General features: G+C 37.1%; 1 long non-coding RNA gene across 1 annotated transcript; it reads right to left on the bottom strand.

Annotated features, from left to right (window-relative positions):
• Positions 1–42,992: 42,992 nt before the first annotated feature.
• On the bottom strand, positions 42,993–129,248 carry LOC308062613. Its single transcript, XR_013927645.1, has 2 exons — positions 128,972–129,248; positions 42,993–124,104 (listed from the first exon to the last, which is right to left on the bottom strand). It is a non-coding gene; the product is annotated as an uncharacterized lncRNA (long non-coding RNA).
• Between the last annotated feature and the right edge of the window lie 11,667 nt (positions 129,249–140,915).

Here is a 140,915-nt window from a genome sequence, read left to right as displayed (position 1 = left end):
CTGTATTTTGGTAGTAGTCATTTAAAAACAACAAGCCCTACACCATATACTCCAAAGTGTGTCACATGTTGCTGCTGCAAATCCTGAGCAAAAAGAAGTAGCTAAAGAAAAACAATTCCCAGAAACAGGCTGACATCTTGATAACAGCGATACCCAAAGGGGAAAGTGAAAACCAGTGATATCACTCCTTTCCTGAAGGGGAAAAAAAAGAAAAAGAAAAAAAGAAAACAAAAGGAGAGTAAGAAGTCGTGATGAGTATTAAGAAGCAAGCAATGTTGTAATGAAGCACCTAAGAGATTGTGATGAGCAATGGGATGTTGAAAAAGTTAATTCAATGAGGTATGTGGCATTTTTTTCCTTTGAAAATTAAAGTCTTATAGTGCAAATAGGATTTAAAGCACTCTGCTGCTCACATATAGTCTTCCCTTGTGGCATCTGTTAACAATGAATTGTTGCAATCACAACTCCACCTATTATTAGAATAAAAATTTGTACTAACTCTTTTTCAGTTAGAACAAGGCTTTGTCAGTGACAGAAGAAATAATTGAATGCAACCTTTAATGGGACAGTGTTTTCTCTCAGAACGCCATGGGATATGAGGACTCCCTCTGTAGCTTTCAGTTAATTGCACACAAAAGACTGCAGGAGATGGTATTTGTTTAAAATTGTTGCTGGCACTGCAGTAAGAGATGCCACTCCTAATTAAATTGTAACATGATGTAATTCTGCATGGGAAAGTGGTGATGCCAATACAGATCCTGAAACATTTTGGGGTGACAAATACTAGCAATAAGAAGACAGAAGCATGAGCAACAAATACATGACAGAATTCTGCTTCATATCAAATAAGGTCCCAGGGATACATTTTCTGAAATAGCTACAATTTTTATTACAGAATCACGGAATGGTTGGGGTTGGAAGGGAGCTCTGGGGATCATCTATCCCAAACCCCTGCTAAAGTAGTTTCTTTTAGAGCTGGTTGCACAGAATCATGTCCAGGCAGGTTTTGAATGTCTCCAGAGATTCCACAGCCTCTCTGGGCAGCCTGTTCCAGGGCTCTGTCACCTTCAAAGTAAAGAAGTTCTTCCCTAAACTCAGCTGGAACTCCCTGCATTGCAGTTTTTGCCCGTTGCCCCTTGTCATGTCACTGGGCACCACTGAAAAGAGCCTGGCCCCATCCCCTTGACACCCGCCCCTAAGATATTTGTAGGCATTGGTAAGATCCCCTCTCAGTCTTCTCTGGGCTAAATGGGCTAAACAGTTCTTTCAGCCTGTCCTCATAAGGGACATGCTCCAGTCCCCTCATCATCTTCATAGCCCTCCACTGGAACCTCTCCAGCAGCTCCCTGTCTGTCTGAGAAGCCCAGCACTCCAGATGCAGCCTTACCAGGGTAGAGGAGAGGGGATCACCTCCCTCGATCTGCTGGCCACTGTTCCCCACAATGCCCCCCAGGATCCCATTGGCCTTCTTACCCACAAGGGCACATTGCTGGCCCATGGCACCTTGCTGTCCACCAGAACTCCCAGGTCCTTCCCCACAGAGCTGCCTTCCAGCAGGTCAGCCCCAGCCTGTACTGGTGCATGGGGTTATTTCTCCCCAAGTGCAGGACCCTGCACTTGCCTTTGTTGAACTTCATGAGGTTCCTCTCCACCCAGCTCTGTGGCCTGTTTTGCTGAACGGCAGCACAGACTTCTGGTGCATCAGCCACTCCTCCCAGTTTGCTATCATCACTAGACTTGCTGGGGGTACACTGTCCCTTCGTCCAGGTCACTGATGGATAAGTAGAACAAGAACTTTAGTCAAAAAGTAAATTTGTTTGATTTTACATTTAAGCAGGTCTGAATAATCTTGGCTATATTCAGCTTTAGTGAAAAACCTAGATTTCATAAGAAATCAATCCAGTGAGTGATTTGTGTCCTTTAGCCACCTGTGAGTAAATGCTCCAATCATTGTCAAAATTGTAAACCAAACAATCCGGCAATATTATCTTGAGGAAAATTTACATGTCCTCCAGCCTGCAGCATAAGTACAGAAGGTTCTTTGGTATCTAATATTAAATCAAAGGGCAAAATTCAGAATTGAGGTAGGTTGAATCTAGTCCCATAATTAAAGCAACACATTAACTTTCACATCTAAATGTTTTCTTTTGGAAATAAAGGAAGAAAAAGAAGAAACATAAAATTTCTTCTTCAGTCAAGACAATTATGCTGCATCTTTGTTTCAGAAGATGTGTTCCTTCACCCAAATAATAGAAATTTCCCTCCTTCTCCTGAAAACCTTAGCAGGCCAGAAGCTGCCCTTGCAGTTTAGTAGATGACTTAAGTGTGTGAAGTGTAGTATGAAGGAAAGATAAATACAGATCTTTCATTAGATTTCAACACATCAATGGAATATTTTGTTTCTCACAAAAGCTCAGAACCTAGCCTTCAGAATAGCATTACTCTGTCATCAGAAACTTTTGTGATTTCTTAAAACATACAGGAGAATTGATTGACAATACAGAAGGGTAAAAATAATAAATACATTTAAAAAAACACGTAAGAAAAGCTGTTTATATATAAGAAATAACAATTCCCATTTTGCTATATAGAGAAAATGGTTCGGATGTATCATCTTGGGATGTCTCCTGTTCCTTGAATGTATTTAGCTGCTACATTTAGTAATTGTACAACAAACTTCAATCTAAGCTTTCTACCTGAAATTCAGTCTTTCCATCATAATCTCTCTGTTCCAGATATTATTTCTCTCTTGCCACCTGGTGTAAGCTTTTCAGAAGTTTAGTGTGCTCCTGGGCTCTAATCTGTTTGATGTCTATGAAGTGACATTTTCAATAAACTAAAAAATCTCAATTAACATAATCCAAGATGCCATTCCATAGTATATTTCAACAATCCACTTCAAGGATTAGGAAAAGAAAATGGACTTCTGAACTCATATCAACTTTAAAAAAAAAAGTTAAATCACAGTTTTCTCTGTAGTTTGCAATGGTAGGCATCTATTTCACCACTTTTTATAATAACACCATTTTAATTAAAAAAAAAAGATAAATGCTCCCTTAAACACTGTGACAACTGCTTGTGCATTCTTCCTTACTGTGTGTTCTACTCTTTTAAAATGTTATTAATGAAACAGTATTAATTCAGGCTAAACTTTTTGATAGGGCATGCTTTGAAGTAGATTTTAAATCTTGTGGGATTTCCCCATCCCCCACCTATCCACCACTGCCCAATATTTTGTACTGTGCCATCATAAAGTCAGGGCAAAATGTTCCTCATTAACTATTTCACCTTAATAAATAACAAGTAGTTTTCAGTAATGTCCCAATTAAAATCAACAATTTTCTACCTCTTGATTTTCCAGCTCCTGTTAAGTGACAGTGACCTGTACTTCAGACCTGAAGATACTTGTCTACTCCTTTACGTAGCTGCCATCACTCAGAGGTGCTGGAACTGGGCACTGTATGCCTTACCTAGCCATCTCTTTTTAAGCTTCATTCATTAGTATACGGTGAATAGAACCTTCTGTGCTGAGATGGGTCTTCTACCTTTCTATCAGTATTATTTGTTGTTTTTCCGCAACTTGCATCTAATTATTGAGCATCAAACTTCTAAACCAAACATACTTGATGATATTTCTAACCATGCTTTACAAAATAAGGAGTTTAGCAAATTAATTCCACTAGCAGCTTTGAAAGTTGCAGGCTGAACCTGCAAAAAATCCTGAAATTCCACCAGTCCTTTCAAGCAGGCACAGCCCAAATGCTCCATTCTGCAGGTCAGTGTATTACCTCCATCCCTCTCATAAAAATCTGTGAGAACAGATACATCAGAAAATATGTTTTTTAAAGTATGTTTAAAGTATGTTTTTAATCTGACCCCTAGCCAGCCACACTAAGAAGGGAATTCTATAGCTGTTTAAGTCCATGTCGAGAATGTCCTGTGAGAAACCTGTTCCCATTTCTATCCAGACCTGGGTAGAGTTAAGAAACATCAACTCTAAATGTCGAAGAAAAAGCAAGAAAAACTCCACTGTCACAACAGTCATTATAAAATCAGTGGGACCCTTGCCATATCATGTACCCTGCCAGGAAAGCCTTTGCTGCCTTCAGTTCCCATTACAAACGCACTGAAAGCCAGATGAATTGACTTATTATTATGCTCGTAATAGGTAGAAATACACAGTGTATATTTTTCAAAGCCTTTTATATGGAAAAATGATGTTTTGCAAAAGATTTTTGATTTTGCAAAAACATTGTGATCAGTTTAAGAAAAGTGAACAGCGAGAAAACTTTTATCCAACCAGAATGAGTTCATGTTTTTACTTGAAGACAACTTTTTCCTTCAGAAATTTGTTTCATTTTAAAAATATTTTCAGAATAAATTACTTTATCTAATCAGATGGTGATGGACATACGTAATGTTCCTTAAAAAATGATACTTTGTGTTCCAAAAATATCTTAAATCTTTTGGGGTTTCTCCCAATACATGAAAAAATCATTCTTAGACTAGCTGTCATGACCTCAAATTTGATATTTATGTATGCTTTTCCATTATTAGTTAGATTATTAATTAATATTTCTTAATTTTTTTTTGTTTTTCTCAACAATTACAGACTTTTTGTTCCAGGCACTGTGCAAAGACAAGTCTCTAAGAACACCCTGTACAGGAATCTTAAAATCTAGTAGGCCCATTTTGTGAAAAAATAAAACCAGTTTTTGCTGTGCTACTTTGTGGCCCTCAGACTACAGTTGGCAAAACACAAGAATCTCCCTGGCTTGGACCTTTTCATATTGCTGAAATTAATAAGTACACAGTACAATCTAAATAACAGTAATAAAAAATAGCAACCAATACAAATGTGTGTGCATGTGTGTAATTAATACCTCTCCCTGCAATGTACAATTTCAGGTTATAAGTAAGAATAAAATTTCCCTGTGGACAAATGCATTTATTCACAATCGAATGATTTATAAAATAAAAGCTGCTACAAGATTGTGTCCTAGAGATCATGTCACTAGTGAACCTAAACTACAATCCTGTCTCCTTTGAAAATACAGTGACCACATTATAGTTTTTGTGAAAAAATGCCCTTGTTATTTAATTTGTTTTGGTTCAAGAGTTCTCTTGAAAACAGCTTCTGTATAGCTCAAGAATTTATGTACATTTCCTTAATAAATAAATATATGTCATCAGGAAATAACTTTTCTTCCAAAACAAATCATCATGTTTTTAAAAGTGCTTAGAGACAGAGAAAAGAAGGAGCAGGGTTGAATCATCACATATTAACAGCAGACACAAAAAAAATTTGTGCAAACACAGAGCTGGTTAAAATGCACTCTTTGGAGCTTTGCAGAATATATTATGATCTGCAGCATAATGGCTTCTGCTTTAGGTATTTCATAGTTCAGCACAATATATTTCAGTGAGGCAGGAAAATGCTAATAATGGACACGTATATACTGAATTAATTTCTCAAGGGACAAGTCTGTTCAGTCCAGACTACTCAGGCATCATTCCTTCTAGACTTTAGCTAATTAATGTGGTGCAATTTAAGAAAAGGTGGAAGGGATCATATTGATAAGTGTCAATAGTGTGCATTCAAAATATCTATTATTTCTCTCCTGTGTCCTTGGAGGCCTGAAAAAAAAAAAAAAGTCCAGCAATGAGTTATAGCTAATTGCTAAGCAGAAGACAATTAAAAAAAACCCAACTAAACAAAAAAAACCCTAAACCAACAAAATTCTCCTTTGTTGCTTTTTATCTATATTCCCTTCCCCCACTCTCAACCTATCAGAAGCATACAGTGAATATACTCTTTTTAATCTATTAATTGCAATACTGTTTCTTCAGGAGTTGGATCATAATCTGATCAATTTGTATGTTAGAAGAATCATTATTTCTAAGTAAGTTTTTTCTGTGTCTTATTGTAGGATGCTGTCAAAAGCCTGGCTTACAATGAGCATCCTGTTTTCAATGTACAAAACACACTACAAACTCAGGACATCCAGAACATTAATACATGTAAGTGCTCTGAATCTTTTTATAAACTCAGATCCTATAAAAAAAGAAACTTTGCTTGAGACCTAACATCTAGATTTGTTTTTTCCCAAGGTTAAAGAGTCTCCTTTTGTCCTTTGCTCTTACTGTGGAGACTTCTAATGCTTTTTGTTTAATTAAGTGACAGAATAAATTGACCAAGGCGATCAGGAAGTGTTTTGATCCAGATTATTGGAATGGAAACTATACTCAGCTTTCCCAGTAACTTATAAGCCAGCATCCTTCTCCATTAGATCTGACAACTACAATTTACTCTGGACCTCCTGATGCAGCTTGTCACTACCAACAGGCCAGTATGTACATGGCCAGGGGTTACAACATACTGATTCATTAGGCTACAACCACGAATCTGCCACTTCAGAGAAAAGGCCCATCCATCTCTCTACATTTAACTGTCATTCCTACCATGAATGTAATGCTATTACTGAGACAGCCAAGTCCATTGCTCATGCCAGATGTTGTTAGGAATTCAATCCATCCTATCTGTGAACACTAGTCCCTTCAAACAACAAGATGTTGAGTGAATTACATATTGAGTGGTGAGGTTTTTTGACATTTAATTATCCAGCTGAAAGGAACATGCTTAATTGTTGCTGCAGTTACTGGTTAGCTGCTAAATAAAGGAATTTTATGAAGCGATGGTAGAGCATCGGCAGCTGAATAAACGTTTCACAGCACTGCAATGGCTGTGACAAAAATTCTTTATGTCTTTACTGAACACAAATGCCTCTCTTGTTGGGTAAAATGAACAGGTTTTATTTTTATTTTTCAGTAAGAAAACATGTCATTATTTCAATAAGGCAAATTCATGTTGCTCAACCTCCTGTTAACTAGTTTTGGCTTTTCAAGCAAGAACGTTGCCAGGGTGTACAGGGGCAGCAGCATAGTGCCAGTTATTCATACACTCTCAGATATTCATGCCCAGGTAGCCAGGGAAACGTCTGTTGGGACTGCTGCATTCAGCAAAAGGGGTACGTAATCTGCTTGGAGATGAGCTGGTCCCACACAAGTTCAGACACATAGAACACTATCCCGTCATCTTTCCTTACATCTGCAAGGCAGCAGAACCCAAGACCATCACATCATGTACCACATTGAAGCAGGAGTCTGAAACTGAAATGGAGTTAAGCCTCATCCTTTCATTAGGCTGATTAAAACAGTCTACATTACAGAAATGGTCTTGTGCTTCTGTTCTTGGCTCAAGCTGAAGAAAGGAATATTATGAATATGCATGATATTTTCAGACTAGCTTATAACGCTGTGTACTCTCCATGAATGTTCTATCTTGTAATACGCCCAGTTACATTTCAGTAATAAAGCCTTGAAGAAATTGAATCAGGGCTTGGGACTTTATTAATTTATCTATGTGAAGCTTCATTCTAATCTGCAAACGTAAGAAAGCAAAACAAGCAGCTGAAAAGGCAGCTGTGTATTCCCCTAGATTTTAGCTGGGAAAGAAGACACACTCAGCATGACAGGAACAGAATAAAGTTGACATTTTCTGAGTAAATATGGACACTGCCTTTGGGGTTTTTTATTTGTTTTATTTTATCTGGCTTAATGACAGAGTCTAGAATCTAGGAAGTAGGCATCCCATTCATTCAATAACAAGTAAGAGGTGCTTGGTTCATTTACCAACTTTACTTTGTTGCCCGATAGAAAGGAATTATTTGTGATCTTTATATTCCTTTGATGAGGCCAGTTTGTCTAACATTATTGAACTGACCGTATTTAAAGGAGAAAAACAAGTGCCCAGGCTGACTATCACTGGAGGGTTTTTGAAAGTATTTGAACTAAAATTATACTAAATTTAGTGATGATTTAGCATAGTTTGTCAGAGTTTAGACTGAAAAGGGCTGAGCAGCTTGTGTAAGACTTTTTTTTGGAGTTATATATATATATAATTACTTACAAGGACAGTGTCTAATAACTTGATCTAGTCTAGGAGAATGTTTTTTTCTGCTCCTGCTCTTTTATTTGCTGAGAACTAACAGCCTTCAGAGCTGAAGGATCCCAATTAGCAGCAATATGTGGCTCCACTAGATTGGCACTCTTGCACATTAAGATCTAGACTTAAATCATTTCACAGATTCCAATGGATGTCACTCACAACAGCACAGGGAATGCTATTCTTTCTTCTACCTTAATGCTTCTTGCAGAATCTTTATATAAACAAGAGCATTACTGTCAGCTGCATCTGCTGCTCTTGTAATTTTGCTTTCCTAATTCCTCCCATCTTAAAGCCACAGCAATGATCACTTGAGGTTGGCCACATCTAGGGACTCTGGTTGCTAGATGTCAGTGCACTCCAGCTCAGTACATTCTGAAACACTTGACAACTGACTCACAGCTCCCCTGCTAAGTATTAAGAGTTAATCTGTTGACAGCCTGATACCTGACAAAAGAGCGGGAACAGGTATTAATATAGTTAACTATTTAGGGTTAATAATCCATTTATACAGTGCTTTCTGCACGACTTGATCTTGGAAGCTGGAAAGTAGCCTTAACCTTCTTTTGCTTTAATGAGGTTTAGACACATCAGGTGCTGAATCATGACAACTTTTTACTTTACATAATAAGTCTGCAGTGCTAATCTTTATTTATTTAAAAAATCCATAACAAACATCACAGCACCTCAAAAACATTTATGTACCGTGTTTAACCACAGCATCTTAATGAAGTGTGTACAACCATCTCCATGAACTCCTTGGTGTATGAAGTACAACAGTAATGTCCAGTATGATCTGAACTGGAATTTGGCTTCACTGTGGCTCACATATAAATATTTGCATGTTAAGATAGGGACAGAGTCACAGTGAGACAGTGTTCCAGCTCACAGGCAAAACATATGAAGGAAATGAAAGAACTTAAAAATTACATTACTATGTACAGCCCCTGTGAATCTATCTATGAGTTTTCAGATTTACATTCCAGTTATTATTATGGAAGACCATGTTATATTACCTACTGCTTTGTAATGCACACAACTGGTACAATAACCTTTGTGATTTTCCCATTTCTACTATGCTTTTCCAGCTTAATTGATTATATTTATAAAATATATTTAATTTTATTTATTTATTATCATCTGCAGCTGATTTAGGTGAAATGAGACTTGTAAGACCATAGGAGCTTTTTTGGGCCACTGCATGCAAGGTCGTGGAAATAAAGGAATTGTGTTAATAGACTTGATCAGTTCCTTTTCAGTCTCTCGCATTCAGGTCTTGACGGTACATTGTTGACACAGACATTTGGGCGTTGATTCACAAACTGCAGTTATGGAACATTGCTAGTGATCTTTCTTCAAACATCTAGAAGTATATTTTTGTCAACTGATAATTTAACTCATATTATCCATTTTGTCTTTGTCTTTAATTCCTGTGTATCTTAATTGCAAAGTATAGTGTGATAGTCCGATAATGCTCTGAATATCTTTTTTCTTTCTCCTGGGAAAAGGAGAACTATTTCTGTAAAGGACAGCATAGAATCCTATAATTACAACCAAGCTCCTCCCCACACTTCAGAGAAGCTATCCCACATAAATAATTATTTCAAGAGTACCTAAAATCACACTGTGTCACCCACTGCACTTTAGAGAAGTTCAAAATTATTGGGTGTTTGTAAGACAAGATGGCTTTAAGAAATCAAGGTTCTGACTACTTATGGTTAAGAGAATATTATTGGCCCAATGTCCTGGACACTTAAATTCTACTTATTTAAAGTTTGTCTGGGGTGTCCATAGGAAAAACTATTCTACACTTTCCAGGCTGAAAGAGGTACAGTCTTAGTTTGTATTATCTAAATGCAGCTCCTTTCCTATGAAATGGCCTTTCATTACACAGCAATGTAAATGCCTCACAGAGCTCTCCTGTTTGTATGCAGTTTAATACATTTTGTGGCCTTAATTATGAACTAAGTATTGCACACCTAAGAACTACCATTAATAAGTGATTTCTAGTAGTGAAAGGTATAGTTGAAGAATTATCAGTGTTACATTTTTTGGAATATCAGAATTGTCTCATGGTTTTCACTAAATATTTCACTTTCTCCTCAGTTTTATTATACAGAGTCAATATTACAAAAAAAGTGTATTATTAATTTTTTTCTTCAATTTTGTGTTCTTAGCTCTCTTTCAAGTGTTTAACTTTTGGCTACAATCTATTTTATGTCTTGTACCATATCAAGCATTCTGTTAGCAGTGCACAAAAAATTAGACATAATTAATTCTACCAATAAAAAGAAATCTAATCAAGTCACTTCAATATAATATGGCAAATACTGACAAATATATCCCACAAGCAAACAAAAACTCTGAAAGAAATCAAATGGGAGAGCTATGTATGAAAATCAGGTAATAAGCCATAGATAGAATCTAAACATGACTTATAAAAATGGTATCACTGAAGGGAGAAGGGGTGTCCTAAAGCTCTGAGTAGAATTAGGAGTGGGAGTCCTACTGTTTTTCATAGGGACTCAAGTTTCTAAGTTTCCTATGTGCTTTAGTTATTCTTCCATCCAAAAAATTGTACAAATTACTCACTCTATTCCAGTTAGCTGCATCTCCCAAATATAAGCATAAATTGACTAATGCTAGCACGATTTGAAACTGGTCTTAAAGGCTTGAAATTCAAATTTTAAAATAAAATTATGATTAACAATAGTTTTTTAGTGCTGAAGCTTCTTTTATAAACTTCAGTAGAAAAATCAGATTAATCTACTCAACACCGGATCATTCTGAGGATAAACATTAAAGCAAGATTTTTACAATGTAACAAGTGTTTACTCATTTAATGTGATCTTATTCCTTGTAAGACTAGCCCTTCTGCAAGATTTTCAGTGGCTTGTGACTGGTGTTGCAAGGCTGTCTGCCTTTTTCATTTAAGGGCATAATTGCAATCCAGATGCTCATTGTGCATAACATTTTGGTTTAGGATGGAGCTTAGCAGAAACTGTAGCAGAGGCAACATTTTTGCAATTCACTGTGATGCAAATTTTTGTCCTCTAGTCAACTGTACAGTAAGTGTAAAGCAATTCCAAACAGAAACAAAAAGAAACAAACTCAAATATACATGTCTACAGTAGAAGCTCGGCATTAGTTCTGTTGGATTTCATCCTTTCCATCCATCCTTTGAAGCTTTTGGCCACAAAGATGTGGTCAGTAACTTGTGGCACTTCATTTTCTGGCTACCAATAAAAAAAAAAAAAAAAGACTTTCAACAAGTCTTGAAGATGAAGCTATGGAGAAATTTAATCTGTCATATCTCCACTTGGTAGTAATGAATGTTTTCTGAGGGAACTGAGAAGCACTTTGTCCTATTTCTTAAAACCAGTATGGAAGTTTTCGATATTATGTCTAAAAATAACTAGAGACTTTGCCTGTTGTGAGATGTATCAATATACATTCTGTCTGCAGGAACACATGACAGCCCAGATCCAGCAAAACCCCAAGTCACATCTTCAACTTTGATCCTTCAATAGGTTTAGTGAAATGCTTACACTTTTTCATGACCAAGTCTGTGGCCTGAAAGAAAGCCCTGAGGTGAATGGGAGAATTTAAATTGGCTTTAAAGGGTTATGATTGTGCTTTAAGCCTAGGCAGCATTGGTATTATGTGTATTGGATAATCTGACTGTTCTTCTCCAGTCTGATACTTATACTGCAGTTTACTAGAAATCTGTCCCTGCTGACTACTGCTGGGGTAAAGAGCAGAGGGAAGACATATTTTGTGAAAGACAGGTCTGTCATAAATCATTCCTCCTGGCCATCTACCAGGTCTCTATGCAACTAGTGGAAACCAAGCAGTCAAACTGAGACCTCAGATCATGCTGGGAGTGGAATATGTCTGTTCAGTGTGTTTCAGCTTTAATTCTTGAATACTGGACTAATTTGGTGTTGGGTTTTTTTTTTTTTTTTGCAGTGTTGGGGGCTGAGGTTCTAGCTGTTAGTTAGAACTGGGTCAGTGCATGAAGTCATAAATGAAAAAAAATGGATCATTAACTTCAGACTGATAGTTATGAGTTAAGGTGGGAAAACTAGATTGTGTATTCCATTAATAACATCACTTGCTGCTAACCATGGTGTTAGTTTTATACTAAGCCATTTGTCACTTTATTACAGCTACAGCAGGAATCTAGGTGTGGTTTTCCATCACCTGACAACAGTGAGGCACAGTAAAACACACTTGTGGAAAAGGCAAAAGGCCTGTATTTGCTTTTTGCTATAGAGTTCAAATTGTCAAGAAATTGTTGAAAAAAGAGTAGGAGGGTGGGCAGGTAGAAAACGAGACTGAGAGCACAAAGGAAAGAAACCTTTCAGAGAATTTGCAAGAAGTGAGTAAATATATTTAAATATATTCAAGGTAGCATAGGCTAAACGGTTACAGCCCAGACGACAAGACTGTAAGTGGTTCCCGTGGAAACATCCTTCTATTCAGAGAAGTAGAAGGATGTAACAGGCTTTTAGGTCATGAAAGCCATCTTTCCACTAATGAAAACACACCTGAAAACCATGAAATAATATCACATCAAAAATAAATAAATAAATAAATAACTCAAAAAAAACCCCAAACCCAAACCCACAACCTAAAAAAATCCCAGTTTAAATCCAAAAGTTTTGCATCATAGTATGCAGATTTATTCTGCTCCTTCTGCTTTGTCCTGTATGTTACAGAAAATTAGAACATAAAGGGTGTTTTGAGTTAGGGTTTATTATCTCTCATTTGGACATGTGGGGGTTCAGACTAACATAGGCTGAGAAGCTCTCGCTGCTCCTCTGATGTCAATTGTACCAGAAATGTTCTTTTTCTAGCTACTAGCTACATAGTTTAAATAGCTAAAATAGAGAAATCTAAAATATATCTCAGATTACATGCTTCTGAATTTGCCCCTGTATATATAAAGAGGGTCATAACACTTTCTAGAGAAAAGTATGAAATGGGAAAGCAGAAAAATCCTTGCATTTGCTTGGGAAGGTATATTTTGAGCAATCTTTCAGCTCTCTCTTCAGGGCTGTATAAATGCACCTCAGTTTTGAAGGAAGTATTAGTGAACAGAACATTTATTGAAAATTAATTCTATCCTGTTCAGCCCAAAATTAGTAATAATCTGAAGTTTTTAATCAATAAGAGATATTTATTTTTTTTTTTTACTAGTCACTGCTGTTAATTTAGTTTTGCTATTACTGAAATAAAACATTTATGGTTGCCAGGCTGGATTTATAGCCATTGAGAAAACTGCAGAAAAACAAATTTTCTGGCCTATGGATCCTATGAGACCCATCTTCTGGGTCTCACAGAGGTGAGGAAAAAAAATATTTCAGTCTCTCATATCCTGGAAGTATAGGGTAAGATTTTCTAGACGGGACAAGATACCTGAGGGATAGGCTAAATTAGCCACTATGGAATTCTTTGTGGATGCGGCGAGGCAGCTGTGGCAGCTACCTGGGCTAGGTCAGGCACCTTCCACGTTGCTGCTGGCTGCAACCGTATTCTTCAGCACTCACAGTCATAGTATTTTTCATTTTGAGTATGCCTCATTGTAGCTATGTAGACCAAAGGATTGCTCTCCACTCTTTTACATGACTTTGTTGAATCTACACACCAATTTTTTATACACCTTCCTAACAATTTTTCTCATCTTCCAAATTATCATCAAATCAGACCACACTTCTGTTACCTTTACCGCATGTATCCATAATCAGGTGGTTCACTGAGAACAGAAAACACCTGTGCTTCCTTCAGAGTGCTGTAGCTTTGATTTTTTCTTGCCTGAGCACACTGACTTGAGCGATTATTTATCTCAGCTCAGCAAAGCTCTCTCTCAATACAAAATACATCCAGAGCATACTGTAAAGTAGAAGGGAAAATTTCAGTTATTGTACCTATTTCCCCAGTTTCTTCCCCCATCACTGCTTGATAACCACTATGTTTTAGAGCTGTTTGTTTTTTTTTTCAAGAGCAGTGGATGGTGATGGGTAACAAAGAAAGTATATCACCAATAAAATTAGCGATAGAACTGCCAGCATCTTCCATGAATGCTGACCTTTCATTATTTAGTGGATATTTATGCAGGCAAAGATCCATCAAAAGTTAAACATGAACAATATGAAAAAAATAAAGTTGAACAATATGTTTGATACAAGCTACTTTCTACATTTCTTCAGGAAAAGTAATAATTTCATTCGTGTTTCAAAAATGTCAAGACAATAAAGAAACAGCTCAGAAATTATGAATAAAGGTAAATATCATACCTAGAAGAGGTCACCTGTGGCTGTGCCAGGGCTGGGTAGAGAGCTGAAGCAGAGAGGATTTATGCTAATGTTCCTCTTGCCATAGTCCCATGATGTGCAGTGTATTGTGGCCACAATGACCTAAAATTTCCTGGCTCATCTTCTCCACAGTTACTGGTTCCCAGTCTTCATCTCAGTTTGCAGTTTGCTCAGCTGCGCTAATGCAACTGTTTGTGGCACCACTTAGTAGAATGAATAAATTGTCTGAGATAGTTTTTTGAGGGACAGAGTATAGGGCAGGAGGGAAGAAAATTAACCAAGGAGAGGAATACTTAAATGTAGCCCTCCTATAAAACAGAATTAAATCCTGGCACAAATGAAGCATTCTGTAAATAGATGACAATTTATAAAAAAGGAGAATCACTAGCTAATGAAGTTGCAGGATTGCACAGTTGAATAATGCTTATGGGCTAGAAAGGTCCTTCCAGTACTGGCAACAAGAAAGGTCAAATGTGGTGCCATTTAAGGTTGAGATGGCCTCACAGTGAAAAAGAGAAGACTTTAACACTACGCCAGTAAAAAGAGAACAGATTTTCTTTTCTCGGACTGTGACTTACTATAAGCATTTGTAGATTCTTGCTGGGTGAAATCTTAAATTCCATCTAAATGAAACATTCATCTACTTGACAGTTTGTGGTGAATAGCAGCTTCTGTTTTCTGTCAGTATGAATTATGCATGTTTGGAAAAAAGCTTCCAAATTTCAATTAGTGAATCTTAATTTTCTTTCTTAGACCAGATGGACTTTGTTAACAAAAGGATTGTATCTATATCTAATGGAACCTCAAATTGTTTTAATCATTTTCAATTGAGATAAATATTTGAAGCATTAAACCTGTCTCCACTATTTTTTTAACAAAGTCAATTCTGGATATCAACAGCACACTGCTCAGTTTATTACTTTTTTATCCAATTAGAAAGCAGAATCCCCATACACTAATTGGCAAGTACATAAAAGAATCTACATGTTGCTTAAGCTGCAGAGAGGCAAGGAAGTTTAATTAAGTTGTAACAGGCAATTTGTAACTAATTACATTTGGTGTTAGATGGTGCTGGTTTACTGGCATAGAGGGGGAAAGTTCTTGTACAGCTTATTGCAAGTCCCAAAATAGATAAAACATTCTTCCTACAGCAATGCCGTAAGTTTTAATACTGAATATTTTACTGTCTTTTTTAACTGGTTAATATCTTTGAAACACTACAGCGCTGTGCATATGGGGGACTCCAGGTTTGTACCAAATCCCATTATATTCAACAGCAGTCATATGTTTTCTCCTAGAATAAGCACTTTTAATTACACAGTTCAGTTACTTCAGCTTGTTTAGTAACTCTAGTATGTTCATTTACCTCAATACCTTCAGTAGTTCTCCCTCTTGCTTGTGAAATACCATTTAGGGAATGTGTATAAATGTGAATAGTTTAACATGTATATGGAATTTATTGAAATTTTTTTAAATCGTAGAATTTTAATTTGTTTTATTTTCCAGAATTTATCCAGCAGATTCTTGGGAAGTTTTTGCAGATACTTCAATATCTAAAATTGAGAAGTATTCATTTTGCTTGGATATATAGTTTTAATCTTAGATTCACACGAACTCTTAAAATGAGATTTTAGTGTGAATTTTTAAATATAAACATCAAAATTCTTCATTCATTTGTTGTCCAGAAATACAATTTGTTTTTAGAAATGTACAAAAAGTAATGTTTTCATGCCAATATTTGTATGTGTGTATAAATGAACATAAACATTTACTGCATTCTTTTGGTAAGACTGCACAAACCGATTTTTAGCATCGGCTCAAAGAGGTGCACTAATTTTCATGCTCACTACTGGTCTGAGCAAAATGAGTTTGTGAATTCAGCACAGCTCCAGGAGTTCCCATTACTTAGATAAGTCTTTGAAGGACATGAATATTAAATCAGAAATTAAACCTTGAATAATAAGGATTACAAATATATCTTCTAAAAGTAGCCACTCAGGAAAAAATTTCAGACTTATGAACAGTTGCTTAAACTGTAACTGTGTTACCTAGTGTCTACAAACTACATGCATAAGATTAAAAAAAAAAACAAAAAAAAAACATTGACAGCTAGTTCCCTTGAGCCCCACTGAAAGTGTGTGCTGTAACAGAAGGGGGATGTTCGCAATGCCAAGCCAGAGAACATCGAGGCTCTCTATACAGTTAACAGAGAAAATTACATTTAGAGGTGATTCAAAGAATTGAAGTGGGAATCCTAATTACTGCCTAATACAGGTATTCTGAATAGCCCCTTGAAAATATCTACCTTTCTGCGCAGAGTATAGGGAGCCTAATTGCCGAGGTCAGGCTGCTGTAGCTAAGGGGCGTGATTTCTTCCACCTGTTCCTAATAGCTACACACTGTGACAAATACTAGAGTGAACAGGTGACAGACAGAAAGCTTTCTCTGACTGCACAGCAGATGTTAGATCATTATTTCTCATCAGGAGAATGGTAAAACCAGAACAAAATACTTTTCTGTGAAATTTGTAGGTCATCTTTATAGTATGTATCTTCTATACATGCATACATAGTATATAACAGTCCATACAACCATCAGTTGCTGCATTTTCCCTCTCAGTTTTTCACAGCTGTATGGATCAATTCGGCTTCCTAATGGGTTTGTTGCCTAGCCCAGTATAATATTATTGTTGATGGTGAAAAAAAAAAAAAAAAATCCTAATCCTTTTTGAAGACTAGTAACATCTGTTGTGGTTTTGGATTATATGGAAAGGCATTAATGGATGCCCAGCATGAATTCTAGTTAAGTATCAGTTTATGTAAACAGAAATGTGACCAAAAAAAAGAAAAGTAACAGCAGCAGCAACACATCTGTTTAAAGAGCTAATGCAAACTACAAGTACTTTAGGACAGTAATTTAGGCTATTTTTCAACATTTCCTGTTTGACAGATAACCATATAAGATACGTCAGAAACTTGACTCGGTTGAGGTGATGAATACCAGCCCTTTCTTTAGGGAGTACAAAGCCATGAGGCACGATCTTTCAAGGTGTGGGGGGCAATGAAAGGCTCAGTATGGGCTGTTAATTGTGATACATTGCTTCGTCTCTGGAAACATGTTCTGAATCTTACACTATTAACTGCTCTTTTATTTGCTCAGCAGATATCACCTCAGAAATAAAAAGTGATCCAAAGTCACAGATGAAGAATACTTCTCATATTTAACTGGAATATCAAAAGACAAGTCACTCCTGAGCCAGCTGTTGTAACAGAAGCAATGACAAGCTGCACAGCCATGAGAGGTACAACCTAGTCAGAAATAAGCATCGTCATGGGAGTGGCCAGGCTTTCATTCAGTAGCTTATTAATTAGGTTTGCAGGCTTAGGCATAGCTTTGTGAAAATACAGATCTACTGCTTCTACAGCCCTCAAAGTTATGTGTGGGAATATGGAGACCTGTGAGGCTCAGTTTCTAGTTCTTTGCTGATTTATACCTTACTGCATCTGTCTGTGCAACACAAGCTATGTGTCTTGAGAATGAGTTTCTTAAAAATGTAAGTCTATATTATAGGAGAAAATGGTTTGTGCAGAAGTGTTTCTAATCTTATTTTCCCCCCTCTGTAAATTACAACTTTTTTTGTGTATCCAGTTCTCTTCAAATGAAGATCTGAGGAGTTTATGATCTGGGTCTCCAAGTCTAAATGTGTACAGTAACTCTAGGATGATAGGCACCATCTATCTTTAGCTATACTTTCTTCCTTTTTTTTTCTTTTCATAATTCTATTATTATTGTTGTTATTATTTATTATTGGTAAATTGTTTGTTTATTTATTTAACAAGTGCTCAGTTTGTGCATGTGCTGGAAATTAGTAAGCAGAGGGTGCACCAAACTGAGCAAGCACAGTACATTAAAGTGGTGATATCGACACCTTGTATTTCTAACTAGTATGAAGTCAGGCCACTTCCTACATACCTACCTAGAAGAGTACTTCTATGCATATGTAAGTATCTAATGTAACAAAAAAACCCCATTTCTTATTCATTAAAAAATGTAATTACCTATAACAGTGGTGCCAAGCTTTCTAGGTCAGTACCTTCCCTGTGTCTGAGGGTTGCTTAGCAGAACATTTCTCCTATTATTTAGGGGAAGGGTAGAGTTAAGACCTCCTGTGTAGTGTGCAGATCATTTGTGCAAATGCAATAGATGTCCACACACCCTGCACAAAATGAATGTACCATACATACCCAGTAAACCTTCTCCATCCTGGTAGGGCCTTATAGGATATAAAAGGCACGGTGCACTGAACTTCAGCTTGCTCTTAAAGGGCCTTTGGGAATTAAGATGATCAGGCAACTGTAATCAGGCCATCAACTGCAGTATAAATACAGCCACAAAGAGCTAGTCAAGAAGAACAATGGCAGTTGTGGAATTTACATCCTTCATAAAACCTGTATGCTTCATTGCCAGGGAGCAAAAAACTTATAATCAAATTAAATTTCTTTGTAACCAAAGAACAAACCTCTCCTTTCTTAGCTGCTTGCTTTGCTGTTACGTATTCATCACTGCAGCAGTATTTTCACCCCCAACATCACATTCTCTCATGCTCCAGCATCATGCACTATATATTGGTGCAGGTAATGAACCTTTATCTCACCAGTTCTTAGCCTCATGGGACTGATCTATTCCTTACTGAAATCCATTAACAACATCCTTACTGATACCCGTGGTGATAAAATTAAAGCATGTGGTTTTGATTGCCAGGCTGCTCATTACAATAACTGATATCTTATTGATTTAAGAACATAGGCCTGTTGATAAAGCACTACATTGACATTTTAGACTGAGATTTCCTTTTCTTGGTCATGAGCACTCTGTGTGACAAGAGCCAGTGATTTCACTTCCCAAGGATTGTCTTCCTCCTCTCCTTTCCTTCCTGCATTTAAATATTGACTCAGGACACAGGCTTTTTTAGTTGAAATATTTTGTATAAATCTGTCTTTTAATACATGTCTGGTCTTGATTAGAGTTTCTAGATACTACCGTAGTGTAAATAAATAATACAAGGAAAAGTTAGGATTGAATTGATTACAGTTTATAAACCCATTTTTGTGAATAAATGTTGCCAGGATCAACATGAGATAGTGGTGCCAAATCCATCAAAATACTGGCACTAATTAGAAGCAGATTCTTTTCTGAATTTCTTGAAAGAGAGAACCATGACTTATTACACATTTTGTATCAAATGTACAGCATATCTATTTTCTTTATGAAATCATCACACCAGCACAAGCTGTAAGCAAGGCTGAAAAAATATACTGAATGTATTTAAGTCAACTATTATTGAATAAAATAACAAGATCAGAGATGGAATGGCTGATCAAGTCTTGGCCTCTTGGAAATATAAAAAGTCTAGTCTAGTCCAGAATCTGAGATTAGGCAGTAGCTTGGGGTATTGGTAATGTTAACTGCTATGAATCCTGTTAAATTTTGGCAGCCATCTGAATTTTAACACAGGCTAAACTGCAGAGTGCATTACACATTATTTTATCCAAGCTTTAGCTAAACAGAAACTCCTATTTAGTAAAGTTTATCTCCTTGCAGGGCAATGGGAAATAACAGGAGGGAAAAATAGGCTGCTGGACTTCGGTGTGCTTCTGTGCCCTTCTGTGAATGTTCATCTGTTCATAGTGGCTCCTTAGGAAGGAAATAATTTACAAAGCATAAGCAGGTTTACCATCAAGAATAAAAATAGTTACTTAAAAATATTAAATAAGTTTTTTTAAAAAAATTAAAAGTCATTAAACATGCTCACATTAACATAGAACATGATTATGCTTTCCTTAAAACCAGGGACAAATTTGCACGATCTATCACACAGCGAATCTCTCACACAGCAGAACTGATGAACAAGCTCACACTTTTGCACGGCCAAGAGCAGATCATCTTAATTTTTTAGGCAACTGCTGGCTGATCTGGAATGTGGGATCAGAATGAGACCTCCATTTTGGTGGAAAGCAGGAGATAAAGGGTGTGAATAAAGAAAATACCTCTTTGTGGGTTTCCCGTGCTCACAGGAGCCTTCTATACCTCTTCTACTTCTCTACTGGACATGGGAAGAGGTAACTTGAAAGGTTTATCCTGTCTGAGTAGATTCTTATATTGCAACCTCTGAGATCTGCATGTAGCTCCAAAATGCTGTTTTGACCAATGTCTTTTAAAGTAAGCCACTTTCTCACAAAGGCTGTTACAAACTAGATGAAACTTGGTTCACAAGAGCTTTGAGGAAAAACAGGATGCTGAGAGGCTCTTCTGACAGCAAGAGCAAGCTTTGTGTGTTTTGTTAACCTTTCAACACATTGGTTACAAGATTTGCTGTAGCCACTCTGCCCAATTACAAAACAAAACAGACCACAGTAAAACTGTCTGCCAAGTGTTGTGAAATATAGAAATGGAAGAGCCAAACCCTCAAAGATCACTCAGGTGGTACAACCTCCAGGACAGACAGGTAAGCAGACATCTGGAAATTTGAGGAAACATGCCTTTAAATTTTATGAGTTTATGACCTGATTTTTTTAAAAAAAAATGCAGAATAATGGAATATCTTCAGAGTAATCAATCTATTTATGTCATGAAGGGAATATAACAAAAATTAAATGAACACAAAATATAGTTGGAACAAATTAAAATATTTTTCAGCCCAACCTGAAAATTTGCTAAGTAGCTTCACCCTTTAAAATTAATGAATGATAATTAGTTTTATTTAAATATTTTGAAAGAATGGATTAATAACTAGTAATAATAATTATATTGCCATACACTGAATGTATTTATCTTCTGTTGTAATTGAGTGAACTGTCAAGTTGTTAGCTGGGAAAAAAAAATCAATTCAGATGTCATTGTAGCCCTATTCTGTTGAAAGTTTTATCTCTTCTTCACAGAACCATAATCACTGAAGAACTGTCCACATCTGTAAATAGAAATGGACAAAATACTGTAAGCCTCTTCCACACATACAAGTTATCCCTGTAGAGAAACTCAGCTCAGACTCACCATTAGATTGAAACCATTGGATTAGACACTTTAAAAGGGGCCAAATTACTTACTCTCCATAGGGAAAACCTGACACATTAGTGATGACAGTAATGAAAACACTGCACTAAACTAATTATGCTCACTGTATTGGGCAATGAGGAATTTTAAAAAAGTCTCAGTGTTTACTCAGAGCTAGTGAATGTCAGAATAAACAAGCAAACAAACCAAAAGCAACTGTGTTGTAAGTCACTTAATGTATTTTTGACAACAATGATTTTAAGGGGGATTTTGTACAGATAAATAAATATGGTTTGTGTTTCAGTGACCTCCTTGTGGTCAGTCCTAAAGTGGACAGTTTTCATATCCTTTAGGGGAGTAATCAAGAATTAGTCAGCATAAACAAATTTACATCAGAGAAGCTAGTTCAATGTACTGTAATTAATGTCATTTTTCTTAGTCTATAAAAGTTTTTCAAGACTGTAGATAAAATCCTCCTGAAATAAATCAAAAAATGTTTTAAGTAGGTCTGAGTGTGAACCAACACTTGCTATGAACTACTTTCCATGTTTGTGTGCATAAAAAAGTGTAAAACAAACATATATCTTGTTCTCAGAAAAATGTAACATGTGCAAGATAATTAAATTTGTTCCTTTTATAATTAAATTTATCACTCTAAAATATCCACTCCTGAGCTGTTGCTAAAACACAGCCTAGAAAGAAGTTGCTCACTTCAGTTGCATGGCCTTTTTCTAAATGCAGATAATCGTATTCAGCTGGGATAAATGGAAGCACAACAATTCTTGATTTTTCTTCGAATGAATTACCTGGAATGATTTGTTCTTTATATCTTACTTGGCAATTGTCAACAAAGACAGCGATAGCGTTAATTACCTTATCATGCTTGCTTACCCCTGCTGGAAGGTTTTACATTCCTTTAGAGAGTCTACAAGCCTTGGCACAGATTTCTGGGTTTATTTATATGAGATTATGAAAACTGGTAAACTGTTTGTCAGAAAATGTATACGTTACTGTATTTTATCATGTTTAACAGGTTTCTGTTTTGCTTCATATTCACTGTGAGCTATGCTAAAGAGGATAAAACAAACATTTTAATTACAGCTTGAACTCAAGCCACTTCTTCCTTGAGGTACACTGCAAAAAATTCACTGCTTAAATGTAAATGTAAAATTTGTGACTTACCTTAAAAGATCTTTCTCTCTAAGCATAAAATACAGTGATAAACAATGCACATTATTTACCCTGTCAGTTTATTAGTTTGAGTATTGAAGAAATACCCTAGTGATTCAGCTAATGCCACGGGAAATCTTTTTCCTGTGCTGTTCTTTGGCAGAACAGAAGCACTATTTGGGGTTGTTTGGTTTTAATTTACTGTTATTAGGACCTGTTACCGCTCTTGTTGAATTCTCTGCTAATTTCACAGTGATTTCAATCACACGTTATTGGGTCCTTATATAGGAGTACTATTATGGTAAAGGTATAGTGATGAGCGCTTCCATTGTCAATAATAACACAGAGATAGGAAAGTTTGCTATTTTCTGAAATTTTACATAAAACAAAAATATTAGAATTAAACTTTAAAACAAACATACTGTTTTAATCAAACAGTTTGCAGAAATATGATGATAAAATTTTAGAATGGGCATTAACAACCTTTTAATTTAATTTTATTTCTGGGAGTTTTTTGAAGAGTCACAATGACACCTATGAGCTGGTAGACAAGGATACCAAAAACTGAATGGACAGTAATTTGTGAACTAAAGTCACTGTCTTTTCTTCTGTCCTTCATGAAGAGAACTGCATTCATATATGCAGCCAAAGCATTCTGCTTTGGATAAGTGATAATATATAGAAACAACTGTTTACATGTGAGTTGGATCCTGCTAGAAGCTTGTTGATAAAGTGCACCTCAACCAGACATACTTTCACTGTCTCTTTTCATTATTTCAGTGCACCACAGGGTAGCAGCTCCTCAGCAGGAAGGTGAGAGTAAAAAGAGCACAACTGGATGGCTTCACTATTTGTTGCTAACTACTCCTAGCAATATCACAACTCTTGTGCTCCTAACTGAAAAGCAACCATTATATAGCACTGAGAGTTTACAGGTTTGAAGATGACTGCGTGTTCTACTTCAGGTGGAGTAAATATTTGCCTATATCTGTGAAAAGGAGCTTGGGTATACAATTTGAGATGTTCAATCAGTTGTTGTCAGGATATTGTTGGCAGTTGAACTCATGACCTCTCACTGATTGTGTGTAGGTATTGCAAAGATGATGAATGACCAGCAGGGCTTTGGCTGGTTTCATTAAAGTTTTGGACATCAGTAAAACTGCAGTAAACCCAGGAAGCCCAGTATAAGAAGAAGATATTAATATTCAATTCTAACATATTTACTTGACCAGGTCAGGTAAGCATACACACAGACACACACACACACACACATGTATTTTTTTCCCATAATTGAAACATTTCATGGAAAACTTTCTGTTTGTAGTAGTAGTAAAGCTTGCAGGAAAACCACTTTAATGAGAACTTCTTGATCTTTCCTGTAAATAGCAAAGCAAGAAATTAAGAATCCTCAAACCTGGTTCATTTTACTTTTGAAGTCTAATGGATGACTTATTTTTGAAGAAAACTAAACAATATTTTGCAACCAAAGTTTTTGGCATAAGAAAGATTTTACACTGCCTTGTATACATTAAAAATCAGAAATTTCAGAATGATCATTACTTTCTTTCCTTGAAGTGTTTATAATCTTGTAAAATTTTGAAAATCTCTTGGAATTACCAGTAAAAAGAAGATTTTCAGTAATTACAAATGGATATAAATTAAAAAAAAAAACTAAACCCAGCAAAACCTCAATGAATTTTCAAAAATTATTTGAAAGTTAATTATATTGAAAGTGAATTTGAAAGTGAACAAATGAAATAGGTTGAATTGTATTGATTTGAAAGAATAATCAGAGTTCTTAACCACTTGTGCTGACTCTACTATTCATGAAAAGCATCCTAGAATTAACATGAGATCTTCAGGACAGAACAAAGTAACAGCTGGAAGACTCTTGGAACACTGAATTAGTTATTTCTCATTGCTTAAGGATTTTTATTTAATTTTTTATTTGCCATATGACGTCTGGAACTGTACAACTATCCTTAGCTGATGTACAAACATTCTGTAACGTAATAGATCATTTCTCATATTAGTATGACTACAATGAACTTGAATTATAGATGAATATCCAACCAAGATCTGGTCCAAGTGATACACAGAACTGTATTTTATAGCCCACACAGTGTTCACTGTTGCTAATACCTATTAAATTAAATTTTCTGGCATGCAGATTATATTTAGTTTTAGATTACCTCATAACCTTAATATGTGTTCTCAATTTTCTTCACTATTGACACTGGGGGAAAAAAATGCTTATACTCTATGTCTCAATTTCATCACCTAACACTTCCTTTAACATTCTTTGTGTATTCAATCTTACAAGGCATATGGCTTAGTTACAAAAAAAAAACACCCAAGACAACATTGTTACCTTTTCTTGATGATCTTGCCAACACTGATTATTCAAAATTCAGATTTTTTTTTCCGTAAGTAACATTATGTGTTCTTCATATACATATAGTGAAAGGCATAAATAGTTCCTTCAGTACTAAAAGACATATCAGTAGGTTCAGGATAATGAGACTGATTCAGTAAGACTAGACCTTCAAGCTACATTTTCCATTCAATGAATACACATTCTCCTTAAAACTACAATGACACATGCATGAATGAACAGCAATGAAGTGGTTAATTCACTAGGAAAAGAAAGAACAGCTGTGAGCAGCTTATGAAAAACTATGTTTGACCTGTCCATCACGAAGACATTTGTTCTTTAGTGCTGCAGGTGGCAGAGTTACTAAGAAAATCAACCTAATTCAACACAATCTTTGGAATGACTTGTTTTCTTGATAGTTTTCTGAACAGTGCACCTCTGTGTCAAGTCATGATCATTGCTGCAATACTTAAAGATCCTGACTGGGAACCAAAAGATCATTGCAAAGAAGAGAATTGTGAAGGAGACATTATGTTCAACATCTTTTAGCATATGCAAATACAAACTAGTAAGTAAGATTAGGACACAACTGAAAGAAGCATTTCTCTATTATAAAAAATAGTACCAAGAAACACGCCATTGTTACTAGTTCTGAACTATTATCCTTACTTTGTAATAGCTAAATATACTAAAAGACTTTTTGCTGATACACACTTTCTGTAAGTTTGAAAATTACTTACAAATTAAATTTTCTTCATCTTGTATTTCACTGAAATTTAGGTCATGCTTACTATGTTTAAACAATTGGTCTGCAGGTCCTCAAGCAGAATTCCTGTGAAAATCAGTGGTATCATACCAGAAAATAACATGGGCAGTTAAACACCGTGGGAATTATAGCTTCCAGTTATCCATAGTGGCTGAAAATGTACACTTGAGGAGACCACATATTTCAGACAAGCAATCAAAATATAATTTTAATTGATCATGAGATGGGAACAAAAGTAATATGTTTCCTTAAGTTTTCTCTTAGAAGTGTCTCCGATCTTTTATATTGTTCTGCTTCTTATTGTGACTATCAGTTTCCTTTCTCAATCTGCCCACCTAAAAAGACCCACTCACACCAGTAGCAGGGAGAGATGGAATATACAATGCATACATTGGAAGCTGAAGCCGGGACATGAGTTGTGTTGGCTGCTGAATCCTATTATTTTAGACTAGTGACTACTGTTACCCTTCAGATGTCTTCAGGGACTCCCAGCAGGGGTCTGTGCACCGCTCTGTGAGTTGTCAGTGTAGTGTGACCTTAACAGATCTGGCCATGAACAAAGGAAGCTATTGAGTTAGCTGAGAATGATGGCAAGACTATGAAATTTCATATAGTAACTATACTTGCTTGCCTCTCAAATATGAGAATTATGTGAGTTACAATTTGGTTAAAAACATTAAACAGATGAAAAAAATCGATTTTTTTCCCCCAATGACCAATTTTAGGTGCAACACAAAAAAAATATCCCATTTTAAATAGAAATTAATTTTGTGCTCTTTTTCTCTATGAAGCAACCATGCCAAGAGAAACATTTTTAGTGGCCCAGGCTAGGCAACTGGTGGAGTTAACCTGAAATACAGAGAGAGACATAAAAAGTCTGTTTTCAGCCAGAGGAATGCAGTTCAGTTTATTGTTATGCTTACTATTTCAACACCCAAGGGAAAATCCAGAAGATAGTCTGTTATTCCAATGTGCAAGATCCCTGCTTAAATAATTTATCCTATAAATAGACCTGCCAGTAATAGCCATTAAATATATGTCATGATGTATCTTGAAGAGGTCTATTTTTCCCTAGGTAAAACACACCTGAAGTTGTCTGTCCTCTGAAAATGAAGGTTTGCATTTTGTTTAGAGGAATGACTTTGCACTTTTTATCTCTTTCTAAGAAAATATTTTTATTTTGCTGCTACTTCCAGGGTTTTGATCTAGGTTTTGAATTATATTTGTGGATTTTTCAGAACTGTAACTCTGAAAGAAAATAGAACAAAACAGCATAAAGCAAGACTGATCGAGTGTTGTAGTTGCTGGCACACATTCAAATGAAAAACATGCTTAAAGCTTTGAAATTATTGAATTTCCATTGTAGTGATATGCACAGAACTGGTAATGATGGGGTTAAAATAGAAAAAAAACCCAAAACTCATAGATGTAGGTAATAGGAAACGTACTGCTTTCACACAGGTGATAATGAAAATTCTTTAGACCTCTGCAGGTGTAATTTAGTAAATTAGAGCACAAATTGAACAATTTCCTAATTGTTAAAGCAAATAACTAATATTATGTCTGTCTCCTGAGCCATCAGTTGAAGAAAGAAACATATAATTATCAGCTTATCAACCTAAGGGCAATTTACCAAGCCTAAAATAAACATGTTGTAATTCTCTGTATTCTAATAGTGACTAAGTTATAAATAACTTCTTTTGTTTGAGGAATGGGTAGTCATTTGTAAATGACAGTCCTGATGTCTCTAGGATTACCTTTCCTTTTTCAAATGCAGACACAAACAAATTGCTTAGTATCTAAATAAATGCAAAGATTAAAATAGTGTGAGAAGAGCTTTTCTTTTCAGCTACAAACCTTAATCACAGGTAAACAAACATCTTAGGAAAACCTGATCTGGTATGTATCAGGTTTAAAGAGACAAAAAGGAGCATTACCAGATATCTTTTTGTTCTCTTAAGAAACCAGTTTAATCTCTTTTACTTCATTTAATGTTTTCTTCAGCTAGGGGAAGGGAAGAGCCTTTATCTCATATATATAGATTTATTTGGTCTCTAGGACCACTGGTATAACCACATACTTATTAAGTCTGCTAGTTCTGTTTCATTGAGTTCACACCTCTGTGACCAAATAATGATGTATCCCTTTCCTGTGTATAGTTGTTCTAGGTTGTTTATAACTGAGTGTTGAGATTCTCTTGTCATGCTACTGTTTATAAAACAGTCCCATAAATATAACACAGTACATCATATGATCTGTCATGTCATCTAAAGCGCAGATTTCTTCTCCTCTGTTAAAAATTGTTTATAATGTTAAAAGGGCAGAGGCCTTTGCCACCCAGTCACCTTTCATTTCTAGGGGAAGAAGAAAGCCTCTGTGAGCTGCAGTGTATCACATCAAGGTCAGAGAATTCAAGATGCAATGAAGGAACATATAGTATCTATTAGCAGCCTATAAAACTGTATGTTCAACTGTTATACAGTCCTGTTAAAAGCTGGAACACACATCGCTTCAACATTTTATAAGATGCAAGCATCACAGTGCAGCATTCTGTTGTGCATAGAAATCTGGGCTCTGCACTACCAAGGTCATCAAGTTCCACTGAAGAACCTCAGTTTCTTCACCCCCTGCACCAGTGCCATTTCCCTTAGGTGAGTAACACAGAGAAGTACGTTTGCACAGCCGTGCAAAAACCCCACCATCAGTGGAGAATCCGAGTTAGATGCTCACGCTCTTTTCTTTAATGATTTTGTATGCTATTTTGAGAAGTTAGTAGAGGGTATGTTTTCAAAGCTGCTAAGCAACACTGTTTGCCACATTGGGATTATTAGGAGGTAGAGGATGCTCTTCAAAAGTCAGGGACTTAGAGCCAGAATCCTTTCTCAGTTATTTTGGTGCAGTTTCACAAATATCAGTAACAGTCATAATCAAGCAGAGAATTACTAAAAGAAATTAAAGAAAAGAAACTAAAAGTGTGAAAGATCTTTACTTTTCATCAGTCCTAGTGAAAATAGTGCATACTGCCATATCCTGTAATACAGCTCTTCAACATCGAGTCAGAACTAAGCTGAAGCCTGATCATAAATGCTCCTCGTTTCTTTCTGGAACTTTGTACTTACAAATGTCCAGGCATCTTGCCTTTTAACAAAGAGAGAAATTGAGGGCGGGGTTTAGAAACATCAAAATTCGGGTACCTCTATGTCAACAAGGGATCTAAGCTCCTGTTATTAACAGTGGAACTCTAGTCGGTATAGCCACTGGGCTGGTAGAGTTAACATACACCACCCTGAAACAGAGACCTGCATTGCTCCAGACTTGAACTCTCCTATGTACTGTACAAAACCTATGTTGTTAATTTACTGGAAAGTATGAAATCTACTGCCTGAATCTTAAGCACAACTGGATTTTGAAGACAAAACTTCCAAACCCGTTACATAAATGGGAACAGCTGTGAGTTGCCTGCATTGGGTGATGGTGGTGAGTTTTTAAATCACCTAGTTCTATATGGATATTGAAGTGGCACCCTAATGAAATGAATGAAAGCACAGGTTAACAGAATGGCACACAGCTTCATTTACACTTCAATTCTCCTAAAGATATTTTAACTACCTACTCACATTAAGTAACTAATTGCAATTCCCAATCTACCTCATTGGCAATTCATTTGAAATGCAAGTCGGTAGTGCATGCTTTACTATTCACTAGAAAACAAGGAAGCATTAATCTTGCTTTATTTGTACCTGTGAGATCTCATGCCAACATTTTCAAGTGTAAAAACTAGTGGCATATAAATTAAGCTTAGCAGAAATAGAAAGCCACCTTTTGATGGAAATTTGACATTTCCCATAAGTGCTGGTCCCCAGGCAATTTGTATTATTTCTTTGTCTTGGTGAAGTGCATTAAGTAACTGTATTTTGAACAGTTAGTTTTCAGATGAATGCATGCTTAAAATACAGAATGTTGAGGATGTCCATTTCAAATGGCTATATGTTGAAAAATGGTGTTGTCAGGTTTACTACCTACCATTCTGCCACCAGCTGTTCTTAAGCTGAGCCTGCAGTTTGCTTAAACACCAAGAACAGAAGGGAGTGGGGAGGAATTTATTGTCATTAGAGTTCTTTACATTTTTAAAAAACAAAAAGTCGTATCTTTTTATTTCTTGAGCACCATGAAGATGGAGTTCTAAAAATAGTATGTTAAGTTCTTCCTTTAACCAACTCATGCTTTCATAGAGTAGATATTTACACAGATTTATTAAAGGATCCTGTATTATAAAATGAAGGAGTGCTAACTGACCTTTATTGTAACTCTATTAATATTCTTCATGGCAGTAATTAATCCAGTCGTATTGATTTTCCTACAGGTATTCTGCTCTTTCCTCACCTGTGACAGGAAAGACAGGTCTTTTATCCGAAAATTAATGTTGAAGTGGTTGAACGGTTGGTTTCTCACACAAGTTTTGAGAGAAACTGCTGAATCAGAGACACTTTATTTCACATAGGACAGTGAAATAGAGGCCTTAGAGTAAAAAATCTCTGGATTTCTTTTTTATCTTTTATGTGTGCTTCTATAATCTTTGCTCTAGTGTCAAAATAAATTACAAATGAGCAGAATGTTTCTATGTAGAAGAAAAATAAATTTTCTTCTCCGGTAACAGTAATTAAAATAATGGAAATTCAAAACAAACAACAACAAAAACAAGCCTTGGGCAGCATGTAGGTTAATGAATTATTTTCTTTAGACTAAATTTCTCTGGTGTGTGACTGCTGTGGGTAATACAGTCAAAGACTGCTTTTGTCTTGCAGTTTGAACTGGTAAGAAGCTAAGAACTTTTAACTTCGTTCATGAATTAATTGCCCCATACTCTTCTTTCCTATTCAGCAACTGTTTATAGTGGCATTATACAAGGCTATCCTGCTCAGCTCCCTTAAATGCACACACTTGCACCAAGCCAGCTAGTTCCTCCCTCCAGACTGCCCATGCCCTGCATTAAAGCTACTCTTATGAAGAGTCCTGATCTCCAAGGATGGGAACCCCAGGCTGAGTTTGAATTAAGAAATAAAAACGGGTCACAGACTGTCCTCTGGCCAGTTAATGACAAGCAACAGGACTACCTACCCCGGTGCTCATTAACGCCTGCTCATTTACCTTGAACAGTTCTTAACTCTTCATTGCCAGCAGTCAAGTGTTAACACAGTCTGCAATGTGCAAGGTGCTGATTCAACACATATTGCCTCAACTGCTGCCATAGCATTTTCCATCCTTACATGAAGACTTGCCCCATCCTGACCCACTCAGAAAGCTCCCTCATGGGTTGTCTCACTACCTCAGTCACAACTCACAGCCTCCTTAATACTCTGAAGCTGTTTGTCCCATCCAATACTTTTCTTGACACTTTCATTTTTTAATGCTTTTTGTTTGATACAGTTTTGCAGATTTTGCTTGCACACAAACATACAAAGAAGCAGGAGTTTGTGAATCTTAGGACTCTTCAGCTTAAATTCCTATTCAGCACTGTTCCTCCCAGATATCAGCTTTTTAGGGAGCACTTGATTGTTCTATTTCTTTTCATTCCCTTGGTTCATTCTTCGAATTTCTTTCCTTTTTTGTTCTCTGAATCTCTACAGCCTAGATCCAAAATGTGATGGTCTCCAGTTTTGACAGTGAAACTGTGACAATGAATACTTTCTTGTTTGCGAGCTTGTGAATGGTCACTTTTTAAAAAAACTTAAAAGATCAATGGAACAATACCAGCAAAGATTTTTAAAGTTGATAGAGTATGTTGTGAAGAAACTGAATTTTGCTATCAAACTTCAAGCAAGTTTTACTGGTTATTTATCTTACTCCGGCAGAACTTGTGCGCTTCTCTGACAGGTTACTGGATTATTGACTGTCCTCCAGCTGAACTTTGTGCCACTGATCACAGCCCTTTGACCTCGACAGTTCAGCCAGTTTTCAGCTCACCTCACCATCCACATATCTAGCTCACAGTTCATCAGCTTGTCAATTAAGAAGTTATGGTAGACAGTGTTGAAAACGGAAATCTTACTAAAGTCAAAGCAAACAGCATCCACTGCTCGACACTTACCCCACCAAGCTAGTAATTTTTTCACAGAAGGCCATAATGTTGGTCAGGCATGATTTCCACTTTCTAAATCCATGTTTACTGTTCCAAATCACCTTCTCATTAACAAATTTGGAAATGGTTTCCAGAGCTATATGCTCCACCACCTTCCCTGGGATAGAGGTGAAGCTAACCAGCCTGTAGTCCTCCAGATCTTCCTTCTTCCCTTCTTGAAGTTGAGTGACATTGCTTTCTTCCAGTCCTCAGGATTCTCCCCAGACCACCATGACCTTTTAAAGATAATTGAGGGGCTACTCTGGCATTGCCCAACTCCCCATGGACTTGTGTATGTCCAGTCTAGTTTTGTTCACTTCCTTGTGCAAGCCTCCGGGACTACACTAGCTTCTCCTTTGCTCTTTCCTACGCAGCCAACTCAGCAGATCACATTGCTATGGGCTCCACATATTTTCTCTCACTGTTAAAAATTGTATTTGGTCTCTAAAATTCTCCTTTCAGGGAACACATTGCACTGTGTGCCTCTTGTTATGAGCTCCAAAGACATTGTCTGTTAATCAGAACTAATTGTTTTATGTCTGAACTAGGTAGTATTTAAGCAGGTACTACAAAAAAACAACAACAACAACAACAAAAAAAAAAACTAAGAACCTCAGCTCCATATCAGGACTGTTTAATAAAATCAGGTCATTCAATATCAACATACATTTTACTCCATTGTCATCTTCACATACTTAACTAGGTTATTATTGCTATTATTAACTGTGGCAGGACAGAAAAAGTTAGAAGCTCCGAGTTCCCAGATGTTAAGAGAGCACCAGCAACATAAATCATCATTACTATACCAAGAACTCAGTTGAGCAGAGGCATCAGCACAAGACTGTTCAGACAAGTAGCAACCAAGGGACCATCAAAACCTAACCACAATATCCCAAGAAGCTTACAACCAAGACAAACTCAATTATTCAAGTATTCAGACTGCACAGCTGATACAGAGCTCTGGTTTGTATTTGGGTCTAAATGAACACATTTCCTGGAATTTCTGGGAGAGGAATATCAGTTCCAGGTCATTTTAAAAACTTAATATGGAAAGACAGTTTTTCCTTCTTACTGAGCCAAATCATACACTGTATTTCATAGGAGGCCTCCTACCTGCTTTTGAAACATTCCTTTAAACTTTTATGGTGACTGGTAGTGATCATCCTTTGGATTAATAATTTTTTACCAATTTCTTTTACTGTTGATGAGAAATGTCCTTTATTAGGGGAACACCTTTGCTCCTCACTCCTCAGTCAAATTTCTATAATTAATACCTCTGATTTGAGAAATTATGCCTTCTTACACTATGGTCTGTAATTTTGGATGCCTAATCCTGTCACTGTTAAAATGAATCAAAGCTCTATGGAGTGAATCACCAGGATTATTTTTGATTTGAACAAATCTTGACAGTTACTGCTTTGCATGTCTAATCTGATTAATTGGCTCTACTTTGGTTGCACATGCTCAATTAGAAACAAAGAAAGAAACAAACCAGTAAAGCTAACCATTTAATATGTGGAGTATTCCTTCAGAGCTGTGGTGTGCCATAATGGGGCATTTTTCTAGAGTTGTGGTAGGTCTTGCACTCAGTGTCTTTTACAAATAACTCTGAACTAAACAAAAGCAAAAGGGATAGAAAATAGAGTTCCCAATAACAGCATATACTTTTACATGTATATCTCTTGACAAAACCTGATGACACTGGTAACTGGAGCACACTCTTAACATGATGAATTTGATTTTGATAGCCTCAGGACTCATAGATTATGCTTGTAAATTGTGAGGCCTCAAGAATGGGTGATAAACTCGGTATAAAATCCTGGCGTTCAGTGAAACCCTTTCAACGTTCTCGGTCTTCTCTATCAGTGAAGATTACATATAGGTAGATATAACTATATTTTTTTTCTCTGACCTAATTAAAAACTTTATTGAAAATATTTTGTGGGAAATCAGGCAGTATATTTTCTGACAGCATACAGAAGAAAATTATGTAATATTACAGTAAGTAAATAAAATGTTTAGTATGCAGGAATATGGATCTTTACTCATATTGATTAATATACCACCCTGTGAAGCAGCTTCATTGATTAATGGGACTGTAAATGGGAAAGCATACTGTTTTAATCAAATTAGAAAGCAAGGGACACAGAAAATTAAAATGCATAAAAAAAGGTCCTGAATATATTTTATACTCATTCATCTTTTTTCCATGCCTAATCAAAACATAAATAGCTAATGTACTGAGAAGACATAAGATTGATTAACAGCGGTAAAAGGACAGGTATGTAAATCCAATCTGCCCAGACTTCTTACAGCTGAGAATAACAAATCTCTTCTTGAAGTAGTTGATCACACTCATTCATATAACAATGGCTGCATTAGGTCAAATTAAAGGTCCACTTCATCCGTTATTCCAGACTCATACTGGTCAGTAGAATGTGGAGTTAAAGCAGGAATAGACTTAGCTAAGAGGTGCCCACAGGCTTGTCAGGTTGTTATTGATGCCTAGCACACAGGTACTGAATTTTCCCTGAGCTGGTAAGAAACTCCATCTGCAGATTTTAGTGATGTGGTATCAATGGGCAAGAAGTACCTCTGGGGAAAGCTGGACAGAAATGTGAAATGTTGTGGGGGAGTTCTGGCAACTGTGGGAATGCTTTTGGATCCCTGGTCCTATTACACCTCCATGACTGGCCAGCACCCATCAGTTTCCCAGACACCTTCAGGGAGTCATAAGTGCAGCTGATGCTGTGTGTTCATTGTTGGCTGTGCCCTACCTGAGTAAGGGACCCCTCTGACTCCCCACTTTTGCACCTTTTGTCCTTTGATTGTTCCTTTTTTCATGCATTGTCCTCAGTAACACTTAATTTTATCTACAGAATGGCCCTTGAGTGCTTTTATCCTTTGATGCTCTCTCTTTTTTTGGAGGTGGAGGCAAGAGGACATCTGGTATTTCTAGGAATGAAATGGCATCTGGTTATTGCTAGAAATAGAAGATGTGACATTTTTGTATGGGCAATGACCTATATGAAAGTGTCTCTTCTTCCTGACTATGGCCTGTTCCACTAGCACCAGTGCTACTGCACAGATCATAAAACCTAGATTTTTTTTCAACACAGTTATGTTTAGGCTGTAATTGTGATGATAATTGAATGTCAAAATTTTAAGCAGTTTTGAAACAATGTAAGCTTACAAAAATATGATGAGAAGTTTGCATTTTCACTCCAGCAACATATCCAAATCATCAAAATAAAGAAATATTTTCCAGAAAAGTTTGGTTCTTCTTAACTAAACTAATTATTATTAATGATAGCAATAACAATAATGATAATAATGCCAATTATAATTCACTTGCTCCTGGATAAAAATGTGGTTTTTTAATTTCCTTACATGAAACTATTTTCTCCCAAGCAGAATTGTCCAAAATATTAAGACAGGGCTACTTAAATACCAGAGTCTGTAATGTGATGGTTCTGATTTCAAAGTGTTTGGTTTCTTTACAGTGCCAAGGTTAGAGAAGGGTTATTCTTGTCCTAGCCAGAATAAAAAGCCATCCTATAATGGCACTGGATATAACTATATTTAAGGACCAAACAATATTTTTAAAATCTGTATTAACATATCAAGAAAAAGCCTGATATTTATATCTGAACACCTGGATGTAGTCCTTATGAGTCAGGAGGAAAAAATAGTACTTAAAAAAAATGAAGGAAGAGCATGAAGCTTAGAATAGCAATTCTAAAATTTTATACAGAAAAATATGTTTTCAGAAGACATTAAACAAAAAAGCTGAGTCTAGAAATCTCTAACTTTGGGTCAATTCTTTGAAAATAAGCATTATCATGAATTTTAAAGTTATTAACAGTGTTATAAAGACCTAAACTTTGAAATAGACTCTGCACAATAAAACAACATGTCGGCAATACTTCAGCTCCTGAAAATAATGACTATGGACTACCTTTCAGAGATTTCTTTCTGTTTTAATTAACTACCAAAAGCATGGATGGATGTTAGTTCTGAAGCTATAAAGTAGAAACACTTGCTTCTGCTCCTATAATCTGGGGTGCCTGAAAGCTGAATGGCAACTTAGCTCCATATGCCCATGTCCAGCTTGTCCACATAGCAAGTCCATGTAAATGTAGCCTGGTGGAGCAAGGAACTGGTGATTATGGGATACCCTGCAAACTGTGAGAGACTTCATTCAACACCATAAACTACTTTGGCTAAAGACTAGAACTACAGCAATTGGGCCTCACTGACCCATTTGTTCTCTCTGATACTAAACAGTATGTCACTTGGTTACACAACTAGCTCAAAGAATTGTAAAGAAAAACCATGACAATGAGTGAATAAAGATTAGACGAAGGGAGCTAAAGCAGATTTCAGGTCAGTCGCTCTTCTCTGTCACGCAAACTTATATTGCTCTCCCGGGAGAACCTCAGATTTGCTCAAAGAGGTATTAATTCTATGCTGCTACAGCTTTCCTTCTTTAGTACGAAAGTAATAGCCATAATCTACAATTAGAGGCTTCCCAGAGTAGGATTAAACAATACAACCAAGTCTCAGTCAGTTTTAGAACGGTATCAGTCATTTAGGGTTTGCAGCAGAGGTGTTGCTGATCTTATGTAGCTCTTCTTCCCATATATTTTTTCCCCTACATCTCCCTATTAACACAAGCCACGTAAAATGTTTGAGAGTCTGAAGTGACTGCAGGGAAACCCAGAAGTTATAGCAGGAGCTTATAGGTATAGTTACTTGTAATTTGTAACATATAGTGGGATGGAAAGGGCTCGAAAAGCCATGTGATCCAGACTTTCCAGGGGGCCTGTGGAGATTCTCATAAATCTGTTACTGTAAAATGTTGTCTTGTTTACATTTTGAGTAAATGTCCTGGATACTTTGTATTCAATGCACGCATCCTCCTCATCTATAATACTGGTAGTGATACTACCACATCAATAAATGCTATAAATGGAAGCTGCTTCCTGAAAAGAAACTGCACCAGGGGACTTTATGCCCTAAATTTTGAACAAAAAGAAGTGAAACAAATGCTATTTACCCTGAAATGTTGCTTCTTACAGTAATTTCTCAGCACATGATTACAAATACAATTAATTTTCCAAGGGATCACAACACAAATCAAAGAACTGATTAAACCATATTGTTTGTTACATGAAAATCCTATTGAAAGAAAATCAGATGCTGAAGACAAAAGGTAATTTTGGGTCACACTGTTTGTTTTCAGTTACTTTCTCTTACCAGTTTAAAAGGATATTTGAGTTGCTTATTCAGCCTTCTTATTTAATAAGCTACCATTTTGATTTTCAATAAGAGCAACAGATCGTCTTAAAAAAAACTTTCTGAAAGCCAGAAACAAGCACAGAACACCCAGAGGCAAGAGGTCTGTAGAATCTTTAAAAGGTAGCTGGAGGCTAGAGCTAAAGCTCTGGAATCTGAAAACCAAAATCTCTAGTCTGACTAATAAATGTTTAGGGGATAGACATGTACTCCACAAAAACAACCAAACCTAAGGCTGGAAAAAAGAAATAAAATTGGATTTATTGTATATTTTTCTTAATATTACTTCCTTGTAATATGATTGTTACAGATACTGGAGAAAGGGGTTTTTAGCCTGCAAAGACGTACTATTTTTTTCATTTTATGGTCGGTAAGTATTTGAAAGAATGTTACATTTCAAAAGTGAATCTCACTCTGCTAGAAACACTGCAGGTACAACTGTTATACCAGTAAGCTGCATCATCACTGTCTTTTCAACACTTCCTTCGAATGCTGCTGCCCTTTCTAATCCCATTCAGATTGTTCTCTCCATGAACTCAATAAAATGACAAAGGTAAATTGCTGGCAGACCATGAAATGATTTCTTCTTCTGCAAAAAGTAATAGGTTCATTTATGGTCAAAATGCCTTAATGGCCATGCTTATGAGACAGGGATTTACAGAGAGTAATCTGGGAACCATCTCGCTAGGGAGGTCATGGGGGGGGGGGGGGGGGGGGCGGGGGGGGCGGGGGAAATGGATTGAACCTTTTTGTGATGCCTGATGGAGCAGTCATAGCATCAACCTTCCTACTAGAAATACTCAGAAAAAGGCTGACAGACATACTTTTGGAGGCAAAGTTGGTAAAACAATTGTAACTCACCCTGGCACCTATATTACTCCCCCATTTCCCTCTGTGAAAGTTTCCCAAGAACCTTAATATCTAGACTATCTTCCTATTGCCTGCATTTCACGAGGCTCAGAGCTGGCATCATTCTGCTCAAGTCCAACAGGCAGGGATCTGTTTCAGCCTTGCCAGCTCTGCCAGTGGAAAATTGTTTGTCCTTTGGATTCAGACCGATCTACCAGGCCATTCTGACACTAGTTGGAGTTTTTTCAGTTAATTTGTTGAAATTTTGATTGAACTGCCACAGTACATTTTGTGAGTAAGAATGGCAAAGTTTCATTTGTTTTTCTTAAAGTCAACTTGAAACCTTCCATCTTTGTAAGTTTAAACATAACTATATCTGTAACAGGAAACTAATCTATTCAACAAATGCTATATTTGAAGATCAGAAGCTACAAGCTTTTTGGATGACAAGTGAGCATGGATATGAAATGTTGAAAGCGTCTAAATGTAATTTTTGCCTCAAAGGTAAGCTGTTGTGACACTAAGTACATATAAGAAGCAAACCAAATGAGTAATAAGAAATCTTTTTATTTGGATATGTGATGGAATATAGTACTAACTGAAGAATGTACTTCAACTTTCATAAATAAAATTAATCAGAACCTGTCAAGAAATTTCAACTAAAGTTTTGTAACTGCTGTTTCAATTTTTCATGTGAAAAATATGTTCTGTTATTATAACTAACAGCCTTTACGAAAATGGGTCAGCTCTGGTTAATTTATCAACTGATAAAATTTGAAGAGATTTAAAGTTTCTGAAGATTTTTTTTATTACGTTTTGTTAAAAGAAACAAAGTCTGTTACATTTCCAGATAAGGTGCTTATAATACAGTGTTACAATTATGAATTGCTAAAACAAAAACAAGACATTGAATCCTTAGAGAAAAATATTCTAATTTGAACTGAAATATTCCTAGGAATATATTCAGCCACTAAGTGAAATAGTACTCAAAACATTGACTGAATCAAATAGAAGGGAGGGAAGTACAGAAAAATTAAAACCACAGTAAACGAGATACAGAATCCCACTAGACTGATGACAGCCAGAACAAGTGTGCATCCAAGAAGCCATATGGGGTTTCTCTGTTTCTGTCCTTTCTGGTAACACCAGGAGAGCTACTGAGGAACAGCTGGCTGAGTTCTCTCTGTAGCCCAGTAGGGCTGCTGATAATTTCTGTAATCCTTACATGGGGACCTAGGGAGGAGAGCCATTGCTGCAATCCTGCTTTCCTGAGAAAACATTTGTGCAGATAAGAAGAGAAATATGACACTTGAAGTTGCTCCTTCTGGGCATTTGTCTTGATTTTTGTCCTGTCCTTTTTTTCCGCGAAGCTGGCTATCCAGTGTATTGTCAGGGGATAAAGTGAGCTACCTCTTTTTACCTTTCACCTGCACAGAACAGGACTCCTTTCTCCACTTTGGGGGTAGTTAGGAATATAGTAGGTTGAAAATGTTTCTCCCATGGCATGTTTTCACAAGGAAAATATTGATTTGTCAAACCTGAAGGTTTTTTATACAGATGCGTATTTATTTCGTGAAAGTTTTGTTACAGAATTTTCAAAAGAGCAAATGCGGTTAGCTAGAACTTGATGTTCAGTTGAACTGATTGAAAAGGAATGTTGGTTCATATTTTTGCCTAATGCATAATCAGATGATTCAGGAATGAGAGTCCCCTAATGACCTCAAGAGAAGAATTCAGAAGAGTTTTTTATCATTTCAGTGAAGGATTAGATTAAACTAAAGCAACGACTTAAACCCTCATATTTTCTTAGGTTTAGATTTGTGGTGTTCCTGTGCTACTGGTGCATTCCAAAATAAAGATTTACCTTCTTGAAAACAAGAAACAAAGTTAATAAATATCTGGATTTTTTAAAATATATTTTTCTTTTATTTTACTATTTTAGCAGGTGAATTATTTCTTCCTCGAACCTTCTCATTGCAGAGGAGATGTTAAGACTAACTGCTGTGATATTGTTAGAAAAAAAGAAAGGCTGCTTTGCTTTTGCACAATATTAAATTATTTTTACGAGGTAAATTCTAGGAGAGTGACATTTGGTGTCAACACTGTATAAACAATAGCTGCCCTGCAATTGCTAATCTATTTCCTTCATTACTGCTGATGTTCTGAAATCCACAGAACACCAGAACTGACAGAAAAACAACCCATTTCCTCCAAACTTTCCTGCTGAATAATTACTTCCTATGTTTATCTGATATGTGCTTCCTGTGGGCAATTTCCATATGTTTTTCCTGTGCATGGGATTTTTTAAGGACTCCAAGAAAAAACAAGTTTTGCCAAGTACCTCCTCAAACAAAGAAGAAGCTGAACAGATTAACAGGAGACAGAAGGAGCTTTAAAAACTATTGCAAATATTTCCTTAAAAGGTTTTTAAGACATTTTTTACTAATAGTTTGGTCACAAAATTTACATTGCATTTAGTTTTTACAGGTGTATCAGCTTTGCCTATTTATTACTGCTGTAATAACGAAAAAAAAAAAAAATTAGTCTTCTTCCTTGTGTACATAAAACTTTTATTTCAGCCCATTAATTCTGAAAGAAACTGTTGTGGTATTTAGACACAAAAGAGAGCCTTTATCTTTATAGGAGCTCAAAGAACACTACGTTCTCCTCTTCAGTTATGTTGGATGGTAAGAAAGCTGCACACTTCTGAAAATCCTCTTGCTAGCACGCCCTAGACATCACCACAAAGCCAGTGTGGAACACAGTTTAGGGCCATAGATCTTCTTCCATTTTTCCCTGTCTCCTGAGGAGTTCTGAATTACGTAAAGGACTTGCAATACAGATTTGGTGTTTCCACACACACATAACTAGTCATTTTGTCTAGGTGCCTACCTGCACTCTTCCTTTAACTACCACGCTAAAAGAAGTGCCTATTTCAAATAATAAGTTTTATTAAACGTTGATGCTTCCCCTGCTATGTCCCAGAGCTGTGGCTTTGTCTGTGGTGGCTGTCTAATACAAGTTTTTTCAAGAAAACTGAAAGACTTGTTGATCCCATGAGATATTCATTGTTTTATGGGTCTTGCTGTTGATGTTACTAACTGCTGTGCATGAAACAGCTTTTCACTAACATTTAGCAGAATTGTCTTAGTAATTTAGGCCTTCAAAGTTTTTTTGCTGGGAGCAATGGCCTCTTACACATATGAGGAATATGTGAAACTCACTCACTAGTGACATCAGAATCTCTGTACGCTACAAAATTTTGGGGGGCATTCTCCCAGAAATTCTCTGACAAATGATTACATCTCTGGGTTAAATGAATCGTAATGAATGGGTAGGTGGCTAATTCAGTTGTTTATCAGATGGTAGCCTCAAAGTTTCCAAACTCCCAGGTTTTAGTGTGCTCTTAGGTGGGAAAATTCTGAAGCTAGTTTATGGAGACGGACCAAGTGATTAATTCAGCTATTTCTGTTAATCTTTCATCAGAATCTGGTTTTAAGCAAAAAAAGGAGTGAATGATTCATCTCATAATGGAGCAAAATTATAATTTCACAGTATCTTTACTAAGACAAAGTTTTCCTTCTTGAAAGGACAGATCACTCTCCATTGTCAGAAGGACACCCATTATTCAGAGCTGGAGCACGGATTAGTCTAAATATATTTGAATTTGTATATACTTGCCTTAATGTAGTATTTGAAAACAGTTTTTTACTGTATATTAGTAGAACCTTCTAAGCCTTACTAGCATACCTATGTTGATTAAGTATGTGGTGATACATGCTTTATGTAGAAGAAAAACCACAGTGCTTTCAGCAACTTGTCTTCTGTAATATTTCATGATGTTCTATAATTGTGCTGAATTCATTCAACGAATGAAGTTTGTATCTGTAGCAGGGAAGATTTTCATTGTGAAAAAACCTGTAGAATTCAAGAGGCAGGCTTCATTTGGAGAATAATGGAGAAGGCTGGAAGTTTCTGTACTGTGGAGAGAAGGGAACTTAGCTGCTGCTGAATGAAAAGACCAATTACTCAATACTTCCAGCAGTGGGTGGAGCTTCAGCAGAGGCAGTATTTTTATTAGATTGTTCCACCAGCTATCCAGTATAAACTGGAATCATAAATATGCAAACTTATTGAATTACATTCTGCTTTAGAAGGGGAAAAAAAAACTCCTTCAAATTAGGTTTTAATTTAAGAAACGAAATCCTAGTGTAACTGATTAAATTAAAACTCAGTTATTGTGCAGTTCTTATCTTTATGTTTGTATTAAGAGGGTGCAGTGAGATACTATTGTCTCAAAAGAAAATTGAAACTCTTGCTTAATTTTAGCATTGTAAAAAGAAACAAATGGGTTTTAATATTTTAAACATCTAGACATGAACAATAAATTAAAACCTGGAGATATTTTTTTTTTTTTTGCTATTCCTCTCATCGACATTTCCCCCTATGGTTTCATTTTAGCAAACCTTTATCTTTAAACACAAATCCCCAGGACAAATGCAAGATTGGCTGGTTTTGATGCAAATCTAGAAGTACACATATTTGTCATTGGGGTTGAAGCCTAAATAAACAATACATATTGTGGAGTGGAACATAAGATTAATTTCTGAGTTTCAAGGTTTTACTTTGGTAAAAAACCTTGTGTGAAAAAAGAAGAAAAAAATCAAACAGGATTAAATAAATTAGGTCAACTGAATCTGGGCTTTCAAACATTAATATCCATCATTCATGGTTGCATGGTTATTTCATGGGATCATTACCTTGTAAAACAGCAGAGCTTATGTTGTTTTGACTGTTTTTCTATCTTAACATATTTGGAGGTCTTTTTAATTCAACTGTTTTACATAAGTCTATAGTGCTTACTTACTTCTATTACATCCTGTAATTTAGCACTCTCATTTCAGGAATATATTGTCTTATCAATTCCCAGACAAAATAGCTTAATGGAGGTTCTGAAAATTTCACCTTCACTATGGCCTTAAACGTGTCTTGGATTAGTAGTTTTTCTTTCTCTAGTTTAGTTCCTTTTTTTTTTTTTTTCCCCCCCCTTCTAAAGAACAAAATGGATGTGCTTTAAGTATAAGTATGCTTACACTTTACGTTTGCCAGCTCTGTTGACCTAGTATGATTTCTGTATTGCCTTGGCTAAAATGAAGCCCAGACTGATCCATTTTAGGTCAGGTCAGGTATCTTCACACTAACCTGCTCAGACCTGGTAGGTATGAATGAAGGTTTTGGGGTAGAAACATTGCAGCATAAAGTTACAGAATGACTGTGACTGTCATAGTAGCCACAGTCAAATGTGAACTGATTAAAAGTCATGCCATATCATTTAGTAAAAGTCAGATATTTAAAACACGACTCAAAGACTGTATTTCTTGTTTGAACTTCTATGACAATAAACATTACTTTTGGGGTACACCCAAAATGTCTTGGGTTTATGCTATATTTATATAGTATTACAGCTAATGGTTGCAACTGTCTACTTAAAATAATTAGTGCTTTAGCTATGCTGATAGTGCACAACTTTGATTTTCTACTCTGTGTTCTACGCAAAAATAGGCACATTCATTACACTACTCCTCTCTCCACAGAAGAATGACCTGATCTATAATTCAATTGAATCGGCAGCAAACCTTTCATTGGCTTCAAAACCCTTTTGCTGCAACAAGGCTTTAACCATTGGTCAGATTCTACTGTCTGTGCCATTTCTCCTCCCTCCAGAAGCCAGACCACTCTGCTCCCCACCCACCCAACCCTCTCTCCCACACTCCTCAGGGCTATTTAACCACTTAGCCAGAACGAGCTACAGCTGCACATCCTCCATGTCTATCAACCCACTGCCTTCTAGGCAAGGCTACAGCTGCATATTATCAATGCAATCAACCCACTGCCTTCATTCCTCTACACCCTTTGGACCTCAGTTTTCACTTTTGTGCTAGTAGTTGGTAAAAGGAAAACTAACATTATGAAAAGAATAGGATTTGAACATTAAAAAATCACTGAGGAAATAAACCTTTGCTTATGTTTCCATGCCATATATATACTGCTAAACAAAAAGCAAACTCAAGAAAATAGTGTGCATCATGACTATGTACAAAGTTCACTATGTTTCTACATAATTAGTCAGTCTGACACCAAACAACATTTGCATGACTGTTAATGGAAAGGACTTATATTCTTTTCACAACTATATTAGCTTCTTTCATGCTTTGATGGACATCCTTCACAACGATTATGAACCTGACTAGGATCAGAGGTTTGGTGGTACCAGTCCAAAAAAAGGGAAGGTAATGCTTGGGATGTCTGGGAACACATGGATTCACTGGATCATTTTTCAGCTAACAGTAACAAGCCTATAGAAACATGAAGTGATCATCGGTAAACTCTTTTACATAATCTTGCAACAGTCTTCTGCTCAGCTTTGACATGTTTTCAATCTGTTTGCTCATCAGTCATTCATAAATTTTACATGCTATTTTTTTAATTTAATGACTCTTTTCTGTCAATAACACAATACTCTGAGCTCTAAGACTGGGGCACAGAAACATTTCACAGCATTTCTCCTTCTCTACCTCCAGCCATAAAGCAACTTGGGAAACAAGGAAAATTGGACAAATGTAGATCACCATATTGAAGGGCATTATGATAAACAGGGACTAAACTTAGGTAGTCCATGTTCCTGGCAAGTTCATCAGCCTAGGGCTTAAAAACATCATTGCCTTTTACTCTGGAAGATGTTTGATAAAGGAAAACCATCTTTTACTTGAGGTAGGCTTCTCCAGAATGTGCTATGAGATAGGCAGAGCAAAAACTGATTTCTGTTTTCTGAATGATATTAAAATAATGTGTTACTGAATCTGGTCAAAGCTAAAATTCTTAGCGGAATGAGAAAAAGTAGACGTGTTATAAAAATATCCAAGAGCCAAGAGAATGCATCTTGAATTAGGTAGCCACCAAGAGGGCAAATTTGTACTTGCAGGAAGTTTAAGCACCTTTTGGAATAAAACCAGTGTTACTTTTCAAAAGCCTCCTGTACATGCAAATGGGCAGAAACTTGTTTCAATGTATGAGGGAATAGCTTGCAGGATTTTTCTCTGCAAGGGCCAGTAAATAAATGGGATGTACAAATTTTCTTGCCCAGGCTTCAGATGACACTGCTTGCACATACATAAAGTCCTTGCTTGTTCAAGAGAAGTTGCCTTTGTTCCTGTTGACTACTGGGAGCACGCCCTAGCTGTTGCCAACCCCTGAGCTATGCTAAGACACTGCCTGGAGAGGTCAAGCACTGTCCAGGGAGTGGGCTGACAGTTAAGCAGTGTAACCATGAAGCTGTTCCTGAGGTTTTTTTCTCTACCATTCCCATGCTAGAATGACCAGGCAGACTGAGCTCACTGCAGGACCTGGAAAAAAAGAGAGCAGCACACATCATAACCACCTTGAGCAGAAATTGCAGCTGTTCACACTTAAGGTAGATGTTTGGACCAACTCTGCAGTGGGTGTACATGCTCAGAGACCTGCATTACTCGTTATGAGGATTAATGGCTCAGGTTCACTGTATTTTCCATATGATCTTCACTGAAAATAAAAAGTTCTTGTACTAGATTAAGGTGGAAATTATTTCTGTGCCTTGAAAAAAATTGTCAATTTCCAATGTTTCATCATGAGTCAAGGCAAAGATTCCAGGTCTGGCTTTGACTTTTCACACACTTCTCTGTGAGTTTGCATGGATGGCTTTTATAAGTACCTGTGTGTATGAATGGATAAATAGTCACCACAAAACTTCAGGTGAGGAGAGGAATAGTACGAGAGAAAGCATATGAAAGTCTTCCAAGAAATGAAAAGCTCTGGAGACTACTGATCTTGTTAAACCTGGAACTGATAAACTCAGGACAACAAGAACTGCTGAAACTGTCCAAGGCCAGCAGCACATATTGACATTATCCGCAATGTGGATCACTCAGACCACTCCCAAGGGGATGGTGACAACTATATGCAAAAAATACAGGATTATGTATACATACCTGAAGCAACAAGGGGAACAAAGAAATTCAGAACATCATCCAGAAGCCACTGGTGCATCGGTACTGTTGTACTAATTATATCCTATTAAAAATAAGTTTAAGTCTATTAATAACAACAACAGTTTAATTAAAAAAAGAAAACCACAACACCCACAACACCATGATTTGTGTGTCCCTCAATGTGATCATTTGTCAGGAAAAAGGCAATTTACAAAATGGGTTAGAAATCAATTTCTTATCAGAAAGTATTTAATACACTTAATATTCTTGCTATTATCAAGCCATTTAATAAGGTTAACAGTGTGATAAATTTGGCCTATGTATTAATATGTTCCCTCATGATTTCTGTTAAGTTGCCTTCATTGTCAGTGGCAAGATCTGGGGAAAAGGTCTTGAGAAACAGGCCATATATTGAAATTCTCTTGTCTTTTTTGTGATCACAGAAGTTGAAAGTTTCAGTTTATATATATTATTATTACACTTTGGTTAAGAACCAAAGGTTAAGACACATCCTTTGAAATGACATCCAGTATGAAGTGTTTTCTACTCATCTAAAATGTCATTTGTTATGTGGGTATGTTTCAACGTACTTTCCCTCAAGGCCTGTGTTTGTTGTTTGATACAGTACTGTATGCAGTGCATATGCCATTATGTGGATTGCAAAACAGCTCTGACCCAATGTTTTAAACTGTGGCAGCACAATAACCATGAGTTGAGCACCAAAGAATGTGGCAGGTAACCACAAGCTATAATTCTGGCAATTACAGCAATGATATTTTGAGAGACGGGATGGCTGTAGTGGTATTTTTATATTCCCTCTTAAGGTCTCACTTCAATGTTAACTGCGCACTTTTGCTTAGCTGGGCTGTTATAAATATTTAACTTATACTGGAAAAGTTATTTCAACCCAGCAAGATGTTTAACTTCTATGTCTTCTCTGTTTTCTATTCACAGGCTAGTATGTCAGCGCATGGAAAGGAGATGTAAAACCAAGATGATTATGCATAGGATCTAGGATTTAACAGCGGGTTTTTCTTCAGTATTTGTATATTTCTCCTAAAGATTTCCATGGTGGTTTTTTAACATGGGCAGGGAGGGCAGTTATTCTGGATTTTGCAAAAGAAAGCAAAAAAGCTAGCATTTTTCTCATAGCTACACATACAATGCATTAGGTAGGTAGGAAAGGAAAAAGGAAGCAAATGTTATTACTTGAATTGCAAGTGAACTTCATATACTGCAAATATACTTTAGAAAAATAAAACAAACTGGCACTTGTGGAAGAGGTGTTGCTGCCACAAAGTTAAGGTGGTAAAACAGTTTAGCATATTCATAGTAATTTGGCCTTAAAGACAAAAATCACCTCATCTAATTTTGGCTTCAAATGATCAGATAGAATGAAAATAAGTAAACAGTCAACTATGTAACAGTCTTATTTAAAGTGATGTCAACATCCTCATCTTTGAATGCTTGTGTATCAGCACATGGTTATTTGTATCAGTCATTTTACTTACGCTGTACCTCCTGCCACTTTTGTACTAAATGTAAGGCTTTCCATTTCCTCCTCTCCACTTCCACTTAGTGAAAAGCCTAATGTAAAAATGCTGCTACTTTCCACCATCTCAATAACCAACTTGCTTTTGTCTCATGCAAGATTTGTAGCCACTAAATATGAGCATTTCTCTTAAATTACAATTCCTAGCTATTTTTTATAGCTAAGCTGTTATGCGTGGTATTTATTCTTAGCAGATCTTGTTAACAAAATATGACATTGATCTATTAGTTGAATACCTTAACCTGATGTTTCATCTTTGCTTGAGCATGCTATTAATAAACTGCCGTACATGATTGGTTTTTTGGGTTTTTTTTTTGCTGGTGCTCATCTAAATATTATTGCTAAAGTGAATCATATTACATTTTGTTATATTTATTTTGGCTAATATTTACTGTTTCATGGTCCAGTAAAGGCATGATGCATCATACCATTATTTTTCCTGTAAGAACATCTACTTTATTTTTTCTCTATTAGTATCTAGTATATTTTTCCTGTGGTAAAATTATGTGATTCGGTGGTCTGAATATATGTGAATATATGAAGATGAGGAAGCATAAATGATAGTGCCTTAGCACGGGTGACAGAAATTAAAAGGTAGGATTCATACTTCCCATGCAAAGGCACAAATACATTTGATTCACTGAGATGAATCAGAAGATAATCTGGCTTTTGTCTATGTCTTTTGTTCTGGGGTATCAGAGTCTTTCAACTGTTAAACACAGCTACAAATGGGTTTGTTTTTCTTACACTTTTCTTCCCTTGTGTTGTGGACATCTGGGAAACACTATGTGGGCCAAGCTAGTATTTCACCTGTAAAGTGAGCTCGTGGATTTGCAAACCACTGATTTTCTTTCCTATACTGATAACATGTTTTGTATTTAACCATAGCATAGTCAGCTTCTATTTCTAAACATTGCCCGAGTTGAAATAGAACCAACACATCAGTGCAGGTGTAAAAATGCTCTAATAATTTCCACATGTATTTTCCTCACTGTTATTTCTTAAAATGAAAAATACGTAACTGCTTCTGAAACCTATCAATTTTGAATAATTATACATTTGCCACTGATATAAATCTTTCTATGAGGTTTCATACCTTCATTTAACATACAGGATACATAGCGTGTCAGACCTCTGAGTGCTGACACAAAATAACACATATAAGAGTGCGCTTACCTTGAATTCTGTCCTCCCCTGGACACTCTGACATTGCTGAAAAATCCTGTGTAAATAATCAGAGAGCAGCAATCATCCAATAGAATTCCTGAAGCAGCCTTTTGTTGCTAAATAGAATCATCTGTCATTGGCTTTTAAGATAAATTTATCTAGAAATTGCCTTAAGTGCAATTTAACATTAACTTTTCTTTCTAATACCTATGAGATTTATTAGTAAGAATAAACTGAAGTGAAACTTTGTCTGCAATGTTTGAAGGGAGTATCCCTTCCCATTAATTTTCTCTAGTGTTTTCAATTTTGTAAGACACATTAGGATGTCTCATTGCAAGAGAACTGCTTGCCGTATGTTGACTTTAAGTCTACAGGAAAACTATCACTGTCCTTTTTGCCAGAATAATGGGGAGTCTCTCCTTGCTTTAACTACAACAAACAAGTGAAGGCCAATCTCATAAATAAATTAAATGTTGATTTATTTAAACACTCAATTATATATACTTTAATAATAACAAAGTGAAGTAACAATATTTATATAGAGGTTAGATTATACAGAATGAGTCTGTCTTATATTCATTAAATGCTCCCAACATCCTCTTGATATGGATCAGCATGGTACTGAAGTTGATAGAGATATGAATCTATATCCATTGACCTTCAGATCTTGTCCTTTATAGTACATGTAGAGAAATTGATATTCCATAAAACTTGGCAAATTCTTGTCAGTGTATGCAGTACATGATTTTCTAAATGTAAAATCTGTCTTGGAATGAAATATGCCAGAGTTAATCCATTGCCATCTGTCTCTATTTTGCTCACCCACTGGATCATATCCCCTACCACCCCACTCACCCCTACCCCAGCATATTATTTTTTAAATAAGCAAACCTTCATTGATAAGGAAGACCATGAGGTCTCTGTAAGAGACAATGTAGTCTTCTGTGTCAAGTCCATGTGTTATAGCTCTTGAATTTACACACTGAAAGAGCTTGTTTCTTCAGGGGCCTGAAGACAGAACATGACAAGAATGTCTGCTTGCATTTACTGGAACTTCTTTTATTTTCTGAAGAAAAAAAGAGAAATGTTAATTTGACTTTTATTATAAACTGAATTCGACATTGTTCAAGATATAGATATACATATAATCTTATTGTTCAATGTAAGTTCTGTCTTTGTTGCGCAGATATTCTGATTCCAACTTATTTTGAGTTTTGCATAATAACACTGTATAACACTGCAAAATAAATTCAAAACATGCCACAGTGAATTGGTAGTGTTTCACATCTACACTAGAAAACTCCAAGAGACACATAGTCTAGAGCCAGACTCTAGAGTGGATATTTTTTAAGGCAGCTTAAAATAATTGGTGATATTGTTTCGTCTTTAATTGATCTGAAACTTGATCTGTGTAATTATTTATAAAATACTAATAGGGGTGTAACCTAACATAATACTTGCCAAATGGTGTTTATCCTCATTTGATCCAGCTTTTCTTTCTTTTGCCTTCTCCATTTCCTCTTAACCAATTTCCAAAGGTCTTTTGTTTCAAAAATTGTTGTACATAGAAGTTTCTCCTGAAGTCACAGGAGCTTGAATGACAGTAGAAGCTACTGGAGTGAATCAGAAATAAAGTAACATCTATGAAAAATGCCACAAAATCCCAATGGATATGGGACTCCCTTTGTTCCCAGTCCTTATTGTCCCTTTTCATCTGGTTATTTAGGTGCACACAAACTGGGGAATTTTTTCAGAGGTAGGTGATTTTCAGAGATGACTGAAAGTTTCTGGGTGGTTTATTCTCCAGGAGGATGGCTTTGCCCCTCCTGGAGGAGGGAAAACATCAAGTTTTCCCCTCCCAAATATGAATATTGAAATCTTTCCCAGTGAAGCTCAGAGTTTTCAGTAGGAGAATGAGAGTGATATTTCTCTTGTTGTGTCAGATTAATATTTACCTCACCTTTTTGACTAGCAGGAGTGATCAGCTAGTAGAAAACACTTGGAAAAAAACATGAAGCATCATAGGAGGACCATAATGGAGGAATCTGAAGTGAGATTTGATTGCAAATATTTAATGTTTTGTTTAAACTGTAAGGAAATGAAACAATTTGAAATTTCCAAAGAGAAATGCATCCAAAGATCTGTTTCTTCTGCTCAAAAGTTATTTTCCCAGCCAAAATAGTTTTATGCCTTCAGATTTGTAAGAAAAGACCAAAATATATATTGCAGGAATTATATAATTTTGATAAAGAGTAAGCCAGTTAAATTTTTATGTAATAGTATTTAGATTGATTTTTTTTAAAGAAATTTATTATTGATGCTGTTTATTATGTGAAGTCCCTTAGAATAGAGATGTTTCAAGTAAAGGTAGGAAGGAAGGGGGCGGTGTTTTGGTCTTAACCTTACTGATTAAGCGGTGATTGGTGTTTAGCGTGGTTTAGTGTTGGGTAGCCTTCTGACCTTATGGGCCTTTCTAATCAGTGACCCTCTAGTCAGGTTGGGATTGTATCTGTCTGTGTATTTGGTTTCTGCTACATATAGATTTCACACTACTGAAATAAAAGTTATCTCCATAAACTGTGAACATCTGAGCTTAGTATTGCTTACCACAGTAGAGGCCATTACAGCTCATGGTAGCAAATGTAAGTGTATGCAAATGAAATATTTTCTCTTCATTTCATCCTTGGGCAATTGGCACATTCTCTATGTGCCTGAGCCACTTAGGGAATGTTATGTGAAAATGGAACTTATTAACATCTGGACAAATGTGACATTGTTGATTTGTAAGGTACAGCAGCCAAATCAGCTTCATCAATCTATATTAAGCAGCAATTTTTAAAATTTATTTTTTGGTCTATGAAACTTGATGTTTCTTAGGAGTTGCTGGTAGGGCACATTTTGGTGCTTATCTGAAAATATATGTTGCATTGTAGCCCTAATCCAGTAAAAATATTCTTTTTCCAGATGCCATTTTCTGTAAAGCTGACTAGGGTAGTTATTTGTTAAATTTTTAGTCCAAATTGTATTTATACAGTATAGTCACAAAGACAAGATGTAAGATTTTGAATGTCTCTGCAAAACAAAATTGTTCAACCTTGATTTTGTTCTAACTTATTACAGAATGAAGTAGCCGAACAGAAAGAAATAGTAGAAGAAAAAGAAGAAAAAGTTGTAGTAAACTTTTAAAGATCAGAAATCAATTTTCTATATGATTTACTGTAACTGTTGTTCATTTTTATTTCATTTTGATTTCACATCTTTTTCAATTTATTTTCTAGAAACAGTCCTGACCAATATGTTGACTTAAGTAGCTGATATTGTAGACAGATGTTAGCTCAAATCTGCTTGGATTAGTTTTCTTGCAGAAATTTACAGATATGGACACATTATATGGACATCTAAGTTTTCAGAAACTAATGCATTGCAGATACACTTTAAGCTTTTTAGGCCGTCTGAAAACATTTCTGCATTGTGTCATACCAATTTGCTACTTGAGAACAGAAAGGGGGAAATGAAGAGTTACTGTCACAATCAGCTACTAGAAAACATTTCATTTTAATATTAGAAGGTTACATTCACAAATGCTGATGATTTCTTTTTTAACTCAGAGGAAATAAGGGAAAGGTGTTGTGAGTTCTAAGCATCTGGTTTCTGTTTCTAACTTTCCCGTATTTCTAGAAGTCATTATGTACCAGTTTATAGGGCTAAGGAAGAACAAATGATATGACAGAGTAGCCAAAATGAATCATTATGTTCCCCTTCTAGCTCCCATTGTTTTTGGAAGTATTGTAGGGTCCAATTACAATTTTATGTGAATACTTCTGGCTTTTCTTGTTCTCCATTCAGGAAATGGATGAATAAGGACACTGTTGTTCATATTGTGGTAGGGAGGTAGCAATTCGTCTTGGACAAGGCTGCAGTGACTTTGCAAATCCTTCCCCCCTGCCCCACCCACTTCCAAAAAAAAAATCCACCTTTCAGAGAAACAAGGATTTTTGTAGAAGAAAAATGTGGGGAGGTGGCATTTTCCAGTTTCCTTTTTGATTCTATAAATGTCTTTCCTAATTAACGTACTTCTGTTTTCTGCATCAGAGCTGATTGTGTTCACATTCAAGCAGCTGCTAAGATGAACGAAACTTGAATGCATTTCAGATCTTACACTGAAATACTGCAAAATATATGTGTTTTTTTCTTTTTTTATTATTTTATTTGAATGTTACTTGCTTTTTGAACATTCTCATCTCATTCATTTCTGTAGCACCCGTTTTGGTTGCAATTGGGAAAGCACGAGAAGGTAATGAGGTCTAAAGTCTGTACTTTTGGGTCTGTTACATCTGAAGTACATACACTATGATTCAGCGAGGGCAGGGTTTTCTGCCTTCCTACTTGACTGATTAAAGATGAAGGAGAAAGTGACATAAAGGCTGAAATCCAAAATTTAGATTCTTAAAACTAGCACTCAACTTTCACTTGTGCCTGGAAGGCAGATTTCAGTGGACATATCCAGAACTGCCCCTGCCCTGGCCATGGGGTGTAGCTAAGTGTTCACTGGCATCACTGTATTCATCTCCTCTAAAAGCCTTGAGGCAGAAGCTTCTCTCAGAACAGCTTTGGTAGGCAGGACCTCACAGAAAACACAGAAGGAGAAAGGGTTTGGCTTTTTTTAATGTTCTTTTGCCAACTGCTCCTGTGGTGGGAGCAATCAAAAGAGGCACTGTAAATTGAGGTTCAGGTTTCTTTCTCTACCCAAAAGAGAGGTGACCACAATTTCTGACATTCAGAGTGCATCAGGAATCTTGGGGATATTCTTTTAACCGTGCCTTGTAAGTTGGTGTGAAAATCAGGGGCTCTAACCAATTTCCTGAGTAAGAAAGCAGTGGTTAGGATGCTTCTTGGGAACAGGTTGGCCTAGATTTATGTATTGTGTACCAGTATTCAGAGATGCAGGATGTAGAGCCCCTGTCTCCATCCTTGCTTACAAAATCTCTAATTTTTAAGACATAAAGTCATTCACCTTAGCTATCTTTCTGCCTGAAGCAGCAAAGACAGAGACTTCCTTTCTCACTCCCAGGGTATGCTCCTACATCCCTGATTAAGGGATCCTCCTAATCAGGAGGACACATGCCTATATGTTAATTTAAATAGCTCAGCAGGCTGGTTTTATGTCTGTCTCTCTCTTATACATTAATTTTCCTCATTCACTCTGTTGGAAACATAGGTTATCCTAAATAACAAGATGGTTAAGACTAAGAAAATAAGGTTTTTACACTAGTAGCATGAAATTTGCATATTTTGTTCTAAAATAACTGCTTTAAAACATATTTGTATGTCACAATTTTCTAAATCTTGAACATTTTTAATTGCTTATACAAATAAAATTAAGAAAGTGGATAAATTCTTACAACAATCTGTCCCCCAGGTTTCAAATATTTAAAAGCAAAGGTTAAGATGGCTGATGAATAAGCAAATTCAATATATTCCTTCTTTTGGAGACATTGTACTTGTAATTTTCTTTTTGATTTTTTATTCTAGCTTTGTGTAGTCTAGGCTAAAATTCTGTGTTTTCACTTTGCCAGCATAACAACCAATATAGGACAGTCGAAATTCCTAAGAAAAGGGCAGTATCCTATGGAAAGAGGAATTTGTGTGGGGTGTGATTCCTTCTCCACAAAGACGACCTTCAATAATGCTCTTCCATCAACCTATTCCCAAGTTCATCTGTGGTCTCCTGCAGATTACAAGACTTCTTTGTTTGTTTGACTTATAGCCTAGATGGTTTGTGGTTGCTTTATTTAGTGAATGCTAAGCTTGTTTATTTAGTCTTTTTTATTTACATAATTCTCCCACAGACTAAAAATCTATTGAGTCACATACAGCAGTCACCATGTACAAGGAAAACACTATTTTGTGATTTCAAAAGTGAGGGTCTCAATGAAAATTTCAGCTAAACGGAGGATTTGAATGAAGTTCTAACATCCTTCACAATTGGCTATGGATTGTGGCAGGTCTGATTGTGGAGCTGGAATCCAGCTAAAATCATTTGAACCAAGGAGTGACTCAGGCAGGCTGTAGGAGGTCTAGCAAGAAAAATAACCTGTCACGGTACATCTGTGAAGTAGAAAAGTAAATATAGTCAGTGCCTCAAATACATGCACTTGGCGGTAGCTAAATTTCCTCTCCTTTTTCTGTGCACACGTGTGACTGTATTTACAGTGAGAGGAAGACACAAATGAGCATCATCTCACGTGTGCTGAAATACATTACCATGGTTTTCAACCCATTACAGAAACACAGGCCCAGATTTTTGGCTTTGATCAGAAGGCTTCTCTCTCAGGCGACACTTCCGGAGGTGGTACTTAAAGTAGAAACAAAAGAACATTTTAGTTCTTCACATCTAATCTGAGTTTGTCTAATTTCACATCTCAAATCTGTATCTATTTTACCGGTCCTTAGTTTTAGTGTTATATTCCAACATCCCTCTATTCTGCTGGGTCCCCAATCTACCCACTCAGTGGACCACATGAGACAGCTGAGATATTGGCAGGAGAGGTCCTGGATTAGAGGAATTTATTTTCAGGCATGCCTGTGAAGCATCAGTCATGCTGTTAGCACTAGATAATCTGAAACTGGCAAATGTGAGGAAATTAAATTTAAAGCTGGCACTTCATCATTAATTCTCTGTTCTGCATGCTGTAATGATATAATTTTACAGCAGTGTGAATTAAGGTTGGAGTAGGATCAGACTTTAATCTGACTTATCTGTTTTTTGTCATTTTAATCTAGTTTAACAGCATGTTTAATTTGGAAGACTTTCCTAGTCACTTAGGGAATTGACTTGTAATTCCTCGCAGTACTTGATACTGAAATCTAAAAAAAGATTTCATCAGAATCTCGTTTCTTTTACCTTATAGCACTGATATTAGCACACATCTTGGAGTACAATATCTGTGCAATAGCCATAGGCTGATTGAACCTTGGACCTTCAGCACCATAAACAAAGGCCTTAACTACACTGAAGAGAAACTTTTTGAACTAATAGCCTGTTAATGTCAGCGATGCCAACAACAAATGGTGAAACAATCATTAGCACTAGAGCAATGTATTATGTATCCACAAATATGATTCCGCTCATACTGTTTTCACAACTGGAGTTTATTCATGAAGTAAGGGCTCAGTATATTTTCCTAACTTGACATTTTGCTGGACAGGCTTCCATCTAAACTCAACAGTGGATTTATTTATACCCACTGCATGCTTTTTCCAGACCTTGTCGTCAGTACAATAGTTCAAATCCTTACCCCATGACCTCATTATATTTTATTCCACTTCATTTTAGATGGACAAAGGGAAATTTATACATTACCCATGCTGCATTTCTGTCTGATTAGGTAGTCACAGCCACAGTAGAGGAAGGAGAGTGATAAGCAATATTCTAAAAATCAAACATTTTACCACGTGTCTTAATCATAGACCTTGTCAGTGAACATATTTTATCACTTATGGACTCAGTGCTTTACTTAAGCTTGGATAGCACATGCTAGCCAAAGAGAGCATAAAGCAAAGAGTTGAAAGAAAAGCTGTATATCTTGCCAGACCTCATCATGCTACTGCTTTTAGCTTCTTGGTAGCTACAAAGCAAGACTAGAAGATCAGCACTGCTAGAGATTGTAGCCAAGGACAGTTATGAATTTGCATCGTAAGTAGCTTGTGACAAAGCAGTTTTACACCTCAGGGAAAGGGAACTAACCATGGTCGTAATTCCTCTTTGTTTTGTGCCCCACCAGTAGAGAAGCAACAGTGGGTGAACCTTTGAAATGAGTGGGGCCTTCACAGGCTAAAATTATTTAGTATGAATTGCTCCATGAATACCTTAAAGCTACAGATACACCTTTATAAATTGGGGGTCAGTTCTCAAACAAAGGAACAGAACAGGAATTTCTATGTATGTTAATTTGGATTTATACACCAAGGCAAATATGTCTGTCCAGTTTCAAATGAGAGTTAAGACCTGACATTAGTTTGCACTATTTACTTTTGAACACAACAAAATGCTATTTAAACATGAAAAAATGGGATTTTACATACTTGGCTTCAGGGACCAAGTATGAGGATGTTGCTGTACATCTCCCACTTCTACTTATTCAAAGGCATTTTGTGCCCTCTGGTGACCATTTAGAGCTCCATTTTGCAAGATCAGCTGCAATCTTTTTGCTATAAGAACTCTCCCAGAACTAGAGATAAGATTTTCTATTCAGAGCTTGGGCTAAAATAATGGTTTATTAGAAAAACCCACAAAACTATTAAAATAAAAAAAACCCAAACAACAAAAAACAGAGCTAGCTGTTTATACACTCTTTTGTACACAAAATAACATATGCATTTGTCAGATTTTCATCTGAATCATGTTGGATTTCCCAATTCTATTTTGGTCCTGTAACCAAAGCATCTAGAATTGATGGCATGAGGTAAAATTGGGAAAAAAATCATTAACTGAGCTTTTTGATATAACCAAACCACCTCTCAATGAAAAAGGAATTTCAGCAATGTACAAAAGTCATACCATGGTAACAGCACATCTTACATTACAAAAGGTAAGATAATACCCATACTAGAAGATGATTAAATGCATCCTGTTCAATATACTTTTTACATACAAAATCTTGACAGTCTATGGGTCTTTTACATGTGAAGATCTAGTTCTTCTGTGTCTTATGCTTGAAGGGCTCACTAGAAGCAATATGTAACCACATTTGGAAGTGAATCATTGCACATTTCAAACCTCATGCAGAATCAAATGAAACTAGTCAGCAAATCAAATCTTTTGTGGCATATAAATAAGCATATGCATAAAAAATAGTGATCAAATTAATAATTTAATGTAATAGCTCAAAAATTTTGAGGTATTCTAAAGAGGCACAAAATAGCTAAAATTTAGCTGGATCGTTGGAGAGGTCATCGATACTTTTGAAAAAGTTGTCATTTATTAATAAGAACTTACTTTTTTATTTCATACCAAAAAAAATTAAAAGGGGTATGGCATGTCATCATACCACACTGAGGCACTGGTCCAGTGCTGCAGGGGGAAACCATCATAAACTGTACTTTCCCCCTGAGATTTTCTTTTGCCATTCAAATACTACCCTAAAGTAGGAGAAAGGACAATTGGTCCTTACCCACAATACCACAACTTTTCTGTATCATTGCAATGTAATATTTCTACTGGCAGTAGCCCTGATTAACAGTCTGATATGTCTCTTTGCGGGCAATTCAAAGCCCCATGAGGTCAGCTGAACAGCTTTTGCTGATTTTGGTAGGTTTTGGATCAGGCCCTAAAGGAAAGCGGTCTGGCATACTGAAACTAAGAAAAAAAATCAACAAAACACAGGCAATATCAGTTCCCAAGTCTGCCATGGATATACTATTGCCTTTTGGGCAAGTCTGTCAATTTGATAAGGTGTCAGTTTATTTAGTTGGGATAATAGTGGTTGCTCAAGCTATTAAAATGTTTGGACAATTAATTAATGTTTGTAAAAAGTTTGAAAGTGAGTTAAAGGTGTTAGAAAGTGCATAGAATTTTAGTATTGTTTGCAAGTCTACTTTTAATAAATCCCCCTTGATCATAATTCATTATCCCTCTGAGAATTCATCCAAGGCTTTTTAAGTCAACACTTTCTCCTGCAATCCATATTAATTAGCAATATTGGTCTGTTGGTTCTACAGTATTTACCATTTTTCCCTCTGGTTTCAGAACACTGTAATTAAAGCATTCCTAAGAGAACTGATTAATGAATTGACCTGAAATGCCTTATTATAGATCCTACACAAAACTTACTTTTAAAATGTACTACAAAGTTTTGTAGAGTTTAGCTGGAAATCCACTGGAGCCTGGAGGCTGATTCCCTCTCCCCAAAGGACAAAAGGCAAAGAAGCACAAAGTATAAAATCTAAATTTCCTTCTACCTCTGTGTGTAAATCAATCTCAGGAAGTGCAACATTACGAAGGGTGGCTCATGTTAGAGAGTGGCTTTTGTTTATGTGAAACATTAGTTTCTAATCCTACTATAAGAAGGAAAGAAATATATTTCTGCTCTCATCTGAAAGTCCAACGATTTCCTTAAAGGTCTCATTATGGAACTGACATTTAATTTCTTATTTATATCATCATTTGTGATCTTATTTTACCCTCACCCCTGTCTGCTAACTGTACACAAGTAACAGTAACAGGAAACTTTTATAAGCAACTTTCTTTTCCTTGTCATCATCAAGACTCTTTTTGTTATTTTTAAGAACTAGGATGCTGGGTGTTTTGGGGAAAAAGAAAATATGAAGATCCTGCCAGAAATCATCCTCTAGTCTAACATGCAATTTGTAACACAGGCAGCTTGGTTATGCAGGCACTTTCCTTCTCACAATTCTCCAATTAAAATGAATAAAACCCACTTCTTTCAATATTTTTCATATGCTGGATTCTTTGTATGGGCTAAAGAGAGAAGCAAACAGATGTTTATGGAATTGTAATGACGGGAAAAAGAAAGGTCCATTCATGGATGGATTTGGAGAGAGGTGAAAAGGGTGGTAATATAATAAGTTGAAGTAAATTTTCTTTATGCCTTGGGGAAAGAAATGAGAGCAAAGTAAACTCAATGTTGGAGCACACAGTTTGCTTATTTATTATATGTACTTATACGTTAAAGTTTGAGTTAGTTATGAGTGATAATATAACTTTAAATTTATGCCTTTGGACTATGCTCAGGAGAGGATTGTTTTTCATTTAACCGTGTAGTTAATAAATTGGATTACTGTGAGATAAAATTAATATGTAGCTAAATAATGTGTTGCTTTGGTGCTAATAACCAGATTCCATGGAAAACTGGAGTTTTATGAAAGACTGGGAGATACTTGAAGATGACCTTTCAATGCAAACCTCTCAATGCAATAATCTGCAAATACCACATACATTTATAGTAGTCTACTGAAGTGGTATCATTTTCCTATAAATAGAAAATTTTTATCACACTCTCAAAGAATTGGGGAGTGTCCAAGAGTGTGTCGTTTTTCTTAAGCACACACACACACACGCAAAAAAAAAAAAAAAAAAAAGTCATCTGAAGCTTCCATTCACTCTGGCTAAATGTTAAAATGTCAGGATAATTTTATTAACTGCTCTAACTCACTAAATTTACAAAACCAGTCACGATGTCAGGAAGATGAATGAGAATGAGGTACCTTGTGAACTATCCAATATCACATTCAGAGCTGAACACAATGACTTATTTTTCCTCCCTGGAATTCACCATCCACTTGTTCAACATATACATAGCTCAGCCCTCTAATGTTGGTATTGAATGTTCCCCTGTAAATTCAACAGTTTCAGCCTTTCTTGAATCACAGGAATAACTCAATATAGTAAACTGCCTTTAGCTTGGAGTTTGGCAATATAATTTTAATGGGGTGGAACTTTGTATTACTTGATTTCATTAAGAACAACCCGTATGCTTTATAGTTAGGTATGAATTAAAGTCCCCAAACTGAAAAAACATGATTAAAAAAAAAAAAAAAAAGAAGAAAAAAAGGCTGTGAAAGTCATAGTTCTGTGTGAAGGCCTGATGATTATACAATTAATCCTGACCTGCTACATAAACTGTTTCATATCTGTGCTTTGAATCTAATACTTAACTAAATTATATGTTCCAGAAAGGCAGAGTGGTGAATATGAGCAGGAATGTTAAATTGCATAAAACACACATATGAAACAGTTGACTAATTGAGACCTACAATCTTTAATCCAGGATTTGCTTTCCAGGAAGGATTTCAGGAGGCCAGAAATCTATGAAAATTCCTCATTAAATTTTTTTTTAAAAAAAAAGTTAAAAAAAAAGATAATTGGAAACGGGACATACAGAATAGTTCAGGAATGTTTGAGAAATCAGCGTTCAAGAATAGACTTCTCATTTAGCCATGCTAACTCATTACTTTTCTAGTAGCCCTAGGGTTTCATTCTCAGAGCTCCAAAGATTAGTAACTTGATTTTAAGTCCAAATGTAGTGGGTTTGCATGGCAAAGTTTTGGTAGCAGGGGGAGCTACAGATGTGGCTTCTATAAGAAGATGCCAGAAGCTTCCCCCATGTCCAATGGAGCCAATGCCAGCCAGCTCCGAGATAGACCTGCTGCTGGCCAAGGCTGAGCTAATAAGCAATAGTGTTAGTGCCTCTGGGATAGCATATTAAAAGGAAAAAAAAAATAATAATCTGTTCTAGGAGAGGAGTGAGACTGTGCGAGAGCAGCAGCCCTGCAGCCCCCCAGGTCGGTGCAGGAGGAGGCGGAGGGGCTCCAGGCACCAGAGCAGAGGTTCCCCGGCAGCCCCTGGTGAAGCCCACGGTGAGGCAGCTGTGCCCTCAGCCCAGGGAGCCCATGGTGGGGCAGATCCCCACCTGCAGCCCCTGGAGGACCCCACGCCAGAGCAGGGGGATGCCCAGAGGGGGCTGTGACCCCATGGTAAGTCCATGCTGAAGCAGGTTTGCTGGCAGGACGTGTGGTCCCGTGGGGACCCATGCTCAATCAGTTGATTCCTGAGGGGCTGCACCTCGTGGGAGCAACCCACGCTGGAGCAGTGTGTGAAGAGCTGCAGCCTGTGGGAAGGGCTCAGGTTGGAGAAGTTTAGGGAGATCTGTGTCCCATGGGAGAGACCCCACACTGAAGCAAGGGCAGAGTGTGAAGAGGAAGGACTGGCAGAGACAACATGTGATGAACTGACCACAACCCCATTCCCTGTCCCCTGTGCCACTGCAGGGGAGGAGGTAGAGAAACTGGGAATTAAGTTAAGCCCAGGAAGAAGGGAGAGGTGGGGGAATGTGATTTTTCTGATTTCAATGGTAATAAATTAAACTGATTTCCCCAAGTTAAGTCTGTTTTGCCCATAACGGTAGTAGCTGAATGATCTCTCCCTGTCCTTATCTCAGCCCACGAGCCTTTCATTATATTTTCTCTCCCCTGTCTGGTTGAGGAGGGGAGTGATAGAGCAGTTTGGTGGGCATCTGGCATCCAGCCAAGGTCAACCTATCACAGCTAGCAAAATAAGGCCCCAAACTATATGTCAGATGTCAGCTATCGGATTAAATTTATTGTCAATTTTGGCCTACCATAATCTGTTTCATACTACTGAGCAAGAGCTCAGTACTAATATCCAGTTTTATACCCAACAGTGGTGAAGTAACTAAGTGTGCTACTCATTAAGTAAGCCTCAGAATCGATGTTTCCTACATCTGTGCATTCAAAGTGTATAGTTTTTCAATGTGGTAATTCATTTTCTTCAAGCTGAATTGTGATGAGCTCTGCAAGTCTGTTGATCTGCTGAACAAAACCAAGGCCACTGATTTCAAGTTCATGATAGAAGATACAAAAGGAACTTAAATAATCTAGTATTAAAATAGTTAAATGATGTTGTCACTATTTTTTCCTGTTTCCTCCCTTGGGAAACTTTTTAAAAAATAGCAATTCAGCCAGGGAAACTCTGAAATTCAAGACGCAGGAAGAATTATTTCAATTGCATGTCACAATACTCACTCTATGGCATTGTTAAATATTTCTCCTTTTATTAATTGGAATGACCCCAAGAAATAGAACCAGTGACTCCTGAATTTTCCATAGAATGAATCTTTTCATTTGAACTAATGGTAAGTTACCCCCAGAAAATTGAGTTTGTGTTCATAATGAAGTTATGAAATCTACTGCTGAATTCATTAAATTGGAAAAACTTTTATTTCATTATAGTAACAAACACAGCAAATTAATTTTCTCAACTATGCATCAGTATGTGTTTTTAATAGAGAACGCTATTATGTGTGAACAATTAAAATCATTTACATCTGGAGAACATTGATTATGAATGATGCTATTATCCCATTAAAATAGCAAAACCAATCAAAACGGAATGTTAAAGAGTTGAAACTGTGCATTTAAACTAATAAGCAAATTATGTGCAGATGTAGGCAGGAGTCTGGAACTTTGGTACAAAATGTTGGCTATGACTTGCACATATGATTAGCAAATTTGCACTGTCCCTTAAGGTCTAATTAAGCACTATACACTGTAAGACAGAAAGCTCCATACACATAATTACCCATTGTGTGCTTGCTTATCTATTTAAAATATTACTTTTGTTGTATTTAATTATGTGTGAAAAATGATGAATGTCACTTTATCTGTGTAATCTTATCAAGTAATCACTCTGCCTGTCAAGAAATGCCAACATTTTAATTCTTTACAAAGGAACACAACTTGAGGATATAAAATTACATTTTTCAGGAAACTCTGGTCTTTTATATGTTGTTATGGGTTTTTTGTGTGTGTGATTATTTTTTTTTCCCTAACAACTTCCTTTTGGATAAATGAAGAACTGCATATAATTGGATCTTTTGTTTTTACTGAAATAGGAAATTAAAATCAGGCAACTCTACAATGTAATATGGATACTCTGCAGAAAAGAAAGAGCAGGGCTCTCTGCAAAATGGTACTTGCTCCCCCTCACTTTCAGACTTCTAAAGTTGTACTTCAGACTCAGTATGATCAGGATTAAAAAATTTACTCTCATCTGCAGGCAGCAACAACCTCAGTGAAATTGTGCATTAATCTAGTAAGATTTCTAATATTACCCTTGAGGACTTACCTTGCCTGAAGGTATTCAGCATAGGCTTGCAACAAAGCATAGTGGGGAAAAAAATAATAATCAAAGCAATAATAATTCTGCTTATTAAAATTGTCTACACTGGCAGCTCTGCAAATAGTTTTCCCAATCTTGATGGCTAGCTTCACAGGAAGGAGGCTGCTCTGTCCTGCTGCTCTGTCACCTGATCCTCCCAAGGAAATTTGGGTCTCACCACACCACACGCTGGAAAATGGGGCTGGAAAGAGACCTTTGGAGATCATCTTGTCCGCTGCTTTGCTCAAGAGCAGGATCAATGACTCCTGACAGTTTGTCTGACTTAGTGTCCCTGAAATGGGTACTAGAAGGTTTTCTTTTTTTTTACCTCTATCAGTTCTCTAACTCTTGCAATTTCTTGGAAGTCAATAAAGTGACTGTTATGTGTCTTGCCTAAGCCTCCTTCCATCACTATTTGATTTCTCATGTATTTCTTTAGTATGAGTCAGGTTTTTGCCTTCTTCCAGTAATGGCATTTAAGTCTAAGAGTTCTAATATGTCTTCATTAATCAGCAAATAAAAATATTCTTGTAGTTGCTAAGGTCTCTATAAATTCTCGGGCTATGAAAGAAAAGGATATTCAAATGACTGAAAGATTATGATTTGAGGTCAGCATATTCCAGTAAGTAACACCTGAGTACTTGAAGCAAAGTAAGTGTATGAAAATCTGTGCATCTTTTTTCATGCAAAACTAACATTTATACTCACTTTGGTGGCTAAGAAAATTTTAGTAATTTACTCTGTCAAGAATAGCAGTGCATTTCATATACACTCGGCTGGATTTACAATAGAAAAGGGGGATATTTGTCTACTAACCTTTAGAAATGCTGCTTTTGAAAGACAGAAGGTCTTATGTACACAGATGTGGCTCCAGTTTGCAGCACAGCTCTGCTGGCAGCCAGCAGCTTCATGTAGAAGCTCATCAAGAGACAACTCCTTTACACCCAGAAACCACAGATATGTGTGCAACTGATAATTAGGTCTTTCATTTGCTCTTCATTTATCCACAGCAAGATACATTTTATTTGGTCATATTACCATATTCTTCCTTCAAGCTGCTGTGCTATGAAGAAGCGTGCACCTCGCATGGCATGGGGCTATCTAGACCCTTCCTGATACAAGTGATGTCATCTTACATGTTGTTTGTATTCATCTGCAGATGTACTGAGAAGTGTCACTCGGTGAGTGAGGACTCAAACAAAGCAACCAAGATTTGGTACCTTCCCAACACAAAGTTTAGATCTGTCTGGATGAAGTGAGGGACACCCAGTTATAACCCTGAGATACAGAGTACCTGGACTGTAGTCACTTGCCTGTCTCTTCTCTCAGCAGCTGCCTGTTCATAACGTGTTATTTTCAGTTCCTGCATGACCTACCCTTCCAACCCAGGTAGTGGATCAGCCCAGTCAGTTGAAATGTCCTACCTGACAGAGGAAAATAGGAGGTTCGTTCTCAAGGGGAAAGATAAGGTGCTTTTTCCCAATCAGAAATTAGAGAGGGGTTAGTCTGTAATCGCTTCACAATGAAAACTTTCTTGGCAACACTATAGTTTGGGTATCAAAGATGCAGTTTTTGCATGCTGAGTAGACTATTAGTGGGGCTATAGCTTGACTAGCTATGAGATCATGGTAATTACAGAATTCAACAAATTACTGTTCTTCTCCTCATTAACTTCAGCTTCTGTCTGGATTAGTTTGAACCAGCTGTAATTCATCTAGGCTTTGGTCTCCTTCCTGCACTGAGAGATAACTGGTAAACAGCACCATCTGCATGGAACAAGAGAGCTGAGACTTCTTCAGTTAAAGATTGTTGTGTTTTGTTTTGTTTTCCTTTGCAGTCAGCAAAGCAGCACCAGCTGAAATTAATCTCTATGATGAATAAGCAATTGATTCAGTCCTTGTGAACACTCAGCAGGATTAGTAGGATAGGAAAAGATTTACACTGAGTAGGCTATTGCTGTCTACACTACAGTCAAGAGAAAATACGATTGCTTGTGTATGGTGTTATTGGTACTGGCTGGCCTGGTGGTCACATCTGCCCCATTTACGGTATCATGTCAGAATATCAACTGGGGCGAATTAGCATCCTCCCACTATGACAAGCATAATTCAGCTAGCTGTCTGGAGTATTTCTTTCAGCAGAAAAATATGCAAATGACCGTAATGAAAACAAGCATAGCTAAAACATATATAAGTTACTTGATTTTTTTTATCTTTCTAAGTCTGAAAACAAAGCTGAAATACATCTTCCTCTGTTTCTCTCCCAACTTTGATTAATTATGTATTTGCACTTGTGAGTTTCTCTCACAACTTAGGTTAGTAATGTATTTGTAATCATGACTGAGGACATGTAGCAATGTCAGGGGAGTTCTCACACCAGTGATTGCCTTATAAATGAGAAATCATTTTCTCCCTGGCCCAGATTACATTTGGATAAATTCAATAACAAAGTGGGTCAGATAGATCAAGTCAGAAGCTGATGTCAGAGAACAGCACATGGCAAAACAGAAATAAATCACTGAAAGTATCTCTGGAATGAATTAAAGAGAAACTATCTTGTCATGCACTTGCTTTGATTGAAAAGAGTAATAATTAAATTAGAATAGTTTTCTTTGCTATTTCTGATTCAAATTTTATTAAATATAGGCCTGAATCCCTAATTTGTGTGAATAATAAAAGTTTTCTCTGTGAAATTGCATTTTATTTTTAATTAATAGTTTTATTGATATTTGATTAATAGAATAATTAATTTCAAAATAAAAAATAATTAAAATTGTTTTTAAGTAACTTTCCTAGTGTCTTGAATTTCAAAAGAGTGTGTGTGACTACAGATCATGCACAAAATTGTTGACTATTAAGTATCACATTGATTACAGATGCTAATAAAAATGCTGAAATTACTTTCATTTCCCACCCACTAGAAAATATAAGTGTAAACTATATTTAATTATTAAGGAATAGGGTTATTAAGGCAAGGATAACTTAACAAGAAATGGTATGTCTTTTAAGATTTTTTAAAAGGAAAAAAATTTTCATGGAACAAAGTTAAAAATAGAGTTTTCATAGGAAAGACATCTGTTTAGGACAACCTAAAGTAAACAGCTATTTTATACTCTTAGTTCTTTAGATTTTTAAGGAGATTGCCAACAAAACAAAATAATTTCTTTAAACAAAATAAATAGGTGAATCATAATTAATACAGAAGTCCCTGAAATTTCTGAGTTTTACCAACCTGCAGAGGATTTCAGAACACTTGTGTAGAAGTCTGTAATAGTCTGACATTTCTTTCCAATTTTTTTTCCACTAGCAGTGACTTCAGCAGTTCAGTCACTTCTGGTAAGTCACCAGGTACAAGCATTTGCTGATTTCTAGTGTTAAGAGGCAGCTCCAGTCTTGACCTTCCCCATCCATGCAGAGTCGCTCCGGGTCTGACAGTCACAGATTTTATTCCAAACAGCATTTGTTACTGGGGTTGTTTCTGTACAAGTGCAATACAACACAACTGAAATACAGTGCTGTGTGCTAGTGGTAAAACACCACAAAGTAACAAGTTGTCTATCAGTCCATTGCAAATGCTATATATCTTAAGTTATTCTTGGTTCTTAATTACCAGCTTTCTATCATATGGTTGTGTACCATTATTAATAGTTTGTAAATATAGATCACCTATATATGATATCATCTTATCTTAGGTGTCATTCTTGTCTTATTTTCAAACATCCAGATACAATAAACAAGCTACAGAAGTGTGATAACTGGACCTGCATGCCTTTTATACCAAACATTATGTATCATATTGGGCAGACAGCTAGATCTGTTTTCTATTCAGCTGGCAGTTAAAAACAAATCCTACATTTCCATATGTAGCTACCATAATAGTGGGTCACTTCAAGCTATCCATGATGAAGGAATATTGTTCTGGCTTGATATCAGGTTCCAAAAATAATTTGCTTCTCTCCACTTTGCTATTAATTTCAAACATTTTTTAAAAAATTACAGTTTTTTCTTAATACAATAATATATATATATATTCTGTATATAATAATATAAATTAAAATCTTGCTCTGTCCAGCTCCTGGATCCACTAGAGACCTGAGCCCACACCCTTTGCAGCTGCCATTTTCAGAGATACCTTCTTCCTGGGATGAGGTCATGATGAGCCTGTTCTGGGCTTTTTAAACTTGTCCCCTGGTCCTTTTTACCTAATTTTTTAAAATGTATCCTCTCTAGCCTCTGTCTTCACATTATTTTCCTACTACCTCTGAGCTGTTTTGATTTTTGTCTCTCACAGATTTTACCGCTTACTTACCTTACCGTTTGTAATTCTTATAAACATCCATTGTTTGTACAAATCTATGTGTTTCCTGCTCTTTGATTTTACCTTTGATCTGGAACCTTAGTTAGACTTTCAGTTCATGAATGTGATTGTTAACTCAGCTTGGATCTTTATCTGATGCAGTTAGGGTTCCTAACTTCTGCTTCAGTGGGGAAGCTGTTCCTTGGTGTTTTTTTAAAGAAGTCTCTTATGTTGATGGGTTATTCCCAGACAGTTTCCAGATGCCTTCTTCAAAACAGTTTCAGATTATTTAAATTGCATTCCTTGTATCCTGCCTTTGTTATTTGTATTCTTAGTTGTGCATAGGCATGGCAACTGTATATGAACTACATGCAAAATTGTGCATTCAGCCTTGCAGAACCATAAAGATGAGGGCAATGTTATGTGGTAGCTGTTAACCACTACTTTTGTCTCAGCTTCCTATCTGAGATCATACACAGCACCCCAGAACAGAATAAAAAATAAATAGAATATCGGAGGAGGTCTACTAAAAGCCTGTAAAGCTTCCTCCCTGCTATCACTCTGTTGTGGTGTGTGCCTTATTCACACCATGTAAGAGCAGTCATGTATGTTGCTCAGCTTTGGCAATCCTGCTAGGAGCACATCTGCATCCAGATTTATGTGTGAGACTAATTATGGTTCTTAAGTCACTGGGACATGCTTGGACCCAAACAGAAATGTTATTGACAGTACTGGAGAAAGCCTTGGATTTGGATGAAGACAAGAGTCACAGGCAGGAGTTTGGGCTTGTGAAAACAGTGACAGCGTTGTCTCTAATTGAAATAGAACTGGGATTCCTAAATCCTAATATCTCTCACATCCTTTCCTTGCAGTGAGTGGACAGCTGTGGAACAAAGATGTCTCTCTATGTTTGCACCTAATGACCAGGCAGATATTCATTGGAGTACTATAATAAGATCCCAAAGTTGCTTGTAAGCCAGGAGGATATCAGTGTGACCCTGCAATAGGAGATTTCTTATTTTCTTCAGAGTAAACCAGAGCTTCATATCAAACAACTGCAAAAAAGATCATCAGGGTTGCAAAGCCTGGACCCAATATACAGGCAATGCTAGAAGTAGGTTGTTCAGAAAGACTTAAGTAGTTACCCTTTTTTAAAGCATGAGTACACCATGTTTAGTTTTGTGGCACATACTTTTCTATTTTCTTCGTGGGAGGTGAGCCTTATTTCTACACTGGCAGATAAAACAAGTGATTGTCTGTATGTTTTCTGTCACTGATTCCTATCTTACTGGAGAGACTCAGTAAAGAGCAAAGGGTCATTCTAGCATCAGAGTTCAGGAGAAAGGGTAAATAATATAAAGTAAAAAGTTCTTCACTGCTTTGCCTGAGTCTAAGATAATTATGTATAGTATCAGAGAAAGAAGACAATACACAGTTTGTGAAGGTTAGACCCCTTCTTTCCACATAAAAGATATTTATTTTAAATTTAGAAGTGGAAGAAGACATAATCATGGTACCTATCAGATATGATAGGGTAACTGTTAGCATGGAAAACCCCTCCAATACTGTAACCTCAGATTATTTCAATTTTTAAAAATTCTGAAATATCACATCCTTACTAATGTTTTGATATGTTTTAAAATTATGCAGCTGGAGAACAGTTTTTGTGTTTGTAAGCAAGGTCAGCTGATGGCACAATTTAGAAAGAGTGTGGGAATGGAAGATGAAGAAGGTAATAAAATTACTGCTGCAACCTGCAATCTGTGGTGTGATAAATGGTATAGCAAAATGGAGTGTCTGCAGTCTGCTTTGTAAATATACTTTCTAGGCAGAAATACTTTCTGAGTGAGAAAGGAGTCTTGTGGGGGATCACTTCTATGATTCCTTCACTGACTCCATCATCGTTGTTTGGAAATCAGTTTGTGATTAGTGAGACATGGCTCAGGGGCTAGGCACCAGTTAAGTATGGTTTGGTGGAAGACTGACTACTTTTTTTTTTTTCTTTTTAGTAAGACAAAGAAACAGAAGGTTTTGAAAAGTTATAAAGACAATAGTTTGATCTGTGCTTTTGCACTTTTTTGGAAATGTCAGATCTTCGTGCTACCTAATATATTTTGGGGAAGGTTAGAGACAAATACTATGTTTGGCTCGTGTCTGTACAATGAATTGGTTAAACCACAAATTTCCATGAATTTAGGGAAAATCTGTGGCTTTGACATCATGGAGGTTATTACCACATAGGATGGGGGTTATTTTTTATGTAATGCTTAAGATCACCCTATGATTTTCAGTTTCTCAGCTCTTCTGGGGGAAGAAAAACTGAGAGTATTGAATTACTATTTTATGTGCAGCTTATGTTGCAAAATCTTCAGCAGAGAAACTAGGTAAATTTGACCTATTTAATATTAGATACAGAAATGTCTATCAAATGAGAACATACTATTTTTCTGTATATTTCTAGTGGGTAATATGATCACCAAATGAATAATATAAAACTAATAAATATTGATAGATTGTAGTTTTATATATATACTATCTCAAACATAGTAAATCAGCACAATTAGCCTCATTCCCATCCTCATAAATAACTTCATGCTTCATTCAGACTCTGATATCTTTGTTTATATTCAATAATAATAAATCCATAATAACGATTTACAATTGAATGGATAGCATGAAAGTTCATTGACAACTTACTGCAACTTTCTTTGTTCAGAGGTATGGTTAGTTATACTTTTTAGGTCCAGGTAACCTGACTTTACAGATATTAAAAGTCAAATACAGGTTATAAAATGTTCTGTTACATTCACATTTTATAAGGAACATATTTTAGGAAAGGTGGGAGGAGGAAGTAAAAGGGTATGTTACATTAGGCCCAATCACTAAAAACTTCCAGAGTCTAATCTATATTTTACTTCCTGCTAGTTTTCAGTGGATATTTTATACTTTTTTTTGTACTTCATTATGTAGACTTCTTTAGACTAATTAGGACAATGATGTCTTTTTTTTCTTGTTTGGCATTTATTTTTGTCTTTGACTTATTTCAAAGAGTTTGGTTTATTAGTGACAGAATTACAAGTTAACCATTATTCCAGGGTCTACAGAGTAAATGATACATTGTTGACACTGAGGTTGTTCTCACAGGAATAAGCAGCAATGAGTCAATAATTAGCTAGGTAGGCTTTCACTAATGTGACAGATGAGGCACCTTGTATGTGGTGGAGAATATCTTTTCTAAAAGCTGATCTGTTATACTTTTTTTTTTTTTTTTTTTTTTTTTTTCCCCACCCTCCATGCTGGATTCACAATATAAATAAACTTGCAATCAGGTCAAAGCAAACTCATTTGCAGCCTTTTTGATACTTAGTAGTTAGCAAGGTTTGACTGGATAATTTAGCAATGTTTGCAAATTTCTACATAATTAAAACAAAATGGGCAGATAGAGAAATTCTGAGAAAACATGTGTTCAAGCCTCACAGCTTTCTGTGCTTTCAGCTCAGAACTAGACAAAACATATCAGACTGGGTATGAATTCTCCTTTGTGTTTCAGCTGTGACTAAAAAGCCAGATTAGAAATATAGGAATTTATCCCACGTGATTCAGAAATAAGGAAAAAGTGAAACTCATGAGAACTGAAACCAGCTGTTCTTCTAGTTCCTTTCACTGAGCACAGAGTGACAGATGACATTGTTTGTAAAGGCCCCATCCATCAGATTTAATGACCTCTTATTAAAACTGTGCTTAAGTATTCAACAATAAGCCCTATATTTAGTCATCTTAGTACAGCACTTTTCTCAGGAAAAAAAAAATCACCTGCAAGTAAGAGGGAATTAAAGCCAGGAAATTAGGACTCTGAGAGAAGTATTGATTTTAAAATACTGTGAGTGAAGGCAAAAAATTACTATCAGTACCTGTGATCAGACATATACAAGGTTATCCTATCTATTGTAGCTGCAGATGTTATGTGAAATATTCCATATTTTTCCATGTAACAAAATTGCAATTCTATTTACAACATAGAACTGGCTACAGAAATTAATACCTGTGAAGGAAAGGGCAACTGATTTAGCCAGTGACTGTGGTATGATCAAACCTGATACAGCATAGTCACCTTACCATCAAAGGATTTTTGGCACCTTGATACTGAAAAATATCTTCATTATACTAAGTAACAGATGATATTACCATCTGTACTAGTTTCAGCAAGATCATAGGCATCAGCAGGAACATCAAATTTGTACTCATATTATAAATCCTTCTGCTGTGCTTTCTTTTCTTTCCCTGTTCAGATTCATTCTTTCTTTCCTTGCTCCTACTAATTTTCTCACTTAGGTTTCACTTTTTATAGGGCACAAAAGGATCATCCCTGACACAGGCAGCCTCATACCACTGGAATCCTATAGCAGCTCACAATATCATAGCATTTTTTATCTAACAGTACATATAAATGTACAATTTTTTCTTGGAAAGGAGAGAAAGTGCTTTGCTGAAATATTCCTTCTAAAAGTATTCCTCCCAAAACTCAGACAGATGTCCAGCAGGCAAAAATTGAGCCAAGAGTTAAAATTTTCATATTTATTAATTTCTTACATGAGTTTTTTAGCAATTTCTACAAAGACCATGTAAAATAAACAAAATCATATTCTCTAGATAGGAAGCCAGTCAAATTTCAGACTAATGATCTTAACAGTCCTTTACACCTCTGGAAGGAGAGATTTTCTACTCAATGGTCTCAAAACATCAAAAAAAAAAAAAAAAAAAGCACTAAGGCTTCTTAACATGCCTCTGAAGTAAAGCTTCTTAGCTTTGCTAAGACACTGTAAGAAATTATACAGTTTCCATTAAAAAGCTCTGTAATTTCACAAACAATTCTTATTTCTTATTCATAAAAATATATTCATGAAATTATTCTTTAATTGCTCTTTTTCTCCAGATAATAAGAAAAGTTTTGACAAAATTCTTAACCATTTTTGGACAGAGTCTCTCTGACTGTATGTTACAGGTAATTCAGGTTGTAGAGGACCTCAGGGAGTGTCTTGTGCAGCCTCCTGCTCAAAACAAGGTTAGCTCTGACAACAGAGCAGGTTACTCAAGCCTTTAACCAGATAGAGTTTGCAAACTGCCAAGGATGGAGATTGCAGAGCCTCACTGGGCAACCTATTTCTCTGTTCAATTATTTTCTTTGAGAAAAGATTTCCCTGTACCCAGACTGAGTTCCTTATTGTGTCTTGAGCTCACACCACACAACGCTGTAGGCCAACCTCACCTTTCACAGACCTCCCCTATGTACTGGGGGAAGACTGCTTTTGGGCCTGAAGTCCCTTCTCATCCAAACCTCCCTTCTCCAGGCAGAACAGTCCCAGCTCCCCCAGCTGCTTTGCATAGGGTAAATGATCCAGCCTCATCCACCTCGGTGGTCTTTGCTAAATTCACTCTAGTTTATTAATGTCTTTCCCATATTGGGGGGTTAAAACTGAATGTAGGATCTGGATGTAGTCTAATAAGTGCTGAGCAGATGGGACAATCCCTTTCCTCTGTTGCCAGCCATGACCTGCTCACACAGGCCTGCACACTGTGAGGCCTTGTTGCTCCCACCAGGCCCCAGGGCCCTTCCCATAGACCTCCTCCTGAGCTGCCTCGGCCCACTCCTGCACCAATGCAAGGGGGTCCTCCCTCCCCTGTGCAGGCCTGGGCATTGGTCCCAGCTGGATTTCATAAGGCTCCTGCTGGCCTATTCCTCCAGCCTGTCTAGGTCTTTCTGGATGACAGCGTTGCCTTTGGGTATATTACCTCATCCCCTAGTTGGGTGTAACCTGCAAACCTGGTCAGAGTGCACTCAGTTGTGCCACCAGCTCAAACCATAAAATCTATACAGAGCCTGTGAAAACTGTATACATAGTGCACTCATTTGCCGTCTTCCTCCTAAAGTTACTAAGAACAGCTGTAATGAAAAACCCCTATGATACTTTTTACCAACTGCCATTAACCTCTGCCTGCTGAGCCTCACTGTCTGATCAGTCTTTATCCGTCCAGTTGTCTACCCATCCAAACTGTAAAATCCTGCTTTCAGTACAAGAATATTGTGGCAGATTGTGTGGGATGGTTGATCAGGCATGAACAAGCAGTGCCCAGAACACTCCCAAAGTGTGTGTGTGTGGGGGTTGCTCAGGCATGAATAACCAGTGCCCAGAGCACTCCCAAAGTGTGTGCTCTAACTGGACTGGCAGTGGCAAATCAGTAGCATGTCTGGCACAGAATATGTAGCCAGCAATAGGTTACCATGTTTTTCATAACAAGCTTAGTACTAGACATAAAAAGCATGTTACTTCTGCATGAGACTACTACAGGAAAGCAAGACACCATTCCTGTCACTGCCCAGAACACAAAGTACAGAAAGTCTGCTTTTTCTGAAGAGCAGTGTCAGTAGTTTCAGTGAGATCTTAATAATAACTACTTTTTATGATCTAAATTTTCATTACATGTAGAAATTTTACTCATGGGTAGTACTATCTGTTTTCCTTCTTGGTTTTTACCTTTTTGTTCCTCTCTTCTTTCGGCTTCAAAAAAAGAAATGAAGGAATGAAGTGAGAATCATTCAAAATATAATGACAGTAAGACATGTCCTCTGGTTTAAGCCTATTTAGTTAGCTGCAATCCCAGAGGGAATGAATTTGTTCTGTTGCTTTCTCTTCTCTAGTTTCTTCTTTGATTATTGTTTTTCATTTCATTTCATTTCATTTCATACAGTATCTTTTCATTTTATGCTGTCATTCTTACTGTTTGTCATTTTTTCTTTTATATTTCTTCAGCTGTTAGGAGCAAAGCTTGAATATGTCAGAAAAGCATTTCAGGTGTGTTAGAGAAATCATTGTAGAGAAGCTGCTTCACTGTAATGTTCTTGAAATACTTCTTTCTTCAGAATTATCTGCTTTGTAGAAGTTTCACATTTATCCAGGGTTTTTGAATCCTAGGTATTTCTTTCCCTTCTATCTGTGTGGTTTATTTGGTGTGGGTTGGGTGGTTTGGGTTTTTTTGGGTTTTTTTGGGGTTTTTTTGGTTTGTTTGTTTGTGGGGTTTTTTTTGTGTGTGTGTGTGTGGTTTATTTCTAAGACAAATAAACAATGTTTCTTCATTAGACTTCCTTTTGTTTCCAGAGGATGAAGGAATCCATCAAAGCAAAGGTCAGCTATAGACTGAAGGTCTCTATCTGATCTTTAAAAATAATAATCTTTCTAGAACAGGGGATTAGGTTGAGCACCTGCAGCTCCTGCTAACTTCAGAGGAATATATGCATATGAGGTATCTCTGAAAAATTAGCACATTGCCCTTCCATTGCATGTCTCCAGTCTGTGCCAAACACAACAGGAACTCAATGGGAGAAAAGGGATTTTTCCTGAAACAGGTGCACATATGGATTCAGGGAGGAAAAAAAAGGAATGTTTGTTAGTATAATGTGCTCATCCACTTGATATTTCATCTAATCCTGTATTAACTGCTCCTTCCATATCACGAATTCACTGGCTATGGCTTATTTGGCAAAACTACAGCAGATTATATAAAATGGAGAAAAAATAAAATATGGAGGGAGTTAAACCTAGATAACATTGATTAAAGTCAAACAACCTCTACAATGTGGGACAGAAAAATCAGGTATTATGGAGACATTTTACTTTCTGTTTACAGGTTACAAAGGAATCAGGCAGTGCTGCTGAATCATTTTGAAAAATGATCCTAAATATTAGACATAGCAGTCCTTAGATGGAAACTTTAGGCAAAGAAAACTTACTATAACATGAAAAGTCAGAAGAATTTGTTGGCTTGGCATTCATGAACAGAACTGCAGAACCTACACTGAGTGTCAAACAGCAAAGAAAAGAAATAAAGGTCAACAAGCTCTCAGACAGAACACCTTGCCAAAATAAGGCATGGCAAGGTGTGTGTGTGTGTGTGTCTTTGGAGAGAAGTGGCTACAGCATCTGTTTTATTCTAATAGTCATTACCTTGGCATGCAAGGCATAAATACTTTCAGAATACTCTTCTTAATATTATTACTCATGTGGTATGCTATCTAATTAAAATCTCTCTGCTTCACTACTGGTAGGACTGTAGAAAATAATCCTTTCCTCTGGAGCATTTGGGAGACTCTGTATGTTTGAAAGTCAAGAGACTCTGATAAAAGGCATCGGAGAATGTATTGCACATCTTCAACTAACACAGTCATGAGACCCATATATTTCCTTCATATTTCATTGTGTGGAGACATAAGGCTAGCAGAAATGTGAAGCTTTTAGAGGCACTAAGCTAGATATGATAGACCAATTAAGAATAGGGAAAATCTGGTATGATGACTTGCCAGACCTTATCTGAACTTGTCTTGGCCTTTTGTGATGTTAAGCTTTAACATCTCCCCAATGAACAGATACCTATATCCTGAATTGTTTAACTTGTGCTTATCTTTGAATAATATTCTATGATGTAAACATAATTTTCCTACAGGTAGTTTTTAAAAGTAGTTTTTCGTTGCAGAATAAAATATGTGACTTCATCATAATGATGCAGTGTTAGAGCAATACGAGTGTGGTGTGATGGCAATGGGAACCCAGGATGCTGCGTGGATGAGCACAGGGCAGTAAAAGACAGGGCACAGAATGATGCTGGAGACCCTGGGCATACAAAAACTACACAATGGCCAGTTCAAGAAATGCAGTCCGGGGAGCTGAGCAAAACTGGTGTAGGGGTAGCAAAGGGAATAAAGAATAAGGATCTGAGGTAGGTAAAACATACCATAATTACTAAACTCAGGTTAGGTATAACGTGAAGAAAGAACAAAGTATGAAAATGTTTTATCTATAAGAATGTGTAAAAATATCCCCACCTGAAGCCTAGGGGAAAGTGAAAGGAACCATTAACAACATACTGCTCCCAGCAATGGGAAAGAAGAAATCCCATCATCAACATCACTCTCTTCAGGGATGATGTTGACTCTGCAGCTATCTTTTTCTGAGGAAGATTTGCTATGCTGGCCTTAGGATAGAGAGCTGTGATGGAAAACAGTATATCCATAGAAAAAGTGTAGAAAATAAGCTTTGTGTAACAAGTTTTAATGGTATTATTAATCACATTCGATTTATATTAAGTAGGAAATTTGGAACAGAAGAATGTTGAACATTTGATAAATTTTGTAAATGTTAATATCAGTGTAACTGGACTAATAATGATAACTTTTTTTGTATTTTAGCTAGATTTTAGTAGGGCTAACAATAAATTCTTGGCTTAACATGTATGGTGTTATCTTTTTACCCACAAACAGAGATAGAAAATGACAAATAAATTAGATAATGGTGACTTCAACCTATTGTATAGCATCTGATCTGTGGAAACTCCATATATCTGCTTTTAGTCAAAGCAAATGCAGGTCAACTTGATTTGCAATGAATATGGATTATACTCCATGGTGTGATTTGCTTTTGTGAATCATGGCCAATGCATGAAGAACAAGCAAACAATTCTACAGCTCAGCTAATGTATGATAACTTGGTGAATCAAAGTAGCTGGAGGATTAGTTATCAAAATAGTAAAGTTCTAGACCAAATCACAATAGAAGAAAGGTAAGAAAAGAAATCCAATGTACCTAAATCTTTTTTAAAAAACATTTACAGTTAATCCAATGGAATATTGGTATGACTTGTAATGTAATTTAATTTTTAGACAATAAAATTCCAATTTAAAACTATACAATAGTTGCACAGAATGTTTTGATTAAAATCATGTACTTATTGGTATACAAAGCTATATTAGCTTAACCAAATCTCAGAGTGGCTCTGCCATACTTCAGATGCAGAATATTGACAGCTGAAAAACTTGAATTCCAAATTAACTTGCACAGAAATTGAAATAATAAAAGGCATGAATTCTTGGTGATAAAATTATTATTGTGCACATTTATAAATTCAGTCTTAAGTCTGTCCTAACTGTGTTAAGACCGAACATTCCTGAATTGCAGCAAGAATTTGACACAATAAAATCTTTTCTGTCCAAATGAGTATGCATTATGACATGAAATTTTCTTCTAGAACTTTTCCCCATCAAAATTACTTAAACTAACAGTCCTGACCAGGAATGGTTGTATGATCCAATGCACACTTTAAACCTCAGAACAAAAGTCATTAAAAAGGCCTAGCACAGAGAAATACCCACAACCACCTTAAATACTGCACCCGATTTCCACAGAATTCAATTTCTACATTGAAGTACAAAAATCAAGTGGCTTAATTGCTCGTTTGTCTGTAAGCCTCTGGGATAGAGAATTTTAGTTTATTTAATGCATAAATACTCCAGAGTAATTTCCCCCATATTTATTTTCCACTGGTGCATCAATCATGTTCATTTGACAGGGTTCTGGAAAGCGTAATCTTTTGGACTGACTGTAAAAAATGAAATATACCAACCTTTTTAGAAGGTGATGGGAAAAAAGAAATCCCTACTCAACTAAACGCAAGCACAACGTTATACATATTTCCATGTGCATATTTCCCTGGAGAGGCAGAACTTATTCAGTAATGCCCTACTATTCCCTTTCAACTCCCAGAAAGATGGAGATGGACTAAAGCAGAATCTTAGACTCCAGATCACTGTAAACATGTCCAACATTATATAGCAAAGAGAAATTGTATAAGGAAAAATAAAAAGATGATTTTTTTCTGTGGCCAAAATTAATCCAGATAACCTAGCCTAAAGCAAAAGCATAAACTTTCCCTAACCAGAGATAGTAAGAGAGAAAAGGATAAAATAATTTGACAAAATAAATCTGAATCTCTGCTTATGGAGTCTGAATCCTTCTGCTACTAAAAAAATAAATTCCCATTCTCAATCAGGTCTTTGTATTCAGCCTTCACTGTCAAATCTTCCAGTGATGTCTTCTGACATTAGGTGGAGGCTGTGGGTGTGCCTTGCCTTCTTTAAAAAAATGCCAAGAAAGCTGTCTGAAGAAAGGAGGAATGGGAATGAAGAACCAGAGTGTGCTGAAGGGTAAAAAAACCCAGGGAAAATACCATACTGAATCTTTGGGCTTCTTTAATAATATATAATGCTAAACTATGTACATGACATTTTCAATCTGTAGAAATAAAGAAGTAGTTTTACTACTATTTGGTGGTACTGTATCTATAAATCTGATCATCTCAGACATTGTTATGCAAAAGAATACAAGTAGAAGGGTAAAAGTGTCTGCAACCTATCTACTTAAGGACTTCAGGTCTGGCTAATAAGTCTGGAATAGTGACAAGGGTTTAGTGGCTTTTTTGAATCAGCCACATGAATTCAAAGGAAAAAAACCCACCCTTGTTTTTAAATAATCATGGTTTGGTTTAGAATTTTTTAATTGCTTGTTTATGTTCTCTTCAAACGGAGCAAGTTCAGTGATATTCAGTTTTCCTGAGTCACCACAGAGAGCCAGTGATGTTCTTGCTGATTGAGTAGCACATTTCTAAATATTAAATAATTTCTGCGGCAGCCATTGTGTTTGTCCTGAAAACATCTAAATCACTGTTGAATGTCTTGTATCTGGTCTGCACAAAAAATCACCAGTATCCATAGATTAATGAACTTCAAACTTTGTCTTCCCATATAATATTCCAAATTTCAAAATAACATAATTGCCAGAATAAAATATTTAGACCAAGAGAAACTGACAGTTGTCATTTTGTGATTTATCATTAATTTAAAAATGTTTGTTATATGAATGCCACCTTTTGTAAAACTTGTAGGGTTGAGCTAACCTTCATATTTTTAACATCAATAGAAAGAAAAAAGTACCTCCAGAATATGATTCACCAGTTTATTTTAGACATCCCAGGCTGAGATGAATCATCCTCTGAAGGTGCCTATGCACATTTCTACATAGTATCCCAGTTTCTGAAGCCAAGTGAGTGCATGAAAAAAATCTCAGTTTAGGTTTCCATTTAACTTCCTATCCCCTGATAATTCAAAGATAATTCAAAAGCAATAATAAATTTGGAATTATTTAGGATTTTTTAAACTATTGTTTATTATTTTGTGGACAGTTGATTTCATCCTTGGGATGACTAAAAAGCTCACTGGTCAGTTCTTTATTTTAGCCATACTATACCAGTTGGGGCTTCACTGCATCCAGAACAGTGGGCTCTCCTTAGTACTAACAATTGCATTTCCCAAGAAAGTTGATTTTATTTTTTCAAGTCAACAGCTTACTATTAGTTATAATATTCTGAATTTTACATACACCAGAGAAAGAACCTTGTTGCTTGTTATTAAATTTCTGCTAGTTATTGTTGGAGAAAAGAATGCTTAATTTCTTTTTGTAAAGTCAAACATTTCTCTAGATGTTAAAAAAAAGGCTCAGTAATCTTATTGTGAAAACATAGAATTACTAGAATATTTTCTATTAAATCCAGAATCATGCCATTTTATTAAGCAGAGAAAATGTAATTTATGGCCATTAGAAATGAAAAAAGCAACCAAGCTAACGAGTGCTATAAATGTTAAAAAGTATTTGCAAGACTACTTGGACAGCAACAAGTCAAGAATTTTGGATGCCATCTTCATAGCCCATTTTAAAGTATTCCTAAATTTGAGTCATTGCTTTCTTTGAGAAAGATAAACATGTCTTTGCATGTATGTTATCTTTATTGTATGTTAAAGACTGACCACTCCAGGAGACTGACCTTGATACAGCAAAGTATATAACTGTGAATAATTTGATTGGAAAGCAGCATTTGGAAAACTGAAGTCAGTATCTAAGACAATCAGGTTATATAACAAAGAACAGTAATAAGAAAGAAGTATTTCAAGCAAAAGCCTCATGAAGGTTGATTATTATTTTTTAATTTAACTTGGCTTACCTAAGTAAATTACTTCTAAAACTTTTATTAGGTCAAAATGCATAAAGCTTTCGAGTAAATTCCAGAAGATCACGTGTCTGTAGCATTTGCCTAACATACTTTAGGCAGTTTTCTCTTCTGAAACTTCAATGTCTTATATTTTGAAGATTCAATGCTGTTTATTTACTGGAGAAGTTCAGGAAAGTTGTGATGGGTAACAGGCAGCTTCTGCTCGGGTGGTGTGGCGGTTCACCTCATTGCCTCCCCGGGCCGCTCTATGATATCCGCAATCCCTGCTAGACCTTAGCCTCTGTGTAGTAAGTTGGGCGGTTAAGTTCCCTTGACTGTACTAGCAACTCTTGCACGGCTGAAGTGGGGAACTGCACTGGCTGTACTAGAAACATTCCTTATCTGAACTACAACACCACCTGACAGCCTTGGGGCATTCCGTATCTGAACCATAACATCCCCTAACAAGCCTGGGAACATTCTTTGTCTGAATCCGAGTGGTAGGGTACCACTGTCAATGGAATAAAAAAAAAAAAAAAAAATCAGTAATTACCTACTGGGATTGCAGCCAAGACTGAAAATTACTGTTGACTAAACCAAATCATCTCCAACCCTATAAACAGCAGTCCTAAGCAAAGCCCTTTGAGCTCCTCTGGACTGCAGCGGGCTGTGAACAGCATCTCCCTCTGCGTGGGATGCCTCCAAGCTTGCAAACTCCCAAGTCTGCAATACCAGGGGGACTGGCACCAAAAGCTGATGGCAGAGCCTGGACTGATTTTCCTGCTTCTTGAGGCTCAGTCCTTTGACGCTGAGAAATGCAAAGGCATTCACCATGAGTATATCACTGAACTCGAGGGGAACTTTTAACAGGTATACCTTTGTACATTTATATATATATATATATATATACACACCTGTTCTTTTGTGTCTGTGTATATGTGCATATGAACTGATTTAGATACCTCATAATAAGTATAGTGTATCACTATCTTGGATCTGTAATTAAGTTACTGTTGTGATTATAGTAAATCCTATTTGATTCACTTTGCAAATTATAAATTACTCAATGATTAAGTGTTGCTAAAATCCTATGATCAACCTTACACCGTGAACAAACCTTAGACATGCTTTAAATAGAAACTATTGGCCAATCTTGAGACTAAGATTGGATCTGGCCACACCTAACCTCTATTAAGAGTTTAGAAAGCAAGGGGATCTACTCTGTGACTCAGTGGGAGGATCTTCCTTACCCCTTTTCCTTTTTAGTCTCTGTGTAAAACATTCCAGCTTAATTTTAAATTTTATTCTTCTTAGTATAATTTATCTAATAAGCTATAGAATGAACCTTGCCACTGAACTTTTTCAAGTTGCACTTCCACCAATTAAAATTAAAAATATAATTTTTGCTATTACCTTTGATGGTGATTCTTCAAATGGTCTAAACCACTCATTTGTGACAGATGATAGCACTAAAGTGTTCTGAATTCTTTTGAGATATATTCTTACTATTTTTAACATCTTACTCTGATATGGACTAAGGAATCAATTGGACCTTTTGGATTGGATAATAGGTATATTATCCTTCCAGATCAACTAAACCAAGATCTATACTCTGGGAAGAAGCTTATTAACAGAAAATTGGACAAATTCAGTGTTTGTTAGACCTAAGTTTTATTTTCTTATGTTTGACTAACTTTTAGGTATCTACATGTTGTGAATCTGCAATGCCTCGATTACACAATTACCTGAAGCCTTGCACTAAAACCAAAAATCATTATGTTGCATGCCCAGATCCTCAGCAATAACAGAGGTGGATTACAGATGAATGAAGCTGGGTTAATTAACATTGATAATATACAGCTGTGGGCTGGCTTCAGGGGCAGAGGTCTGGCTGATGTAGATAAGGTGCAGCTGCGGCTGGTTCTATTAAGTGGTTGAGAGTCAATGAAGAGAGAGCAGCCCAGGAAGAAGGGGAGAGAGGGAGAAGCAAGAGAAGAGAACACACACCTTGGATAAGGCAAGACGAGGGGAAGGTAGCAGAGGGACTGTATGAAGAGTGTGCTGGTATGAGATGGTAAAAGACTTTGTTGCAGCTTGATAGTTTGGAGAGTGCTGTAACCCTGGATCGCTCGCTGTGAGCAAGGCATGTCCTTTGTCAGAAAAGCAATGTTGTTGCACCTGCACTATGCAGTCTTTGAAACAAGGGTTAATTGAGAGGTTAGTGTGATGATGCACTAAATAATTGAAGAAGATATTGCAGCAAAAGCAATCACATATGCAACTAAATTGATGTAAATCCAAACAAAGGAAATCTTTAATAAGAAATCAGAGTGTGTCATTATGTGCATGGTAGGAATCCTTTGAATTATGTCCAGAAAAGTACTTCCCCTCTGGTCTATGCAGTATACTCACAGTCAACAGATTTGTTGCTTGTGAATTAAAACCAGATTAGGAAAGGCTACCATTGCGCAGTCATGTTGTTCTGATAAGACATAATAAGGGTTAATTTGGTCTGCTTGTACATCAAATGCTACTGGAACCTGTGTACATATGTGTGTATGAGAAAGAGAAGGGAAAAAAAAAAAAAAAAAAACCCAAACAAAAAAAACCCACAAGCCAAGAAATAATCAGGACAAATTTTATGTAGAGCTCCTGATTTGGCAGTATGTGTGTATTGTCTGAGCATACAAGAATAACTGAAGTTAAGGAGGCTTTGCATTTGGGACTGGAGCACTGGGGTCAGATTTCAACAGATTTCCAGGCGCCTACAGATGTTCAGAAGTGTTTCTAGAATTCCTTAAGTAGGATAAGACTACTCTGACTTTGGGAATGCATCCCTCAGCTTATCTGCAACTTTGGGTGCTTAAATTCTTTAGGAATTTGATGTGTGTTTAAGCAGCTTTTCAAACTGAGACCCAGGTGGCTGCCTTTCACCAAGCTCCCCCAGCCCAATGGCTTCTCTGTCCGTTTTGCCCAACCACTTCAGCTTCCAGCTTTCTTGGAGCAGGTGATCCTCATCTGGTGCGTTTTCTCTCAGTTCAAATGGGGGTTATCTCTCTTTCCACTTCTACCACACAGTTTTAAAATCATCCTTTTCACCCTGAATTGCCTTAAAATAAGGGTTGGTGAGATCACAAAGACGACATAGTTAATGCTACAATTTTAAGAAAGAGAAATATCATTCCTGGTAAGAAAAATATCCACAATTCTTCCAGAATGACTTATTTACTGAAGTTACTCAAGTTTCCTAAACAGTAAGGTAATGATTTTCAAGTGGTAGTCCACAGACTTTCAGATTCCATGGAATATTTCTGCAGGGAAGTATGTAAAGAATAGCTTTTGTGGTGATTGTTAAACCATACTCTTCAGTAATGTTGGAACAACTGTTGCTAGGCTTAGATTTATTATCCATGTCTTTGCAGTTTTACTAGAAAATATTTATGGTGACATGAGGAAAAGCATGAAAATTATTATGATAAGATATGCATTTTTCAGAAGTGATTATGATTAGTTAATTTGATGTGTCCTGTAGTATCATCTTCTTAAATCATTAGCCTGCTGGCTCGGGGCCAAGGCCCCATGTAAAAGGGTTCCACAAGTGCACAGAAAATCTGGTGCTAAAAGAGGTGGTTTACTGTGCATGCACCATATAACTGAAGCGTGCATTTGCAAGGCAATATGTGTACAATGCATGTCACATCAAGTGAAAACAGACTTTACATAGCTCGGCAGAGCCCTCTTAGCTTGTTTTGTTAAGCTTTAGTTATAAATACACTCAACAGTATGTGCTCACAAGCTATTTCCAGAGCCTTCTAAATAGAATCATGGCTGTTTTTGCTGGTTTTTAAAGCGAGGAGAAAAATAGGGACAACTTGATATCCTTACTATGGTGTAGCTGTGCTCCATAGACTTTTCTCTAAGGTTGCATAAAATTTCACGTATACGAACACTAGACGATTCTGGGTCAAATGGCACAGGACTGGGAGACTTGCTATGGACCCATTAATTCCTCAGGAGCATGCTAAGTGACAGAAAGGGTCAGGAATCAGGAGTTCAATGGACATCTAACCAATATAAGGTCTTACAACTTTTCTGATAACCGTTGCAGTCTCTTTATTAAGGAACTGAGAACTGGCACAGAATGTTTTCCACCATAAGCTTGCTGAGAAAAGTGATCCATTCCTGCATGTGAGGAACCAGATCTGCCTGTAAACAGGACATCCTCACAAGAGAAATCACAGATGCCCTAGAATGCCCTGGGTTATACATAGGATATCCTCACAGCAGCTTAGAGAATTTGTCCCTCTAAAGTAGTTTTTCTTACTTCACTGTAATAGAAAACCTTTCATCATATGTTATGTGATAAAAATGTACTTAAGTTTGAGATTCAGAATTTCAAATTTGTGTTTCAGATAGGCCTTTTTCAAATACCATCCTTTTCTAAATCTAATCAGTTTTTCAGCTGCATTTTCCATGTGATCTTGTGTTTCTTTTGATGATACTGACAAGAAAAATATCTTCATATATCAAGGAGTTATCTGAGGAAATATCAAAGAAGTAGCTGAGGAAAAGGACAACATACATCATTCACTATAATTTTTTTTTCCACCTAACCTTTCAAACATGGAATAAAAAGCTCATCATAGTTCAATGTAATGTTGGCAAGAGTATTTTACTAAAAATGGTGAAATGAGGGTGTTTGTTTCATCAGACTGAAGGTGTTAGCTCACCTTTTCCCCAGTTGTACTATTATTTGCAGTGCCATTTCTGAAGGTTTTAGTAACTTTATTTGGAATTTCATTAAAACAAATCAGGGTGCTTGAAATATTTTGCTGAAAAATACCTTAGTGTTTATATTGTTATAAAAAAGAGGGGAAAAAAAAAGAAGAAAGTTTTCTAGTGGCTTTGACAGCTGGAACTGGAATGTTTCGCTCAGTAGCTCTTTGTGCTTGTGGTAGATAGTTAATGAATCTCATGGTTAAACCAGGAGCGGATGGATACTAGAAGTGTAGGAAGAAAACAGCAGACAATGTCTACCCAACAGCGCGTTGGTGGTATAGTGGTGAGCATAGCTGCCTTCCAAGCAGTTGACCCGGGTTCGATTCCCGGCCAACGCAGTTGTGCTTTTTGACGCCTTCCCGAGCGCAGCAGCCGCACGCCCACGGTGCCGCCAGCCGGCGGGCGCTCGGCGCCGCGGAAAGGGGTCAGCAGGAGCTGCGCTGGGAGCGAAGCGACAAAGCCCTGCCGCCGGGGGGGGGGCACTCCTGTGTGCGGCGGCGGCCGCCCGCTCTGCCGCGGAGGAGCCACCCCTGTGTGCGGCGGCCGCCCGCCCAGCGGGAGAGCAAACTGGGGGGGAACGGGGTGGCGGCGGTGCTGCTGGGGCGCCATGTTGAACACGAGCCCTTGCGGCAGAGAGGGCCAGGGCTCCGGGCCTGCAGCAGTGTTGTTGCCTGCAGGTCGGGGGAGGTGTTTTTCCCCAGCTACTCTGCACCACTGAGGCCATGCCTGGAGCAATGACAGTGTCCAGTTCTAAAGTGCCCAGTAGTGGAGAGAAATGAGCGTACTGGAGAAAGTCCTGTGAAGGGCCACACTGACAGTTACAGTGCTGGCGTCTTTTTGCTATGAGGAATGACTGAGAGAACTGTTTAGCCTGGAGAAGAGAAAACTCAAGGGGGGGAATCGTACCCATGTATATAAATACCTGAAGGCAGGGTGCAAAGAGAATGGAGCCAGGCTCTTCTCAGTGGTGCCCAGTGGCAGGACCAGAGGCAACGGGCACAAACTGAAACATGGAAGGTTCTCTCTGAATGTTAGGAAACACTTTTATTACTGTGAGGGTGGCTAAGCACTGGCACAAGTTGCCCAGAGAGGGTGTGAAGTCTGTCTGTGGAGATACTCAAAAGCTGTCTGGGCATGGTCCTGGACAACTGGCTCTGCGTGTGTCTGTCTGAGCAGGGGAGGTGGGCCAGATGACTTCCAGAGGTCCCCTCCAACCTCAACCATTTTGTGGTTCTATGATTCTGTGTGTCAAGCCAGTGAGTCAAGCCAAGGCAAGAACTGAGAGCAGAGGACCAATACAAGATGTTAGCTGTTTCTCTAGGAATGGGCATGGCAGCAGAACCTGGGCTGAGAGACAAGGCGGCCAAAGGAAGTGTCACTGCAGCAGAGCTAGAGGAATGCGTACAGGCTGTGGTTCACTTCAGAGCCAGTAGCTAGTACCTTCAGGAGCCATCGGATATATCAAAGCCTAGGCCTCCCAGGAAGCCCCACTGTCTGAGTGCCCCTCCAGCTCTCTGAGAGTGCCCACCAGTTTTGGTGATACAATTAATCACTGTCAATCCCATGGCTCAGAATCCTGTTGTACTTGAAACTTGACTCTTGACAACTCTTTCAGATAACATGTTCTATCCCAAAGTAATTTTGAAAACGGTTTGTACTATATTTCCAAAACCTGTTTATGTGACAGTTGCAGACAGGACCTACTCACGTGACAGGCTGCGGTGTATGGAAGAATATTTGATCACACTGAGTGTTTACTACTTTTGTTTCAGTCTCTTCTGGGGGTTTTGGGTTTGTTTTTTTCTTTTTTTCTTGAGAGGGAGAAAATGCATGTGTAGGTCTATAGCAAGCAAAAGAAGGAAAGGACTAAAGGAGTTGAGCTGGCCCAGGGAGAAGTTCATGATAGCTAACTAAGAATGGATAATGACTAGATTTCTAAGGAGTGGAGAAAGGCAGACACAGGCCTGCCCTGGTTTCAGCTGGGATAGAGTCAATTTTCTTCTCAGTAGCTGGTACAATGCTGTGTTTTGGGTTTAGTATGAGAACAATGTTGATAACAGACTGGTGTTTTTAGTTGTTGCTAAGTAACGTTTGTACAAAGTCAAGGAATTTTCAGTTTCTCAGGCCCTGTCAGTGAGAGGGCTGGAGGGGCACAAGAAACTGGGAGGGAACACAGCCAGGACAGCTGACCTGAACTAGCCGAGGGGATATTCCATACCATACGATGTCATGCTCAGTATATAAACTGGGGGGAGTTCGCCAGGGCCAGTGAATCACTACTTGGGGATCGGTTCGGCATCGATCAGCAGGTGCTGAGCAATTGTATTGTGCATCACTTGGTGTATTTTTCCATTCCCTTTGAATTGTATTCCTCTCCCTTTCTCTCTCCTTTTCATTACAATTGTTGTTATTATTTCATTTTATGTCAATTATTAAATTATTCTTATCTCAACCCTCATGTTTTACATTTTTCCAAATTCTCCTCCCCATCCCACTGAGGGGGGAATGGGGAGTGAATGAACAGCTACGTGGTACTTGGTTGCCTGCTGAGGTTAAACCGTGATGAGGCTTTGAAAATGTAGTTAAAATAAGCTGGATAGATTTACAAAAAGCTGATATTTGAAAGAGGATCAAATCCTTTGTCTTTCTGGAAGAGAAGACATTCTGGAAACAGTGGATGAGTGCTATGCCAGCAGGAGTCAATGGACTGAAAATCAAACCAGAGGGGTTTTACCTCCCCAAATTCTCATTGGAACATGTAGGTTCCTAAACCTAAGCTAATGGGTCAAAATGATTAGCTAGTCTACTTGAATCAAATTAGATTGCTGGGGGGGGGGGGGGGGGGGAGTGTTTATTTTCTTTATCTGCTGAATACTGGATCCCACTAAAGGGAAAATCCTCTCATGAAAGCCTGGAAAATGCTCCAAAAAGGGGTGCTGACATCTAGACCCAGAGGAGCACAAGATGTGCTCCACTTCAGAGCAAGGACAGCTGCTGGTTGAAGCAAGCAAAGTCCATGGGCTACTCAAGGTCCATTCATAGCTACCGCTACCAACTTCAGGCTGAGCTCTTTGGTGAGGGGTGAAGAGGAAGACAACAGTATGAAACTGCAGAAGATATTTAGTCTCAGTGTCCTACATGCCCAGTCGAAAAAGAAATTTTTCTGTTACTTCAGTTTAAAATTATACACCAGTATGATACATTTACCTGCCTTTGTAGCAACTGTTCTCATACATATGCCTGTGCTTCTCAGATGTGCTTCTTACAGTTTCTTATCACTGTAGTCTTCTGTAGTAAATGGAAGCACCAACCTAGGTATTTTCTCATGGTCTAAAAGCTGTAACACTGCTGAAAACCTCTAAGCTATTAGATGCTGCTGGATTCTTTATATTTTTACTGCACAGGAAGGAAATGTCGCCTTGTGTTGTTTGTTTTTGTTTTGACACTTCAGTTAGAATTGTGCAAAATCACCAGACTTGCACAAGTTTGCATATAACTGTTCCTGGAGTGTGCATAATGGTAGCAGTCTATGATAAAAATAATCAAACAGCATCTCACAACCTGTTAGCAATGAGTTGTAATGTAACTTTGCAAAGAAAGGCATCTTTGTCATTCCAGGAGTAGAGTAAAAACCACATTCAGAGGCATCGTCATTATTTCTCTTTGATTTCTTCCTTCTTTTGGGAACAGGGAAAGAACTTACCTATTACTAGTACTAGTATGGCTCAGAAACAGAAGGGAGAAATTTCCAGTAATATCTTCTTCCTGTACACTTACTCACTGCAGATGCACAATGTCTAAAATGTCAAAAATAATTTGTCTTCAAAACTTCTGCAGCATCTCTCTTCAAAAAGAACAGTCCTTGAGGTTTCAGTCTACAATAATCCAAGCAAAAGAGTCCATTATTTTAGGTATAAATCAATACTGAAACTTTTAAAAAATATATAGTTTAAACAGTTAACAAGCTAACTGATATTATTCTGCTATTTCCTCCAGCTTCCTGCTCTGTTTCTGTGTATTATTTTGGCCTTTGCCTTACAATAATTTATATAATTTTGGAGTGTAAGACAGACACATTTGTTCAGTGTTTGAAACACGCTTAGCGAAAGTAAGTGCAAATAGACTGAGGGTTTTGCACTTGTGAATTCTTGGTGCTTAAAGGAAAAGGGAGGGAAGGGAGGGAGGGAGGAAGGAAGGGAAAGAAGGATTGAGATACAGGGAGAGAAAGGATGAACACATATATATATACACAACCACAGACATACATCCCATGCCTTTCTGAGTGCAATATTTGACTTACATAGCAATAACATTCTGCCTGACAAATGTATAATAAACCAGTATATTTTTCCATTTCTTTTCTTCATCTCCTAAAAAAAGACTCGGGGAATTTTTATACACTAGCATATTTTTTGGCTATCAAGAAGGAAAAATATACTTCCAAGAATCTTACAAAAATTCTATTAACACACATCTTGGCATGAGTTTTCTTTGAACATCAAAGTAAGCTACAAGTTAATTCACTTGCATCCAGCTGCATTTGGTGGTATGCTCATCATGTCGAGGAGGCCCTTTTCTGTTTCCATCTTTCACTGTTTATGTCAAACAGTTTACAGAGAAGCAATATAAATTCAGACAGAGTGCTAGGAATGCCATCAATGAGTTTGGGAGTTTACATTGTGTTTGTGTGAGGTCACTGCATGTTGTCTGCAATGATCAATGGCCTAGTGAACACTTTTAAAGCTAGAGGCTACCCTCAGTGCCTTTAGTTACTCCATGTTAGGTTATGTTTTATTAGGAGTTAGGAGGGCTCAGGCAATTCTTCTCTTGCATTTTTTTGTAATGGATTTGTGAGTGTTGAGTGCTTTTTGTGGCATTTTCCCGTACTAATAACAAGAAGTCAGGTGACCAGTAAGACAGATGATATTTAACCTAGTGGTGACAGATGTAGCAGAGGTGAAATGGTTATATCTATTAATAAACAAAGTTTGAAAGCCTTTTAACTCCATCTTTCACATCATGCTTATCTGACCTTTTGTACAAGACATCTTCCACAGAGTTATTTCAGGGGGGGTGGGGGTGGTGGGGGTGGGACAGGACGGGACACACGACACACCAAAAGCCAGCAACATTTTGTAGGTTTTTATTTTTTCTCAAAAAAACGATTACAGTTAATCATTAAGAGTTTTACATTGTCTGCCTAAATGTATGAATGAAGTGCTGCTGGTACTGCAGTTAGTATTTCACTTGGATGAAAAAATGTGGTAGATTTACTTTGGTCCCAATGGGTGCTGACATTTTAACCCACTTATCTCTGATTTATTCAGTCCTTGACAGTCCCCAAAAAGTGACGCATTTTGCCTGAAGGCTCTGTAGGTGAGGCAAGTTGACATATGCTTTTTCTTTCTGTTAAGGGGGTGATCTCCTATGCAGTCCAATGGATGAAGCAGGAGGAAACGGAAAAGGAAAATGTTCATGATAAGGATTTTTCTTCTTTTCTCAAGTTTCTTGGGTTTTTTGTATTAAAAACCCCTTAGAATTCGTCTCATAAACTCAGCCTTTAAAGGTCAATGTCTAGTTGTTCAATAGTAAACAACAGATTTAAAAAAAACATTTTTGTAACATGGTAAAGCTAAAAGTGTTCTGGAAGATTTTAGAATAATTAGGTATTTAACCTTTTTATGCTAATAAAAAATACTGAGATCATATATAGATATGACTCTATCTTGCTGAATACTAGATGGAAGCATGTTTTATATTTTATACCCTTAGATGAATTCCAGCACATTTGTTAGCATATGGGCCAGATCCCAGGGTCAGAGGTTTGGTTTTGTGCTGCACCACTTACAGATCATGGTCTAAAACTTGGTGCCATGAACATCAGCGAATTACCATTGAAAAGGGTCTGATCCGGTATTTCTGGCCTGTCTATGCAGATGGAAGTAGAAGAATCCAAGGGAAAGGGAAATGAGCAGGATACAATCATAGTGTACTTGTAGAGAAATGTTTTGCTTCAGTAATTCTGGGAGAAAGGACAGGGTCCCACCATCTCAACTGGGAATACCCACAGGAGTTTGCTTTTCTGTATTTTGCAGAGAAGAACGTTGTGTTTTTATTGTTACCAGCTTTTATTAGTCCTGGTAATAAGTCTTATGCTCTTAAAAATATGTTTATATATATTCTCATTTCCCTAATGCTTCAGGATGCATTTGAAGCTAGAACCAAGTAAGCTTACCTAAACTGAGAGCTAACTGAGGAAACATACTCCTCGGGGAGCACAGAGCTTCTCCTTCAGGGCATGAAGCATCGGCTGCCTCAGTAACCAATCTCACCTTCAGACTCTGGCTTGCTGGGGAGACGTGTTGTCTTGCCAGTTCAATGTCAGGATGTGCAGAATGAGAAACACAGAATCAGGAAAATAATTTCTTTTACAAATGGCCTTGTGCACAAGACTGGGGTTAAGTCTTCTGCCTTTTGAGCTATATAGCTATACAGTAGTTCATTTTTGAATGGAAATCAGTTGTGGTCTCTATGCAAAACATAATAAACTTAATCAGATCTGCTGTTTCCTTGTCACATCTATATTTTAGGGGGTGAAAAACAAATGAAAACGTAAAAGAATTTTTTTCATGTATTCCCCTGCTTCTTGTAGATATTTACAATATAACAATGGTAATTTGAGCAGAAGGCCAGCTAGAAGAAGGAAAAAGTAATTAGTGTTTTATTCTACAGAAGTTACTTAGGGACTGGCATTTTCATAGTCATGCAAAGCTAATTACTGGTTTAGCTAGGCATAATGGATCACCAACTGCCTAATCAAAACAATCAGTAGCACAAAAAAAGCAGAAATTCTGAGTAGGTTTCCACTTCATACTCCTGTCTCTGCATTTATGTATATCTTTCTCATCTGAGGGTGTCAAGCTACTCCAGAGCTATTAAAAGTTAAATAGCCTAATCCACTTTCCAACAGCAAAAGGACAAAATTGACTGTTGATGGACCACATCCACGTAGATGCCTAGGGCCTGATCCAAGTCTCCTTCAAGGCAAATGACACACAGCCACTGGCTCCGCTGGAAATTGGCTGACAGCATTAGCTACAAGCACAGCCAGAACAGGAGATTCTGTTCCCTCTGTTCTGTATGCTCAGCAAGCCCAGGTATGCATCTCCATTTGAGACTTTAACGTATTATTCAATTAGTAATTATATTTCACTCCATCCCAGAAAGTAATGTTTTATTCTTGCTTCGTAAATTAATAGACTAGTATGTCTAGATAGTTCCACAGAGAACTAAATCCCTCTTGCATTATTTTCTCTGCATTTCTATCTGATGCTTCAAAGCAGTTAAAGTATAGTAACTAGCCTCGGTAATTCTTCCCTGACTCATTGATTCTTCAAACAATTAAGAAAATTAAACCTAAAATAAGGATTTATGTGCCCTGGATGGTATATGTTCATCTTTTTTAGAGAAAAAAAACCCAACACTACAGTGTGCTTAATCTTTTCTTATGAAATAATCCCAGTCACACCACTGCTTTGTTGCACATATTTCTCTGACACTCCAGAAATTGTCCCAAAGCAAACATAGCATTAATCATTATATCCTTTACTCATTCTTTGGTCAGTTGAATGAAAATGAGATTTTTCTGTGCTCACATAGGAAATCTAATAGCATAAATAATGCCATTGTCAAATCATTCTTGTTTCTTTTTGTGCATTCTTGGTAATTCCAGAAAAACTTTCAGACAGTGATCCTTGGTAGCTGCCATTGAGAAGGCAGGCATCTTAAGAGCAGCGAGTTCTGTCATCTGCAATTTCATTCTTCCAGGTTTGGAGCTTAAGCTGTCTGTGTCACATTTAGAGGAAGTTTCTATAACTTCCTTACATTAATATAGAATTTTATATTTTTACAGTTTCACTTTAGGACAAAAAGTTGATGGCAAACACTTGTACTCTGCAGGTCTCAATGGAAGCTGAAGTCTCTTCTTTTTGTAGACTTATGTATAGGTAATAAAGCAACTTCCTTAAAATTATGTTTATTAGTAAGAAAAAAAAAGCATGTTGGCTTAGGTACTTCTACAGCTCCTATTACCGTAATGTTAGAGCAATTCAAAGTCATTAGTGTATTCTGTTGAGAATAGTAAAGAACTGTCATTCCCAATTTTGCAGCTGGGGGAAAAAAGGCAATGTAGCTACATTTTATCTCTGAGGCATAACAAACAGCCAACTGACTGCCTCAGGAAAATCTGTGGCAGAACAGCTACTTGAATCCAGTTTTTCTAATGGTCTCACCAATGGACTGTTCTTCCTCTCCTGCTGTTGGAAAAGTTATTTTAAAATTGAAAATACATCTTTTTGGTGCCTCAGAACAGTTTCGCCTCAGCAACTTCTGCCAGTGCCTTGTATTCTGGTGCCTCTCTCTGTTATCTTAATTTCTCCCTGTGGCTTTGTAGACACCTCCCTCCACTTCTTTCATTCTACCCAGTTCTAGCTGGAATCTGGCCCCATGCTCCCCAGCCTGCCTTTCAGTGTTGCAAAGAGGAAAGGACAGATCATTAGTTCTCAATGGTTTTCTCAGCAGGTAATCCTAGCCAGATAAATTAGTCCATATTTAAAGCCCTAGGTCAGAGGGCTTTACTTTGTTGACAGTGGGAGGGTCTGACTTTCTGTGCAATGAAGGCAAGCCCTTAGAGAATGCCTCAGCACAGGCAATGCTTTTGCTGGCATTTAGGGCCAATTTGGTGTAAAATTATAGGTCTCGTGTATTTGGACGAATATACTGAAACAGTTATCTCTCCAACAATTTTGTGGTACAGACATACATTCACTACAGAGCACTGTGAATCCATGAGAGATTTTCATGGGGAAACAGGGTTAGAAACATCAAGCTCTTGGCACTCTAATTAGGTATAGATTGTTTTGCTGACTGCAGTGTTTAAAGCCTCCAGTTATCTTTCGTATATGGTAGAACTAGTAACCCATTAGGGTCACAATACTTTTGTGATGTGTGACCCCCTCTAGATTCTGGTGGTTTCATACCAGAGAGCTCACCCTGCCTTTGTGGGGCAGGTCATTTGGGTGTCACCCCAGTGTCCTGCTGCGCTGCTGGAGGGGGCCTGGGGTGACACAATGAGATCTTCCTTTTCCGTCTTCATTTCTGTCTGCTGTGGTGTGAGACCGTGATCCATTTTGTGCCCTCCTGAAGCCCTTACTCATGTTATATTTTTATAATACCCATCTAGGAGACTCAGTGGTATAGCTTGATCAAAGAAGGGTTAAAAGAAATTGGTAGCATGGCATGAAGCAGCCTGAAAAACCTGCCCAAAACTCTGGACAAATACCTAGGTCAGTTAGACCTATACTGAGCTCCGTGCTGCCACAGATGACTGGCTGCAGGTTTTTGGCCCGTTAATTTAAAATCATGTCACATATGAATACACTATACTGCTGTTACAGTGGGTAAGCTTAGCCATGGTTTAACTAGAGTATTATGTGTTGTGAGTATGTCCAGATAATTCAGTTTGACCACCAGTATGGAAAAACTTTTCATTCAAAGGCTTTTGTTTACATTCTATATTAAGTTTACTTAATATAGATTACCAGATACTCCAGGGAGGATCAGCTGCCATCATTGTTTAGTTTTGTCTTTGCAGCAATCAAATTAAATAACATATCTAAAACCGTAAAGCAAAGTGGCAGTGTCTGTTCTGGCTCCATTTTCACTTGCTCAGCACTATTTTTTAGGAGAAGAAACCTCTTCATGCTTTCTCAGGAATTCACTGAAGATTAGTTTAGATTCACTAACAAGGGAGCCTGGTGGAAACTCCATAATGTTCCAATTTTCCACTTCTTCACCACAGATGTATTTTGTACCTATGGTGATTATATGCATCAGGATGGATCATAAAATGGTATTCACTAAATTTAATTTACAGTCTTTTATATATTTCCAAGTTAACTTTTGATTTTGATGGAAAAAGACATAGCCTTAAACCCATCAAGCTCTCTTTAAAAAAAACAAGTACTTTTTTTTTTTTTTAAAGCAAATTTATCTTCTAACTGTGAAATATGAAGAGAATCTTTGTGGAGTCAGCAATGCCAGGATTTCAGCAGTGCACTGAGCTAAATACATTATTTTTACACCTCATGAAAATGAGTTTAGTCAGGTCTCATCCTAGGCTTGAGTATAATAACCAGACAGTTTGCCAGAGATATCCAGATACAGTAGCTTAAGGAAAGGATTACTGTGCCTTCAAACTGAATCAGTTTCTCCTGGGTCACATATTTAAGGAAACCCAAGATTTCTTGGCTGATATTAAATGGAAACTCTAACAGAAAACAATTATACTCTATCGGACCTGGACCCCATCAACTGCATGTCAAAAGCTGGGCATACTCTTCTTTGGGCCTCCTGAAAACATTTGCCTGTCATGTCTTTTTAAGGTACCACAGGTTTGTAATGCTAATAAATGACAGTCTGGGAAATTATTTACCTTAATTCTTAGATGAGGCCTCAGGATTGTTCCTTTTTTTTCCTCCATGGGCATAAGGGTGAATCTCTGCCATATTAACCACTGTAGAGAATATTCAACAGTGGCAAAAAAAGTAATTGTCTATATGCAAAATTAATGTGGAATGCATGAATACTCTAATTTGTTTTCAAGTGATCAGCATGAAAGACTGATGGGCTTTTACACATACTCTGGCAAAAAAAAAAATTGGAGACTGCAGCAGCAGCTGGAAAGAGCAGCAGTATGTGCCCAGCCAGCTTTGCAGCCAAACCCCAAACTTTCTGTGCAGCGCAGTCTAAAAATTTTTGGTTGATACCATTACTGACCTATGCCAAATAAGTAAGTAAACTCAACCCAGCTAAGTAATGGCATCCTTTTGCATCCCAGAATGCACTATAATCTGCCCCAATTTTGGCAAACAAGTGAATTAACACATTGTTCAGGAGGGAGTAGGCATAAGTGACCTCAGTGAGGCCATGGAGGCTCTGGTACCCATGTTACTTGTGTTCTGCCTGTATGGACAAAGTCATCTTACATCCATTTGTTCAATATATTCTATGGGTAATAAAACATTTCAAATTAAATAATATTCAACCAACACAAAAGCAGTCTATGTCATCTGAAATAAATTTATTTCTTTGGTAGTCAGGAAAACCACATGGTGCAACCAGAAGAGGACCAAAAATGCCATAAAATATTGGTTTCTACTGTCATGAGGCAGAAAACAGATTCATTAGGTGCCTGCCCTTGCTGTGAAATTGATCTATGCTCTTTCCAATGACAGCTAGCAGCCACTTTCCCATACTACCTGGAAAGAAAAACAGAGTAACTCTTTCACTATATAAAGAATATGGATGCCTAATTAGTAATTAATTTTTTTCAACAATGAACTACATTTCATGTTTTGCAGGAAGTAATATATTTGAAAATATGATGTACCTATTAGTATTAGACCCTCAGTGGGTTTAGATCCATGCTGGTCCATTGAATTCAGCTAAGTGGCACAGACTTTCTGAGAACCGGCACTTTGATTTTAAACCAGTAGCAAAAAACCTGCCTGCTCTCTAAATTTATAAATTATTGACAAAGAATCATTGAGACTGTGCAACAGCTAATTGGCCCCTCTGGTCAATAGTCAATGGTCCTGAGAAGTTCATTGGTTTCAGATGAAGGTTTTTGCTGACCTGTAGGCTGCAATATTGGCAGAGTATGAGCAAGTTCATGCTCTTTGTTTGCTTTTTAAATAGCACTTATCAAGGCCAAGCCTTGGCAAGGAACAGTGAGGTCAGGATAAGGAAAACTGTGAGATTTAGAATTGGCTTCTAACATGGGTTTTGTCTTGAAATACTGTATTTAAAAAGCAGAAGTGGAATTTCAACTTCTTAAAACATTTGTGGTTGTAGATCTAGGAATTTATCTATGAAGTTAAGAGTGTACATCTTTAGAATTATCCAGCTGTGTATTTATATATCAGTTGTTTTATTTTTTCTGTATCAAGTATTAATGTCACATGGTTATGGTTTGTAAAACATTTACACTGATCTCTCTCTTAAATTGAGCAATAAAGTTTCTTTGCTATCAAAATTTTCAAGTTTCATCTGGGGAACTTTTCAGCAAAACTACAGGTAAATTGGTCAAATGTTTCCTTGTATAAACCAACTTAAAAATAAGATTATGAACGGAGTCTTTCAAAGTAAAATTTGAGAGTCTAAATTTTGCTTTCTGTTACCAGGGCAACCTATAGGTTGTGTATAAGTTATAGGCACCCTGACATTTTGTGTAAATGAAAGTTTGAGATAGTTATCTAAAATCTGTATTGCATATGTAGGGAGAATTAAGCACTTCTAAATGGGGTCCACAAAGGCGCTGCATTAAGCAGAGGTACTGGTAATAGGTACAGAGAAAAGTGGAAAAGCTTGTACACAGCACCCTGGGAAGAATCAGCCCTCTATTACTGGGCCACCTTCATGGTATTCAGAGAGATGAGTTGCTTCTAAGAGCCTTAGCTTACTCTAAGCAAATCACTTCTAAATGTGAATATTGTTAGAGACCATCTTCCACTAATGATATGGAGTCCTGAAGAAAGTATTTAAGTTTACAGGCAAGAAGTGTGATTACTATAATTTACGTTTAATAATTTTCTTAGAAGTGACTTTACAGTCTTTCAAACTGAAAGCATACAATCTGACTGCAATAGTGTCATATTTATTCACCAAATAAAAAATCTTCAAAGGAGAATGAAGAAACATATATATTCATACACCAGGAAAAGTTTGCTCAATTCAGAAAGTCTAGCTTTCTTATTGTAAGTTATTACCAGTTACAAATATTTCAGAAGCCAAATATTACACATTCTCAGAAGACCCTAGTCAACCCTTTCCATATTTACTATTTATAACCTTTCTTTTTGACATCAGTAGTACTATGCACAGATGTAAGCAGAGACACTAGTAAATGCATTGACATGGTAGAGACTTAAAATGAATGAAGATTATGACAACTACTTTGAAGAGAGAAGTGAAATAATGGAAATGAGAATTAATATATGGCCTGATTATTATATAAAAAATGGAATTATTAAGCAAAAATCCTATTGTATTTCATTTAACAGGATTTTGGCAGTGTGTTATATTTTCAAAGCTGTTGATACAGACACTCTGCAATTTTGATGATATGTACGTTTCCATCCTTTTCTGACACTGTACAATCTGGTGTTTCGGTCTGGTGTGGCAGGCGTTCCCTTCTGTAAGGATGTGCTTCCTCAGGGCCCTAGCAGAATCAGAGGCACCTCTCTGCTCCTGTGAGGCATCTGACTCGCACTGTAGCAGTGCTTCCACAGGGAACATCAGGTTTGAAGGCCAGGGCAGTAAGTGGGGAACCTTCAAGGAGGACCTGCATGTGGGTGGTTTCATAGATGTCGTGATTTGCAACAAGTCAAAACAGTGAATGTTCACAGATACTAGCATTATGGAAACTAGGATTTATTTTTACTTTGGAGCTGACAGATAAGATGTGAAGGCAATACCATGAACATTTGTATTAAACAAAGAACCAGCTTTTTAAAGCAATGAGCTATTAGCTTTTTGTGTCCTGACCACATGCCAAATTAGGTTAAATACATTCTGCCAACCTAAATCCCTTTGGCAGTTTCAGCTGCTCTAGTTACTCTTTGCTTCTCCTTCTGGGGCCAGAGTCTACCACTGAATGTGCATGTTTCCACTGACTCGTGTCCAAGGGCAGCTTTTGGCTGCTGGAAATCATTGTGTGCTCTAGTGCTACTGGCCCAGAACTGATTTCTTCCATCCAAGGGGTAGCTCCACTGCACTGAAACGATGATCCCTTTATTCATACAGGGTATTTGGAAAAGCAATAAGGAAGAAGACTAGAGAGCAGGGAGTAATAGAGGTTTGAATTATGAAGCCTGCAGAGAATATTTGGCTGTAATAGGGTCCTACTGACCTTTCCACAATTGAGAGGCTGTGATGCTTTTACAAACTGCTGACATTGGCAATCTTCAAAATTTGGACAGTCACAACCCACAATTAGGGGCTTACCAAGGACCTCCTTATGAAGACAAATCCTTGATGAGACACAGATGTTTGTCAGGACCATACCCATGTTAAAAAAAAAAAACAAACAAAAAACCCACAAACTTGAAGGAGCTGAATTTGTGTTCTTCAAGGCATCTTCAGGGTTTTGGGCATTTCTAGTTAAAGTGTTGACAAGTCTATGAGGCTACAGACAGCACAAGTGAGACAGTAAGTTTATTAGCCTTCCATAGCACACGTACAACATTTTTCTGTTTCTCTTTTAATTAGTAATATGTTTACCTCTATGGTTTTTTAAAGGGCAGAGAATGCTTGCACATTGGGTTATATATTTTTAATGAAGCTGAGGGCCTGCCTCTCTTCTCACAACTGTAGAAATCAGGAGTCCTAAATTGACACAAAGTTTGGTATATAAACCCAGACTGTGAGTATAGGGGGCCTTGATGTGGTATCAAAACAAATGACAGGTGAGAATGTAATAATTTGCTACTACGAAACTGAATAATGAAAGGGAATTAGATAGCACGTGCTGGTGGGTGGACAAATAAAGAATATGAGACTGCTATAGCACCATCTGTTCATGCTGCTCTTGCACTATTAGTTGGATGTTTCTGTTGCAGACCCCTCAACTTCTGGCTGTGCTGCTGGGTTTGCAGGCTGCACCCCTGGTTTGGAGAGGAAAGCCTTAGTTTTGTAGCGGAAACTTTTTGCCCTGTGTCCTTTCCTTTCTACTTACATAACTTACTCCCATCTCTGACCTCAAATGCTGCCCATTAACTAAAATACAAGAACAATTCATGCAAATTGTATGTTTGCTAAAGAGTACGTTGAACAACAGCAAATATAAATGTAGCTTTTGCTTTGTTCTTATTAAAACCATATGGGAACTAATCTGTGACCTGATGTAATAATCCATCTTTTGTTTACAATTGATTCTGTTAATGGATGTTGCAGGAACACCAGAGTAACTGCCATGGACTGAGACTTCAATGTAGCTTGGTCCTGCACAGCCACACAGCAGAGAGGTGTTCCTTGTCTCAAATAGCTTACAGAAGCATGAGATTCACTTGCAATTCCACAGTTTTCTTTATTCTTTTATACTCCAAATGTGTAGGGATTTTTTCAGGTTAATAATTAGAAGACTGTCAATAATAATAACAATAAAAATAGTAATAATAAATCATCTGTCTCTAAAGTTTAAATCTTTGCAGCATTCAAAAATTCTTGTAGTTTTTTCTTTAGAAATATACGTTTTATGAAAATGAATACATTGCTTTTTTTTTTTAAAAACCTTCACTATTTCCTTAGCAATATCACTCAGCTTGTCTCCTGATCTCCATACAGTTTCCTATGAAGAGTATATATTACCATAACCTTTGAAATGTAGTGGAAAACAGGAGTTTATTTCCAGACGTGGCTCCAAAGTAATGTCCTTTTTGGAAGCTAAAAAAATTTTTAGTGGTGAAACACTACTTTGGTAGCTAGGAAAAGCTTTTCCATAGTTCTGTGATTAAAAAATACCAGCTTGTCTCCTATTTGGCCATCCTACAAACACCATTACCTCTTTGTGACATCTGCTGGAACACAGAGCATTGAAACCTGTGCAGGTTTCCTCCATACTTGCTACCTGCCAGCATTCAGCTCCTAAGGGAAAAAGCAACTCGTTCTATTTCAGAACCAGTTCAGGTTTGAATTTTTCCTTATCCCACAGGACAACTGTTTTCCGCCTTCTTCTTGTGTTCACATAAAGAGAATGACCCATATGCCAACATGACAAAGATCCAGAAAGTTATAAAAGCTTCATTTTAAGGCTAAATCCTTAACAGAGGTTGGAGCAGCTTGCATGAAGGAAAAGAGAGGATGTGCCTTAAAGCAGGAAGTCATTAAAATAATGAATCACTTGGCACAATCCAGTTTTTCTATAGATTTTATGCATTCTGTTGCAAGCAGCATTAGATTTTCAAGGTTGTCAGTTTAAGCTTCATCCTCCATGTAGCTTTTCTTCTGCTTCTAGCCAAGAAAACCAGCTGGAGGGCTTTTGTAATGAAATAAGATGGGAATCTTTTCTCTCTTTCCTTCGTGACACTGTTACTGCGCTTTACTACTTATTACTAGCTCTTATTATAGCTGTAACTCTATAATTGTACATTTTGATATCTCTTGTACTTATTGTAGACTAGAACATGTGCATTACTATATACAACTGGAGACTGAATTGTTTCATAAATGTGTCTGGGTATATGCAACTAAGATTATAAAGCCAAAAAGAGAAGAAGAAGATTTTTCCAAGCTTTTCTTTCTGATTGCTCTATGTTCGCATGCAAGCAGTGTGATAGACTGATCTCTGTGTAAATCAGTGAGAAGACACAGTGCTTTACTAGAGGAAGTCAGGAGTTTGCTCTCCAAAAATAGCAAGTCATCATACTATGTATTTTTTCCCCATTTTGTCAGGTTTTGTTTAGGACAAACATCAATTTAGAGCAGATATCTAACTCTGCTGGCTAATGTTAGGTGAGGTGAATAACTCCCTTCAATGACTACAAGAGCTAACAGCTTATAATATGTATACAGACTTTTAGAGGAAGGCAAGATTTGTAGGTGAAAAAAATATCTTTTTATTAGATCATTGCCTGTAGCTGGGAAAAACTAACCAATTGTTGGCTATGCAGTCTTTCTTCATGTCTGAAGTACAGGCAACTCTTCAGACTGATCTGTATCTCTGCATATGCTTCCTAGAACACCTTCTGCTCTTCATATATGTACTTTGAACTTGAAACTCATCAGCTTTGGGAAGTGAAAGCCAGTATTTACAGCCTGTTATCACCCCACCTGGGAAGATGCATTAGGGGTTTTTTTTATGCTTTATTTTTTTAACATCTGCAGATCTGATCTGAATATATCACAGTTTATTCACAAAAAAACTTTTTTTTCCTGAGATTTCAGTTAGGAATCAAATTGATCAGTGATGTAATCATCTAGACTACACTTGCATTGTGTTAAGCTGATTACATCCCAGGGACTTTGTCAGAAATTTGATAAAGTAAAACATGTCACCATCTCACTTGGGTAATTTGTACTATGATTGTAGGATAATTAAGCCCCAGCAGAGGAAGCAGTTGCTGTAGGAAAAGGAACTGTGTTTCAGGTATATACACATCGTAACAAATGAAAATGTGTAACTAAACAGATGCATTTTTTGTGACAATATAATCTGAATTCTTTTATACAGGCTCTTTCTAAGTCCAAAACTAGATTCCCTCTCACCAGTTTCCAGTTGTTCAGCCTCCTGTTATCAAAGCTTTGTGCTGCTGTACTCCCTGCAGTTACTTTGCCTTAACTTAGACAGCCAAGGCCGAAACAAGACTCCCCGGATTTACTTCTTGGCTGGTGTAGGGAAAACCAAAAAATTTGCAATGTGCTTCAGTTCATGGCAACACAGATGAGCAGAAGGAGTGGAGGGACACACCTCTGGAGGTGCCCAGGCTGTACGGCAAGTCTAAGGGAATCAGTTTAGACAAAATTAGGTGACAGAAACTTCCCAGTGTGCTTTCATTGTAGCTGGCCCTCTCAGTACGGAAAAGACAGACAATTAGCAGTTGTTTTGGTGTAGATTCTAGTTGGTGAATGCGATGTATTTTTACCCCAAAGCATGGCTATACTGTGATCAAGAGATTTAAGCGGTATGGGTTTTAGCTGCCAAATATATACCTAGGACCTCCTGTGAACTTTTTGTGGGTTATGCTGAAGACACTTCCCACACTTTTGTTCCTCTCAATATCTAAGCAACTGAGATTGAAAAGACACCTGACTGCGGTGCAGACATATCTAGAAGCAATGCCGTGTATTGTTAAATACGTGCTTCATACATCAGAAGCAGATCTACTGTAAATCCCTTCAGAGAAGTCTTCTCCAAGTCCTTTTTGCAGCCACTGTAATCTGAAAAGATAAGAACGTTCAGAAGCTAGTATAAAAGTAGCCCTAAATGATGTTATTAATTTTTATTCCTTTTTATTCTAGATATTTTCATGGAAATCTTAGACAATCTTTTTAGTTTCCCTTCATGAGGCATTGGGCACTCAGGTAATATTTTATACCGATCTGTTTTTGTTATTGAAAGTGACTATTAAGCATAAAGTTTATATGGTATACATTCACATAAAATAGAATGTATATTTTTCTTGACAATATTGTAATTAAATTATAATTAGTTGCCTGGGAAATGTCTGTTTGCTTTTAACTCCCTTCATGTTCCCCTCTTAAGGAATTTTTTCTTGCATTTTAAAATAAGCTATAAAAGCATTAGTTACTTTTATTCTTTCAATACAGTTGTTGATAATTTCTCCTTTTGCTGATTAATTTCCCTTAGAATTCCTGACATGTTTTTAGGTTGACTGCAGCACTGTGCTGACTACTGTAAACACTTTGCACTCTTTTTCCAGTCACAACTGCATTACTTTATCAAGCAGGAGGTCCAGAAAGTGGTCACTATGATGGTCTTTTGCTGGTGTACAATTAAAGACTGATCCATATTTTCATGTTCAAACAGCTTTTCTATAGGAAATTAGCAATTTGGCATCCCTTGGCAGGAAACCCTGAAAGCCATTTTGTGCAGGTGAAAGAGAGGTTCGGGAAGGATATAACTTTTGAAGTATCCTTTGACACTCTGAACAGGACATTAAGATTTGCATGTAGTGCCATCTCTCTTATTTGAAAAAAAAATAAAAAAATCCTTTTCCTGAGCTTTAGAAATCCTAAAATACGTGTTTTGTAATATTAAAAATACATGCACTTCCTTTGAGACCTAGCTTTTGTCTTTTACATCCTCACTATGAAGCCAAATACTGAAGATTTCCCTGGATATCACTAATGTAAAGTTTACACTTTGAAGAAAGTGCCTTACAATTCATGTAATTAAGGGTGTGGCTCTGTTTCCATTGAAATTCAGATAATGTTTCTTATTCATTCAAAAGAAGCAGGATCAAACTTTACAATTACAGTTACTTTGTGCAGGCTGAAGAGCAATCACAGGATTATTTTCTAAAGCTTCAAGAGTAGTTCAGCTGCAACATTTGAACAACAAAAGAGTTTGCAGATTTTGATATAAACTCTACATTTTACCATAGATGATTCAGCTTGATTAGCATCCTTCTCTCTCACCAGTATGATTTAGAATTCCTTATGAAATGGGAAACAAAAGTGGTATGGCATCTTCACATTTTTATTTGCTTGGTTTGTTATGTCTTGGATGAGAACCAAAGCTCAGAAGTGGGGAAAAATACCTGGCTGGCATTTTACTAGACAATATATACTTCTCTTTCAGCTTCAAAAACACTACAGGATTTTGTTTCCTTTTTTTTTTTTTTTATTTTTTTTTTTTATTTTAATATCTTCTCTTAAAGGCAACAATATAAAAGACAGGAAATCTGACTTTCTACAGGATTAAATAAGTTTCGGTTCTCCATTTCTTTCAGATCCAGGCAAAAGCTTTTCTCAGTTACTGTCAGCTAGCAAACCTGTTTTTCCACTTGTCCCTTTGCATTGTAATCCAGCAGGGATGTTGTTTTCTCAGGCTGACCAAAACCTGCTTTTGCCTCCTGTTTCACTACCTTTAAAGCTAACTTTATGAAATCAGAGCTGATGAAGCACACATGGGAAGCACCAGTAATTACATGACAATTAGTTGCACAAAATGAGTAATATGGTTTCGTATTTTTCTTTCCAAAAAAATACCCTGTAAACCTTGAAAAGATTTGTTATAATCCAGTTACAGATTGTCAGTAGTCAAGTTTGGTCATGTACAGTCTGAATGTTTGGGAGACGTTATGAAGACATACACTATATGAGTATTTAGACGTGCTTGTAGTCCTTACAATGTCCTGTTCCTTAAAATTTTCTTACAGTACTTAACAGTGTAAGGACTACGTAGGTATGAGTGCAGACTGTGGTGTGACTCAGTCTCTCTTGTATACATTTGGAGGTAAGGGTGAGGGTGAGAAGGGAGCAAAATAAAGTACATTAGTGACTCATCTTCCTAGACTGAGAAAACATGCTCTCAGTCAACTGGCAGAGATAAAAACAGATTACAAAATGGATTACAGAGGAATTAATTCTGCACACTTTCATCCTTCCTTTTACTATTCCAGATCTGAAAGAAATACTGAGGACTCTTTATAGCACTAAGGACAGGAAACAATTTTCACTTAACTACTGGTAATTTGACGGTTGTTCTGCTTGACATATTTCAGGTTTCTCATAGGCAGGAGAAAGGGAATATTGACAAGGAGAGATACTTGAGTACTTCTCTAAATCTATGGAGACTTTCAGTCTAGACCATAAAAGGGGAATGTTTTCTTTCTTTTGGGCTGAAATTCTCTTGGCAAGAAGAGAGCAAGTGACTGGCACTTTGGGCCAACTTCATCTTTGTGGTCAAATCCACTCAAATCAGTGACTCTTTATCAATACAGATGAATTTTAACTTACTTGTCTGTCTGCAGCCAGTACTGCTTCTTTTAAAAGCTATTATTGCCAAGTTAAATACAGCTTTAAGAAGGCTCAGCATTTTCTTAAATAGGTAATTTTTACCAGTGTCAACTTAAGTAATCAGAGCTGTGATTATAACATATTTTTATAATACAAGGTTGTCAGAATTAACATAAAAGCCAGACCCCCATATCCTTGAAAACGTAATGATTGTCTTTCTCATCCAGCAATAGATTACAGGTACTAAACAAACTGTTATGACAATTTATAAAATGCCACTATGTAAATGGATGTTTAAATAGGGAATTTCCAAACGAGATAATTTTCTGATGCCATTACAAACAAAAATCATAGCTATTTTAAATATTCTAACTGATCACAATGTTAGGTGATCATGATACAGCTACAGAAGCCTGAAGATTGCATAGTTTATCCTCCATCCTTTGTCAAATAAAATAATATATTTTATTTTCATTAAAAAAACCCCAAACAAACAATTTAAAATAATTATATTTGTCCCTTACCTGTACCTCTGCTTCATGATATTTGAGTTATGTGGCTGATGTAGCTTGTTTTCCCAAGTCCAGTGTTGATCTGCTACTAGAGAAAGTAAGTGAGGCATAAAACAGCTGTGTCTCTTTTGGGAGACAAGTAGTAAAATAGAAGCTAATAAACAGCAGATTATCTAACACAGATTTCCAGCATCTGCTGTGTTGTATGATGATCTGCTTCTCTTGATTCTCCACCTTCTTCTCGTTTGGAATATTACTGTAATGGAAACATTTTGTGTATTTATTATGTATTTAATTATTAAATGCCCTAAATGATCCCAGCAGATTCCAGGAATCTGGAATGAATATTCTGAGAATAATATTTCATCCATGTGTATCACTCTTCATAAGCTGATTCATGATCTGGATATCATTACAGAGCGCAAGCAATGCATGGATAAGTTGCAAAGAATGAGATTCAAGAATAAAAGATATGAAGAAACAATGAGAAATTCAACAGTCTTTACATTCAAGCAAAATTTTTTCTACATGCAGAACTAGGATTAAAAACCGCATAAACTGACAATGAAAGATTAATTTCTAATTGTGCCTTTTTTCCCACAAATTTCTACTAACCAATCAGTGTCCCTGCAGCTGGAATTTCCCATGTAATTGGGATCCACTGGTTACTTATTTTGCATCCACAGAGAAAAAAATTAAAATAAACAAGGAATAAATTAATTACAATATTTAGTCATGGTATCCAGCAAATTGGCAACAGATTTCACACTCTTTGTTCATTAAAGTTAATAATATTAAAATAATATTAATAATACTAAATAATATTGAAAGATCCCACAATTAAAAGAAGACATTCAAGAACTATTACAAAATCCCAGAAATTTCCTATGTTTAGATGCCTGCAAACAGTAAGAAATATTCCAAACAAAGAAAAAAAGATTCCTGAAGTTCTGACAGTTCACCGCTCAAGTTTATATGTGTAAAATTCAATAAATTGTTTTTGTCTCTTGGGTAAATTTTCGTAAGGTAGAAGTCATCTGACTTGCTATGTTGCAAAGTGTTGTGCTTTATATTGCACAGTCAACTTTAAGGTGGTTGTAACAGTGAGTTTTTAATCCATGTGCTTGCCTATATTCATTGCAATATTATCAGCTAGCAGTGTAACTGGGTAATTATTTCTAAACATTGACATACTACTCTGTAGTGATGTAATATGTTCTTGTCTTAGAAAAGCAAAGTGTGTTTTTTCTCAAGCATCATTATTCATTTCTACCTTCACTTCTTACTTTCTGTTTTGTTTACTGGTAAGAAACCATTTATCTTTTCTTATGGGTCAAAAATATTATTCTGGAGGTGAAATAGCTTCAGACAGAAGTTCAGGACAGAACTTCAGTTTCAAACTTCTGAAGGAAAACCTATTTTTTACAACAGAAATACACTTGAGCTAAGTTGGTGCCTAAAATCTGCTTTCTAGTATTTTTGATATGAGAGTGATGCATTGCACTGAAGCTAGACCCAGCATGACAGTGGAAGAGGAATTAATCTTGACCTGGTTAATTGTCACTTTCTTTTATTCTTCCTGACTTTAATGTATGAATGGTTGGCAAGAGAAAACTCCATGTAATCCCGTGGAGACATTATTTTTCACTTCAGACCATAATCGGAATTACACGTGAACAAATACCTGATCCATAGGATGTAGTCAGAGCTTTTGGGCAGTGTGTCTTACCTTATTCTTTTGATATTTTCCTAGGTACTTGTAAATACAGGAATTGCTACATTGGATCTTACTCCATCATTCCAAAACATTATCTGTATTAACTGTCTATACCTGGTGATTCTGAGGAAGGTGACATGACTTCACAGAAGCAGCAAATAATTTGTTTCTCCACATTAGATCTTAATTTCTAATAGTTACACTTGTGAAGCACAACTAAAAATGCTCCTTTTAACATTTTTGGGGATAACTACCATCACCCAAAATACTCTTGATCCTCCTATACGTATCTGTTTTTTCAGTCTACTTCAATGTACTTAAATTATTGAACTCAACAAATTTCCTGTGACAGAAATTCCACATTTTAATCTATTTTCTAAGGAAAACAAGGCTAGTTTTCCTTTTCTGAGAACAGGCTTTTTCTTTATTTTTATTGCTCTTTTATTGTTCCCCTTATTTTTCAGCAGTCTGAGATGGGATAACCAGTGTGAACATAGTATGTTAGCTGAAGATACACACCTCTGATATCAATAGAATTATCTTTTTGTTTATTCTCTGCTCCATTCCTTATATAACTTAATGTTTTGACAACTTAAAAATTCACACCAAACAGAGGGTAACGGGATTCAAACAAAATCAATTAACACTTCAAGTTTTTCCCATACTCCAGCTGTTCTTGTAGTACAAGTACAAAAGCCGATATTTTGAAAAGACAAGACTCTAAAATTAAATTGTATTTACTTCTATGCAGTGGGAACCAGTAGTTTGTCTGAATACTTCTGTAGTAGAATAATCTGTGATTTTTTCAGTCATAAATAAGAGTCCTGCTTGAGTCACTAAAGGTAGCCAGGATCAAGCCAGTTCCTGTAGCACACTGACATTTCATTGAATTTCTGTGACTTCTGTCTTGTATTGGGAACTAGTGTATAGGTGACTATGTTACCTAGCAGACATAGCTTGTGTCTTGAAACAGTTAAAGGAAATAAAAATCAGCTGATTATGCTGGCTACTGCTGAATCTTTCTTCAACATATTAGTAAAAGTCAACCCGCTTTTTAAAGCATCTCTGGACTTTCTTCTACCAAATTTAAAAGTGAACATATCCGAATGATCAACACTAAAGGATTAATGGTAGGATTTTTTTCTTCCTCACTTTCCAAACCTCATGAATTCAGTGTCTATTGAAAAGATCAAGAATTGTTCTGTACATTTTGTATAATATATTAACCTCAGGAACTGGATGTTCAAAGCTTGCACTTTTAAGGAAATGGCTTTTGAAGTAAAGCTAATGTCCATAAAATGTCAGACAGGATTTTATTACTTCTAAGAAGGATGTTGCAATCCATAAGCTGTAGAGTTTTCTATGTGAACAAAAGAAAATTTAGCTGCAAATACAAAGAACATTATTTTTGTTTCTTATCATTAGTATTCTAACTGGATGTTTGTGTCTATCTTTGTTTCCAAGATATTGATAAAATTAAAACAAAATGCTGTCTGCACTTGGATATATTTTCATCCTCTATTCTACTTCTTATCACCTGCTAAGCTATTCTTTATAGATCTGTCTGGTAAGAAATACAGAGAAACTTAAGTACTAGCAGAAATTCCTTAATTTTAAATTAATCTGTGACTTAGTAGAGCAGAGGTTTCTTTCATGCAGTTAGACAGTTGTCTTATAAGGGTTAAGGATAAAAAGAGCCTGTGATGTGGCACCACTTAAGTCAATAGACTTTTCACTGATTTTGATGGGCTGGATCTCCTTGGTTTTCTGGGTTCACATTTTCTAGAAGTAGTTGAGAGACCTGATCCATTATGCAGTCTTTTCTGTTTTCCTTATCTTCCCTTAACTTTTTCCCTCTCCTTTATCACAATCTGATTTATGTTGTCATAATAAGACAACATGGTGTTAATTTTTTTCCACTCCCTCTTTGAACTGTCCTTTGTTCAAAGAATAGTGCTAGTTATGATTATATTGGAGCTTTATTTAAAATCACATTATCGATGAGAATAATTACTGAAGAACGCCCACCAGGGTGACTGATGATGGGAATGGGTGACAAGGCTGGGGGATGCAACTCCACTCTCCTCTGCTTCACCATATGTAAAAGGCAGGGATTCAGTCTCACAAGCAGAAGGACATTCACAGTTTCTGAAGAAAAGAACAGGGCCTTGCAAATGTAGTACTTACCTAGTATAAATATGCATTTTGTTGAGATAGAGTAACTTTATATTTGAGCAAAAATAATTTTCGTTCAACACCATCATCAATTAGTGTGATGTGATGCCATGAGCACAATGGATTTAAAGGTGTGTTATCTGGCTAATACACTGGAAAGGGATTTTCTTTCCTACATGGTTTATTCTGACATTTACAGGGAGACTAACTTCACCTAAATTTACCCACAAGAAAGTTCAGCATCTATTGGTCCAAACCCCTCTACGAACAGACCTAATGAAAAAAAAATAAAATCTTCTTTACTATAAGCATCTGGCTACAACAGATGAACAGTTTCTAGAAGCACATTGTTCTCTGTATTGTTCTAAGGGAGTTTAGGAAGCTGTCTTAGACCTCATGACTGGAAACTTTAAAAGATTCAAGTTAGGTGAATGCTTCAGTTTAGATTAAGCCTTATTACAGCATACTCTTCTGCCTGTAAAGGTACAAACCTCTCCAGCAGTAATATATTTATGGGACTTCGGTGGGTCAGTGTTGGGAACAAGGAAAGAAGTCACCCTTAAAAATGAGGAAGGGTTGCCAGTAACCTCCCAAAACTCTTTGTTTTATATTGATGGCTGTTGATGCTGCTTGCTCTTACATGCTCCCATAGAGCTCATGATTATCAATGTCCATACATTAGGACAGAACTAGAGAACTCTCCAAATGTTGTTGTTTTCATTTATAACATTTCCAATTTGAAAACAAATAGTAAAGGTATTTGACATTTTCATGTCAGAAATATTTTCAGCTTTTTCATATTGAAAATACTTGCCCTTTAAAAGTGTTTTTCAAAATATAAGCCTGAAAAACATGGCAGCCTAACATTTTATTTTTTTTTAATCAATTTTATTTTTTTATTCCTGGAAATTATGTTTTTTTGGACAGGTCTTTGGTTTTTTTTGCTGTAGTTGAGAATAAACTGATTCTGAAGCTGCAGATCTTTCTGTGGAGTGGAAATTTCAGTGCCCATACATTTCTGGATTTGTCTGAACTATGCAAACTTTCAACAGTACTTTGTCTCTGACATTTTGACAATTAAATATATGTAGCTTTCAAAGAAGTGTAATTTACACTTTAATTCTTATTTCTCTCTTATGCAACCACAGTGAATCAGAAATATACTTTGTGAAATAACTGAAGCTACAAACATTTTATGTTTTTACAGCCAAGAGAAGAATCATACAGAAATACTTAAATCTTTCTTTTTAAAATGGTATTCAGTGCTTCGAAGGAGAGGTTTGGGTTCTTTTATATTTATTCATCTTATTTTTGGATGCCAGAAATGAGAAGGGACAAAAGCTGCAATTAAATTCTACTGTTACATGAAATGAAAAAAAAAAAAAAAAAAAGAAAAAAAGAAAAAAGAAAAAAAGAAAAAAAACACAACTCTGTACAGCTGTTTTCACAGACTGCTTCAGCTCCTTGAAAAAGTTATTTACACTCTTGTGTTCACAACTATATTAAATCCTCAAAATAACTATGTTGACTGCCTACTTTAATTCTTGTCATCAAAATTACTTAAAAGCCGCTCTGGTAGCATAAACAATTCTTCAAGGAATTTACATATTCCCCAGCATGAGGAAATCCATTTAGCAACACAGAACACAAGACGTCAACACTTTCAATCACATGCTAATTAAACTGAACTGTATATTTGCAGAGTAAATGTGAACAACACACATAAAGCACAGCAGCCTCCACTACCATTATTTTTCAGAGTGGCTACATTTTAGTTGTAGTCTCTGATTTAGTCCATGATAATTTAAAAGGGACACTTCTGAACAGTTGCTATTTTTTTATGGAAATTCATGAACAATATTCTGTTTTGAAAACATTTCTGCTTATAGCTCATCTTATTTTTCTTCATAAGCAAAGACTTAAGCAATTACTTAAATGCACGGACCTTTGTTGATAGTAAGTGCATATATGAGCATTGATATTTCTGTAACTCAAGGCATAATCTTCTGGTTTTGTTTGAAAAAGATCCTTTTAATTATCAGGTCTCTAACAGGCTCCTCTTTCATCCTTCCCTGTCTCTCTAACTTCCTTTTCTGTAAAAGGTGTAATTCTATGCTGTGTACGAAATGTTTATTCCAATAAAGAGCTGATTTACTTGTTCCTGGGACCTGATTATGTTGACAATAAAGTTCCTGTTATCCAACTTTAATTATATAAATCTACAGAACTTTAACTTAGGCTTGGTTTAGAGGAAATTTAATTTGAGATCCTGTTGAGTTACAAGCTTTGCCTTGGCTTCACATCAGTGGATAAAGACAATCCTTTGGTATGATTTCCTCATGGTCACATTGAATGTATATGTCTTTACATAGAATTTTTCTTTTCTTTTCTTGTCTTTTTTTTTTTTTTTTTTTAATGGGCAGCCAACTTTAGCAGCTTGGCTTGCATTTTTGCTTATATAGAGAGAATAGCCAAGTCCTTGGCTTGTCTGAGTTTTGATTTATCTGTAGGCCTGCCCAGATTTACTTAGAAATGCCCATGGGCACTACGCTTCAGGGGCAGGGGAGGGGAAGAAAAGAAAGATTCAAAGCTTTTCATTTACAAATTGGCATTGTTTCCATAATCTTATTGTTGCTGCCTCCTATTTCATTTACTCTTGTCCCTTGTGGAGCTCTGGCGTATGTTGGAAAAGTCCTCCATTGCACAGCAAGTAATCCATGCTGATAAAAGTTCACTGTATGTTAATTTACCTAGAGAGGACATTACACAATATTCTCCATAGATAACTTAAAAACCAAGCATAAATAGGGTAACATTTCATAGTCAAAGTCCTCTACTAGGCTATAGGAACCCTGGAAAACAAAAGGAAAAAAAACCTTTGCAAAAAACTTTCTCTTCTTTAAAAGCTATAAAATACAAATGCAGTTTAATTGTGTAAAGAAATGGAACACTGTAGTCAACAAAAGCAATGAATAAAAAATACAAACTTTTATGTCTGACAGCCTATGTGTAATAATTAATATGGAATATGAAAAGATGTAATAACTATCAGAGTAGAGACATAAGGACTGGTTTTAGAAGGTGAAATGCATCCAGGTCATTAAACCTTCTGGAAATTGTTAGCAATTCTGAAATGTAGGTGTTCAGATAAACATGGCTGAGAGAAGAAAGTCAAGATTTAGCTCAGAGACTATAGATTAGTGAGTGAGTGTCAAGCAAAAGCACACAATTAACTGTACTTTTGGGGTCTGTCCAGACCTGTTCCTGGTTAAGCTTTTGCCAATGACCTGAGTAGACACAAACCCGCATTAAGACCACAAGTGACATGGAGGTGACAGGGACTTTCACATACATTAGGAAACAAGACTGATATCAAAAATCGCAATAGCAGACTGGAGAAAAATATAATGACATGGAATAAAGCCCAGTGGAAAGTGCTCAATTTAAGAATCATTGACTGCACAGTGTAACATGGAATGAAGAATCAGAAGTGGATTTACTTCTTCAGGAGAGGACATGGAAGATTAAATCATGAACTGCATATGAGATTCATGGAAAAACAGTTCCAGCATGAAGAACAGAGTCGGACAATCATCTTCAAAACTGTTGTAGGGGAGAAAATAATACCCTTCTCTCCAGCCCATGATGGCTGTGACAGGAAGAAATGTGCTTAAAACGAATTGAGAGACAGACATAGTAGGTGTCAGAAAAATATCCAAATGGTAAAAGGCCTGGAAAGACTGGAAAAAATCTGCACTGAATTGTGAAGTCTCCAGCACTGAAGTCTATAAAACTGGACTAAAGACATAATTTTACATGTCACTGGAACTGTTTTCTTGTACAGGTCCAGATGGAGTAAAAAAAGCCATTTTAACCAATCCTGCTTATCCTGCTTTTGATTTCATGTTGGAACAGAGGTGTACAAAGAATTCCTTCCCTCTGCCCACCCCCCATCCCCAAATATCAACAACTAAAGGACCCTGAAAATAGAGAAACACTTCCATTTTAAGTTCTATGAATTTGGGGTAATGCCTAGGTCTTCTGTTCTTTAATCAAATCTCTCTCTTAATCTACTTATATTAGTCTACAGTTAGACGTTACTTGAAGGTTCAAATGATGATACTGGTCTAAAATTTTAATTTACAAGGTTTATATGATTGGATGAGTCACTTCTTCATCTGCATAAACATAACATTGAATGCAGACAAATGCAGTGTTATATAAGGTCTAAATTTCTGCTGGATTCTGACTAGATAGAGGCTGAAAAATGGATTCATAAAAGTTTTATAGCCATTGGTTCTAACATTACTGAGTCCGGCACATTTAAATTTTGATTTAAAAGAATGAGACCAGATTAACATCCTGTGCAGCTGCACTCACTCCACTGAAATTACACCAAGGATAAAGTTGGCCCAACATTGTTTGAGCAGCCCCTAATGAAGGTTCCCTCAGCTACCAGGAGAACTGGGAGGGGAAGAGGGGGAAAGAACAGATGTTGACTCATTATTCTTTGGGGACTTGTTTGTTTTTCATGACATCAAACAATTATGGAGAATTCAGCTGTTGTTAAGGCAGCTTTATTTTAACTGAATATATAATTACATAGGAATGTTTCTTTGGAGTGGCATTGCTCTTTGAGAAAATAATAAAAGTCTACAGGATGGTGGAAGCACATTTAATAGGTAATGCTTTCTGTTAACACAGCACCTCCACATAAATGAGCAATAGACTTATTTTTTAAAAAAATGGAATTAGTTCCTTTTTTTTTTTTTTTTTTTTAACATGGATAGGATTGTGACAGCAAGTCTTTGGACTTCTGCTGGCATGGAATCCTACATATGTGCCACTGACACATAAAAACTACCTTTGTGATCCTTTTACAATCAACTCCTCTCCTGGATCCCTGCCAGATCTCTGCAAGTGTTTGATGTTTCATCCATACCCTTGGGGAATAACTCTCATTCACATTACGGCTACTTTACATCATTGTAGCATTATAAGGGTCCTTTAAAATATCACTCATCGTGACACTTTCCTGTGCCTGTATGGTGAAAAATAGCCTTAGTGCACATGAGAAGTAAATTTTAAATACTAAGGAGGAACTTTTCCCACACATTCATGGCTAGACCTGGGAGGTGTCTACTCTACCACATGCAAAGTGGAATGTTCCTTCACAAATATGGGGCAAACTGATAATGTGGTAGTGTTCACAGTATGCCCCCTCAGTGGAAGTAGATCGGCTACTTCACTCACCCTAAAAATGATCAAATTAATGCAAAAGATCATCTATTATGTGAATAGCATCACTGCACAGATTTCCATGAAAAGATGCAAGGTTCTTTTCAACAGAGAAGAGTAAGAACAGAAGTATTTTGTGGGCAGTCTTCTTGGGAAAAAAAGAAGAAAAGTAAACAGAAAGGTTAAAAGAAAAGAAAACTGAAAATAAAATGAAAATGGAAACAAAAGAAGAAAGCAATTATGTCAAGTTGAATTTAAGTTTACAGTTTTCTTTGGAGACTATCTGCTACTAGTTAATCTTCTACAGACAGGCACCAACTGACTGGCTTGAGGTCTTTCCTCCTGCAGAGGATACTTGCCTGAAGGGTAAGAGTCTCGTGAAGCTTGCATTGATGAAAGCATTGTCAAACCTGACACAATTTTTACCTACAGCATGTGCATAAGAGGTCATGGTAACAGACTGAAGATTCTGGCTGTTTTGCTGTTCCTGACAATATTTTATGTCATTCTTTTAATATAGCTATCTTTTTGTTATAAGCAGTTTATAAACAGTAATAATTGCAAGATGTTACTACCTAAACATTGCCTTCAGGCTTTGTTACTGATGAGACTCTTGAAAGTTCACTGGAGTCCAAAATAATGTTAAAAAAACCCAAACAACCAAAAAGACGCTATCAGAGACCGTGATGGATAAAAAGAAGTACAATTTTTCCCACAGCTTTTTTTTTCTTTAGTGTTGCTGACTAAAACAGAGCAGAGATCTTTGTCTCTAAGGACATGGTAACTTTGTGTGACATGAAGTTATTAAAGCAAAACCAGGTATGCATGCCTTGAAATCATTCTCTGAAAGGGAAGCATGTATCTTCAAGAAACTAGATTCCCAAAATGTTACAGATACTTGCTTCTAATAGTCTGGTTAAGTCATGGCATGATGAGAAATAGATCCTGTGAAAAAAGGGTACTGTTTCCTAATAGGAAAGGCTGCCCAGCTGTTCAGACATACATGATAAGTAAAGCCAACCACTTGCTGGTGGCTGTGTTCCTCAGGCCCATAAAGAGAAGACCCTTGGTAACTATACAGACATTATAAGAAAATGACGTCTAAAACCTGAGCTCAATGAAGTGCTGGAGTATGCTGTTTGATTAATCCCCTTGGTTCTTATACTGAGAGGGTATGGAATTAAGCATTTGGTTCTGCTGACTTCAACTTTTTAAAATACAGGTTCATTCTCATCTAAGGCACAAGCACTAGTAATAATAATAAAGATAATAATGATTTTTGTGAGCAGTAGAACTAACTAGAACTAAGTTTTATTGGTCTTTGTGACCTACAAAAATGTTCTGCAGCACCAAATAAGTTGCAAGCTCTGACCAAAGCTTGGATTTCCTCTGGTGAATTCAGTGCCAATGTCTTTCCTCTGCAGAGTCCTTGTTATCTAATGAAGCTAGTAGTCAGGCTGCATTAATAGGTCTCTCTTCTCTTCTCAACCACTAATTACATGAACAAATGTAATATATATTTGATATTGTGGCTCTTTTTGTTCTGGAGAAAAACAGATAATTCAGTAATAGTTTAGATGAGCAATTGGTGAAGATTTGTATGTGCACATTTATCTGTCTATGTATCTGTCTACTTACCTCAAGTGTTTTTGTGCATAACACTTGCAGGAAAGTGTAAGTGTTATTTATACTCACACTGAAAAATTCTCATACTGATCTCATACAGAGATATTTCTGGTATATACATTTTCTGGGATGAATGTCTAATAACAAATCCTGGTCCTTAGCCACTTGCTGAAATCCAAAGCACACACAAAACATGTCTTTTTGAAGCTTTAATGTCTGGCATCTTGATTGTTACACATTGCAAACTAAATACCCTATAAGCATTTTCTGGGTAGGGCTGAAATCAGTTATGTTGTCCAGCCTAAATACATGCACAGTTAGCTATGTTCATATTTTCTTAATAATTTTCCTTGACTAAAAATATGATAGATGTGACAGACTAATGCATGTGGACTCAGGCAACTGCTGACTGACCATATTGTTATCACAATAGGTTGCAAAACAAATGATTAAAATGTAAAATCATTTTGTCAGCTGTCAGTCACATTATTTCAGCCTCCATGATGAATTGAAGTTACAAAACTTTCAGGCTCTGTGAGAAGTTTAGAGTCAAAGCAAACTTGCAGAAAGTTGTTAAGCTAATGTCCCTTTCATCAGTGCCAATGCTTAACTAATGCCCCTGTATAATGTCAGGAAAAAACTGCTGGTATTGTGAGCTGATGTACTAACAAAATGCAAACTGAAAGTCCTCTTTTGTTTCAGCAATAAAGATCCTGTGGTACTCTTTATTATCTGGAAAGAGACTATGGCTGCTGTCAACAGCATATGATGGCCAAGTTGACCAAAATTTATGTCACACTACCTTTATTGTCAATGTAATAATAATGCCCTATTACCTTGCCTAATGGATGTTGTGCACTGTGGAAAAAAAGGTATTTATGCCAAATAACTCCTCGTATTTACCAGTTTTATTGCACATGAATTCTGTGTAAGCTTTCAGTCTTCAAATGGGGTCTCCAGAAATCAAAACATCTGAAAAAGCTCAGGTTTTACTTATATAAGCAAGTTGGATTGGATGGAACAATTGAGCCAATTAAGGGTTAAGCCTAATGTGTATCTTGGAGTTCTGGAGGCTTGTATAAGTTTTACTAACTTCTGCATTTAGCAAAGCAAGAGCTCAACAGTATTTCTCCCACACTTCCCTTCTCCTTTTTGTCTGTGCCTACAAGTTAAATGCACAAATACAAGGCTTTTTCAGTATCTCCAACTCAGATAGAAATGATAAATTACACCAGAAAAGTTGCTCTGGGAAACTTCTTAGCCTTGTTTGCAGATTCCAAAGAAGAAGTATCAAAAAATCTAAAGGCTCTTTTCACAGTGAGCCTTAAGCAATTTATTATATACATTTCCACATTTAGTTATGAGAATAATTACATACATGCATACCAGTTTAAATAACGTGACTTTCCACACATACCCAAATATTTGACCTCTGTGAATGGTTTGGATATTTGAGTCCACCATTTCAAGTAGGCAGCAAATATGCACACACTTTGGCAGTGTCCCTAGAGAAGTTCATTAATTACTTTTACCTTTAATTACTCTGCATACTTATCAAACAAATAAACATTGTTTATTTGACTAGGGCTTAAGTAAGCTTACAGCAAACTTCAGATTTTTACCTGGTGTTTTTTTCCCCCCTTTCCCATCATTTGGATTAAAAGTCTTCTCTAGTTGATGTGATGCTTAAGGAAGATGCTAGAGCCTGTGCTTCACTCCTGCAGAAGTTAAACCCCAGGAAAACCTACAAAGCGTTAGATTCCAAGGGCATTAGTGTTAATGCTAAGGACTAAGTAAAGCAAGGAACATGCTGAGCCCAACGAAAACACCAATTACCTCAACTGATAATAAAAGTAAAACAGTTTGTGGGAGTGAATGGAGCATTGTTGAAATCATAATGTCAGTGAAGTGGGGGAAAAGCCTGTTTTAGGATTGCTTGCTTCTAAGTAAATAGTTTGCTCTTTGGATTTCTTAGGTTTCTGCTGATGTCTATGTTGTAATCTAAAGCCAAACAGGTAGATCAACAACAATGATTGCTTGTTATTGGAAATGAACATATTTCAGAAACCAGTATTAATAAAATTGCTGAAAGGCTCTCCAATCAGAGCTCAGGGGCTATAGAAATTTCCTTCATCAAAGACTAAAAAATAAAAACAGAAACAAGTTTTGTCCATAATATGACATTAACATAATTTTGTATGTCTTTAGTACTGAATTCCACTTACAATTGCATGTACGATGGATCTCCTGTAACCTAGTAATGCAAAACATGACATTAGTTACACTGGTGTGGATCAAGGAAATGTCCATGCCTCCCCTCCCACTTTTTGCTTCACAGATTTATTAAGTATGAGACAATTCAGTGTTCATTCTCAGATAACCCAATGGCTGACTCAACTCTATTTTTTTAATATTGGGGTTTTTTTCTCCATTTCCCCTGTTAACCATCTATTTGAATACTTCTAGAGTATATCCTTTCAGTCAGGGTATGCCTTCAGCATATGTTCCCTAGGCTTCCCCTCCACTTTTCTAGTGGTTTATTTCAAAGGACTTCTGTATTTATGTAGGACAGACAAACAGTGATCAGGACTTTGCATGTAAATTTTTTTCCACTTGTTCTCCTTTCCTCTTTAAACCCATTCCAAATCTTTGTACTATGTTCTTAGTATGTATTCTGTCATTTTATTCCTGCACTGTTCACCTTTCTTCAAATACATCAGACTCCTGTAAATAATTCTCTGCAAGTTACTCACCAGCAGCCATCACTCTTTCAAGAATCAGCACTGCTATTTAAAGCAATGCCTGAAAATAAAAGCACAATAAAGTGAAGTAGAGATAAATGTGGATTTGAAACAAATACCATATCTGACATAAAGAAAATATGAGAGGCATGACAGTGTGTTAGACAGCAAAGCAGGTAAATCTCTTTACCATGTTGCTATTCAAAGAGTAAATGTACAACTTCATAGCAAATTCTTCCTTAAAAAAAAAAAAAAGCTGTTCCTATTGTTTATTAAATGTACTTCAGTGGAGGCTAGAGATCCAGGAGAGTCCTTATTCCCAAAGGCACAAGTGCTATTCAAATACACAGTACAGGACAGCTCTGTTCCAACAACAGGCTTCATATATTGCAACATGCAATTACCAAGGTGTTTTTGGCAAATACTCTAGACAATTATGTGTCTTTTTTAGTGTATCAGTGGTGAAACCTACCAGTAGTAGACACAGTTATGTTGTCATACATCTAAACAAGCATAAAGAGGTAGGGCTTGTCTAATCACAGTGCTTTCCATCGGTTTTCCTATAATGTGTATTGCTCCTACTATCGAAAGGATCAATAGGTAAAAATGAGGCTGATACTGATCTTGACTGTATCTGTATAAAGCGGGAGGAGAGTCCGTTTTGTTTCCAAAGTTCCTAGATCTATGCAACATGAACACAACCTGGAGCTGAGTCTTTTGAGGAATTTTGAGATAAGATGTTAGCATAGAATTTTCCCCCCTTTAATTACAATGTGTGAAGGTCAGTAATACTATGTAGAAATGACAGTTGTAAAGGCAGAGGTGTGTTTACTAGCCTGAGTTACTCCCCTTTGTTTTGCCCGCTTCTGGATGCAGAATGTGAATGTATATTGAAATTATAGTCAGACCCCTGCATTGGAATGTCCTTCAGGCACAAAAATCTGCCTTTTACAGCAGCCCAAAGCACTTTCCTTCAACTTATTTGATTTTAAACTAATGGTAAAAATCTAAAGAGAGCCCCCTTTTGGTTTAAATCCCTCTCAGGCCTATATTGTGTTTCTGTCATAGGAGTGATTCTGAGAGGGACTAATTAAAAATCCAATGAATGTGTGAGGGTTAAACTCACAGGCTCTGCTCATTAACAGTTGCTCACCTAAGAATATTTTAAGGCTTTCCTGTGATGGGAAAGAAAGGAATAAAACTAGACAACACTTAAAAACTCACATTTTATTACACAAACACACATTTATGTTGTATTAACTAGGCCTGCAGTGATGACAATATCTAATTTAACAAGAAGATTCCTCCCCTTCCCCTGTGTTTCTTCTTGGAAAATAACAAAAGAAAACAAAAAAATCACTAATGAACACCCCTTCCCCCAAGAAATAAGGAAAATCAGAACCATTTTGTTAATTGTCTTTTTCCTGCTGTTTCCATGGCAATACTGGCTACTAGACTTTGCTGCAGAGTGACAGTCCAACAATTCACACACTACACCCTTTCAGGCACAATGAATGGCTGTGAAAGAGGCAGAACAGGCACTATTCAGGAAACATGTGATAGCTACTCAATGCACTACCTTTCATCCACATTTTCCAAATTGCAGTTAATTTAATTCTAAACAAATGGCTAAGGGGTACAAATGAGGATTAAAAGGAAAAGAACATCTTGAGCTCTAATGGGGACGGTTTGTGTGAAGAACAATATAGCACTTTCTTCTGATGCCAAGGCTGCCGAATATAAAGATGCACTTTCCCTCTTCTTCTGAGGCCTTAATTTATACTCTATATCAATAGTGAAATAAACGTGGCAGTTTTTGTGGGTTTTGTTGTTTTGGTTTTTGGTGGTGGTTTTTTTTTACAATTTATGTAGATTTTGGCTTTCCATTTGGAAACATTTTTGTTACATGGAAATGTAATCCTGATTTTCTTTAAATGAAGAAGAAACCTCCTGTATTTTTCAAGCAAGACAGCCATCTTGACCAGGCCTCTCATTCGATCTGTCTCTGAAGTTATTAAGTCCCATAGAAAAAGCCATGACAAATACTTTCAGGTCACCTTAAGAAACAACGGACCTTTTGAGAATGTCAGTGCCCGGAAGGAAATTATTATTCACATTAGATTTAATGTCAGTGAGACCTTTTTTTCATGTGATTCTTTTTATGTTGACATATATGAACATCTTGAATTTTGCCATATTCAGTTAAGCATGAGGCAAGATGCTTAAAAAGCTTCCATATTTGGTAATTTATAACATGACATCGTAAGCATTGACAATGTGTCAGATCTGCTAATATTTTCACTTTCTGTGCTAATGCAGTTTATGTTGAGAATGCAGATGTTGTAAAGGGAAATACAGCAGAACAGCAAAATAGCTTTAAAGCTAAATTGCTTTTCACTGAATTTTCCTTTTTCTATCTTAAAAATTGAAAGTTAAAACCAACAATCTATGTGAAATACTTCCTACTCAGGAGAAATATTCTTCATTGTAGCCGTATTTTTGTCCAAGTGATGTATGCAAAATGGCCTTTTAGACGTAATTACTATCAATATCAATTTTTACTATATTTATTTATTCTCCAGTTAAGAAGACTTCAGCTTTTAATAATTTCTTACACGGAGTTACTAGACATGCCATTTTTAATCTGTGTAAACCAGCATTTGTATTGTATTGCCAATAAACAAAAGAACAAAAATAACTTGTGAACAGTTTTCAGGCTTTGCTGATAATCGTGTTTTGCTGATAATCGTGTTTTGCCTTGCAAATATTTTCTATTATTAGGTTTAGGTAATCATACTTACAGATTTGGTTACCTGTTATCTGCAAATAATATTTTCAGATGGGATGAACCATTCCTCGCCAGGGCCTCAGAAAGAGCAGCACTGCTTTGCAATATACCTAATATGACACCAATCTGTCATATTTTTAAACTACGAAGAAAAGCTGAAGACTTTTAATGAACAATTTTGAATGCAAAGTAGCGGGTTTAAAACCTAGTTAGCAAATACATACTTTTTTTTTACTTTTTTTTTTCTTTTTTCTTTGGTAGCAGGATCAGGCTTTTAACAACAGTGTTAAAGCATTTTCAAAAATCCTGTTGAAATCAATTTTTGGTCATTTGTGATAAGTACTCAATTATTAATTACTTTTTTTTTTAATATGAAGTGACAGAATATCAGTATAAAATGTGCTTACTTATGGGCAATAAAGTTAAATGAGCTTGGGTACCAAACAAATGTTTTCAGAGATCTAAATGCTTTTAAAAAATGTTAAATCAGGTCTTATAGTTCTATATGAACACTAGTAAGGTAGACTGATTAATCAATATTCAAAATAAATCAATGAATGGTATGTCAAAACTTCTTGGGTAGCATTGCATTGCTGGTTTTAACACAGGATGAGTTTCAAAAGTTTCACTTTGCTTTGCAGCTCCCCAACACTCAGTCTTTTAAGGGGTGATAGCATACTTAAACACCTGCTGTGGTTTAAGAAACTTTAGTAAGTTCAGTTCAAAATCTCCCTCACAAAGAGATATTACCTCTTTGCTTTACAGTCTGCACTGGTTTGGGTTTATTATTATGCAGTGTTCAAACTACAGGAGGGCAAGTGGAGTAAAGACAAAATTGCACACTTCTCTTAATGTTACAAAGACAAATTTTGTATTGAAACAGGTACCAGAACAGTAGTACAGTCTTATGCAATTATATGTGGTTGTCTATGCCAGAAAGTGGCTATGGTATGCCTTTCAGGATTATTTTAGAGCATGTAGTCCAGATTTTAGCACGTACATTGCTGAAAAGGGACAGAGATAAGCACACAGGTAAGAGACAACCATGTCAGAGCCTGGAGGCCTAACACCTTTGGACTAGTCTGGATAGATGCCTGTCTATGAGCTTGTGATAAACATGTTCTTATGGAAGGCTGATGCTGATATAGTTAGACAATGGAAACAGCTGTATCTAGATTTCCCATGGACTACCTCATCCAAATAGCTAGTGGAAAGCATTTCTTCATGGCTTCCCTGCCTCATCCACAAGCTTCGGGTGCCCAGAGGATGGACATCCAGGGCTCTGCTTAGATGACTTCTCCACGCAATCCCTTGAAAGGAGAATACTGAAGATATTTTCTTCAGTTTCAGCTCCTTTATCCAGGAAAATTCAAAACTTCAGAACAAAATTCAGACAAAGATTTTCATTCTCTTTCCCTGACGGCACCAAAACTCCAGTCACTATGAAATGCAAAAAAAAAAAAAAAAAAAATTAGCCTCTTTCTCCTCAGACCTCGGTTCAATTCTCAAATGTTAGCTAAATCTTTGAAGTTTAGGGCCTTTCAGAGAAGGATTCACTGAGCTTGTAATGAAACCTGAAAGTGGGTATTATCAGGCTTTTGATTTTTTTTGCCAGAAAAAGCATGCATTCCTGTATGATACATGTTGCAAAACTGGTTTTATAATATTAGAGTTTCATCATACATGAAGAAGTCTTTTCGCCTCTTTGATTTCTGCTGGAAATACCTGAGAAGGTAAAAATGTAAAAATTCAGAACCATTGTTCTCTTCAGCAAACAATGTTGCAGCTAGTGTTTCTCCAGAACAGCATGTTGATTTTCATAGTGAAAAAAAGAGGAAAAAAACCCAAGCAAAAGGAACAAATCTCTTAAGTAGGAAAGCTACTAAAACCATCACAACTAAAGCAATTGTCTAGAATTCTATCTACAAACCCTCCATGCTTTTGCTATATTTACATTAAAGTCACTGAAACACATTTACATGCCAATAAAACAGTGAACAGACAAAGATTTTTCTGCCTGTAGCAAAGTGCTGTATTCCAAATTTAGCTCCAAATTCTTTAGCAGATCAGGCCTCAGTACGTTTTACTAGACAATTTCGTTGCCTGACCCCGGGCTTTGGTTTCTGTTTTTCATTTCCACTATGAGTTGTTTACTCTTGATAGAATGACAGACATGCTTCCCTCCACAGGTCACAGATCTATCAGTGTACTGATCAGCCTGCCAGGAATATCATTACTGCAACCAACATGTTCATTGGCAAGTTAACATACCATTCATGTGAGAAACATTGGGCCAGTTGCACAGCTGATGTAAATCATCATTGTGGAGCAACATTGATTTACAGCAGCTGAGAAGCTGATGCGTATCATCCGCTAGCCAAAACAACTCCAGTCATCCAGTGATTCCAGTATCCCTTTCCAAATGCGTATTCCCACACAGAACAGCAGTCTGTTGTCAGGTCATCCGGATGTACAATTGCTTATTGAATGTTCCCATTCCTGGAGTATCTTCTCTCCATTTACAAAACAAGTAGTCTGATGCATATTAAAATAAGGAATTATGATTTATTTCTAAATACAGAAGCATTTTGTAAAGATGATCCATATGACCATGGAATAATTTTATTTTTAGTCCCATTTTTGATAGGAAAGTCATGAGAAAGCAGTATTGGTAGAAAATTGATGTTAATTTCTTCCCTCTTCCCCTTTTGTTTGGGCACACATATGTAGATTTGGGAATCTTTAACTGCAAAGCCCTCTATCATTCTCAGAGGGGTTTGTCCTGACTGACCTAAGCCTCATCCTGGTTCTAATATAAAACAGCTGAAAAACTTCCACTCTGAAGAAAAAAAATGGAAACAAGGCAGAAGGTATTGTCACTAGACACATATTTGCTGCTTGTAAAGCAGATATATAGCTCCCTAGGCCCACTTTAAAACCAAGGCCAAGATCTGACCTCAGTATTTTCCTCTCTGAGCAGATGCTTAGCTATGAATTCACTTGTCATTTAAGAAAGAAGCCCTTGATATTTTTTTTCTCCTTCCTTTACCCTAATAATAAATGTTCCTTTAAAATGATTGCATTGACGTTTTCTATGTAAAGATTTTCCTCTAGTGTTACTGGGAGCATAACACTTCATGAGATGGATTGTATGTAAAAACTGAAGCCATCACTTTCCAATAACTTGAATTATTTTTCCAGAAGATTACAATTGATTCCTGTGCCATTTCTATGGGCAATTTCTCAAATGCAATGTTTCAGTTTGGGAGTAAGTATTCCTATGTCCTCAGATCAAGACTGTAAGCCTGCTGTACAATGTCAGGAAGAGGTGGAGAGAGGAGCCAAATGGACTGACTGAAGAGAACCCTCTGCATGTTGTCTGTGCTACAGAACCAGTGAGAAATGCATGCAAGCAGAAGTTCAGGGACCGTGATAGGTCTGTGGTTCTGCATCTATGAAGAAATGACATCACTCAGCTTTATGAAGATGGAGCTAGCTTCATACATAGTGTCCAAAACGCAGCAGGTTATCTGTTCAGCAACCTTCTCATGATTTTCAGACTCTGAGTCACCACAAAGAATGACACACCACTGGTAGACCTTATTCATCAACTTTTTACCCACTACAGCTGTGTAAAACATTCACCGTGAAACAAGAAACCACCCATGACTCCTCTGGTTTCAGGTTTCCTTACAAATTCAAAACTTAAGTGAAAGTCATTGTGATAGGCTAATGTTTGTGAATCTGTTGAGAAAAATAGGCTGAGTTTCAATGATTTGAAGTGTGGGAAATGAACGGCTTTTCAAATGATACCAAATGTTATATGAATAGTAGATCTGGCTAATTCCGATTTTTCAGTTTGGATTAGTCTGGAATTTAATGCTTGGTATAGCACACAGACACTAAATTTAAGAGAATACTGTCAGAAACTGCTGTAAAGCAAATATGTTAGACGTAATGCAGTAGGTGTTTCAGTAAAGAAAGGTACAGGAAACTAAAATACAAAATCTTTAATATGGATTTATAGAGGATTTGGGAAAAAAAAATCATGCAAAGTGGATATAGTGAGCAGACCTGATAGAGTAATGTAAATATGGAGTAAAAGTAAAAGATATCATCATGAAGAGAAATAAGTTTCAGATAAGACTGAAATATTAAATACAGTGAATTTAATAAATATGGACAGGTCTGGAGGCAGCAGCAGAGACAAGACTGAGCCAAAGTGGTTAGTTAGTAGTAATGAATATTTAATTTTTGTACTACAGAGCCTCTCAGAAAATTTTCTGTGAAACCGTGAGCATTTTTCATAGCATAGGAGAATTAAATCATCATTTCTTGTAACATGCAGAGAAGCTACTTCCAATGTGAATGTACTGTTGTTGAAAATATTTTAGGTTTAAGATACAAGGACACTGCTTGTAAGACCAAGGGTCTAATTGTCCTGGTAAAATCGTGATTGACTGCTGTAACCATATCGGATACCTCAGCACTGTAGACCCTTTTTCTAAAGATCAGGAATGAGGTCAGACTCATCTTTCAATGCAGGGTGTACCCGACTCTTCAGAATAAGGACAACTTCATCTAATGGATTTTCAGGGAGGATGTTACTATGGACATAAGGATTTAATTTGCCTAATTCTGAACTCTTTCCAGCATTACAGCTTATCTTGGCTTACAAACGGACTTTCAGAAAATACTGAGAAAGTCACAGCAGCTGTATCAAAGACTAGGAGGCTGCAGCTCCTTTTGCTGGTCTATGCAGAGGGGCTCCTGGATCTAGAAGGACTGCCGTGGCTAGCGTTCATTGCCTGAACGGCTGTGGTTGGGGTGACAAGTGCCAGTTTCCTTGGAACTGCTTGAAGGTGCATGTTCATTAAAATCTTAAGGTTTCAGTCAGATAATACTTTGTCAGCTATCCATACAAGTAAGAGTAGTTACTTTGCAGGATTTGTTGTTCATGTGCTTGAAATTTTGGGAGTCCCTGACAACAAACCAGATGTTTAGGTGAAGCGCAGGCTAGCACGGCCAAGCTAGATGACTCTCTGAGTGAAGCGGAGCTGCTTCGGTGCCTGGAGATGAGTCCTGGAGAAGTCCGACTGCTTCGGACAAATGATTACCCGCAGCTGGCGAGCTCTTCCTACTGTTTTCAGTTTACTGCTAAGTAACAGGCTTAGGTTAAATAATTCTTGTGACAGGACCATTTCCACAAGGTAAGTGTAGTTAGGACACGTTAGGACCAGGAACTCTTGCAAATATTTTGGATTAAAAAAAATAATGTAAGCTCCTGGACCTTGGGTTTTGGTGCTGGCCAAATGTTTTTCAAGTGTGTGGTAAATTTGATTTCTTTTCCACCAAGGCATTCTATCACGGCAAATTTGATTTTCCCCTCTGTGTTACTGTGTGGTTTTAAAAGCGATCGGGAGGCTGAGCTATAGGTTAGGCATACATCCTTGCGACGTGCTGTCAGCCCGGCATTCTGCCTCGCTGCCACCCGCAGCAGACCGCAGGCACTCCGCACCACCCAACCCCGCCAAGTAACAGAGCTTTCACGGACGGGCATTCGTGACGCCCGGCTGCGCTCGGCTGTTCCCTGCGAGGCACCGGTGACCCAGGCGGAGCGGCGGGTCGGGGCCGAGGCCGGTCGCTGTCCCCCGCGGCCCCACGTCCCGCCCGCGCCCGGGAGGCGGCGGCCGCTGTGGGCGCGTGGGCGCGGCGGGGCCGTGGGCGGGGCCGGGCGCGGCGCCGCGCTCGCGCAGGACGGCTCGAGGGCGACACCGCGTGGCGGCGGCGGGAGCGGACCCGCGCGTGGGGGGGGGCGCCCATTGCGGAGCGCCGCCCGGCTCTGGAAAGACGTTCAGGCGGGCAGATGGGGAAGTAAGTAGTCCTTTGTGTTTAATCCAGGATTAAGGAAAACATCGGGGTTTTTCTCTCCCTATTTGTTGTCACTTATGTATTCATTTCTCTCTTTTTTGTCCCGTCCCCCCCGCCCCCCCGGCGTTTGCTGCGCCGCTAGCAGCAGCTTGCACCTGAAAAAGAACGCCTGACCCTCTCTTCCTCTTTCTTTTATTATTTCCCTCCGCTCCTCAAGCCGGCAGAATAAAGACGTGCGAAGAGGGGACGCGGGTTTCGGCACAAAGCTGCGCGCAGCTGGAAGGCAGGGCCCGGCGCGCGCCCCGCGGTGCGGCACAGCTGTGCCCCGACGGCCGCCAGCCCCTCGCGCTGCCCACAGCTGCCCCGATGGCCGGAGGGGCCGGGGGGGGCTGTGCTTCCTGCTCCGTCCTCTTCCCTCCAGATTCCCCTCTCCTACCTGCCTTGCGAGAAACCAGCCGTGCAGACTTTACGGGTCTCGTGGTCTTCCTTGGAGAGGCGTGTTAAAGTCATTACGGAACTGGAACTGAACCATGGCTTCAGCTGCTCTGTGGTACTTTAAAGTCTTGTAGCAGCTTGAAATCTCTACAGAAATAGACAGAGAAATCACTAAATTATGGTGGTGTACATGCACCTCAGCTTATTTTTCTGTAGTCTGTGACTCTGACATATTACAAAATGCAACAGCACGAACTGACAAGGCTATTCTTTAGTTTCTATCTTTGTAGCATTACCTGTCTCGCATACTTTGTATATACATCATCACCATCAGCCATGTCTCCCAGAAGAAAGCCTTGTTGTCTTCACCACTTTTTACAAGACAGCGTGATAACCCAGACGCTGTTCTATTCCTCAACGGGAACAAGTACGTAAGTTTATTGCTGCAGTAAAAATAAGTGTAAATCGGCAGACTGGCTTGATTTTAATGTTTCATACTGAAGATTATCTTGAAAGCCCGTGCCTCAGTTGTTTCCATGTCCATGGGAAACTTGCCAAATACTATATTGACTCTCCCACTCTCATTTGCATACATTAAAAAATATAGGCCAAACTTCTTCACTATGGAATAGAAACCATGCTCACATACATCTCAAAGCAGGCTTGAGAGCAAGGATTTGGTACGTTCTTATCTTCTTTGACAGTTCCCCTAGAAGTTAATGTTCCGTTTGAACTGAAAAAGGTTTTTTACATAAACATCTACTGTTTGAGAAATTTACTGTTTAAACATGGAAAACCAAAGACAACTTTAGTCTTCCACTGGAAATTTTACAACTGTAAGAGAATAGTTTTCTTTTTAATTTCTTTGAAAAAAGGTCAAAACCCTCCCCATCTGAACATTTTCTGACTCTCGATACAGAAATCTTGGTGGCTGCCTTTCAGTGTTAAATGGTATGTTGTGTATAAAATCAGTTATAATTTATTCTAAGCCTTTTGAGTTATGTGCAAGGAAAAGACAGAAGTTTTCTGGTTTTGTAAGCAATGAGGTGCTTAGCTGATTTATTAAGCGAACCTGTATGTATTGCTGCTAACCCTTCTGGTTTTGTCATGAGTTTACACTGCTTCTCTTAAGCAATAATCTCTTAGAACTGTGTAATTTCATGACACTCCACAATTTTTGTTAAAAATATTATATTTAGACATAATTCAAGTGTAAATTGTTTGTGAATATAAAGTAAATTTATCTCTAAGGCTGAAAAAACCCAGACAAAAAGAGGAATGAAATATAATTCATATTTATTTTAACTACTGTATATTCAAACCTACCTTATGATTTTATTGGGTTTTATTCTTAGTTTTCAACCATTACAGTATTCTATATTTTAAAAAGTAAATAAAAAGTGGGAAGCACTCACTATTACATTTCTAAATTAACTCTATGTAATTTTAATTAAATAGGCTAAGCACATATAATTTATTGTTTTTCAAGACAAAACATCCCATCCAAAACACTAATCCTTCTTGAACCATGCATTATCATTCCCTTCCACCCCACCCACAAAAAACCCTTGCAACTCAAAAAGAAACAAAACCAACACAAATCACTAGCTTCTAGTGACATTATTGCAAAGTAAAAATATAAGTCAGAAGCAGCAATGTTTTAGTATGTGGTAATCTTATAAATGATAAAATTCCTTTCTTATCTTAAACAACTCAGTAGTGTAAATCAGTAAATAAATATCAACTTTTCATTGACAAAATATCTTCAAGAGAAGAAAAAACAGTGCAATTCATTGGAAATTTATACTATATCTTTAGTGTGTTTTTTAAAAAAATTGAAGGCAAAGATGATCACTGAACCTTGACTGACACATTTGTAAGAGTGGTTTTGGTCAGACTATTAGAATTCCAGTCTCCGTTTAACACAGAGAAGGACTACAGCTGTTCCACGGTTTTGGTGAACACCATTGTCCAGCTTCACAGTCAGTAGTTACTATTTTCTCTGTGCTAGAAATATCAAGTCTTCCCATTGTCTGAGAAAAAATAAAACTATTTGTTGGTATAAATATTTTAGACTTTTTTGCCTACTTGCAAAGAAAACTGTCCAACTCTGAAGCATCTCTGGAAACCCAGGCTAAAACAAAGAGTAAACCTTTGGTCAACTTGAATTGTTGCAGTGATGGTTTTCTGTGATCACCCAAAGGCTAACCTGCAAACAGTTTTATGCTAACATCATCCCAAACATACGAAGACAAAATCTTCTCAAATACTTCGGCAAAAGCCCTGTAAGTCACAGAATGTGACACTATAGGAAACTTTAGATTCCTTACATCATTGAATGACATATTATGTACCTGGCAGAAATCATATAATGTTTCATATAGCTCCATTCTTTGAAAGATATAGGATGTCCAATTAATCCTTCAAGGCAGAATTATTTATGTTGGATTTCAAACTGTGGTTCTCTAGTCAGAAACAAAATCAAGGCAACTTCTCCTACTTAAACAGGTACAACAATGAAAATCAGAAACTGCAGTTCTGGGTGGATGTAAGTGATAATTTTGGTGTTGGCAATGATTTCTCAGGCCCTGAAGTCTGGAAAGGAGTAATTAACAGATGGGATATTTTACTACCAAGAGATGGGACCAAAATTATTTTCCACTGGATGAAAATTGCTCAAAGGGAATATTTTCAAAACAAGGCCTCCATGGATCTTGATTCCTATACCTAGAAGCGCAGAAGAATAATGCAATACTTGCCATTAGGGCAGGAACTCGATCTTATTAGGTGTCTGTATAGCCTTAAGGATTAATGTAAACCAAAAAAGGATTAATAACGTCCATAGCTGGTCTCCTAGTTCTGTGAGTCACAAACTTTGAAGAGGTTTGCGTTCCCCTGCCCAGGCCAGGATAATCTTTCTTCTTGTGCTGTGTTAGCAGGTGAATTATCACACTCTGAATAGAAATCAAAATTAAACCCCCACACACATTATATTCATCTCTGCCCTAGGAAACAAAAGCTGATTTCAAATGAAGATTACTATCGGTGTAAAAGCCTCAAAAACATATGTTTCTAAACTTTCCTTATTTTATTTCTTAACAGTTGAAAAGCTGAAAATATTTTAGTCTTACTGTAGGTCTTACACTAATGGTGATTTACCATTTAGTCATCCATTGCCAGGAAACATAGTGCTGTAGTCTTACTGGGTGACTGAAGTGGCCTTTACTGAACTGTAAGCATGACTAATTATTAGGAAAGTGGAGTGCACCATCAGAATTTGAGAGATTTATATTGTTTGAAACACACGTTTCCTATAATAACAAGAGTCCTGGTTTTGCATTTGTAGCCATATGAGGCAGAGAACCATAAAAAAAGGAAAAAAAAAAAGAAAGGGGAATGTTTACTGGAAGCACTGTGTGCCTAATGAAAAAATCACTAAGGTTAGCAGTCCTGCAACTTCAGTAACTACTTAGTCATATAAGTGTGTGCTGAGCTACTCCTAGCCAGAGGACATAAAATGCTTTCTCAAGCTGCTATGTGCAATTTTAACTAATAAGGCCTCTAATATAGACAGGCAAACCTCAGAAGGTTCCAAGTTTGGACTCAGTTGCAGTAAGGACACATGAACATTTGAGTGATTATCTCCTTTTGTGTCTGCAAAATTGGACTGGAATCCTGAGAGAAGTAAGCTTTCTTCTCCTGGAATAACTCAGTATTTCTAGTCATGACTGCAAAGCAAGCTCCCTTCTCTTGGGGTAATTCAGCACTTTTAGTTGTAACTGAAAATGCAGACACACAATTAAAAACCAAAAAGGGATATATACACACAGGAAAAAAAAAAATATTTCCTTCTGAAAGATTGCTGACACGTCTTTTATAATTCATTTATATCTAGTCTAAAAGCATAAGTATTGTGGAAAATTAAAAGAAGCCTACAACTTGTATTTTCCAAAATGGCATATAAAGTTCATATATACCAGCATGTGCAATATGAAAAACAGAAATAAAATTAGATTTTAGGATGAAGAGGGGAGAAAAGAATTAGTTTGGTGTCTTTTTCAAGTACTCTCTTAATGTGTATCTGATAATTGAAATTAATTAAATTATGGAGGCCAGGAGACTCCTAAATAGGAACATACTTATTTGTTCTTTAAGAAAGAAAGGCTATTTTCCAAGTTTTTTTCATCACAATAATACAATTAATTGAATATTGCAAGGTTTAGGCTATCATATAAATTTGACTTTAGCTACACTCAAGATTTCTAGGTGAAAAGTACTATCATGGTTTTATACAGGGAGAGAAAGAGATGCAGATATTCACAAACCCAGGGTGAACATAATATTATAGAAAAGCAGCACCAGCTACACACTAAACCACCTCTGATTAAAACTAGGTGACATACTACTGAGAGTCCTCTATGCAGTGACTTCTGTCTAGCAAAAACAAAAAAGTAGATCTGTATACTGCCTGTTTAAAAAATACATTATTTGTTTCAGAAAAAGCAAAGGAAAATAATGTTTGATGATAGTTTTACTGAAACCTGTAAGATCTAAGCTTATTGATCTAATTGATGGCATTTACCTAAGTCATGAAACTCAAGAATGGGACCCTCCAAAATCCCTGTGTCCATGGTGCAAAGGGAGGTGAATAAATCTCTCTCAACAGGCTCTTGCTTTTCTCCTTTCATCAAGGAAAAAGTCAAATGTCAGTATTGCTATAATGTAGGTGTTCTGGGAAAGTGCCTAAATTCATGATTAGAAAGAGTCAAGCCCAGGGTAGTTTTGTATCAGCATTGATTTACCACAGCTGTAAACTGTGGAGGCTGTTTTACATATACAGAGTTTGAGAGGGCATTCTGCATATGTAAAATAATCAATTGTAGTTGTATATGACTATAATGTTTGCTCTATTTGAATGTATGCCAGCATATTTGTATCTGGTTGAGTAAACCTATTGCAAAAGAAATTTGGTGTTCCTGGTTTAGAACTGAATGCGTGTAAACTGCACCACTCAACATGGGTGCTTTTTTTCTTTGCCTTTTTGTGAGATATAGGTGCTTCAGGAGGGGTGCTTATGAAAAATGTATCCACAAAAGATAAAAATCTGTCAGCTTGTGACCTCAGTGATGCTTACACAACCTCTACCTAAGTCATGAGACTGTTGCACCACTCAAACAGCAAATATAATGAGGTGGGCCAAATTATTTGGAAGACATTTCAAAACATTTGCACAAAGTTGCAAAGCCAGAACAAAGTCTTTTGTGGTTAAAGCTTGAAAAATCTTTTCAGGATAGCAATATTCTGTGAGGACTTGAGGACAAATGGCTCAGAGCTGATGCAAAACAGGCTGGGGAACTGGTAGATGTAAAAAAGAAAGGGTGGTAGGATCAAAGCTGCACACCAGGAAAATCATCTTTGCAAAGTCATCCCAGATTGGTATGCAGAGGCAGAGCCCGTGTGAATATCCGAGGGAAAACACTAAGCTAACTGAGAACCTCGGTGAAACTTTTGGTTGGTAGAGAGGACATGAAATGCTGTGCCTTTGAGAAGTTATGAAAGAACAAATATTTGAAAATTAAGCATACCTCTTGCAGGATAGTTCACTACTGTTTAGCATAATCAAGCAGAAGTGAGTCAGAGTGAGGGCTGGGAGAAAGACTTTTTTAGCCCTGCTGTGCCTGAGCTGATATTTAAACAGCTGGGATGAGGTATCGGAGACAGCCTGAGACTTTACACTGAACAGGAGGCAGTCTGAATGAGAGACGTATCTCTACAGATTGTCAGCACAGAGATGGAAACTGAATTTCTACGTTCTTTCCAAAATAGTCCAGGGAGGTGTGTAGCAAAAGGAAGAGTCCCATGCAGCAGTTTGTAGTGAAAGGTGGAGGGAGGAATTAAGGCATTCAAGGCTCACATAGAATCATTTGAGTCACAGACTGGGACACCGTGGACAACAATGTTAAGGATATCACGATCCAACAAGATTTTTTGGAAGAAAAGCATGTGTCAAGGTCACCAAAGTCTAAAGGAAGGTGTGAATTCAGTATCAGTTTGTGAGGTTTGGATAAGAAAGCTTGGTTAGTTTGGGAAAAACTGATGCAGTGGAATATATAAAGAACAGGAATTGAGTTTTAATTTCCTCTGGCAGGAAGAAATGCAGAAAGGAACAGCTAGGAAGGAAAGAGGGACAGCAAGATTTTTGGCAGCAGAAAGTTGTTGAGCTTATTTGTAATGTAAAGCTGAAGTCACAGAGGCAAGGGGGCCTCCCTGGGGCTTGGAGAGAGCCACTCTGTGCTCTTGTCTCAGGGATGAAGAAGAAAGTGAGCTGGTCACTAGCACTTAGGCAGATGCTGAGACAGAAAGAGCTTTTTGATGTCTGTATAGGAAAGATACTAAAAAAAGAATTGCTTTTTCTGTGATAGTTCTGCGAGAAGAAAAACTACAAATGAAATTAGAAAACAAAGATATCTCCAAAGAAGTCTCCAAATAATAATAATAAAAAAATAAAATATCCAAAATGTGATGCACAGATTTGGGGAGAAAATTGAAAATGGCAGGTGGGTCGTTATATTATATACACCTCTCAGTGGAACACCACAGGATGTGTACCTTACATGAAATCGGCCTGAGCAGCCTGGATGTTCATTTAGAGTCTGGAAGTGCCGCTGATCCAGACCCTGAAAGTTTTGAACACGCTTGGGGAACCACTTTCAAGAGCAACTCTGTCAATTCTGTGAACGCTATATATACACCAAAAAATGAAAAATAGGTTTCTGGATGGCATGAGAAAAGTATGAAAAAGAAATAAAGTCTACAGCTGTTTCTTATTAACACTATCTTTAGGACTTTTTATAAGCTGTAAAATATAACATGCCAACATTAAGTCATTTATAATTAAGCTTTTATTTCAAGATTCCTTTAAAAATGTAGACATAAAAATTCTTACACCAAAGATGAATAATAGGCTTTTTATAAGCCTTGCTGACATAAAGTAATTTTGAGGTGTAAGGGCAAACTATTTTAAGGACCAAAAGAACCCATGGATGCTTCTAAAGTTCAGTATCATAGCAATTATTTGAAATAGCATAGAAAACATTTCTGAGTGTAAATTTGCACGAATTACTTGAAGTTACTGAAATTACAAGAAACCACAGCAGTGAAAGGCCTAGTTCTATACCTTTACAATACCTTCATTACTCCTTCAACTTTCAAAGGAAAAAGCATCTTCTGCTCTAAGATGTGGCTTCTGAACATTTCAAGGGCACTTGTTTCTTTTCAAGCATCTGTTTCTTTTAGAAGGGTGAAATTTGCCTTTGCAATTATATTGGAGGATAAAATTTATCTTCAACTGAAGACTCATTGCTCCAGCATAATATTGGGTACCTACAAAACATAAGAGTTTTTGGCTCACTTCACATATTAGTTCCAAGATAAAATCCAGCCTCTACAGAAGCATTTTTATCCTGTAATTTTAAACCTCAAATTTTATAGTTTTTATCTGGCAGAAGTTTAACTGAAATTGGACTCTGAAATTCCCACATATCTCATTACAAGGAACTCATTTTGTTCTGAACAAGAAATAAATTAAGAATAACCATTACTGTAAGACTTGCACTGATGTCACCCAGTTCCATTATAAACCTTTAATTTCTGACTCAAAGCTGTCTCTGTCAAATCCAAAGACTGACCTGCTTTTTAAGACTTCTAAATGTAACAAGACTACTTTCTAAGGTATTCTTTGCATCTTCTCTTTCTTTAGACTTTTTTTATAGATCATGTGAATTTCCTAAAAAATAAGATCAATTATCCAAACTACACACCTGGAACAAAACCATGAAACTTATCATTTAGGGATAAACCATCTTTATAGTTCAGACATGAATCGCAGATGCAAATGCAGAAAGCAAACTCGGATTTTACTTGAAAGCTCTCTTTTTCCATTTCTGCTACCTTTAAAATACCTACATGTGTACGTGTGTGTATTTAGGCAGAGGAAAAGATATAAAACAAGTTACTTCAGTGGTCTGCATGATTCTGTATTTCCAAAATTCCTTTTCCTTCACTTATTTGTGAGTTACAATAGGCAAAAGAAGTATGTAGATATATTTGGGACTGTCCAAGTGTAGGCATTTTTTTTTTTTCAATGTGCGGTTTTTTTTTAGCCTTAACTAACAAGTTATTCAAGGCAGTGTGGGAGGTGGAGGTAATTCCTGATTTTAACACAGAATTCGCATACAAACCCACTATTTTCCTGTGTTTCTGTAAGCCATATGTTACAGGGGATGATTCCTGTCCAGAGCATATGTTACAAAATGAAACTATTTTAAAATGTCAGACACAGCCTATTGATACAGACCACACATATATCAAAATTAGATAATTTGCTGGTGATATCTAGTAACAAAATAGGTGAAAAAAATCCTTTTTCTGCCTTTAGTCAGTCACACATCAGGAATTTATTGTTTTCATTTACGTTTTTCTCTTTTGGAAAGAGGAAGAGTTAAACACAGATTCTCCTCTGGGAGCAGTCTGTTTATTCCAGCAGACATCAGATTGAAATCAATGTTCCCCACTACAGATCTGACCCTCAGGTTTGTGTTTTATAGAAAAAAGCAACATCCATTTGAATTACTATACAACTTCAGGGTTTGAGCTGGATTCACCTTTCTCAGGCCATGCCTCCCCAGCTGGGCACTGTCAGATTCAAGCTTTTAGTAGAACTAATTAGCTCAATCACAGCATGAGCTAATGCAACTGGATGGACTTCAAATTGGAGCTACCTCACACCCATCTGTCTTGAAGAGCGAGCAGAGGACTGTGCTTTGCCTGCGTGTCGCCTTGCCTTAAGCCTCTAGCATGTTTGCGTCCAGCTTCACACTCCAATTCATAGCGTGAAACGAGAAGTGTAAAAGTCTAAGCAGGCTACAAAGCTATACAAGTATTTCAGTTCTGCTTAGGTGGAACAGCGCTCGCCCTCCGATGGACCACTTCCCACTTTTTGGTTTAGATTGATTGAAAGTACGAACTTCGGCCAGTCTCATAACTGCGTTGCGCAGCCAGTGCCTAGATTTGTATGTAGTTCTCAAAATCTATGTGGTATGAACTGGGAGACACAACAGGTTTATTGCAAGCAGAGGACAATGGTAATGACGTGCCTTAAGCTACAGAAAAATTTCAATGCGTGTTAATATTCAAGTGGCTAGGACTAAATCCAAAGCAAGTATTTGCAGCTGTACTAATGACTGGATAGCAGTTCTACACTGAACTAGTAATTATACCGCCAGGGGCTTTTTACTCAGGAGGGTCAGTCAGAAGTAGCAAACACAGCTAAAATGAGGAGCATAATCAGCTGCTCTTGAGGAAGAGGAGGAAAATCAAGAATCACTGGCTTTTAGAGCTAAACTTCTAGCTCTCTTGGTTATTGTGGGGTCTTTTTTTCATGCGCGTGGAAATATGTCATGGAAATACAGCAAGGAGGAAGGGAGCAAGGACAAAACAAGCAACCTGACCTCCACCAAGGACTGTAAGCTTCCCACCACCTTGTGAATGTGTGCAGGGCTGACCACACTGGGAATGTGCTGACTTCACCTACTGTCCCTCATCAATGTAATGTGGATCACTGATGTTCCCTCCACATTTGTAAAGGTCTCCCAGAAAGGAGATCAGTAACTTCCCAAAAGGAGCATAATGCTCTCTGAAAAACAGCTGCACTTCTAAGTAGAAGTTATTTGAGATTTAATTGAGATTTCTAAAATTCTCTGGAGTCTTCAAACTATAAGCACAGCTTACACTGTTAAGTAAATGACAGCACTTTGTCTGAAAGCTCCGGTTGGGCTCTTCCTCCTCCTCCTCTCTCAGGGCCATATTGCTGTGCAAACAGCAACACTTGCCATGGCTTGTGGTCCCATGAAAAGCAGCGAGCTTGTCATTCTAATAGCCATGTTCCTGCAACAAGCAACTCGCTGGAGTCGCACAACCAAGACCGCAGCTCTGCCGGAGGCTTGTTGTTTCCATCCCTCCCCCTTCCCTTCCATGAGTGGCTGGGCTGCAATCTGAGACAAATAGTTGCACTGTGTCTGCTCGCTGCATGAGACGAGGTGAGCTGGGGAATGGTCGCTGCCAGGTTCCAGATTGATGGTGTGTTGAAACCCCAGAGCAAGATACGTTGGCAGCAAAGTGATCCTCCGTGGGGAATCCGGCAGAATATGCTTTCCAGATTTCTGGGCCAGCTTCCAACTTCTCACTCCTATGTAAGCAACAACTATCCCTCATGAGGGAGAAGAAGGGCCCTTGCACTTGCTGCTGATGACTGCCCTAATAAATGTGTTTAACATATGTATGTTTATAAAGCAGCCATAGGGAAGCAATTTGACTACCTTTTTCCACATATATCTTCCTCCTGCCTGCCTGAGGGCTGGCATGATGCCAGCTTGAAGACAATGCAGTATAAACTTGACAGCCACCTATCCATGCACATGGTCAGAGAGAACACTATTCCTTTGAGATTATTCCTCCTATGCTAACCACGCTGCCAAAGGAAATTACAATACACTTTCCATTTTATAATACAGATAATCAACATTATAATATTCATGTTATCTCTGAATATTAGAATTTTCTTAGTCTCCAGAGCAACTGAGCTATTGTGACTGTATTGTCCACCATGGGTCTGAATTAGTAACCCAGACCCAGCTTTGACATTAATGTCATGCAAGCTCTCAAAAGCCTCAGTTTAAATTTAAAAGCCTCAGAATATAAATTCCTGTGTGTCTCTGAAGCACCTTTTACCAAGGGTAATTCTCACTTCCTCCAAAGTCTGTAGTGATTTCACCAAGTTATGACAACTGTCTGCACTGGGTATTGCCCTCTGAATAATTGCCTTGTAAAATCTAAAAGAAAAAAAAAAAAGAAGTATGTATCTTACATTAGTGGAAAATAAATTAGCTGCCCTGTAACTCGAACATGATGTTTTTGCATAGGCATTTGGGGTGCCCTGATTAAGGAAGACAGGTATACCCTAACTATAGTGATTAAAGTGTCCAGCCTGTGCTACAGTTATCAGAGAGATACAGACATCTCCAAAGGCTGAACTATTCCTCTTCAGAGACAAGTTCTGGGAGGAAATCTTTTCCATTGACTATTGTTATAGTTTAACCCCAGCTGGTAACTATGAACCACACAGCCACTCGCTCACTTCCCCCCACCCTGAGGGATGGAGAAAAGAATCGGAAAGGAATGTAAAACTTGAAGGTTGAGATAAGAACAATTTAATAATTGAAATAAAATATAATAAAACAATAATATTTATAACAGTTATAAAGAAAAGGAGGAAGAATGGGACAGGAATGAAATCCAAAGGGAAGGGATAAAAGAAGACAAGTGATGCACAATATGATTACTTACCACCAGCTGACTGATGCCCGACCAGTCCCTGAGCAGTGATCAGCCAGCCCCGGCCAACTCCCCCCAGTTTATATACTGAGCATGACATCGTATGGTATGGAATATCCCTTTGGCTAGTTCAGGTCAGCTGTCCTGGCTGTGCCCCCTCCCAATATCTTGTGCCCCTCCAGCCCTCTTCACTGGCAGGGCCTGTGAAACTGAAAAGACCTTGACTTAGTATAAATGTAACTTAGCAAAACCTAAAAACATCAGTGTGTTATCGGCATTGCTCTCACACCAAATCCAAAATGCAGTACTGCACCAGCTACTAAGGAAATTAACTTTACCCCAGCTGAAACCAGGACAGCTATATAGGCAGCCTGAACAACTGACTAACACTGGAGTCCTGAATTTTAGACAGGTAAAATCGGATGAGACTAATTCAACGCTAGAGCTCTACTACATTTATAAGACTAGCCTAAATTTAGCCAATCTCAATAAATCCTACTTAAAAAAGAATATTTCTGTTCTTCACCGTAGGAGCTCTTAGGATGCGCTCACAG

This window comes from Falco punctatus, assembly GCF_963210335.1.
Source record: "Falco punctatus genome assembly, chromosome: 4".
NCBI classification, from domain to species: domain Eukaryota; kingdom Metazoa; phylum Chordata; class Aves; order Falconiformes; family Falconidae; genus Falco; species Falco punctatus.
Note: the sequence above shows the minus strand (reverse complement) of the source record. Positions and strands in the feature narration are given on the sequence as shown.